The sequence below is a fragment of the Thermobia domestica genome, chromosome 15 (assembly GCF_964235325.1).
Source record: "Thermobia domestica chromosome 15, izTheDome1.hap1.1, whole genome shotgun sequence".
Classification (NCBI taxonomy): Eukaryota; Metazoa; Arthropoda; class Insecta; order Zygentoma; family Lepismatidae; genus Thermobia; species Thermobia domestica.
Genome location: NC_137468.1, coordinates 44050743 through 44194921, shown reverse-complemented (window position 1 = coordinate 44194921; position 144179 = coordinate 44050743). Strand labels below are relative to the sequence as shown.

At 36.1% G+C, this 144179-nt stretch overlaps 1 protein-coding gene across 1 annotated transcript; it reads right to left on the bottom strand.

Annotated features, from left to right (window-relative positions):
* Positions 1–27671: 27671 nt before the first annotated feature.
* Positions 27672–143300, bottom strand: LOC145671014 (uncharacterized). The gene is made up of 10 exons (XM_081739658.1): positions 142906–143300; positions 115936–116119; positions 105920–106071; positions 104281–104486; positions 101685–101869; positions 98631–98878; positions 59133–59363; positions 53090–54422; positions 36037–36227; positions 27672–30786 (listed from the first exon to the last, which is right to left on the bottom strand). The coding sequence occupies exons 2-10, from the start codon at positions 116111–116113 to the stop codon at positions 30178–30180; spliced, it is 3333 nt and encodes a 1110-aa protein (XP_081595784.1). The 5' UTR covers positions 116114–116119; positions 142906–143300; the 3' UTR covers positions 27672–30177.
* Positions 143301–144179: the final 879 nt, after the last annotated feature.

Genomic DNA, 144179 nt, shown 5'->3' with positions numbered 1-144179 from the left:
TTCTGTTTTTCAACATTTGGTGGTGGATTCCTAGGTATCTTTGTGCACTTAATCCAAAAAGGACCTTACTTTGTTTCTATCAGGTCAGACTTGTTTGCAAATGGCATATATAATATATGTCGAAATACACAATATGCAAATGTAATATATGTCGAAAAATATTACAAATGTGTGATGCAATGATATAGTCGTTTTGTTTATATAAAGCACGTGGTATTGTGCTGCTTAGAAATGGAAGAAAGTAGAATATAATATAATAGAAAAGAAATACTCGCGAGTTTAGTCGCTGTGTCGATTTCTTTAGATCAATAATGCTGTGTTTCTGACTTTTCCGCGTGTGTTCTTTTCTGGGCTCATCTTGGTGCAACATCCAGCATTAGTCGACCATCATTGTTGTATTCCATCGTCCTTGGTAACGCTTTTCTATTTCTTGGATGTCCTGATGGAATCTCTCACCCATCTCTTCATTAACAGCACCCAGGTTCACGGGGAAGTAATCCAAATGGGAATGTAGGAAATGAACCTTCAAACTCGTGGAACAGGCTAAATTTTCGTACTTCACTAGCATAGTTTCAATGATAAACTTGAATTTCGGATCCTTCTTGTTGCCCAGAAACTTGGTTAGTACGTCTTTAAAGGCGGCCCAAGTCTTTTTTTCTGCAACCGAAATACACGAAATACACTTATCGCACGAAAGTTATCTGTCTTTTTTTTTGTCTTGCCAACATGAACTCACCACAAATGTAACAAAATGAATCTGCAGACGTTTTACAGCCTCTTGATGCCATGTCGAACACTGTATGTTTGCTGTTTTGCCGACACACAGATACTTTTGATCGAGGAGGATACGTATGAACGGTTGCACCGGCACTAACAGCTGCAGTGTATACGACATTTAATGACGCGAGTGTTTCCATCTGCCAGTTTATGTTACCAAAGTTTCGTTTTCATCATAAACAAACAGATGACAGCATTTCCTATGTCCTGACATCTGTCTGTACGTCTGATATCTGTGATGTTTTCAGACATATAACTCATTCTGATACATTGCTATTTGCAAACACTTCTGACGTGGTGGGAACAAACTACGGTCATTTTTGAATTAAGCGCACTACGATACATAGGAATGCATCATCCAATATTGAAAAATATGACATAACCAAAATAATGCAGGCCTGTGTAATTAAAGTGACAATAATGACATTAATTTGTCACGTTGACTGACAAGTTTTGTTTCATAACTTTTCGTTCCAATGCAAATTCAATACGTGCAGTAAGCTTGTGAGGTATTATTGAGGCAAAGACGCAATTTTCTAAGTGATAACCGAGCCTAGTATGGTGACTATTTATTCTACGCTAATACACAAAATTGAAATTAATACAGGAGCACGGGAGCTCAGTGGTAGAGTATTTACCTCTGGTACGTAGAGTCTCTGGTTTGATCTCCGGCTAAGTAAGTTTGTGATGGACAACATCGTGTCCGTGGGTTTTCTCGTGGTACCCTCGTGTCCTTCCACTTTCTCATTCCACATATTTCTCCATTCATCATTCATTTGCCTTAACCATCGTCTTCCTTAGCCTAAAGGGCACAAACGTGAGATGTTAAACTTTAACATTTCGTTTTCATTTTTTTTTCGAAATTAATAGGTGAATTTGGGTGGGGAAATAGCTTCGCGGGAATATGGACATAAAGTTTTCGCATCATTGAAACATTGCGTTCGTAACAACTTGTCAGACGGAAAATAGTTGTTTATTGCAACTCAAAAGTTGAGTTGCTCATGAGTCTGGAGCCCAGTTGAATGCAGTTTTGTAATTCCAACACATGACTTTGTGCTGTAACTCATTAACGTTAGACATACTCATTTATTTTAACAGATAATAAACATGCTCAACTTTCGTACTCCATATTTAACACTTTATTGCAAATTTGAATGCATATTCTCGAAATTTTTAGTGCACAGTTGCGTATATGACAGGTAACATACACGCAACAGGAGCGTGACGTTCCTTTTAAGTGCATAGCGATCCGAAGACTACTGTTCATCCTGTACTTAATTTATGTTAATCTCCAACACGATATAGTCCTTACGTTTCACTGTATTCTTTACTTCCTTTCCTATTATGAAGAATTATTAAAAGCCTTATAATAGTATTTCGGATGTTGGTGGAGCTGCAATGGTTTCCATTAACGATATTATGAACAAACTATTTTGTCAAAGTAAATATATATATATATATATATATATATATATATATATATATATGTTGCTATTCTCTGAAAATTACTAAATACTAACTTGTAAGTTATATCGTAGTAATTGGAATTTCAATGTCCTCTTTGCACATCGCATTTCCAAAAATCCTTTCTTAGTGTTACCTTACGTCACAAATCCTATATACTCTCTTCATATTTCAAATTTTTAGCTTAAGCAGCCTCGGCTAGATCTAGCAGCAGCTGATTGATCAGTCAGTCAAGACTTTTTTCACATATAAAGATATGAAGATTCTGGACAGATGAAAACTGAAAATTTTTCAGTCTTCATAACCCACAACCGATAATGATATCGATTTTTATCTTTAGCACTGACGTCCTCTGGGATCACAACTACCTTTCGGAACTTTACATTCTTTACTGTAATGAGAATAACTATTCGATCGAGGCCTGAAATACAATAGATTCTTCTTTCAGAAAAATAGCAAACACTATGTATTTGGATAGGTTAAATAAAGTAGTATTGTAATGTACCATTACAGTTGAGATAATGAAATTTTTGTTTGGAGGGACCCAATAATTTTTGAACGTACTGTGTACTGTAGATTTTTAAATATCTAATTTTCGGTCCATGTAGTAAATTTATTTGTTCTTTATTTAAACCAAAATTATTCTGGGAGTTTCAGAATAATATAATAAAAATTATATTTCGGGGAATAATATTTTTATTTATACATTAATGTAAATCCTGTATATGGGCATTTCAAATGGATAAGTATTCAAATTATACACTTTAATACTATACGAAAACATAGGCCCGCCACTGGACAGAAATTCTTGAAATTACCCACCAATCTGATATTTGGCAGAATAATTTAGACCCCTTTTGTCCCTCTGAGATGCCCATATCCTCCCAAAATCCAGTTTCATCCAGTTTTTACTATTTTCTATTCGCTTTATATTTTCCGCCGCCAAAGCTCTTTGTTCTGATTGGAACTATTTCCGACGCTAGTATTAAGGCGCGATTCTTGTCATTCTCTACTTGGGACACGCTTGACGTCGGATCATATAATCTTCGCTCCTGGGAAATTTTATTTTTTGACAGGAAAACTAACCAGAAATCAGGTAATAATGTACCAATTAGTTAAATAAACACTTGAGAAGTAAAATGAAGCCCTGAACTGTACAACTCTGCAGTGAAAATAGCCAGAAAAGCCAAAATATAGAAGTCAGCTTGAAAGACGCCATGTTTTATATTAATAAGTAGCTGTGGACAGGTTTCTTCAAAGTAAAGTGCAAGGAGTTTCCGATTATTCTCTAAGTGATCTTTTGAACAGTTTGAAGATTAGTGTTTCCCTTGGTAACTCCGGTTATCCTTAAAATTCCCTGTTAGGTTACGATAGGCCTGTCCTAACATAGCTTCTGTTTGTGTATGTAGTAAATGTGAGTTTATTATTATTATTATTATTATTATTATTATTATTATTATTATTATTATTATTATTATTATTATTATTATTACCATGGCGGTAGGTGCAAGTTTATTTATAGTTAAATTTCACAATGTCAGTGTACGTTAGAATAGGGACTCTCCTTTATTCCTGAGTTGACCAAAGCTCCAACTGAAATGGGTTGAATGATTTTTTTTTTTTTTTTCGAAAGGTTCTTTTCCGTTCAGGAAAGGGACCCTTACCATTAGTAGTTTCAATATGTTCTTTCAGGAGCAATGAAAGTAATTCTGTAATTGGAAAACCATGATTTGATTAGTAGTAGGGCCTTTGGGCTCTGATTATTCTCCTTTTCATAGTTCATAGTTCATAGTTCCTTCTCCTTTTCATCCGGTTTAAAAGGGTGAAATTTAGTAATTTGTTTGATTTATGTATAGTTGAGGTGTGTGATAAGATGATTCAACATGTGTAGTGAATGTATTAATATTTGGTTTCTTTGTTCATGTGGGATGTAGCATGTATGTATGTGTATGTAAACTTAATCGATTTATGGACAGTGTATCGTTTAATTAGTCGTCTCTTGTGGTCAGTTTAAACGGATAAATCAATTCACAACGCAGATTCATAGTAACAGTGTACCGTAATTACTCCCTAGATTACTCATAGTTATCGATGACAAAGTACAAATTTCATTTACTAGTACAAAGTTAGTTTTCGTACTATTAATGCCATCTCATGCCGAGTTGGGAACTATTTGCCGTTAGGTTTTTGTTACTCCGATACGCAACGATCTGGTCAACATAAAAATGACCCTTCTTTCGCAATTAATGATGAGTAAATATTAGTTCTGGATCATATGCAAGGGTGCCGATTTCTTCGTAAATTTGGGGGGCATTCAGATGCAGAAGGTATATATATGAAGATTTTGAGACAAATTGCACTCCAATTATGCCATATATTGTATATTCATAAATACAATAGGGGCCTACATGAGTTTTCGGGGGGCGGCCCCCTCGGCTCCCCAGGATCGGCGCCCTTGATAATATGAATAGGTATTTAGATGATTTACATTGTAAATTAACTTTCCTGAAAAGCATAGTCATTTATATAGTCCAGTAATCAAACTGTTAATAATAGTCAATTTTGCTTTTCCCCTTAGCTTGAAGTTTGTCTATATGGTATTATTTTCGTTGTCAGGCTGCAGTTTCAAATTCTCTCTTTCCGTTGCTTACTGTGAACGATCACATTGTTGACATTTTCCGAAATGTAATTGCATATAGTTAATGATACTGAATTTTCGTTGCATACAAAATAATTCGAAGCCGTATAGTGAAATATACTATGATTTGTTTTAAAAGAACCTAATATCGGTTCATACAAGCTCACGCGTGTTGGTAGATGTACTAGAGTAATGTGTTGATTTTAATATATATACACTATTACATTCCTGTTATTCAATTTCGTATGTGGATTGATACATTTATATGTATACTTACTGCATGTTCGAAAAATTATGTGTTTAATTTCTCAATAGATGTAATAAATGTTCATCAATTGTAGTTAGATGGTTTCTTTTAAACTATTATCACCCATGTCGATACGCTGTCCTGTATGTATGTGGGTGGGTGTGAATGAATGATAAATTTAGTTTTAAGTGGTAGCATTTAATATTGATTTACTATAATAGTGTTTATAATAAGTGTGTAATAGCATGTTATATGCATTAGTGTATGATGGAGGTCATGAAAGATAAATAATTCTAAATTAGTCTAAATTGGCTCTGGGAGGAAAGCCAAAATAACGGGATGAGCCTGAATAACGACAGTCTTTTCTGGAATCTCAAAACTTCTATTAGTGAAAAAATAAGTACATCGCTGTGATTTTTTTCTTTCTTGGCTAATTCAAATGTGTGTTTGATCTCTACCATGGATATTTAGATACTGGAAAAAGGTTATTTAATGCTTGGAAATAACAGGGAAACCATTAAATTAAAACTTCTCGTCACCTGGACTGGGTTAGGGCAGCTCCCACTTGTGCAGTTGCTTGGATCCAGGTCGGGGTAGTATGAGGGAACATGTATTTCTTCAAGATCATTTCAGGAATGATCTTCAAATAATAACGTTCGAGTATGAATCACCTTTATAATAACTATCCAAATTCCGTTACCATATTCATTTCCCTCTTCCTCTTTTCCTCCTTTCTCCTACTTTCTACTCTTCTCTTTCACTCTTTCTTTTCCTCTTTCTAATAAAACTGAAGAGAGGTCGTGACTGGGAGTTCTCGCTATAGACACGATCATTACATTGCTTTGATGTTCCTCTTCGGAAGTCGCGATATGAATTAGTTAATCCTAAAACATACATATAAAGCAAGAATTCCAAAATTCATTTATTTATTTTTTTATTTCATATTTGGCTAAATTATCATAATTACAAGATAATCAGTTCTAAAAAAAATATAGTCAGCGACTAACTTTCCCAATCACGATTACACTGTAAAAAATTTCTCTAGGTTTCCGGAAAAATGCGGGCAGCTCCGGAGGCAGAGACGTTTCCGGGGAATTTCGGAAACTATATTTTTCCGACTAGCTAAGAAACCTGTAGGTTTCCGAAAACGATCGGAAAACTTTTCTGACTTGGGTCGGAAAGGTTTCCGAACATCTTCCCAATAGTTTTCGGAAACATACGTTTTTCTTAGCGAATTGGAAAAATAAAGTTTCCGAAATTCTTAGGAAACGATTCTGCCTCCGGAGCTGCCCGAATTTTCCCGGAAAGGTTCCATAGTAAAGCTTTTCCGATTTCTTTCGGAAACATCCTCAATTTTTTTTTCTGATTTTAAATTCTATACGCAATGGAGACCTTCTGAATATTATATTATGATCCATCAAAGATGCTAATACCATTATATGTTTTTTTTTTTAAATTGTCTTCGATGTTGAATTGATTTTGAGTTTAACGTCCCTTCAGCAGCAAGAATATATGAGATGAGATCTACTGATTAACGTGGAATCCGAACTACATAAGCTCCCGCCGGGATTCGAACCCGAGTCTCCCACGCCAAAGGCGCGTACGCTAACCGCTTTGCCACAAAACTGTTGATTGTTTCAATTCTGCAAATCAAACTTATATGTTTCCCTAGGAGAACATTGAAACTTTTACGTTGATTAAAAGAAGAAAATAGAAATTGTCGGCTATAAGTGCATCTTCATTTTTTAAATCAGTTTAAATAGTTCATGGTCTCAGAGGGAAACAACTGGATTTGTGGAATTGAAGACAAAAAAAAAAAAAAAGCGATATGAATTACATTGTATTAGCATCTTTGATGGATCAAACAAAATTCAGAAGGACTACGTGCTGTATAGAATTGAAAATCAGGTATCATATCGTAAAAAAAGATGGTGAGATAATACAAAATGGGTAAAATACCACAGGAAAGCAAAAGGCAAAGGATTGAACTTTAATAGTTTATTTGCTCCAAAATTACTATTCTCTTCAATGTAGTCTTATATTCTTGAAAAAAAAATGAAGTTTTATAGTGAAACCTTAAGACAAAAACTATACCGTATGTTCACTATCATTCAACTATAGCATATACATTACCGTCATTCAACCCATTCTACCTCCAAATTTTAAACTAAAAGAGCGAAGATCGCAAACCACGATCAGGAATTGTAACTATCATTCTACTTATATAGAGTTCAGTTGATTTTGAGTTTAACGTCCCGTTCAGCAGCGAGGCTATATGAGTCGTGGACCTATTAATTTACGTTGAATCCGAACCACATGAGCTTCCGCCGGGAGTCGAACCTGGGTCTCCCACGCCAAAGGCGCGTACGCTAACCGCTTAGCCACGAATGAGCTCCTTCCTACTTATAGAGGTTTCTAAAATTCCTGAATTTTTAAAATTCCAAGTTTTCGACTCTCCCCTGGAGGCTTGCACACGGAGGTTAAAAAAGGAAGAAACAGAACAGAAGCATTAAGGAATAAGAAGGAACGGACTTACCAAGAAGAAGAACTGTGTGCAATGCGCACACACACACAGAAAAGGACGGTAGTTACGTACCTAGACCTGGAAGGTTTGTTGGAAGGTTGCCAACTCATGCTATTTTTATTGTCATGTCAATGCTGTGAAACTTTATGATAACCGCTTCCCATTCGTCACTCAGTTATTCCTTGTCTAGATTTATTTTTTTTTAAAATGAATAAATAAATTTTCAAAAATCAGTCTCTCTACTTCCTTCTGTCCTGTGCTGCGTTTCTTTTAAATGTTTCGATAAACCTCACACCGGAGTTTCCGCTTTCGAATCTCTAATGTGTTCCTTTACTCGGACTTTTAAATTTCTTTTCATTTTGCCTATAACTCTCTTAGCAACTGCATTTTATTTCATAAATACCATATTTTCCATTGAAATCCGTGTAATAATTTAAATCGGGTGATGTTTTTTTCTAAATTTTTAGGTGGCTTTAAAGCTGTAAGAAAATCATATTGTGTGCAGATTCTATTTACTGTAGTTGTCAATCTGGGAAAAATAGGCAATCCAATCCATTTTTTCATCCTTTATGTCAGTTTCAGGTTTATCGGAATTTAAATTCCTCTTAACCCGATTATACCAATTATCTAATAATGAAGCTGGGTACCCCTTCAGAGTACCCGGTTTCATCAGGAATTCAATCTCTGTCTGTTTTTAAGGAAGTAAGACGTATGGGTTGAAAAAAAGAAATTCTTCCAAATGTTTGCTTTGGTACTTGCTGAATGTGCACATTTATAATAAATGTACTGTGTACCTGCTGTTGGCTTGTGGTGCACACTGGTAACGAATTTGCTCTTTTGTCTTCTTATATTAAGGTTTAGCTACGTGAGACTGCCGTCCTTTTTTGTGTGTGTTGCACACAGCTCTTCCCCTTGGTAAATCCGTTCCCTTTTATTCCTTGATGTTTCTATTCTTTTTTTTTTTTTTTTCCTGCTTTTAACCTCCATGACCAAGACTCCAGGGGAGAGTCGACAACTTGTTTCATGATTACTAGGGCCCGGATGTTGAAGACCTAAAAATTGCCTAAAAAGAACCTATAAAAAATCTAAAAATATCTTTAAAAGGATTTAAAAACTGGAAAAAAGGACGTAAAAATTAGACCTAATTTAATAAGAATTACATATTTAATGAATGTAATGCTCAAAAAATACAAACTTCTGGAAGCTTAACGGTCTATCCTTCTTCCACAAACAGAAGTACAAACAAAAATAAGAAAACTTCCCCCTCACCCCCCTTGGTGGAGGACATTGTTACGCCTCTTTATCGGATTTGTGATTGTTGCAGATCTGGTTTTATCAGTCCAGTCATTGAAGAATGTCTTATCATTGGAATTTTCTTAACTAAAGAAAATATGTTCAAGAGATGGTGGTGATTCGAGTTAATGACCAGTAAATTTATTGTTGAAAGATGAAATGAAAAAAACAAAAAAAAAAAAAAAAAAAGAATAATGTTAAGACTTATAAAAAGTTTTTAAAATGACCAATATATAAAAAAACAAAACGCCGAAAAAGGCAAAAAGGGACATTTTCTGACCTATAATGACCCAAAATAAAATATATATCCGTGCATTCAGAACTATGTTGTTGTTGTATACTTTAACATGAAAGCATCTAATTCGCCCAAGGAAAGTCCAAAATCTGATAAAAATCACTTTCAATGTGATCACCTTAGTTGTACCAATAATACACTAACTGAAAGCTCAAAAACCCTAGTGAGTTTTCAGGTGGGTCCAAGCCGAACCGGGTTTTTTCTGGCTGGGCCCACTTGGGTAAACCCTGTTACGTCCTGGGCAATGGAAGATAAAACTCGAAAAACATTTAAGCACATTAATTTGAACCAAAGAACATTCGTTTGGTAAACATATTCCAAGAAATTGCGGAGCAAAGGGAGAAAAAGTAAAATAAAATCATTGTAGTAAGTCCGATGTCTAGTCGCTCTGAATCGAACCTCGTTTGTTAGGTCAAAATATTCCCATATATACCGAGGTTGTAGAGAAAAACGCCATTTTCCAAGATGTCGACTAAAGTAAGTCGCTCATAGTGGAACTTTGTTTGTCTTAACCCAGGCAGGTTTTCAGGTGGGTCAAACCCGAAAAAACCCGCTTCTTTTGGGGTGGGCCCACTTGATCATACCTTCAATCTACCGCGTTGTATCATAACAATAGGTGATTTAAGATAAGCTAACCTAACCAGCTTGTCAGAATTGCATTACGAACAAGGAGAAAGACGATTCCAAAACTTATTTATGATTTGAGGAATGATGTTTAATACAGTTTTGCCTCTTGTACTTAATACAATTAGTTTAAGGTGTATGTGTGCCTACTATTGACATCCATAATGTTAAAACATACGGTACAAAAAGGATCTGTACAAGCCTACAAACACACTTTACGTAACGTTTCCCTGTGCTCAAAAAGGCTTTGCTATCTATACTATCTGTCTCTTACATTTACGATTTTATGTATGATCAATAAAAAGAGTAAACCCACCGCGGGTAATGTGCCGAAGAAGCTCATTACGTAGTAAGTACTGGAAGATCGATCGAATGTTGAGTTGAGTTGATTTTGAGTTTAGCGTCCCTTTCAGTAGCGAGGCTGGGACCACATAAGCACTCGCCGGGAATCGAACCTGGGTCTCCCACGCCACAGGCGCGTACGCTAACCGCTTAGGCACGGAGAAGCTCACGAGCAAATTTTGTAGAAACGACTAAATATGACTACACTGATGTCCTACGTTGTAATATGGCCCGTTGCACATAATTAAAAAAAAAAGTCTGAAGAAACTGTTTAAAAGAAGAAACTTCAAAATATGTCATAGTCTTACGATCAGTCCGCCAGATTTAGTGACCAGTTGCGTCTCCCACTGACAAAGCAAAACGCGCGAAAATACTGATCGATTGCGTCTCCAGTGATATATGTTAGTTAAACTTAGGTTCTGAACCTTTGCGTTTCCACTGACGTAGGTTAGGTAAACTTAGGCACTCTTGTGTTGATATTATTGATACCATTGCACCAAGTATCCCTTTCGCCTATATATACAGTCCAAAATTTTCTAAAGTTGATGAGCTCGTTCGGCACTAAATCCCCCCCCTGCGCCCACAACCATTAAGCTTAAGAAAGACACTTCTCATTAATTGTAGGGTAATAGTATACGACGTCCACTCCATATATGGGACGTTTGTGAAAAATAAAGCATTACCCGAGCAGACGAATCTACCAAATTTTAACACATTTCTTACATTTTCAGATTAGGCTCAAGCTTTTTTTTTTAAAAAAAAAAAAACAGCGCATGTACTAAATTAGAAGCTCTATTAACACTTCCACATTGATTTCAGGTGGTCTTAGTATAAACACAGTGTGGAAGTATGCCATAAAAACCACAGTGCATAAAGCACAACCCAACCTGTGCTAAGTGGCCACTAAAAAGCAAATATGCTATCCAACACTCTTAGGATTTTATATTTTTGTGGTACATTTTAGATTTTCACTCAAACGGTTACTGCTTCCTTACTATTTACCGTAGGATCATGGCTCATATCTCGTTTTTTTTTTTTTCACGATAGAGCATACTTTCCAACGGTTATCACTGGCATGTCCGTATTAAACAACAGAAACGGGATAAACCGGGAGATTTATCGAAAAAAAAAAATCTAATTTCTTTCGCCCCTCTGGCCCGCCTCTGTGTTTACGTAGCGATCTGATTTTTTTAAAAGCAAGTTATATAAATAATGTGCGTATATAATACTTCAAAAATTTACTGCGTCATTACTGTTTGGTCTAGAGTCATGGTTTAAAACGTAATCATCTGTAGAATAACGAGCGCTTTTCAACGGTATCACTCACATATCTGTACCATACATCTCAACCCAGAAAATCGCGAATTTTTCTAAAAAAGTCATTTCTGGGAACACTTGCATCCCTCGGGCCCGGTCCCAGTTTCACGTAGGGATCTAAAAAAATGATAAATACACAAAGGTACACACAATGAAGTTTCTCAGTTTGTTATCTTGAAAACTGAGCGTGAAAAATTTTTGAAATTTGCCTTAGGAAAAAATAGTCACGCCCCTCCGCGCCACTAAGTTGACCATCCGCTTCCAAGACGCACCTGGATTGTTCTTTGGTCCATACTTGATTTGATCAATAAAAAATGGCTTAAATATCTGGTATAAAACGTAAATAATAGGCCAAACATGATACTATATATAAATATAAATATAAATATACCATAAATCCTAAAAGGCCTAAACGAGTCAGATCAGGAGCGCAGCAGGGAGACCAGGTAGCGTGGGGTTAGTCCGTAGGGATTAGGCGCGTGAGTGACGGGGGTATACGCATAAACGAGGATAGAGAAAGAGCACATTTACAATACTTTTAATCTCACTCAGAAAATACGATGTGAAACATTTTTCATGAAAAAGCGACAGTCTGAATATAAGTACTTACTGTCAGTGCACAACATATTGAAATGAATTTTATTTGGTAGATCCGTCGACAGTGGTGGATCTAGGCCGGGGCCGGGAGAACCTAGGATCCCTCAGTTTTTTGTGAGAGACATCATTTTAGCTATTATTTATATATTTTTGGAAGCTTGTAGTCATATCATGATATACCTATCATAGTCTGGGATTCTGGCTGTCCCCCCATTTTTCAAATTCTAGATCCGCCCCCGACGGTCGGCCTATATTTTGCAGAAGGAGTTCAGCAATTCTTTCTAAAAATATTACAATTTTGGTAATTTGTCTTCACATTAGGTTAGTTTAGTTTAGGTTATTTTATGTCAGATTATGATAATGTAGAGGTCTAACATAATTTTCGAAAGAAATATAGAATTTCGGGTAAGAGTGCACTTTGTGCAGAACAAGTGATTTTGGGTATCTTTTAATTTATCTCCCAATCCTGCAAATATAAGATCTGAAGCGTTACTTACTTCACAAAACATACCTGAGCGAGCGAACAAGGTTAGAAGCCCCGTCGAGCTGTTTAGGTATAGTTCCAATGAGCGTTATGCACAAAGTCCACTCTTACCGAATTTTGCATACTTCTACTAACGTTATGTTAGTTTCGTTTAGTTCAGGTTAGCTTAGATTATATTTGAGGCATTACTCGAGCAGACGGTTCTACCAAATTTTGAAACATTTCTTACATTTTCAGGTTAGGTCAAATCTTTATATTTATTTTAGCAGAGCATGCAGGAAATGAGAAACTCCATTACCACTTACAAATTGACTTCAGGAGGGCTTAGTGTAAATACAGTTTGGACATGTAGCATAAAGACTACAGTGCAGAAAACATGTACAAATATGTGCTAGCTGGCCATTAAAAAGCACGAATGCTATTTAACCGAATCAGAGCAGGAGCGCAGTAGAGAGGCACGAGCGTTAGCGAGGGGGTGCATCCGCAGGGAGCAGGCGCGTCAGTGATGGATGGTATACGCATGAGTTTAGTGGAATAGTATACTTTTCATTTCAGTATGCTGTGCACTGACACCAACTATTTATATTCACACTCTCATTTATTCACAAAAAGTGTTTCAGATAGTATTTTACCTATAGATTTTCTATCTGCTAGAACCGTCTGCTCGAGTGAACCCAGATTTGGTTACGTTATTTAGTATTTGGTTTTAAATACTTGCATCATCCATTTCTCCTGTAAATGTTTTTTTTTCTTTCTTTCTTCGTGCTTCTGCATCCTTCTGCTAAACCTAACCCGATCTGTCTGTTCGAGTGAACCCAAAACTGTTAATATTATGAGAGTTTACGCGCATTATGCTGAAAACATGCATTACCTACAAGGACGTATTACTGTTGACGCTCATTCATTATGCTAAAAACATGCATTAAATAATCACAACTGCAACCACAAATCATAAAAACAATAAAACTTTTAAATAAAATATAGCCTACGCTCTGATTACTTATTACTCAAACCATAGAAAATAATTTGTTATTGTTATTTTCTCTCATTTCTTTCACAATTTGTTCATACCGAAAGTTATTGTTTGGAATTACAGACTCTAATGTTTACGAAATAAATATAATATTTTTATTTAGACACGAAATAGCACTACTCAAACAAACATGGCTGGTACTACTCCCATCATGCATCACCAAAAAGTTTCCGAATATCCTGGTAAAGCTAGTTTACCGTCAAATAAAGGAAAAGTAACATCAGATTACGGGAAATATATGAGTAAATTCCTTAAATATAAAGAAAACTTGTTTCCGATGATAAAAGGATCCTACATATTTCTAAACACACCGAATCCTTTCTGATTTCTTACGGAAAGTGTATTATTTTCGTTAAAATAGAGAAACGTTCTGTTAATTTATCCGGAAACCTAGACTTTCCTTTGCAAAAACGTTCCCCGAAGGTGAGAAACCTTTCTGATATTTTTTACAGTGTACCTATTTCAGTATTAATCAGTAAAAACATCACTATAGCAGCATTATCAGTTGAAGCATAACTTATTACACGTTGGTATAGTTAAATATGTGAAGAACTTTGTTGTACGATATGTTTTTCCCTTTCAACATTAAAATTATTTTACCCTTTTCACAGTCATGAGGCTTTACAAAAATTAAATGTTCTGAGGACAAGACAAAAATTTATATTAATAGATACATTAAAATTCCCCGAGTTTTGTAATGTTGTGAACGAAATGGTAGAGAAGTTTTCTAGGCTTAAAATAATTCAGAGCGGCATTCACTTTCAATATTTTTCTTTAAGGGAATTTTACTATTGTAGAAATCAGAATTAAAATGTAAAAAAAAAAAAAAAAAAAAAACTTACGACAGTTGGAACGAGCCATCTACAGAACATCTTAATAATTGCCACAGTGTGGCAATAATCTTTTAAAATTTCGGACAATAAGGCATTCTTTTCTTTAATAATAAAAAAAAAGATAGTAGAAATCAATTGTAACTTACGGCATTAGTGCTGTATCGCCGGAGCAATTTAAAAATTGAAAAAGTACGAAAATGTACTGCATTCGGTTATATTTATTTTTATTAAGTTACGTTAGATTTCGTTATTAGGCGTGCAGTGTTACTATACGGATCCATAGTATTAGTAGTAATAGTAGTAGTAGGAACGGGTTAGAAGCTCGCAGGAATTGGTTGAGTTCTGTTCTCGACAATTAAAGACTTACCCAAATTTTTCTGTACATTTTACATCCTATGATACCGTATAGTAAAACAAGTGTACCTCTCCTCGAAATAGTCCATCCGCTTCCACATACAGTGCCTCTTACATCAAAAACAACCAACAAATACAACCCCTTTCTTAACTTTTATATCCACCTTACCTGGCTTTCACTCATTCTTCCTCACAAACTTAAATAAATTCTCTAATTGGACCCGGTAAATTTCCTAAAATTGGTCCGGCGATGCAACACTTAACTCAATACTTACAGTTGCAAGTTTCATAAGACATGGTTTCAATGATACATGAAGCCAACAATGGAACAACCATCAAGTTTAGTAAAGCTGGGATTTTAAATACAGGGTGAGGCATAAGTCGGGTAACACCCCTGTAGCACACGAACGGCTTAGCGTTCACACTAGGTTCATGGTATATGTTGTTTGGGTGGGTAATGGGCCATGTTGCACGACATGGTTGCCATAGCGGCCTTCTTGGAAGCCGCCATCTTGGATCAAACTTTGGATTTTTAAACGGGAAGGGGGCATGTGGGATATCATTTGACAAGAGCTTGATCTCAGGGAAACAGTGGTGCAGTTCATTTTCACCTACTGTTATTGGTTAAGAAGTTATTGTGTCACAAAGAGTCCGAAGTTGAATCCAAGATGGCTCCAGCAGGGACGGCAATTAGGGGGACAAGAGGGAATAGTTGCCCCCCAATTTTTAAAGTTACCTTTTAATATTTCATTTGGTATTGTAAAGTTTTTGAATGTATTACTGGTTCATAGAAAAAATGGTACCATATAATATTTGCTGTCATTTGTATTCTCGTGGAATTAAGAAAGCTACAAGAATTGCGATTTAATTGCCATTCAAAGCAATTAATTTTGCAATTACGTATTTCTCTAAATGTCGTAGCATATACTTGTATTATTTACTGTCTTTCATTTTTTATAAATAATAACATATAGTATTTAATGGCATGTGTCGAATTAAAAATATAAGTTATTCATTAATCCCCAGTTTCAATATAAATTCTAGAATGTAGCCTCATTATTCATTATTATGATTAATATTATCCTTTTCATTTATTTGTTTTGCAAATTTGTTCTGAAATAATCTGATCACGTAATTTTCCAGTCAGAATATTATGATGGCCATGAACAAGGAATCACACTCTTCTTACACTTTCGTTGTTTAAGAGTACAAAGGGCTAGTACCTACTTGCGTTGCTCTTCTCAATTTACTAAATAAAATATGAAATGTGATATACGGTATTTTAACTCAAAAAGATAGTATCCTATTAGTTATACAAGCTTTCGTCAAACAAAGTGTCCGAAACAACCAGGAAAACTAACATTGATATAGAAATATTCAGATCATGTCTTGTCCCCCACTTCTAACATTCAATCGCCGCCACTGGCCACCAGGGCAACCATGTCGTGCAATATGGTCCATTATCCACTCGAACAACATATACCGTGAACCAAGTGTGAACACCGAGCCGTTCGTGTGCTACAGGGGTATTAACCGACTTATGCCTCACTCTGTAGAACATCAATATATCGCTAAAAAAAATAAAAATAAAGGGGAAGATTCCCACCAGTGTTGCCCAAGAGAGGGGTCGAGACGAGAAATAAGGTCTCGACTCATATTTGTTTTATAGAACTCTCGCCCTTAGTTTCATCATTTGGGGAAGGCAGGGTGACAATTGCCCCACATGAGTTCTTAGTGGCGGATCCAGCCGGGGCCGGAGGGCCTATGCCCCAGTTTTTTAATTACAAAAAGTGAAGGTATTGTTTATATATTTTTGAAAGTTTATAGCAAGCGTTGTCTTTTATTCTTTATTGGAAAATTTGTGAAACATTAGATATAATTTGCATTTTTCTGTTATACAATGTGCAAAACAATACTTGAGATCCATAATGTCAACGTCCAACCTAGCCATAATATACATCCGGAGAGAGTTCAGTTGAAAACTTCTGCAGGATCTATGAAAAATTGTAAACTCTTGATATATCTATCAGTCTGGATTCTGGCTGCCTTCTCCCAGTTTTTACCTTCTATATCCAGCAATGCTTTGAGAAATCTATATTACTTATAATTAATCGATTGTACACTAATATACATCGGTACTAATTTAAAAAAAAAACGGGAAACTCTTATTTCAGTGGAGAATCTTGCCCCACGGGCAAAATCAGAAATGACACTACTGCTTGTCTCATTTTAGTGTTTGAAATATTATTGCTCGTCTAGTATCGAAATTTTTCTTGACTCTTGTAAATTTTTTGTCAAAATTTATAATATGATTTTCAATGCACTTAAAAAGTTCATTACTAAATTCGCTCTCTCTCTATGTGTGTGTGGTTTGGTTTGATTTAGTTTAACCTTCCAAGTGTATGCCTGCTACACTTAAGGAGACTTGGACTTACTGGTTATAGTGGTATCCGAATCACTTTAGACGTTCAACCGTACTCCCACCGGGAATCGAACCCGGGACCATGCGAACCGAGGTCAAGCACGATAACCACTAGAACAAGGGGGGGTCGTTTTTTTTTTTTCGAAGTTTTCAATTCTTGAGTCCTCCATTCGATAGACCATCAAAAACTATCTGAGAAAGTGATGGAATTTTTCGCGTCAATCTTACCGTTCACGAGATATTGACCCAAAAGCTTCCAATTTCGGGAGATTTAAAGAGCCATATCTCGGGAACCGTAAGTCATAGAGAGATAATATTGGTGTTGATCAATACCTACGAGAATGGTAAACATTTTGATACCATATACTAACTAGTGGCAACTGGTTATGTCTGGATTTTCAGTATATACACGGTGATAAAAAGTGACAGCTCAACATACCTAACTCAATAGGTTCCCTAATACAGAGGTTCCAAATATGTATGTGTATTATCTATTGAATTTAATCAAATAAATTTAATATACAATATTATATAAATTCCAAAAAAAAAAAATGTTTCTTGTAAGTTCATTCTGGCAATGCTCTTCGAACATTCTCAATTTTTCCCCTTAATTTCATGTAGAACTTAAGAGAAAACTTAAGAGAGAGAGATCGGGTCAACTACTTTTGCCTACTAGACGAGACTTGTAATATTTCTCGTCTCGCCTCGAATTTGAAAATGTATTTTCCGTTTCGTTTCCGAGACGAGGAAAACTGACGATCACTCCACTACAAGTCCATTCTGACAGTTGCTTTCCTGTGTTTTTTTTTCCTGCATGTGGTCATAACAATCATTCAAAAACAACTGTCTCTATGGCAACAGCACGTTCAGCCAATTATAGTGGCTCACTTCTTTCGCTCTACAATGGTAAACATTTCACCCTTTCTGCACGTTGCCAATTTGAATACAAACAAATGCACATTGTTTTAGTCAAATGTCAACTTGAGTAGTGGACCTGGTAGTAATTGAGAGCATTCTTTTTTAAATTCTCTTTTGTGTCATTTGATTTTATAAAACTGAGATTTACTTGCAGTGAATAATTTTGTTTCAATGCCCGACGCATAAGCTGGCAACAGAGCATTTAACACTACGTGAGCACAGCGAGCTGTCAGAAAGACCAATGGTAACAAATGTAGCATAGTAAAATGTATCCACGAATAAATAAATATCTAAGTGTGTTTTTTATTCTAATTTGAGGATACTAAATCCAATAGAGCTAATTTTAAAAGGTATCCGTCCTTGGGATTGCGAGAAAAATAGCCTCATAGTTGGGACCTTTGAAGGACCGCTTAATCTATTGGTAAAGGTACCCTAACTTCTATAGATTTCTAATTATATATTTTTATACCGATTTGAGTGTGCTGCATCCAATGGAAGTATTTTAAAACTTATCCGTCCATGGGGAAAGGAGGACATATACCATTGGTATAAGCGGTACCTCAAAAACTCCAACTTTGAGGTCATTTTTCCCGTGACTCTAAGGACGAATAAATTTAAAACTAGTTCCATTATATTCAGTCTACTCAAATTATAATGGTATGAAAAGCGTACTTAGAAATGTATTCATGCGTAGACAATTTTTTACTAGTACCATTGTCGTTGGTACTTTCCAGTATCGTAGGTAACATCAATTAGTAATTACTGGAACGTTTTGTTTTTCATAGAATTTGAGTGCAATAATGGTTCACGTACCCAATCCTTCTTAAGTGAGTGCAACAAGCACTGCACCTTTTCAAATTGTCTTTCTGGATAATTTACAATAACAATTGCCACACAGCGCGTCGCATTTTCTATCATGCTGATATAATTTTTCACATATTTCAAATAACAGAATATTGTACTTAAGCAAACAGGTTACATAGATTACAGAATGGTTTTCAAACAGTAGATGTTAAAAGGCAATGTGTTTGCTTGGTACTAAATTGATCATCTGTTCTGCTATAGGAGATTAGCAACTCTCTTATGCAGCTGCTTGAGCAATAATGTCTAAAATTGCCAAAAATTCGTGATCTATTTTAAGTAAACAGTAGCGAGTATGGGATATTTTGTTAAGGAGCCATGGTCTAGTAGGTTATTTCTGAAAATTGGAAGAAGCTTTGTAACTACCACAGTTTCAGCCTGCGGTCCAGGGATTGCCCCGCACCCCTTGTCTGATAAATAGCTAGTTGTGCTATGCATAGTAAAAGCGAACGAAGGCTTTTTTTTTAACATTAAGGTACTCAATCTCCTAGTTCAAGAATATTACAATACTTCTTACGTAAATAAGAAACATTTTCTTTTAAAGTTCTGGGGGTGAATTCATTCGTCATACTTAACAGAGTTCCAAGCAATAGAAGCAATTTGGAAAGCTCAAAGAAATTTCGCACACGTCATAAAATAATGTGTGTGTGTGTGTGTGTGTATGTGTTTCTGTCTATGTATGTACATCATCAGATTTTCACATAGAAAGGATGTGATAAACTTTGCACATAGCTGAATCTTCACAGATCTAATCGCACACGAAGCTATTTTCTCGATTTTTCGACACGAAAAATGGGGACGATTAGGAGAGTTAAAATTTTAAGTAATATACATGTAAGTATAGTGACGAAGCATAGCGTATGTGAGGTAGGCAACCCAACCGTTATCTCTGTTGTACATTTTGCATACTATACAGATCTTTTGAATTCTTCCGCGTTAATCTTTATCTTCCTGTGCGAAACCAGGTCAGCCTGAGCTACCAAGGGTGTTGCTTGTCGTTATGTAGTTCACAATTTCTTTACTTTAAAAGGTTTCGTGTAAACTTTTGTGAACATTTCTTTTAAGGACGTTATTCTTCCTCGCTTTTTATCCAGGTTCTGAATTAGAAACCTACAACGACGGGTGCGTACTGCTAGTGGTAATAAATAAATAAATAAATAAATAAATAAAGGAAAGTAAACGATGTCTGCTACTGTGTTTATGTTTGCTTTTGTCCATTGATTTAGCAAATGGGTAAGTATTTTCTCATCTTTGTAACTGATAACGATTGTAACTGGTTTTATTAGACAGATTTATTTATTAGGTCTAGTTAAATGTCCCTCACCATATTAAAATGAATTTCCATTTTATACGTGTAAATACTTAATAGACCCTAATATGTATTTTAAAGAGATTTAATTTATGAATATTAAAATTTGTACTTCCTACAATGTAATTTTCACAAATAAAGGGCCACTTATATATATATTTGAAAAGAAAATGTCAGCAAAATTAGACCACCATAATTCTATTTATTATAAAAATAATAATAGTAATTAATTATATAAATAAAAAGTAAAGATTCCAAAATACTTAGTACCGTTAACATGTCAGTAAATTTACTTATTATGTAACATATTTTAGTCCCATTCATGAGAATACAGAGAAATCCCAAAGAAAATGAATTTAGCAATCACTAAAATTACAACAGATGTTATTCAAAATTACTTTATGACCATGTAGTCGCATAGTGTGCTCGGCGAGGGACGTCATTCCTCATACGGGACGGACTAAATTGCCATAGATACCGACAACCCAGAGAGAGAGAGAGAGAGAGAGGAAGGTTACCAAAGAGTACGCACTTAATATTCATCTTGAAAAAGCTCTAAAAATAATGAAGCAAAAATTATATAAATTGAATATAATTTTAATTGAAGGTTAAGCTACATTGTAAGAAATGGAAAACTTTACTACTAAATGTAGATATGGAGATATACGTTAAAAAGTGAAAAAACCAAATGCGTACTCTTAAGAACCACTGTCCCAAAGAGTGCGTTTCGTGGTCCCTAAGAGGGCACACTCAACACCTGTCATACTTGAGACCCAAATCCCCTTCGTAAGGCGAACACTGATCATGTCACCATCGTTCACAATTAATGCACTGAATCCAGTCCTCGTCAATTGGTTCTTCATACAATTCGTGACACATTGGACTTGAAATTTGGTTGATCTCAGCTGCAGTTTTCTCTGTTGAAGTGGATGGTTCATTGAGATGATGAAAAACTTTTCTCTTTGACTTAACTTTCCTTTAATTCGTTTGCTCTGAAAGACCTTTTGAAATGCAGCACTAGTAAAAATTTTAGATCGAAGTTTGGTACATGCAGTTTGTCATATTTCTTTTATTTCGGAAGAGGAATGATGTATCTCGATGAACAGACGTGTTTGAAGTTGCGGCTTCTGTAAGTGTATGACGTCTCCCTTTCTCTATGGCTTTGCCATACCATGAAAGGCAATAGCAAACTACCATGGATTCACCATGCCTGGGGATCTTCGGGCAGAACAGAAGATCATTATCATTATAATTTAATAAATTCTGTAAATTGAAAATACTTCTTATAGAAGTTGGTGCTTGAATCGAAGACAAACAATTGCAAATAATTCTAGAATTCATTCAAATATTCTGTTACACTCCACTTTCTTAAATTAACTAACTACAGAGAATAACCATATAGTCTGTATGATGAATGCCGCTACCTACACACACACTTAATGAAATTATCTCAAGGAGTGCGCGCGCGCTCTTTGGTAACTCACTAACACGCACTCTTTGGGAAACAGCAGTCAATTCGAGTGAAATCCATCCAGGAGGCTGCATATGCAAGACCCCCGAAACTAAGCAATGGTAAACAATTCTATCTACATTCATGTTTTCTACCATGCAACAAAGGTACTGTAGTTAGCTATTATATCAGAAAATTTTTTTAACTAAGAGCACTAAAATATTACATAAGACGCATCAAATAGCTTAGCAATAATAATTCTGTGTGTTACCACTTCAGCGTAATTGGCGCTGCGCGCTCTTAGGGCGTGCGTACTCTTTGATAACCCTCCTCTATATATATATATATATATATATATATATATATATATATATATATATATATATATATATATATATATATATATATATATATATATATATATATATATATATGTTACTTCTACTATCTTATCTTTTACTTCTTGTAAAAAGACTTGCGTTCCTGGCTACAGATTTACTTTAGGTTGGCTTAACCAGTATAGGTATAAATACACCATTTGGACGTATACCATTAAAACAGCAGTGCAATGGACACAAACCAGCTTGTGCTAGCTGGCCACTAAAAAGCACGAATTATATAATCCGCGTAAGGGTAGGACGAAGCTGGTGGGACCACGCCTTACCAAAAAATTTAAAATATTCTTTTTCTAAGTCCCGCAGGTATGGCCTCTAGGATAAAGGAGTTTGAGGAGGATTAATTTAAGTAAATAATTGTAATTTAGTTGTGCTTTCCCATAGGGAATCATTACCTAATCGTTACCTTTTTACTGTAATTACAGATCTGCCGGTTGTAAGAATGAGTTCCTTAGATATTATTCTTTCTTTGTGAAGCAATATATTTTATCCTAACATTTCTAAGTATAACCTGAGCCCTTCTCAATCTGCACAATTGTTAATATTTTTAGTTATGAAATCATCAAATTTATACCGTTTACCAAACATTATTAGTGTCATCAAGTCAAGGAGGGTCAGATGGGCATTCAGCCAGAATGGAAGAAAGTAGGATCGCTTTCAATCTTTTAACTGGAAACCTAATCAGAAAAGGACCATTAGGAAGACATAGAAGCAGATGGAAGATAATAATAAGATAGATCTCGCAGAAATAGGAATACAAAATAGAAACTAGATCCAATTGACAAAGGATAGAAATCAATGGAAAGCTTTTGTGAATGTGGCATCGAACTTCCGGGTTCGATAGGCCATAGAGTTAGTTAGTCAGTTATTAAATCATCAGAGCCTTATGTTGAGGGTGAAATTGAATATAGCTCAAAAAAATTGAGAGTAAGTTGAGTGCACTCGTTTTTAAAAACTTTGAGTTTCAGTGTGAGTTAACTCATTTGTAACACTCAGAATTTGAGCTAAGCTGAGCTCGTTCCAAAACTGAGGGTTTTTAAACATACATATATTTCGTGAGATCCTCTTTACCAATTTACTTTTGCCTTTTTCACACTAATTTTCAATCTAAAAGGACCACAAGGGTGGACCTTGAAGACTACAGTTTGACATATGTTTCTCCATGGTATTGTGTCTCACAGATACACCGTGTTCTTCTGGGGGCCGAGAGAGATTGAAAAACGGGCCCATAAAGACGACTTCCCTTGTCATTAAACTTTATCTTATCATATTAATGAAATTTGATATTAACTAGGTTTCCTACCATATAAATTCTCAACCTTTGTGATAATGTCAACTGAGTTTTTTTTTCACAAGGCTTTCATTCCCATCCGTGGATGGGCGGGCCGCAGACGGTTATGCCATCTCTATGGCCAGTGATATACGACTGAGTTTACCTTTCATATCACATTGATACTTCTAAAGTAAATTAATTACAGCAATCACAGATAACTTTCTTTTCTTGTTAACATTTTCTTTTCATTTGTTTTTTTTTAAGTTCTTAATATTTCTGGTTTTAAATTTTTGAAAGTTCTTTCAAAAATTATTATTGAATAATAATTGACAGGTGATATAATAATCATGATTTGAACAGTTTCGCCATCTGTTGAGACTATTTAATTGGAAAAAAATCAATTGAATGAGAAAGGGGACGTATCAGATAAGAGCGGGATGTACAAAAGAACAAATTAAAGGATGAAGAGTATGTATGTACAAGCCCGCTTTTATACTACACAGGGCGTAAGATTTGTGCAAGAAAAAAAAAGGAAATTGCCATGGGTAGTAATTTATAGGGGCAGAGGGCTACGGCCCCCAGTGAAGCTCCCCGCCGTTCGAGGGGAGCTAATTTTAAGACTTCTTTTTTACTCCATATACGATACGAACATGAAATTATAAGTGAAGTATCAAACAGGTTCACTACATTACATAAACAAAACAGCACACAAAAGGTAAATAAAACAAAAATGAGTCATGGGCCCATTTCAATAAAAAAAATCTACTGTTAGGGGTCCTATAAATAATATTTATTCCTATGGCTTTGAAATTTGTCAATATTGTCTTCTTAATTAATTTTCATGTATGGAACGGGCCCAGAAGCGTAACTAACGGACCCGCAAGCTCCGGGGGGACATAAAGAGCAAGAAAAGGATGTAAAGAGGAGGCCCAAGAATTTAAAAAAAAAAAAACAACTTTTTCTGGGGAGTCCAAATACGCGTATTAATGCTTTCCCCCCCAAAAAAAAAAATTAAGTTACGGCGCTGGACATACCCCTAAACGTATAAACATTTAGATACAGGATTTTTTTTAAAAAAAAGCATACAAACGAAATAGCTGCTCTTCCAAAATTCCGTCTACCCTCTATCTGTCCTCACAAAATAGTAAAGTAGGCATCGTGACTACTGTTTGTCTCAAATATCTTGACGTTTAAAGTATATACTCTTTTTGAGCGCGGGTGAATACCTAATAAAGTTACAGGAAGTTGTCTAATACTCGATACTTGGATATTATTTGTACTCAAAAATATCTTTGTTAATAAAATGTTAATGTATGTTTAGGAAGAAAGAAAATCGTTTCTAAATAAATAGGAGAGGAAAGCATGATTCTACGTACAGTGTTTATTATTTTATTGCAAGATTGTTTCTTTATACATAAGTCAATCTAAATCCAAGTTTATTCTTTCACTTTCTCGGTTTGAAGCGTTAATTCGTTCTCCCATCTGTGTTTCACATTGAAGGAAATGAAATCCGACAACGTCGCTCTTACGTGTCATTGGCTTTCGCCAAACGTCAAGAGGTTTGAGCCGGACAGTAGTACTACTCACAACAATATTACCTTATTAGCAGTTAAAGTGATGGGTACTAGGTCTTATTGGCTTTGTGTGTAGGCCAAATGCATGCAGCTTGACTTTGCCTCATCTCTCCTAAATTTCTCACTAAACATCTGGGAAGGGAGATCAATGATGCCGAAAGAAATTAAATTTATACTGTTGCCACCCTAATATATGAACGATACATACATAACTTTTTAATTATACTTTTTAAGATTACGGATTGCCAGTCAGAAAGGTAGATGAAAGGCAATGGAAAATTTCTCGGAAGGAGAATTAAGAAAGAAATTTTCCTGTACCAAACTGCACCTATTTTTCTTATTTGATGTTACTATAAAGGTAAGCGTGGACGCAGAATTTAATTAAAAGATGATTCATCAGAACAAGCGTGAATTCTTATAGGTCTACAGCAAATGTTCATATCGCCATAATGTCTTGCTTAAGAGAGTGTTAGAACCACGAAAAACCATTTCATACGCCATTGGCATGGTGCAGGAGTGCAGTTGCTCACAATTCACTCAGGGCACTATGATAGCAAACACAAGCCTGCATGAAAGTGGAACGAGAAATTTATTAAAAGGAATAATAGGAGTGACGAAAAGAAGTTTAAGAATGAAGAAAATCGTATTTTATGGAATATAGAATAATGAACAAAGCATGGATATTGGGTTATACAAAAAGTGCGCATTACAAGGCTTCGAAATGTGAGCATCGGGGCTAATGGATCGCTAAGGAAGAAACTAATAACGCTTCACCCAAGCGTAGTGTTCTCCCTGAATCTTTACTGTTCGGTGTTCACCAGATTATGAAGGGATCGATGAATCTCTCTCGGCTAATACACAGTTTCCAGAATATATTTTTTTTCTTGCAACCAGAGGAAGCAGCCCATCATAGAGGCGACAACAGCGCTGCGAGCCACATATGTCTGTCGAGTGACTGGTGCCAGTTTCAACACGCTCCAGCCAGCAGCCTAATAATGGAAGCTGAACTACTCTACACATCCGCAGCAACTCGGTTGTATTTCCAGTATGGAACACAAGGCTACAAACGATTTTTGTGTAAAAGTTGGGAAAATTTGCCACAGAAACCTATAGCTTGTTGCAGAACGCTTACAGTCATGAATCATTGTCTAGAAGAAGCATAGGGCTATGTAAGTCGCACAAACGCTTTCTTGAGGGTAGAGAGTCCTTGAATGACGATTAAAGGGTAACGAAGCTACGACCAAACAAACAAGTCAAGATTTTGTTGATTGACTTCTTTGATGTCAAAGGATCATTCTCAACAAATTTATTCCAAAAGGCCAGATCATAATGACAGCTTCTATTCAGATGTCATGAACCGACTCTTCCAGTAAACGACCAGGGACAGCCCAAAATCAATCAGCTCACACAACTATAGGGTGGCCCAAAAGTAGGTATACAGTCCCGTAGTGATCAGCTCACTGCATTTTATATAATTTCTTATTGCTATCCATAGTTTCTTCATTATTTCTTCTTAATGTCTTTTTGCTTGTATCTTAAGCTCGGAACAGCCGAAGCAAATAAATCTATAAGCTAGAGTATTATACTTGAAAATGCAGGGGTGCATACCTACTTTTGGGATAACATTGTCAGGCAAGTTTTAGTTTAAAAAATAGAATTGACTGTCCACCATACTCGTCAGATTTGATTCCGGTGGAATATTTCCCTTTCCTGAATTTGAAATTTCATATCAAGAGCAATATATGTTTTATAAAGAGGCGCAAAAGACGAAAGTCAAGGCTGTTTCATCTAAGTGAAATTCACGCCTCGACTAAAAAAAATATTTGTTTATATTATAAGACCTCTATCTTATTACCAAAATTATGTCTTGTCTCGTTGAGTTTGAGAAAGTGAAAGCTTCAAGACGGTGCAACATGAGAACTAAAGGGCATGCAAGAAGTTAGCTCCTCCCACAACTTTCAGCTCTTATATTTACGAGCAAAGTTTTGTTTCAAGAAAAGAGGTGATACTAGAAAGACAAAGATACATCACCTTCTATTTTTTGAATTCAGTTCTGGACCTTTATTGCCGCACTACGTATGTTTTCAAATATTTGAAATTATTATTTTAAAAAACAACGATTTTTGCTCGATCCTTTCTTTGTCGTATAATTTTTGAAGTTTTGACAGCAGATTGAAGAATATAGAGCAACTGCATAACTGCATAACTACATCACCAGGTGCTTTCAACAACGATTTCAATGGACATTTTTCCACTGGATCTAAATTGGATGTGATTCCTTCAATTGCTACTTAACCGATCTATCTCACATCTATTGAACTCAATGAACTTGCTAATTACTTCAATTCAAACTTTCACTAGCCTCCATCTTAAACTGTTCTTTGGAAGCTGAAGTCACAGAGTTCAAATTCCAACGTAAATAAATGTATTGCTGCAAATAACGACAAATCACACAGCAATCACGTTTAGTGTGGATTGTAGATGTCTTTATAGTTCTATATTCGGAACGAAAATATCTCTGCATTTGCTTGAACATCTTTTAATGGACCTCTTGGGCCCAATTTTTCTTCAGGAGAGAATTTTCATTAGTTGATTTCCTTTTTTTTAAAAAAAAAAAAAGCCATTTGATATTGAAATGCCTCTATAATTCATGAGTGTCAAAGCAACAATAAAATAGAATACATTAATTCATATCAAAAGAAGAAACACAAGTAAAATTAGCATAATGTATGTTCTGTGGTGGAAGACATCTTGGAGGCTGGTTCGTCTGTAGAAGGTGGCCAGGAGGTCAGAGTTCTTCCCTGAGGCTATCTTCAGCATCCAGAAGTTTTCAGTTGTTTGTTGGAATGATGAATTGAATTTAAGTTGAATTCAAGTCATCCTCCCCTCCAAAAAAAAAAAATGACCTTGCCCCCCATCTTAGTGTTCTAAGAGTCTGCTTGGAGGAGAGTCTGTTTCTAGAGTCGTGATTGGCATATAGTCTGTTTCAGGCTTCTTCATTGTCTGATACATTTTATTTTAGAAGAAAATATTGGATGCCACAACTAGTCATATACTTTGGCTACGATCTATCTTACAACTCTGGGATATTATCAATACTTTTGCATACATAAATACTGCTAGACTGAAGATTTCTGTTTAATGTATCTCATTTATAGGATAATTGTAATACATTTCTCGTATGTAATTATCTACACTGTGTTCTTTATGAAATTGGCATTACTTCATATTACAGGTATTTATTTACATAAGAAGAAAACATTCACATAAACTATTCCTTAAAAATATCTGCATAATAATAGGGTTAATTTTTCAGAAATTTTGTTCATTTTCTGGAATAATGTTACTTTCTTTTACTACTTTTCAAAACATTAGTTTACTTACTGTAAAATTGGATAGACTTCTTTACTTTTTTATTATTTTACATAGTAGTTCACCAACTTTCAAATCTATGTCAATCTATGTTGTCACTATTATAATATTACAAAGCACGGCGTTACGGAGCAGGATTTACGTAGTTGGTTACACCTTGATGTCGAAATACTACTAATTAGTTCCAACGTATGTAAGTGCGTCTTCTTAAAATGTACATCACAATCTTTTCAACTGTGCTCTTATATCTTGATTGCACCGTTATGCAAGTAGAAGTTATCTTCGAAAGCTGTCTGTATGTTAGTACTGTTTCTATTTCAACAAGATAAATTATCACGAGTCTCAAATTATCATTGCTTATAATTTCATACCGAAACTCCAAATATTGCGCTCCAAATTCGAATAATCGCAGCCGCTAGATGTATACTACTACATATGCAACTAGACTTACGTTTAGCGCGAGTTTTTAGTCTTAAGGTAGAGCTCTTATAGCACTTCGTTTTTATCCGACGGTGTCAGCACATGCTTACCAGTTGCCTTTAACCTGAGATATGTGAATACCTATTTCCTCTTATGTACTCTTTATACATAGATCCAGATTAAAGAACAATTTTATTTTTGTAATTTTTTTAAAAATCTTAACCGACTTCATACACACAATACACTTACTTGAAATATTACAACAGATACAGTATAATGTACTATGAAAGTATTCCAAAACTTTACAGTACACCCTTTGTACTGTTATGCAACCACAATTACACTAAAGAATGTATGGTTGCCTATAAGCACGGTACTTTATCATAACCCAGCATCTGCTAAGGTGTTTCATAGTCTAGCTCCAAAGATTGCAATAAGATCCAAAAGAAATTTATACGGAACTACCAGGAAGGTACTCTTTCGAACTAAAAAAGAATAGACAAAATCGTTGTACTTACGTCGAATTTATACGTGAACATATCCAGAATATATTTATAAATGGGATGATTTAGAGAAACCTCCTCCTGTTTTGGAAGTCGGTTAATAGATTAACCTTCCATTATTACGTTGAACACATTTCTTCTTTATTTCATTTATAAAGTTTAATTAATAGATTTGAAAAATCCTTGACAATAATAACCTATTTTACATGTATTATTTATCCCAATTATCGTGAATTCGATTATTGTGGCATTGTTTCGTAGAAACAATAACCGCGGTTTTCGAGCATTTTGTGGCGTTATTCATGTACTGGTAAATTAAACTTCGTCTGTTAATTGATTGTATTATTATCTGCAAAAGATTTAACTTGAAATTGCTTGATGGTTATATGGAGTTTAGGGTAATCTTTTTCAGCACCGAGGCCATATGAGATGTGGACCTACAGCTTAACGTGGATTTCGAATCATATGAACTCCCATCGGGAATCAAATCCCAGTCTTACGCACCGAAGACTACCTTTAAATTATTCAAGTCAAATCTATAATTATTCTATGTTTTAAAAATAAAATCGACAACAGCTGTTTGGATGAAGACAAAGTACAGTGTGTTGTTAAGGAGAAAAAGACTTTCGCTGGGCCGAAAAGATGAGAGGGTAGCATAATGAAAGTCAGAAGGGCCTGACTGAATTGTTGTAGCGGAAGTTCATATTCACTGACAGCTTTTGTTTCTGTGGTGTTAAACCTTAAAGTTCCTTAAGCCAATGCACTGGTTACATTTGTTAATGTGAAGATAATATCGAAAACAACTTTTTAAATATATCAGAATATAAATGTGTTACTGAAAGTCCTAAAATAAAAGCATCACAATTTTGTGATGACGTCTTTTCTTCGTGCTCTTCCCTTTCGGCTCGTACCAAATCGTAGTTCTTCTGTACTTATCACAACGTCCTCAAGAGGTCTCAATTGTAATTCTCTGTCCTCTGTCAACTGAAGAAGTCCAACATTTCGAAAGCCAACACTGTCCGGAGGTGAAAAGAATGAACCATTGCAAAAGCCTGTCACACTGTGTCTTTTAGGTCCATTCTGTTGTCTTCTAGCAGCGCGACATGTTCCTAAAATACTTCGTCGTCTTAATGCATTATCTATTTGTTGTTGTTGAAGTTGCATTTGCTGTTTTGGTCTTCCATTCGAAGATAATGTGGATTTGTCTCCCTTTGATGTGCTAGAAGCATTGTTCTCTGTTTCGGGCAATGTCTCCAGTCCAGACGAACAAGGTTTGTATGAAGCTGCACTGCCTATTGAATCCTTTCTGGATCCCCCTCCACTACCACCGCCGCCACTGTTTCCTGTGTTTGAACTGCTGCTTCGACGGCGTCTTGTTAGACGACGGGCTTTGGATATTTTTTGGATGGCATCCAGCACTTGTTGACGTTCGTCTTCGGGGAGAAGAGCAGACACTTCCTGTAGAATCTGCAAGAAAATTAAAAGACAGTGTTAGCCAATAATTTAACATTGTATGATAACAGAAATGCATGACAAAAGTAATATACAGGGTGATCCAAAAGTATAGAACCATCTAAATAAAATTGGAGTGGTATAGAAAATATTATCAAATCAAAGTCTGTGGGTATGGCATACAAGAAATGCAAAACATTGCAGAATACACGAGGACTTGGACAGCCACCTTGAAAGGAACCATGTTGAAATTGAGTCAAGATTCCTAAAGGGCTGTGATGACAGTCTCCAGTATGGCGTAATGTCAGGAAGACATCAGTGAGTTTATTAGGATCATGCTACTTTACATTATAAGAAATGAAATGAAAGATTTAAGTTTTAGGTCCCACGGTTATGCCGGATAGGCTAAAGGAGACTGTGATGATGAGAAATGAATGAAATGGTGGAGTGAAGAAAGTTGGATGAGACAGAAGAACCCCGAGAAAACCCACGCACACGATGTTTGTCCACCACAAAGTTCACTTGGCGCGAGCTAGGACACATTGTAAGATTGTACACGGCTGGTAACTCGCAGTATATCTTTTGAAGAAAGCAAATTTTTGAATTTTTTTTTTTTTTTTTTTTTTTTTTTTTGCAAGTGACTATCTCGGCCGAGTTTGTTAACAGAGTCTATCTGTTAATATATTCAGGGTAACGATGCGTATCTACTATTGAGACAAAGGCGTATAACGGTACAATGCTACAAGTTGCACATCACGCCGTTAAATCGCAGCGCAAACTTTCCACCGATTGACATCTACCGGATGAAAACTGAAATTTATAGGCATGATCTTTTTTGTCTTTCCACATGTTTTATTATTTCAATGAACCTGAATTATAATTTAATTGCAAAAATGTATACCTGATTATACACTGCACTAAGAAAAAAAAAATCTTGCCCACACATCTTTAAAAAGTCCGTATTTTCCCTTCGCAACCATAGCGTGAATTTTAAACACTTGGGCTCGAAGGATGAGTCAAATAATTTCGTCACTTTCGGTGACAATGAAAGTACTCAAGGTTCAGAAACTTATATTCTCGGTTCCAAACAGCTTGCCTGCGTGATAAAGAAACTACAGATCGGTCTGTAATTATCATTTATTTTAATGTAATACGTTCCCATCTTTGATCTATTTATTCTTTGAAATTTATTGAAGTTCACTCGAGCAGACAGTTTTAACAAATAAAAATCTTATAGATGAAATATGCAACACATATAATTACTATTTAATGCTGCCATAGTTCGATTAAACTTACTTTAGTAACCACCAAAAAATACTACGATAATTATTTCATGAAATTAAACTATTTTTGCTCCGTTAATGCTCTGTACACTGGAGAAATCAGTGTTCAGATATTTTTGTTAGAAATGACTTTAGGTCATTGTTTAACATGTCCAAAAATGCCCTGAACTGTTCTACCAGTGAACAAAAAGTTCCAAACGCATCGTAACAATGGTTAAATAAGAACTGCTCAAAAGAATGTTCAAAGTATTCTATCTGTAAACAAAAATCTAGAATGCATCCTAACAGTGGTTAATAGGATTTGCCCTGAGTGTTCCAAATGTAAAAGAATGTCCTAAAGTAGTCTATCAGTGAACAAAAATCTAGATAACAGTGGTCAATAGGAACTTCCCTAAAAAATGTACAAAATGTACCTGAACTGCTGATGTGTCCAATGAATATATCTACGGGCAGAAATGATTAGTAAATGTATAAATGGTAAGTGTTCTAAAACTTTAAAAATCGTTCCAGTGCCCGTATATTTATTGAACATATTACAGAGTCAGGTACATATTGAACACTTTTAGGCCCTTTTCTCTTAACCACTGTTAGGATGTGTTCGAAGCGTTTTTGTTCACTGATAGAATACTTCAGGATTTTTTTTTTTGATATGTTAAACCAGTAGCGGACAAACTACGTCTCGCGGGCCACATACGCCCCCCTTTTGTATATTCACGCGATATGATTCCTAATCTGACAAATAAAAAAGAAGAATAAGGTTGAATCGAAAGAGTTGGGTTTAAAATAGACTGATAGATGAGCATTTAACTTCATTTCTTACAATCAGTTGCATCCTAGTTAGAACCAGATAGTGAGAAACTTCAATCACTAGTAGGACTCAGTATTACAAGCATTTTGTAAAAAGAATAGGCCTATTGTTTTTAATAAAGTATCTTGGTCCGCCTAAAGTTCTTTTTCTCTTTTCTTAGGCCCTCTCCTATACAAAAGTTTGCTCATTAATGTGTTAAATAGTGACCAAAAGTCGTTCTTAAAACTGTCAGAATCATACTCAAACACTGGTTTATTTTTTTGCAGTTTAATACATTTGTTTGGAGTCCACTTCAAATAAATGACACCGGAAAAAATTTATTTGTTGGGAGATCAAATTCAATTTGAGCTTAAATAATATTAAAATTTGCAAAATCGCCGCTTAAATTAAACTAAATTTACAGAAAAGTCGGGATTGCGGGGGAGTCCAAATCCCCAATATTCATCCACTGCGTACGTTCCTGTACTTCTCCAACCGTAGTAAGGAGGAGGGCAGTCCCACTCCCAACCCTCCTTGCCCAGCTCCGTCGCTATCGTAACTCTCCTTCATAAATTTCGTCAACAATTACAAGAATAGGTGTACTCTTTTTTATTGTTGATAAGTTTCCCAGAACGAAATATTGCCAGGACTGAAACATAGTTCTATAATCTAGTTCTTATGTAGCGGAAATACTGTGGTGGGAAACGTCGAGTACTTCATCTATGCACGCGCCAACTTCATATTCAAGCCTACACTGCAAAAAGATACAGAAACTACTTTTAGACACAGTAGGACACTGTACACATTACCGACACTCTTTGAACACCTCCAAATTACACATATTCATCCCTTGTAGATACTGTGATGCCCATGTATGTCCCAGATGTATGTACAAAATGTGCAAAATGTATGTCATCACTTTGTTCTTTAACTGTTTACCGAGAAGTGTTTTAAATATGTAATACTAGATACTGTTTTCGGAGAATGAACGCTTTTGGACACGCGAAGCACACTTTATAAACACACACTTGATATATTTTCCCCTCAACATCTGTGCTAAAAGGGTATATGTGCTGTTTTATTTTTTACAGTGCAGGTCCTGGTTTGGAGCCCACGTTAACAGCGCTAAATATATCCGCTATCCTGTTTCTAGCCCATTGATTTATATAAGATGTCCCGTGAATTTTCGTACATAGGAAAAGTAACAATAAGTAAACATTGTACGTCGATCAACAGTTCCCTGATGCTAGAAAAGGCCGGCGTGGCTTCTCAGATTTCACCCGTAGTAGTATCCCAGGCTTTAACCAGCCTTACTCAAGCCTTCAAGGCTACTCTGTAAGCTTCCACAAGGTTGCATTTACACGTATGAAGACCTAACCAAGGCAAGGGCTCCGATTTCTCTGTAACTTTGGGGCGGCCCATACAGGGGGACCACATGAGCTTTGGGGGGCCCGGGCCCCCCAGGATTGGCTCCCTTGAACCAAGGCTATAGCAAACTTGCTAGTCCCTCGATTGCAAGCTTGGTTCAGACTTGCCAATAATTCATAATATTAATGTTTACCTTCAAATTCCTTTAAATTGACACACCTGTCAAACATGACTTAAAATTTACACTTTGAAAAGCCATATATAGAGGGAATGTCTAACATCTGGTCTAAGCGCACAGGTATATATGTCAAGGCTATCTGGGCTCAAAGTAGGACTTAAAATTTACACTTGGCAAAGCTATCTCTAAGGTTAAGTCTATCAAGGAAAATTAAAGGCAAACTTGGACTTAACATAGACCTGCTTGGTTACTGGGACCCTATTTGATTGAGGCATTTGAAGTTCATGTTGTATAAGGGAAATATATAAATCAACCCAAGGAACGTTATTACCAACGCAACAAGAGTAGATCAGCGTTTATACGTGTGTTTATACGTGTTCCTCAGCATTGAAGGATACACACCAAAATGTGTTTTAAATTGAATTTGGAGCTATTACGATCATCACGACTGCTAAAGTGTATTTTTAAAACAATGGCAAACATGTAGAGCATATTATAACATAAACAAACATATTTTTCGTAAATATACTCGTAATATATGGGGAGCACCCTCGTGACTAAGCAGCTTAACGCGCCTTTGGCATGGGAGATCCGAGCTCATTTCCCGGCGGGAGGTCGTCTGGTTCAAATCGGACGTTAAGCTTTAGGCCCACGATTCACATAGTTTCGCTACTGAAAGGTATGTCAAAACTCGAAATCAAACACCCTATGTATAGAAACATATAGAATACCCTCTAGAAGGGTTTTATTGTTCTGTTTTGAGAGAAATTAGTTGGAATTTTAATGGGTCAATTATAACTTATGCCTGCTTCAAAACAATTTAATTCTATGTAACTCCGTCATCGTTAAAATTTATTCTACATACGATAATTTTAATATTTGATAATCAAATTCTAATATATTTATATAAAATGTAAATGCGTTTTCACAGAATATGGGACATTTAAGTACGCTTAAAAAATAAAATCAAATTTTCCAAAGTCTAGGCTTAAATACAGCGTATTGCCTCAAATTAAATGAAATAATTTAGAATGAATGAATATTTGAGGACAGAAAATATTTGAGTTTTTAAATTTGTCGAGTGGAGAGTCATCTAGCAATATTTTAGCATTTCATTTTCACAGATAGACTAGTATTTTGTGTCCTGAACATTATACTAACCCGCAAATCTCAACAGCATAACGGGTGGTCTATCAAGGAAGGATTATATCCATTATTACTCCCTTAAAAATACATGGGGAACCGATTATTGGTTGTCCTGTACATCCTGGCCAAAAATTAATGGTCTTTCATCAAATAATTCTTGAGATGTTGTGTGTCCGAGATAGAAAGACAGATAGATAGACTAAATATACAAAGGGGTTTGGGTAAATCCCTTACCAATTCCTTAAAAGCATTGTCCTATTTAATCAACGGTCTAAAACCTAAAGATGGCGTCAGTACCCAACATCGTTAATAATGAATTTCCGTCCTTCAAAGCATCGATGTTCCATGAAGACACAAAACACACACATACAAAAAAGCTCAAACTCCAAATAGATCTTTTTTAACAATATAAATCCATTACTTGAAAGTAAGAAAGAAAATAAAAAGGTATTCACCTAAAAAGAAAAAAGATAAAATAAATAATAATAAAAAAGATAACTCACTGAAAACTTCTCAAGGGAGATGAGAGCTTGGACAAGGTTTCCTAATCCTCTTTGTTGTCCGTATCGACGTCGGGCGTCGAGAACTGTAGTCAAAGGACTTCGGTCACGCAACCTACAATGCGGTGGCTGGGCGTAACTGCTCCGACGATGAGTTGTGGGCGGAGCTCGCTGCAGACGAAGAGTCAAATCTTCTGCAAAAAAAGCAAATTTAAAACTTTATAGAAATCTTTGCTGAATTAATACTGTACAAATTGAGAAAATAAATATAGTACTTTGCAACCATTTGCTATTTATTTGTTACTTTTAAATACATTTATTTATCAGCATTGTGGCTACTAGGTATATTGTAATGCTAGAGTTTTTGGTAATGTTATTCCCACCATCATATAGGCTGCTTTTTTCGTAAATGTAAGCTGAATATACGCTTGACTATACAAATATTTGTAAGTATAAGCCTACACCGCATACGCCCCATTACATCCGTGAAAGAATTGACCTAGTTTTAATCTGAAATACTTCCTATGTAGATCGAAGGCAAATCTCCTGGATCAAAGGAACGCTAACAATTTAGCCATTACTCTATCATTCTAAGCACAAACTCCAATTTCTGTTCATTCGTATTTCTGTTCATACGCCATTTTTGTCCTTGGCGTGAAGGCTTTCGGTTCCCGAGTTATATATCGTCAAAAAATGTGGGATGTGGTCTTTAATTGAAATTTTTGCAAAACAATTTCATAAACATTCATGAGGGCTTCCAGTTTTAACGTTGATTGGTACAGAGCAAGAACGGTGATAGATAGCGACAAGTAGTTTCCTGAAATCAATTAAGCGTTTCAAAATATATATTCCATCTCCACCCTAATCTCTCCAATAAAACCGGAAGTAGTAGAAATCAACCACTACTTCCGGTTCCACTTTTAATTTAGGGGTTTGATGTAATAATGGCGTAAGCGAATTTACGCCCTTTCTGCATCAAATGCATTTGTGGCTTTTACCATGCTTGTTTAGCCTTGTGGTAACATTTCAATTCAATATTGAAATAAAATCCTGCATATTACATTGTTTTATGTAAGAGAACAAGAAAAGTTTTGCCTAAAATATATTGGATCTTTTGATCCAAAAATACTACTTAAATTTTCAACATCGTTTTTCTCCAACTGCATGTTTCACACTTACGCCCTTATTGCATCAACCTCCTCAATTGAGAAAATATCATGCCATATAAACCACAATCCTTCACGTGGTGTTCACGTGGTGCTATTTGTTTTTGACATCGTATTTGAACATAACTCAAATACACCAAGAACTCTTTCTCAAGTAACACAACTTACAAGCACTTGGTTTCTTTTTCTGTTTTTCCGTATTTCGTTGGAAGGGTGCATTGTATAGTATGATATATATAGGAAACGAATCTCAGTTATTAACTTGAAGCGTGTGGGAATACAACGATACAAACGCCACCGGAGAAATTTGTGTAGAGGAGACAATTTAAAATGTTTCTGCTCATTTTACACCCATGTAGGATGACAGGAGAGGCAATTTAAAAGGCTACAGCTCATCTTGCATCCATATGGAACAACAAGAAAGGCTTCAGCTCATTTTGTACCCATCTAGGACTACAGAAGAGGTAATTTCGAAGATTTCAGCTTATTTTGTACCCATGTAGAATGACAGAAGAAGCAATTTGAAAGATTTCAGCTCATTTTGAGCCCATCTAAGACGACAGGAGAGAGAATTTAAAAGGCTTTAGCTCATTTTGTACCCATACGGAAGGACAGGAGAGACAATTAAAAAGACGTCAGCTGATTTGCATCCTCCTAGGACGATCTGGCCCTGTGTCCAGCTCTTCTACTCAGTTTCGCACAAACAGAAAGGTACCAGTAATTACTATGAATCTCTCTTTTTCGTCATCAATATCTTGACTTTCCAGTGACAGTCTCAGTTTTAATCAACATACACGGCAGTGCATGGCAGCCAAGTTCCGCGAAGAAAATGAAAACTGGTCTGCACTGCCGTAAGGATATTATACACGATCAAGAGTTTTGGGTAAAATCGCAGATTTCGAGGCTTTGTAAAAACGATTCTATTAAGGGTAGAAAAATGAAATTTACAATATAAAGAGATATCGGAGAGATGTACTCATATGCCTAATCTCACATTCCTACCTTCAACCATATTCCAGTACTGGACCCCTAAAATATGCAGTTTTCAGGCTCACTGACTCACTGACTCACTCATCAAATTGATTAGGTACATACCAATGAGATAGAGACGTGAAACTTTGCATAAAGGTACCCTATAATGACTTGAGTATGGAAAAAGTCCGAAATCTGAGGAATGTACTATGGGAAATTTTTTATGGTCAAAAAAATGTCCTTAGCCAGGAAAAAAATCGTTTCACTCACTCACTCATCAAATTGATTAGGTACCGTACTTCCCAATGAGACAGAAACTTGAAACTTTGCATAAAGGTATCCTATAATAACTTGAGTATAGAAAAGGTCCGAAATTTGAGAAATGTCCTATGGGAAATTTTTTATGGGCAAAAACCTGTCCTTAGCCAGGAAAAAAATCGATTCACTCACTCACTCATCAAATTGATTAGGTACTTCCCAATGAGACAGAGATGCGAAACTCTGCACAAAGATACTTTATAATGACTTCAGTATGGAAAAAGTCAGAAATTTGAGGAATGTGCTATGAGAAAGTTTTTATAGGCAAAAAACTTACCTTAGCCAAGCAAGAAATCGTTTCACTCACCCACTCATCAAATTGATTAGGTACTTCCCAACGAAATAGAAACGTTAAACCTTGTATAAAGGTACCCTATAATGACTTGAGTATGGAAAAAGTTCGAAATCTGAGCAATGTGGCATGGGAATTTTTTTATGGGCAAAGAAACTGTCCTTAGCTAAGCAAGATATCGTTTCACTCACTCACTCATCATGTTGATTAGGTACTTGTCAAAGGGATAGAGATGAGAAACTCTGCATAAAGGTACATTATAATGACTTGAATATGAAAAAATCCGAAATGTGATTAATAGGCTATGGGAGTTTTTTTATGGACGAAAACTGTCCTTAGTCAAACACAGATCAGCTCATTCTCGCACTCATCAAATTGATTAGGTACTTCCCAATGAGATAGAGACGTGAAACTTTGCATAAGAGTACCCTATAACACCCTGAGCATAGAAAAATTCCGAAATCTGTGGCATGTATTCTGAGATATTTTTATGGGCGAAAACCTGTTCTTGACCGAGCAGAAAACGGTTCATTCTCTCACTCATCAAATTAATTAGGCACTTCCCAATGAGATACATATACGTGAAACTTTGGATAGAAGCAGCCTATAATGACCCGTGTACAGAAAAAGTCCGAAATGTGATTGATGCAGGGCTGCCCACAAGGGGGATGTATGGCGCAGGCTCCGCCATTGAGAAAACTTTTGGGGCGGATTTTACTCTACCTTCGAACTAGCAATTTTACTGTCGGAATAGCATTAAAACACGATTTTGAGAAGCTAATTTTCAAAAATTTTCCGGGGTAAACTCCCGTACCCCCTGCTTCGATACTCGATGAATGAAGTACCGCGCAAGTAGCCGTATGAAAGGAAAGGTTGGTTCGTTTTAAGAGAGAAGGGCCGCCCACAGGAGGGATGAATGGCGCAAGTTGTGCCATCGAGAAAAAAATTGGGGGGAATAAAAAAATTGGGGAAGAATTTTACTCTAATGTCGAATAAGTAATTTTGCTGTCGTCAGAATAACATTGGAGCACGATGCGATTTTTTTTTAAATCTCGAGAATGAATCCCCCTACCCCTGCTTAGAAACTCTATGAATGAAGTACAGCGCAAGTTGCTATATGAAATGATGGCGCCAAGTTCTGGTGAACAACAGTTACAAACACTCAAGGAATCACTTTCAAATTTAGATTTGAGACTTGCCTATGTTGTCTGTTGAAAATTATAAAGTAGTTTGACATAATTGTGAGCTAGTGGTAACCATACAGACAACAGCCAAGTTTCAAATCTAAATTTGAAGTGAGCCAGTGAGTGTTTGTAACTGTTGTCCACCAGAACTTGGCACCTATATTTGTGATTTCAATTCTTTTTAAGGCCACTCGTACTTGGCTCTTTTACAGGAATGTTTTTTGTTGGATATCGCTTCTTTTTGTAGGCTAATTTCGAGGCTAACATTTTCTTTTGGTATCAAACTCAATAACTTGTAACTTGCGTCTTACTTTTCATGTACAAGGGAATTATATCAATATTTTGTAAAGAAAAAATAATACTACTAATTGTAAAAAAAAAAAAAAAAAAAAAAGAATACCTGTGCCATACACAGTGTGTAGAAGTTTTTATACTCTCCAATATCCTTAAAGAACATATTTAGTAGTGTACACTACCAAGACTACTAATAAAAGTAATGCCATTTTTATAATTACTACTGCCCTTACTATTACTACAAGCATTCTATAATACTACTACAGGAAATAAAAGCAACAATTACCAGTACTATAAAAACTACTGCTACACTGGGCAATTGTTTTTTAGAGGACTTGAGTTTTGAGGAGGGAAGAGATTATTAGTTTTGGGGGGAGTGCGCCATCAGCTTTGGGGGGATGGGCACCCCTGCATTAATGTGCTATAGGAATTTTTTTATGGGTGAGAAACTGTCCTTAGCCAAATATAAATAGGTCCGTCCTCTCACTCATCAAATTGATTAGGTACTTCCCAATGAGATAGAAACGTGAAACTTTGCATAAAGGTACCCTATAATGACTTGAGTATGGAAAAAATCCAAAATCTGAGGAATGTGTTATGAGAAATTTTTTATAGGCAAAAAACTGTTCTCAGCTAAGCAAGAAATCGTTTCACTCACTCACTCAAGTTGATTACGTACTTCCCAAAGGGATAGGGACATGAAACTCTGCATAAAGGTATATTATAATGACTTGAGTATGGAAAAGGTCTGAAATTTAAGTAATGTGCTAAAGGAAATTTTTTATGGGTGAAAACTGTCCTTAGTCAAGCAGAAATCGGTTCGATCACTGATTGACTCATTCATAGCATTGATTAGGCACTTTCCAATGAGATGGAGGGATGAATCTCTACATAAACGTACCTTATCATGATTTGAGTATGGAAAGTGTCCGAAATTTAGGGAAGTGCCATGGAAAAATTTATGGGTGAAAACTGTCCTTCGTCAAACAGAAATCGGTTCACTCACTCACTCATCACGTTGATTTCGTACTTCCCAATGAGATAAGACGTGAAACTCTTGATAAAGGTATCTTATAATGACCTGACTATGCAAAAAGTCCGAAATGTGACGAATGTGATATGGGGATTCTTTTATAGGCGAAAAATTGTCCGTAGCCATTAGGTACTTCCCAATGAGATGAAGATGTGAATGTCTACATGAAGGTAGCTTATAATGGCTTGAATATGAAAAATATCCGTTTAAGGAATGTGATATGGAATTTTCTATGGGCGAAAAACTGTCCTTATTCAAACAGAGATCGGTTCATTTACTCACTCATCATTGATTAGGCGCTTCCAAATAAGATAGAGATTTGAAACTCTGCGTAATGGTACCTACCTTACGTAATGACTTGTCTAAGTAAAAGGTTCCAAATTTAAGGAATGTACTATGGGAATTTTTATGGAAGAAAAACTGTCCATAGCCATTAGGTACTTCTTAATGAGATAAAGATGCGAAACTCTCCATGAAGGTACCCTATAACGGCTTGGGACCGAAATTTGAGGAATTTGCTATGTAAAATTTTCATTGGCAAAAAAAAAAAAAAAAAAAAAAAAAAAAAAAAAGCTGTCCTTACAATCAGAAATCGGGAACGATTTTCCGTTATTGAGCACATCATGTGCATAGTGATAATGTTGTCAATCGTCTGAGTGGTCGAGTTGGTGCCCTCCTTGCTGGTCTATTGGCTACCACGTGCGCCTTTGGTGTATGGGGTCCTGGGTTCGATTCCCGGTGGAAGAGCCTTTGGAATCTTAACTCTCCTCGATGTTTCTGTGTTCGTGTCCCTGTCGTTCTAGGTTAATAGAAAAACGAGCTAAGGTCACTGAGAAAAATCCGTTATCCGGATAGCGGTATAGTGTACAAATATACGGGATCCTTATGTTTACTACATAAATCAATACTTAACATACGTTATCCATATGCTACATACGTACTGCCCTCTTTCCCGCTTAGATGTTACACAATGTCGTTGCAGGATGTCTGACATCTAACAGTCTTCCGTACATTACGTACGTCAGCTATAAGTTACATACGACCATCTGTATGTGAGATCCGGACCGCCTACATACAGTTCTTTCGTTCGTGCGGAAAGTACGTTTATTCGGAACACTTATACGGAAAGTATGTTTAAAATATACTTTTTCAGTTATACGTTTAGTGTACGTTACGTCCAAAAACTACAGGATTTACACATGTAACCAACGTTTTTACGAACGCCACATACATTTTTTCTCAGTGTGCAAGTAAAATAAGTGAAAGCTAGTAATAAGTATTAAGCAAGTTAATGAGGCACGTTCTGTGAATGTTAACTTTTAAAAACGTGGGTTAAGACACGTACATACTGCCGTAAATTTCGTGGTTGGAAACCCAGACTAGGAAAGCCAATATTTTTTTCTTTTTTCGGTGAAGATTTTTCCATTATTGCAGTCATTGGTATTAAATAGATATTGAAATTAATTTGATAAGTAAGATAATGTAGAGGTGAGAATATTTAAAATTAATGAAGTTTTCGAAGAAATGAGAAATCCAATTGTTCGAATTTATGTGAGACTAGCAACAAAATGTAACCGATTTCGTAAATATATTGGTACCAAGAGTTATATTATGATTACCACAGTCGTTATGGAAAAATGTTCTAAACATTATTCGTAAATTCCGATAAACAAAATATTTGTATCCTTCCGCTTGTCGCAAATACGATTGGCTAGTGATGTATCACTCCCACTCCTTACGGGAAGGAGCAAATTATACACCTCCATTTTGACGATACTGTCTCGTGTTGTCCAGATACTTACAGCAGCAGCAGAAAAGAAAGAAAAGAAACTCGAAAGATCAAAAAAGAAAAGTCTTTGAATTTCGCTCGTAAACAATTGTTGCTTAGTGAGTAAAGGTTTGCCTAGTTGGTGTTTCACCACAACACTCGCTGAACTGGGATTCATGCCAGTCATCTTTCAGACTTTAAAAGCAGAACACCCGTCCACAGTTGAGTTGGCGCCATAATTACTGCGCATGCGTAGTGTTTATTTCTATTGTTTCATTAGCCACACTCGACTGCAGTATTATTAGATAATCCATATTATATTTTTGTCATTTATAATAATATAGCAGTTTTATTTGAAGCTTCATAGTAAAAGTAATAATGCAATCACATGAACTATTTTGCGGAGGAGTACAAGCGTCGGTAGGACAACAGCAAATCAGCGAGATTTAGTTTCACGTGGCTTTGTTTATCGCAGTTTAGAGCTTACGCCGAATAATGTATAGATGCTTCGTGTTTCTATCTGTGAACAGTGTGCGAATCTCTTACGTATCAGCCTTTTCATCAAAAGTGAATTTCGTGTCTTTGCTCTTCATATTTCCTGAATTTGCCTTCCTGGGGTTCGCCCCCACGCGTCCGCCTTTGCTCGGCCTACTTCCTCACACCTTTTAAGCTCACAATTCCCGAATTTCAAGTTTCTTTTCCTATTTCAACTATCTAAAAGATAAGATTTTGTATTCCAGGAAAACGCCTATTTAAATAACATGGGGATTTCTTCATCTCCCTTTAGAATTCTTAAAAATTAAAAATATTCACTTTTAGCAATTTTCCTGTAGGTTAGTCCCGAGAGGCTACAATCGTGCCAAATTTCATCATTCTAATCCTGACGGAAGTGCCTAAACATTTTGGGGTGTAGAAGACGTCCAATATAAATAACATGGAAAAGGTTTTTCTGTTCCACATAAAACCACTCTAAAGTTGGATTTTTTTTTACTGACTTACTTAGGTAACACTAACGAAAACATTCAAGCATACCTAATTTCACGTTTGTATTCCAATTTCAAGTACCTAAAATATGAGATTATAAGTCCAAAAAAGGCCCATTTAAATAGCATGGAGAATTTCCTCATCTCCCCTTTAGACTCCCTAAAAATTAAAAATATTCACTTTTGGCAATTTTTCTGTCGGTTAGTTCCGAAAAGCTACAATCATGCCAAATTTAATCATTGTAGCCCTACAGGAAGTGTCCTATAATTTTGGGGTGTAAAAGGTGTCCCATACCATGGGAAAGGGAAAGGTTTTTTGAGTTCCCCATGAAACCACTCTAAAGTTGGAATTGTTTATTTTTACTGATTTACTTAGGTAATACTAACGAAAACGTACAAGCATACCTATTTTCAATTTTTTAATTCCAATTCCAAGTTCCTAAAACATGAGATTATAGGTAAAAAAAAAAAGGACCCATTTAAATAACATGGGGAAATTCTTCATCCCCCTTCATCATTTCAACTTTCCACGTCAACCGGAAGCACCCCTTTAATTTATGTCAGTTCATGTAGTTTTATATACAGTTAGGACATGTTGGTGGCATATATAATTAAGATTACAATCTATTTGAAAAGTGTATATCATTGGAAGGAAAACCCAAGGCAGTATGAAACTGCGCGTCATGTAATGAACTCCGTAATTTTGCAATCTGAAAAGGTAGAGAACAACTAAGTACATTGAAACACCAGCCATGTCTAGTGATGTAGTAGCGAGGATTCAGCATCAAGGGTTTTGGGCCCTGTTGGCACTCTTCGTATTTAGGTAATGAAAAATGAGATATTAGCGATCGTGATTTTATAGTTCGGGTAAATGAATTAGAATCTCGTTTGGAAATCTCTCTGACAGATATTTAATAGAATAAATTCTCTCCGCTGTCCTAGTGGCTAGTATGTGCGCCTTTCTTGTACAGGGTCTTGGTTTCGATTTCCGGTGGGAGGGGCCTTGGGAACTAATGTTGCATGTGACACATTATGACTCCTTTAAAAATGTACAATTTTAAATTTAAATCCAGTAATATGCCACAATTGAGAATCCCAATATACGATATTGACATGGTGAACTACAAAAAGAAGTGAAATATGAAGAAAAACATAAGAGGTACAAAAAGTGCAGCCAAGTTCGTCAGCCTCAAAAAGTGTTGAGATGAGGATGGATGATACGATCCGATAAAACGTTATTGAAATTAAGCAGATGACGAAAGTTGCCTGAGATTTTATAATGCTCAAGTTTGATCAGAGATTTCCTTCACGTCATCACTCTTACGTTAATGTAAAACCTGAAGAGCTTTAAAACTTTCAATACAGTTAATTCACTCATTCTCATTGCTATTAGTCAACAATAATCTCAACTGTCGTCTGTTAGTAACCCAATAATCATTAACCGCTTTAACAGCAGTCTGATCATTATGTGAAATCAATAATCTGTGTGCAATAGACGTCAAGCAATAACGATAAATTTAACGTTTATCTGCTAATTTGCATCAATTGTTTCTCTAACAATGATGTCTGTGCATTAGCATTCAACAATGAGGTATTCCCTCATTGCAAAGACAGCTTTCATTCATAACCTCTTCGTGTTCTAATGAAAGACAGAGCTTTTAATGCACAATACCAGCTACGAGCATTATTCTTGTAACTCTCGTTGAAACTTTCTATATTAAATATATTAAATCTTAAGTTCAACTCTTACGGTTTCCTAACGAAGTTTCTTAAATTTTATACTACTAAAAATTCTTCTACCATGAAAGTGTAGTAGACGTGGTCATGACAGTGTTGCCAATTTGGGGGAAAAGTCGCTAAATTTAGGGGACTTCACGATAGCAGCAAAAAATATTTTTTTCCAATTGGCGATTTTTGGGGGGTGATTTTTAAATGATAATTTAGCGACTTACAAGTTTAGTGACTTTTTTTACTGCAAAGAACCTGTCCATCTGTAGAGAAGCATTATTATTAGTTCAAAAACAGTTTTTTATGTTCTTTTCTTTCTTTTTGTTTGTTATAATCAACGCAAGTGATGGCAAGTTTGGGAGTACAGCGTAACCACTCCTTCACAATCCTGGATTGTAATCTTTTACCCTTGCCCTCCAACTGAGAACAATTCCATCCTTCATGTCCTTTAGTTCACAGAGTTTCCTTGAGAGACAAAAGTAATACAGCAACCGATAGCAACAACATTAGCTACAGATATGTGAATAAAAGAGAAGTGGATGTTTGTTATATTTTTCCTGAATTATTCTTTCAACTTTTTCTTAAAAAAAAACATTAAACACATATACAGTAGTGTTAATTATTTCGGAAAAATATGAAGAAAAGTATCGAAAACAATGATTCCTGAATTCAAGGTTGTTGTCCTTGATAAAGATGAGAATCTTACGTCCTGTTGATAGAGATGAGAGTAGAAGATATTGTTTATTTTACATCTGCAACTTCAAAACAATATTTATAGGCAAAGGATTTCACGAATAACGTTTTTAGCGACTTTTCACCCACAATTGAAGTCATTTCACCACTCGTTTAGTGACTTTGTTTAGTTGTGTCAACCTTTTGGCAACACTGATCATAACGTCTTCAGTTCGCAACCTTTCACTTCACTTCACTTCATGTGTCGGATAAAATCCCCCCTTTATATGTTCCCGGCACTAAAGCCTTTAAACACGGTTTGTAATAAATGTAGTCAGCTAAAGAGATAAATGAGTACAAAGGTGAAAAGTAGAAAGAATAAAAAGGTAATAATTAATGACAAAGTAAGAAAGTGATTATAGTAGAACGGTAATAAGTAAGTGTCACAATCGGGACGAGAAAATCAAAATCGGGAAAGTAAAAGGTCAAAGTCGGGAAAGGAGTTCAGACAGTGAAAGAGGGCTAACTACCCAGGTGGAGGGATGAAAATTTAGAGAAAAGTGGGAAGTGTAGGATGAAAAAGGAAAGGGGTAAGAGAAAAAAGGGTGTATGTACGTGTGATTGTAAAAGGAAAGTGTGAGCGTAGTGTAGGTGTATAAGAAGTCCCACTCAACTCTCTTCCTCACAGAGCACCATACCACACGAGGTACTCGCCGAACGGCCACTGTTAAGCTCTCTTCGCAACCCTTGATCATGGTGGAAAGCCTTTGATAAAGTGTTTCAGTGGAATGTGCCACTTTTACCAAAGGTTGCCAACAGGGTTGCCAACCGTCCCGATTCTGTTGGGATTATTCCGATTTCTGACTTATTTGTCCCGCGTCCCGACCGGACACTTATCGGGACGCATATTGTCTCAATTTTTAATGTTAATTAATATTTGATTCGGCCATTTTTACAAAGCAATAACTTATTCTTTTACACACACAGTTTTATGTACAGAATCAATTTAACTTTGTGTTTTAATTTGACTCATGAAAAAAAATAGTTAGCAACTCGTCTTTAATTCATAGTTATTTCCTAATTGTTTTCAGTTGATAAGCCAGCCGATGATGATAGTATATTGTAGGCAATGCTAAAAAATATTGCTTTTACAACCTCTACACAAAAGTGACTGCTACCACAGTGGCAATTAACACTAGTGCTCACTTCAGCGGGTGACCACCACGCTAGCTATACCAGGTGCCGGCCGTCTGCCAGATCTGCTACCAGTGTCGGCGTCTTCTGCTTCACTTCAGTGATGCCAACTTGAAAAGTTACAAAATCCCATCTCGTGATACAGAAATTCCCATTTTGCTCTTGAATTTCCCACGTTAAACTAATTACAGAATTTAATATACCGGTATATGAAATATATTGTATATCACTCACTTTCTGCAATATTGAGTGAAGTAGCCTTTCGTAAATTTCGATCTCTGTATTTATCAAATAGTTTATGAATAAGTACTTTAACTGTAAGAAGTAGTTGAAAATATGGACGAAAGCAAGTACATTTTGGCAGCATTTAGTATTTACATCATGCTTTTGTGAGATCAACTTTTAATGAACGTAACGATATTGGACGAACTTTATTCTCCAGTCAGTTTTTGTGGAATTTTCTAACTGATGATGAAGTATGAGAAATCCCACAACTGTTGCCAATCACGACGAAACTTCTTTTTGGGTGCCGACAAATTTTAATGAAGGGAGGTAAATGGCCACCTAGTTTGAGAATTGAAGATATTTTAATCGATTGTCTACTAGTATACTAGGGAGGAAAACATGAAACTCGTACACTATGTCGGTGGACGATCTTAACCCCCTCCAGGAAAATCTGAAATAACGCTCCTGCAAACACACGATGAATATTTGTAATCTCATTTCAATTTAACTGATTTCATTTTAGTGTCTGTGTAAAAATCTGAAAGAAAATGTTGAGACAAGATGGAGCTGAAAAAGATGTAGTTTTAATAGGAAGATTGCTGACTGGTGAGTCTTATGTGATATGATACACACAAAAAATTAGAAGTGATTCTAACTTTTTATTCTATTCATAGAAGAAAGACGCAGCATCCTCTTGGCCTGCCTAATCTATCGGGCTACTTATTCCCCCATTTTTTTAAAAAAATTCAAACATTTACCTTTCTCTATAACTAAACGATGCAAATATTCCTTTGCTATAGTAACTAAAGTTCCGTTATGTTGATATCAGTGCAAGTTGGTGTGGAACACCAGTTTCGTTTATCAACTCCTCTTACGTTAGTTTTGGTGTTACTGACGAGGGCGACAGCAGACTTGAATCACAATTAACAACGGTCGAAAGTATGATAGGAAAAACGAAAGAAAGTAACAAAGAGAAAGAAACAGGAAAGTAGAATTGACGAAAGAAAGAAAAAAGAACGCAGTTCTTACATGGAATGAAATTTAACAAATACAATATTCTTTCTCAACAAAGAGCGTAAGAAAATGGAAAGTCAATGACATTCTTAGAAATGGTAAGAAGGAATATTCTTGTACGTGAAATGCGAAAAACTAACAAATTTATTTCGGGGGGAGCTTGAGCCCGATAGCCCTCTAAATACGCCACTGGGTGTCTCATATAAGGAACGCCAGGAAAATGCACGCCAGCGTATATGGCAAAATCGTTGAATTACAATAGTCGATGTTAGACGGCGTTTGGACGTAACTGGGAGCATGAAATGGAGTAATTTTCATGTTTATTAAACTATTAAGGATTCTATTCCATAATATGAAGACTATTGGGTACATACAATCAAACAGAATCATTATATACAGAGTGAATCATTTACATTAAATCACCTTTGTAACTTTTAAACTAATAAATAAAATACGTGTATGATGCAAGGACATTGTTTGGTATACTCTGGAATACCACCACAATAAAATTATTACCAACCCAAGATTAACTTATACGTTTTGAAATTGTATTGTAAAAAAATACATATTTCATTTTGAAATTTACATATTAAACGAAGCCTTACAATAAGCCATTTATTATTGTGTTACAAACTAATGACATTTCAGTATCCCAAACATCCAAATTTTTGGATACTTCTATAACAGTAATATCGCAGGTGAGATGAAGAAAGCAATGTTCATCAAAAGTACATTAATACCGAACACTATGGTGGCATATTTCTAATAAATAGGAACTAAGTCGCATTTGATTGAAGTTTGTATTCTTCTCACAACGGTTAATTAAGATAACTGTTAAAATAAGTACCACACATAATCACATGGACGAACTTCAGTATACGTAAAGAGCATAAACCCATTTACACCAATTTGACATCCGGAAAAATGATGAACATCAGTATAACATCCCAAATTGTACAAAACTATGTAACTGCAATAATTTTGAATTACAACTACCAAAATCTACTGCTGTAATAATATAGAAGAAGAGGAAAGCAAAAATGATATTAAAAAATTCCTAACAAATACATTACTTTAATCACTAAGGCAATTTCGATCATAGGGATAGGCACGAGCGAGTTCCAGCGAGTTTTCTTTGAAATTCGACTCGAATCGAAACAGGCATCTTTGAGCTCGACTCGACAACTCTGTTCGAAAAAATTCCTCGAACTCGACTCGAATTCGGGTCAAGTTTCGAGTTGAATTGAACCAAAACGAGCCAATCGAGCCAAATTCTGTGTGTAGTTTGAAGTACTCTCTTCAAGTATCCTGCATAGACAACATAACTATTATCAATGATACTACTATTACTACTACTACTACTACTACTACTACAAATTATTATTATTATTATTATTATTATTATTATTATTATTATTATTATTATTATTATTATTATTTATATTATTATTACGTGGTTTGTGTCAGAATACTAAAAACTAGTTGACTGCCGACCTCGATAGTCGTGAAATCTAAGAGTCAAGGCCATCGTTCACGAGGTTCTGAATTCCGGAGGAGCAAGTATTCGAGCTCGAACCAAAATTTGTTTACTGCTCGGTCCGGATGAGCCGAACTAAGCTGATGGCTCATCCCAACCGAGCAGGCTCCAGCCGATAGCTCACCCCACCCGAGCCGAATCGAACTGATGGCTCATCTCAGCCGAGTCGTGGTTCAGTTGAACCGAGCCGAGCCGGTTGACATCAATACCGGGATTTAGCTTCTGCTTGGGCTAAAAATTCGACAGTGCAGGTCTCAGCTTGATGGTAAGAACTACAGAATATGCTTATATTAGTACCCACGATATTTGAGGCTGTCCCGTTATAAAAATAGAGACGAGACGAGATGCGAGCAGTGTCCTCTGTGGTAAGAACACTGAAAGTATTCCACATTACTGCTTACATTTCTCATGGCTTTCGCTTTCGTCTAATTAGACCATAATTTCAAAACGAGTTAAAACAACCTGAACGAGCTAGCAATTCATCAAACTCGACTCGCAACTCGACCTCAAAACAGTGACTCAGCTCCGACCTCGATTCGATAAATTTACTTTTGACTCGACTTGTGCCCATCCCTACTCTATCAATGTTTTTCCTATATGTATAGGTCTACTTCTGCATTTGTCTCTCTACTTTTTCTTCAATAACTCCCGCTATTTCTATAAGGTTTAAGTTCCTGTTGGCAAAGAAATGAAATAACAATGCTCAATTTCCTTCGAAATATTTACTCAAATCGAAAAGTATGTTTTGAATTCATGAAAAGGACTCTGGATTTTCGCCCACTTCGAATACGTCTAGTAAACAAAGAATTACTTCGTATCTTTACTCAAATTTATAACTGTGTAATGTAATTATGTGTAATATGTACATTTTTGTTTTAAAGAAAGAAACGATTACGAAAAAATGTTAAAAGAATTGTAGTATCCACGATAGATCCTTAGCCAGAAGAAAACGTTTACGGCTACATGCCACGAGAAAACTTGGGGACGCCCTATAAACTCCCAATCTCAATCCGATACTGTCAGATGGATCTCGTGCTAATGCCAGAATTTTATTTGATTAATTGATTGGGGAAATGAGGACGTTGGGTCGGAATTTTAGGGGAGAAATAATGTTGAAGGGATGGTCTCTCTCTCTCTCTCTCTCTCTCTCTCTCTCTCTACAGATCTGATCCGTGTTGATCCAAAAGTCACCATAAGCATTGCACAACTGCACACAACTGAGTAGTTCTCCTATGAACATAGCAAAATTATATTTTAACATCGCTTCCTGTGTTACTATCAATAAACAACGCTCTTGTTGATGTGTAAGAAAGGAAAGTGTATATAACCGATTCATGATTTCAGAACTATCTATGGAGTCATTGCTACCTACAGCCGTACTTCATATGCGTATTTTCCTGACGTTCCACATATGGGACACTAATAACGTAACATTATAGCATTTACGAGTTACATAAAAATTATATAAAAATGCCTATTTATTTGTACATCATTAGTAACCTGAAAAATAGCCAAAACAATTATCTTTATATATACAGGGTGTCTTAAAAGTACCCTGACATAGGGTAACTCTGTTACTATTATCAGAGTTACAACAAAATGTAAGAGGGGAAACCTTCGCCAAATATGACGTTTTCAATCTAAGTGAAAGATTTTTTTTTTTTAATCGGACGAGCTGTTTGGGCTGTACACTCTTTATGCACCCAACGTTAAAAGAAAATGCAACGTTGCCATGTACCGGGAGGTGAATACATTTTGTACGAGGTGAATACATTTTGTACATGGTGAATGGGGCATGTTTGAAATGAGGACTGGCCATCGACACGTTAGCGTAAAAGACAATAACTTCATTCACTTATGTTGTGGGTCCAGGTAAATGGCAACGTTGCATTTTCATTCAACATTGGGCGCATAAAGAGTGTACAGCCCAAACGGCTCATCTGATTTTTTTTTTTTAAATCTTCACTTTAAATTGAAAACATCATATTTGGAGTTTTCCCCTCTTACATTTTGTTGTAACTCTTACATATATATATATAACGTTGTCTTTTTCGCAGACATGGTGTCGAGGTCCAAAACATGAAACATAACGTTAGACTCTATTCTATATTTCCCTCTCTTTGTACACAATAAAAACAACAATATGTCCATGTGCTGCTTGCAATTTGGTTCGATAATAACAGCCAACAACTAGTTTGAACTATTGTAAATATTCAAAACATAGTGTGTGTCATATATGGAACGTTAGGAATATCTGAGGTTTAACATAGGCATATTAGTGGAATTAATGAGAATATATTAACATAATGAGAGGTTAAGTGTTAATGAGAGGTTATATCGAAAGAAAGAATTTACTGTTACAAAGATGTATTGCAAGTGTCCTTCCTTTTCATGTCGTAGATATATTGTCTTAGCCATGCTCGTTTCACCATATTGTTAGACACATGACTTAAAATGTCTACATCGATAGTGTTTATTAAGGCTATGATATTTGTATGAAGGTTCTTCCGTGTATTTTCTTTTAAATAAATGTGGGAGCCCTATTAATGGCATACAGAGGACACTAGCACTTCCGTAAGACAATAAACAGCAGTTCAAAAACAAATATTTAAAAAAAAATGGTTAACCTATATTTTCTCTTTAACTGTCTAATATACATAAAATGTTTGAACTTACCTTGTGTCATCATGGTTGCCGTTCTATTCTTTATCGTCATCGTCCCAGTAGCCGATGTTTTCATGGTATTTGATGGTAAGGTTCTGCTTGTAAAAGGGGAATTATTAATAAAGCTGTTACCATTCATTTCCAAAAGATCTGGAACTATATCATAGCGTATCGCTTCATTAGCAGATGGAATAATTAGAAGTTGAATTCCACCAACTTCTTTGGCTGTCCTGGACATTTCGCTTGCCCAAAGCCATCCTTTGCTCACGGCATCTGCCAGACCTTCTTCACCTCCAATTTGTCGTTTCGCCAACAGTCGCGCGAAAGAACCTAACGCTTTTAGTTCATCTTTCTTTTCGCGTCTCCGAAATTCTTCCAAATACCAACCATTTTCGTGTGAGGCAGCAAATAAGCGATTAAGGTACGGTCTAAGGTGCTGTCCTAAGAAACGATTGTCCTGTGCACGGTATAACCATCGGAGAACTTGTCTCACCAAGACACAATCATCAGTAAGGTCCAATATGGACAACTCAACGTCCTGTCTGATGGCGTCTGTTATCTCAGATATAAATGCATCGTATTGGAGATTGTTGTGAAGGCCATCATTTGGTTTCATTAATCCTGTATGGTACTTCTTTCTTCTTCTTCGTTTACGCCCCCTACGAGGCGTAGATCTGTTGGTTTTACCTCCAGAAGAGGATCCTATGGTTTCTTTCACCTGCTCTAAGATGACCAATAGAAGATAAATAAGATCCTCAATGGCGTCCTCCTGTTGGTGGTTCTCATTGTTGGTAAGTGTCGTTGGCAACCATCCTCCAGAACTCTGCAAAGTGATTTCACGCACCGTCAACATCTCCCGAAGAACATAACCGATATAGTCTAGCTGACGGCGACTGTAGTTGTTGGCACTTAGTGCTGTCTGTGTGAAAGAAAACCTAGAGAAACGAGGTGCTAAATCTGTTAAAACGTTCCCCCATTTTTGGATCAAAAGAGTTTCTAGTTCCATCTTCTTCTTACACTCATCTGACCAATCATCACTATCATTATTATCCACGTGACCTTGCTCAGATACCGTTTCATGTAATCGTTTCAAGAAAGCTTCCAGAAGAGTGGCATCACTCAAGTAATCTTCTTCACTGAATCCCTCACGAAGCATTACATTGCACCAGGGAAAGAAGTAATTTCGGAATCGCTGTGTCTTCAAAGCGATCATAACTGCGTCTAGAATTTTGATCAAATGACTACTGAGTGCTTCTGGACCCCAACTTATAACACCAGGACAATTTTCCATCTCAAACCAATAGAATGTCTTCAGGATGTATGTACTCAGGACTTTCAGGCCAGGCTATAAAGAAAAAAAGAAGTTCAAATAATTTTCCTCAATATTTTGTAGGATATATCATATATACATATTCTGTAGGTTATATGATACATGTATTTAACTTAATTACTATAATTACAAATAAATTCATTAAAACTAGTGCAAGAGCTTATCAATTTTCGATAGATGGCAACATATTTTCATTATATTTCAAATGTTCTTTTATATGGAGTGACACTAATTACAATAATCCCATTAAACTCGAAAATTTTATCCAAAAACAAGTTAAATCAATAATCAGACAATAACTCGTACTTGCTTCATTCATTGTAGAGCTCATTATTTACCTCAGTAGCATGCTTTCAATCACTTAACTATGTCAGTTTTTAATCTTTTAAAATGTGTTATGGGTGAGTAGACGAAAACTAACAAAACATCATAAGTGTTTATATGGCAGTAGGTAACACAGGGTAGCAGCAGCTTTTCAATACGGATAAAGTGTGCCAAAAGTGCATTATCCTCGATCTTGTTCTATTGAAGCTGAAGTAGGTATATTCATGTCCAAAATTATTGTCGCATGTCTATAAATATGTTGTTATAAGAATATAATTTGATAACGAATTCTCCCGGTATTTCTTATAATGTTACTATGTGTTTAATCGGCAAAGACATGTGTATGCCGAATTTCATGTCAAAAGAGCAGTAAATAAGAACAATAAAACGAAAATAAAACGTTCTTGTCCATTTAGCAACATTTTGTTTTACTCATTCTAATTTTCGTACTTATAATTCTTTTCCCATCGAATTTACCACAAATATACATTTCCCGATTATACACATAGTATCAGTATTAATAGTTTTACAAGAAGATAGTTATAGATATGCTACAATCATTTTGGACATGAGTGTACATTTAAACAATTCTGATTTCTTTATTGGGTTTACATAGAGCAAAAAATATTACGATACAAGAGAGTTGGGTAAGGAACCGAACCTAGAAGTTCCCGGCGTGCAAACTTGGTCCCGGATTGAGCTCGGCTTACATATATACCAATCCGTATTAGTCAGAGGATGAGGTTCTTGCCTACCAAATCTGGCTCAGATTCGACCAAGAGTTACCGAGAAATAAAATACTTATACACACTCACTTATAGGCATATATAGATCTAGATATATGTATGTATGTATATAAACCTGGAGGGAACCTGTAAGCTCGCGTATGCTTATGTCGAGAGGTAATAACGAGAAATGACATTTCGATATGGAGTCAGCGTTTCAAAAATAGACTCCATTTCCGATCTTTCTGTCTCTATTAAAACCGGAAGTAGTAGCTTGAATCACTTTCGGTTTCTTTGTTGAATTCTCTTAGAGCAAAAATAGTTTTAAAAAATAACAATAAATGCCTTTTTGATATAGAGTGTCCCGTAAAGAACGCATCTTTTGAAATGTTCGCCATTTCTGTTGTAGTAAGTTGGCAGCACTGATCTTTACATGATTTTCATGTGTTGTCTTTGAGGTTAGTAGTCATGGAGCGCCGAATAGCGCATGTTCGTTATTTCTTTTCTGTACAGGCAGTGACGTATTTACGATTTTGTTTCGGGAAGGGGGGTGGCTTTGCTAACTTTCGGGGGGAGGGGCTTTGCCTGAAAATGTGAAAATTCTGCAAGATATTTCATATACTTTACTATAGTAAGTAAGAATTCGGGGGGCTTAAGCCCGGAATCCTCCCCTAAATACGCCACTGTGTACAGGTAGAAATTCAAAACATTAACCACATTTGTAATTAAGTTTTTCCTATGACAACACGCTGTTCCGTCGTAAAACGGTCCATTCCTATTCATACAGAAAACATAGGTTGAGAAACCCTGCTATAGAGTAAAATCGGTAATAATTAAAGGGAAGTGGTATTTTGGAGTCAATTTACCGTTCTATGAATAGGTAGATCTCTCTTTATCCTGGCCGCGCGCAGAATACTCGCTAACGCTTTCACTTTTGTTGCGAGTGGTCACGAGACCGACTCTTAGTAAAGACACCGAAAAGGTGTCACCAACAGCTTCTTCAGGCCGGTCAGGCCAACATCTTGAGAAGGTTTCTCCTGGGTTTTCCTCATTCACAGCAGGAAAATGCCGAGATGGTACCTAACATACAGTTCCCAGGCTGCTTCCTTCTATCCCCTTTCCAAGGATAGTGTACTCGCGAGGAACGTCATCCTTCGTATTAGATGGACTTTAAGTCATAAACGCCGTTAAGAAAATTCTCTCTTAATCCTTTATTCAAACAAAAACTTGCAGAAACCAATCACTTGTGGTTTTGACGTTGATCGCTATAGAATAAAACGGTAATAGATAGCGAGAAGCTGTTTTTCGCAACCAATGATTACTCTCGAGAATATATTCCATCTTCACACTAAACTTTCTACTGAAACCGGAAGTGGTAGAAATCTACTGCCACTTATGGTTTAAGTATTAATTGAGAAAATTTCACAGTATACAAACCAAACTGTTTGACGTGGTGTACATGTGAACTCCTACATGTTATTAAAGCTAACACAGTACTTTGAAATCGAATCATATATGTGTGTATATGAACGTGAACTCTCCTTTCCAAACTGTAGGCGTATTATTCAAATAAAAATAGATTATATATATATATATATATATATATATATATATATATATATATATATATATATATATATATATATACTATGTGATCAAAAGTATCGGGACACCTGGCTGAAAATGACTTACAAGTTCGTGGCGCCCTCCATCAGTACTGCTGGAATTCAATATGGTGTTGGCCCACCCTTAGCCTTCATGACAGCTTCCACTCTCGCAGGCATACTTTCAATCAGGTGCTGGAAGGTTTCTTGGGGAATGGCAGCCCTCTTCACGGAGTGCTGAACTGAGGAGAGGTATCGATGTAGGTCGGTGAGTCCTGGCACGAAGTCGGCGTTCCGAAACATCCCAAAGATGTTCTATAGGATTCAAGTCAGGACTCTGTGCAGACCAGTCCATTACAGGGATGTTAAGGTCATGTAACCACTCCGCCACAATCCGTGCAGTATGAACAGGTGTTCGATCCTGTTGAAAGATGCAATCGCCATCCCCGAATTGCTCTTCAACAGTGGGAAGCAAGAAGGTGCTTAAAACATCAATGTAGGCCTGCGCTGTGAGAGTGCCACGCAAAAAACAAGGGATGTAAGCCCCCTCCAAGAAAAACACGACCACACCATAACACCACCACCTCCGAATTTTTCTGTTGGCACTACATACGCTGACAGATGACGTTCACCGGGCATTCGCCATACCCATACCCTGCCATCGGATCACCAGATTGTGTACCGTAATTCGTCACTCCCCACAACGTTTTTCCACTGTTCAATCGTCCAATGTTTAAGCTCCTTACACTAAGCGAGGCGTCGTTTGGCATTTACCTGCGTAATGTGGGGCTTATGAGCAGCCACTCGACCATGAAATCCAAGTTTTCTCACCTCACGCCTAACTGTCATAGTACTTGGAGTAGATCCTGATGCAGTTTGGAATTCCTGTATGATGGTCTGGATAGATGTCTGCCTATTACACTTTACGACCCTCTTCAACTGTCGGCGGTCTCTGTCAGTCAACAGACGAGGTTGGCCTGTACGCTTTTGTGCTGTACGTGTCCCTTCACGTTTCCACTTCACTATTACATCAGGCACTGTGGACCTAGAGATGTTTAGGAGTGTGAAAATCTCGCGTACAGACTTCTGACACAAGTGACACCCAATCACCTGAGCACGTTCGAAGTCCGTGAGTTCCGCGGAGCGCCCCATTCTGCTTTCTCACGATGTCTAATGACTACTGAGGTCGCTGATAATGAGTACCTGGCAGTAGGTGGCAGCACAATGCACCTAATATGAAAAACGTATGTTTCGGGGGTGTCGGAATACTTTTGATCACATAGTATATATATATATATATATATATATATATATATATATATATATATATATATATATATATATATATATATATATATATAGGGTGGACAATTTATCTGGAACATCCATGATAACAGAGAAACCAGAAGAAGGAGAAAAGCGGAGCTTTGCATCAGGCAACTATACGGAGGGGGGACATCGTTTTGCGTATTAAACAACATCACCCAGTGAAGAGTGTTGCCATCCCAGAGTGTTGCCAGAAGTTACTTTTTTAAATGCACTACGTCAGATTATTATATATTTAAAATCAACATGTAAAACGAAAACTTAAAGTACCATATTTATTATTCAGTATTGCAGACTAAGGATGTTATAATATCCCAAACATCCAAAGTTTGGAAGCCTCTATTACACATACAGCAAAACGGAGATTGACAAGACGATGCACATCGAAAGTACCTTAGTGTTGAATGCTATGGTCATGTGTGACTTGTTTCAAATTTATAGCAACGAAGTTACAAGGGCTTGAAAATTTAAATTTTTTGGAAAGGCACATAATATTCCAAAAATACCTCTTTATTTTACTGCACCAGAGCATACTATTTTAATATTGTCCTTCGTTTTGTTATATTTTAGAAACTATAAAAAAAACAATAGTAGACTTTTGTAGATTTCATCTTACCAAGAAAAAAAGTAGAAAATAAAGTTAGGTTTAATTCGTTTCCCGAAAACATTTCTATCATGCTTTTTACATTAAAATTTTATGTAAATATATTATTGTGAATTAAAAGATTAAGAAAAATGAAACATGCCTGCTCCCTGGTGGCAGGGAGTCCAAACCCTCCGAGTGATTGGCGACTTTTTCGTCCTCTTAGCTGAGCGATGATGGTCTTGAGAACCGTGAGAACTCTCGCAGGTGCACTGGAGGTCGAGTAGTGCGTAAGGAGTGTGAGTTCCGCTGCCGGCATCCAGATCTGCCAGCAACAGCTTCTGTCGTCGCATCTTACTGTCGGATGCGGAGATGACGGTACCATGTAGAAGCCCTGGAGCAAAACAAACGAATAAGAAAGGAAATGTTTACGCTATAAATTCTATTCGAACAAAGGATGAGTTTTTCGTTTTAATTTTAATGTATTCATTTCCTCTTTTTTTCTAAAGTAGTATTTGAAAATCAACAAAAACACATTATTATGGCATTAAAAAGTACCTCATTCGTTGGCATTGTAACGTAGATTATTTTGTACGCACTGTATTTGAATAGATTATTTATACACTGTGTATGGATAGATTATTTATGTACTGGGTACGGATAGATTATTTATGTACTGTGTATGAATAGATTACTTATGCACTGTGTATGGATAGATTATTTATGCACTGTGTATGGATATATTACTTATGCACTGTGTATGGATAGATTATTTATGCACTGTATAAGAATAAATTGTTTATGCACTGTGTATGAATAGATTATTTATTCACTGTGCATGGATAGATTATTTATGAAATCTTTAAGTTTTACGTCCCACGATTATGCCGGTTAGGCTAAAGGAGACGGTGAAGATGAGAAATGAATGAAATGGTGGAATGAACAAAGTGGGAGGAAACGGGAAAACCCCGAGAAAACCCACAAGCACGGTGTTTGTCCACCACAAAGTCCACACGGCGCGAGCTGGGATCGAACCAAGGACCCCAAGCACCGGAGGTGAATGCCCTACCACTGAGCCACCGTACCCCCCGGATATATTATTTATGTACTGTATATGAAAAGTATATAGTGTTACCTAGCTTATTGCATATAATATTGTTTTCCTTATCCCAACAATGACACATATACTTTTAATGTCCATATAATTTGTAAGCGATTTCTACCACACCGTATGTTCTACAGGTGGGAATTCAGTGATATTCAGAAAGAGTGAAAAAATAGACGACTGGAACGGAAAACTAACATAGGCCTCCGGCCTAACCACTATGCTATCCATTCCCTGATCACTCATACAAGTTCTCACTGTTAATGTCGGTCCACAGACATTCAAATCACATGTGCTTGGACAACTCAGTCTATAAGCATAGGCATAACTAGAGAAGGTCAGGTCCCCATAACATACCATTGAACAACACATAAGATTCTTTCAATTCTCAGAAACAAGAAGCCATGCTTCTCACTCTATGCTATCGTTGCAAAATATCCTACTTCTACCGATCTACGGATTATTACTGAACAGCTCTAAACGTATCCATCGTCTATTTTCACATTCTTCAATAATAACTATCACGACAGAAATGAAACACAATCTGAGGCAAAAGCAATAATATTATTTATGTAATGACAACTATATTTTTATTAATATTTGTTACAATACGATTATTAGGTAACTTTTTAAGATGCAGATTCAAATCTTTACACTCAAATTTCACGCGCTTCCATAACTAACTAGAGCCAGTGGTAGATCTAGAAGTTAAAAACTGAAGGGACAGCCACGCATATCATGGGTTTACTATAAACTTTAAAAAATATATATATAAATAACAGTTCAAATTATTTTGTCACTCAAAAACGACATTTTCATTTATTTATTTTGTTCTAGCTTTATCTCTTCATTCTATAAAATTAATTAAGTTATTACTAGGGCCCGGATAATTATGTGCTAAAAACAATGAAAATATGTACATATATATGTACATAAAATCTCAATAATATGTAATAAAACCCTTCCAAAAGAGCAAAATATGTAAAATGAAAATACCAGCATTTTCTATTACGTTTTCTACATTTGATGTGGTAAATACAATATTTATTCAATTACAATGTTTACTACCTGTTACTTTTCCAGCTTGATCTCCGCAACACTAAGAAACAGAATGAGTTTCAAATTTTCAGTCATAAAACTTATCTTGTTATCGCGTACAAAAGAGTTTCTATGCACTAAATGGTCGTTTCACTTCACACAAAGTCTTGCTGCATATTTATACTTTCAGAAATCATCCAAAGGTCGTTCAACTGTACATTACGGGAGAATTCTAGAACACTGGCCCGCCTACCTGTACAATAGATAGTAACCTACCCTAACATAGCCTAACCTCTCTAATCTCTAATTAATCTTAATTAACCTTATTTAGGAAGGAATTTTTACGAAAACTTTGTTTATGCCATTGTACATCTAATGAGCGTCCAGCGTTATAGAACCCTCCCGTACATTACACACTCAAAACATTTTAGTAAAAAATATCGTGAAGAACAACACATTCTCAATTAATCTTTTCACTATTTCAACACTCCGTAACAGTAAGGAACGAAAATGTGTTTCAAATTTTCAAACACAAAACCTCTCCTGGTATCACGCAACAGAGCTTTTTATTGACTGAACGATCGTTCAACATTACACGAATTAATTGGTGCATTCTTAAACTTGCACAAATCAGAAAGTGCGTGTTCAATAGCCACGACATGGATTTAGCTTCACTTAACACTCCACTAATAGCATAAATTGTCTTATAGCCTGGATTTTTCTCCAAGACGAAAGCTATCTTCTTATTCAATGCATCCCCAACCGGTCCTTTCACACCTACCAGAGAAGCAACTGTTGATCGAACAATTTCAAGATTGTCTGAAAGGGTAGATGATGATTTCTCCAAGGATTAAATAGTACTACTGAGACATGAAAAATTGCTCTGAATTAGGAATTATCATGCTTCAACTTCCCGTCATCAAACATTTGTTTCGCTATTTCCATGGAAGATGCATCTTCAGAATGAAAATGTAACACTTGTTTCACTGCATCAAAGTTCGTAACATAGTAACACACAGCATCAATCTAGCTTCCCCACCTCGTTAGTACCGGCTGAGGTGGAAGAGGTAGTTCAGGGAACAGTTCTTTAAATTTCTCAACTCTACTGGGAGCCTTCAAAAATATCTTCTTTGTATTTGAAATTAATGCATCCACTTGTGAAAATCTAGAACGAACAAATTTTGCAACACGATGAAATACGTGGGCAAGACAAGTTAGATGTAACAGCTTCGGATACAGTACTTGCAAAGCTTCTGCAGCTTTGCACATGTACGGTGCTGCATCAGTCACTAGAAGGAAGACATTGTTATGCTTGATACCATCAGGCCACAAAAGTCCCATAGCATCATTAAAGAGTTTTGCAATGGCTTGATGGTTGCATCGCGGCAACAAATCACTAGTTAACAGGATAGGCTAGCTGACTTCATTATCTTTCAACAAACCTATTACAACATTACCAACATGTCGCCCCTCTACACCAGTTGTTTCGTCAATTGACACCCAAATAGGACCATCATCGCTTTCCACACGAATCGAGTTCGTTGTTTCCAGATATAAATCAGGAACGTAATGCTTTCTGATTGTAGATTCATCTGGAACTGTTTCGTGTGCGTATTGTTGCAGAAATTCACGAGGTGCTGTATTATTTAGTTTCCAGATAGGGGTATCAGCACATACCTTAGCACGGCACAGATCACTTGGAAACTGAGACTTCCGTGGCCCTGGACTACTTTGAGCTTGAGATTAAGTTACTAGCAACTGCTTTTATGGTTTAGGTTTTGAAGCTCGGGTCTGATGCGTGATGTGGATATGTGTTACACAACTTGGGAATGTTGAGCGCATGAGACACCCTTCTCACAAACCTGGCAATAAAGCACTTTTCCATCTGTAGAAAATGCTCAAACTCTTCCGTGAAATGCTTAAGTCTTATTGACAACGGGGTTTTGTCCTTTGGCATCTTGGAAACAGGATTTGCTGACAGCACAGGAGATTAAATATTCAATAAAATAGCTCACACTTTCCCTACGGCATGCGTTGTGGCGGCAAGCGCTTCACTTTTGTAAATCAAGAGTCCAGCCTTACCAATTGGGTGAATGCAAACTTCCCCATCTGATTTAATATTTTTCGCCGAAGGGAAATATTAGTGGGGCGAGTTTGCGACAAAAACACGATAGACAATCGTAAAGCCGCGTCGCGATAGTAATTCGATTGAATTATTAATCTCACGTAAGGATGTGAGCGCTACTACCGCGACCGAGAGTGTACGATTGCTAATCAAATCAGGTTGCTTCCAACTCTCTCTACCAATCCGCCAAACTACGCTTCAATACTATTTTAAAAGGGTGAAACGCAGTGAAACAATAAATAAACAAGTAAATAAATAAAAATTAAAAATTAAAAATAAAGCAAGCACTTTAAATTCAAAGAGAGGTGAGTGTTTTCTTCTTTTCAAAGTCTATTGTTGAACAGTTTTTGTACGAAAAATCCCTATAAAACATGAAAATACCAAGAAATATGTAAAATTATGTGCTCATGAGTAAAATATGTAATTATATGTACATAAATGTAAAATATGTAAATATATGTACTTTCAAATGGGTGTTTTTAGGCACTATGGGTCACAAATGACATTATTGCCCTGATTTGGTATAAAAATATAACCCCTATAAAAATATGTAATTAAATAATTGTCCGGGCCCTAGTTATTACAAAGGTATTTGGATTGCGTACGAGGCAATTAATTAAATTAATTAAGCATTATTTCAATAGACATCAGACTGGTTCAGTGTTGATTGGAGGCTTTTCATGTAGCTCCTTGAACGGAAAAATTATGAACTATCGCCCTCCTACAAACGTACTTTCACCATTGAAATCGTGTACTATTTTGATATTTTAAAAAAATGTAAAAGTAAAAAACTAATTTCTAGGAAATTGAATAAAGACCAAAAGTAATAATAATAATAATAATAATAATAATAATAATAATAATAATAATAATAATAATAATAATAATAATAATAATAATAATAATAATAATAATAATATGAAGAACATAAAAACATTTTTAAACTTTTATTCTGAAGCTATTAAAAGCAGCATTTTTCAAGTAGTACAAAAAAATTAACTTAAAGGATATTTTTAACAGAAGAAAAAGATCCTTTGGATGATTTCGATTTAAAGAGACTAAAATATTAGGTCAAGCGAAATGTCTGGATCAAATCTCTGACATTAAAAATTGAAGGGGACGATTAGATCAAGGAATGCTTATAGATCACAACTCACTTTATATGAAAATCGTGATGTAAATAAGAAACTATTTGAATTAAGAGCTTGTGGGACCAGATTTCAAACTCAACCAGAACAATTTATCATAAGATTGTTCCATCGCTGATACCGGTAGGTCACTTGATACATATTTAGAAGTTTTCATATACTATTATAGCAGGGTCAACAAGAGATGATCTCTACAGTCCCTTACCACATGCGGCCCCAGAGAAAATTCCTCCCCTACTTCGATGGTAGTGTTACCAAAAACGGTTACTATGACTTACACCATTAATTAAATTGCCATTATATATGCATCGAAAAAAGTAGTGGCAATACCGCTGCGAACTATCAGAGTCAAAGACCTTATCTTGCTGGCTCCCCTATAGCCAGTGTTAAAAATTTTTCCGGAAAAGTTTCTGATACAAAACAAGATTTTCCACTTATTCCTACATTGTTGCTTAACCGTAAAATTTACTGGCAATAGATAAGTGATATGGGATGGAAAATTTTCCGCTATATTTTTTCGGAAACATTTTCTGTTCTAAACAAATATCAATGATCAAGTAACAATTCCTCATTACCCATAAAATTGATTGAATTCATGTATAGAAATGTTAAAATGTGAAAGATCGTTTAAAAAATCTGAAAATTTTCTTGGTTCAGAATTTTCAGTATCATTTAGGAACAAGTGAAATAATTTTTCATGGATCGAAATATTTTCTGTCGTGTATGGAAAAATTGAAAAAACTTTTTATGACTCGGAAAATTTTCATCATTTTGAAGCAAAAAGTAAAACAACTTTTGTGAATCGGAAAGTTTTATTGCTCTGTATAAACAAATGAAAGGAATTTTCACGGATCGGAAAATTTTCATTACGATGTAGAAACAAGTGGAAAAACTTTTCATGAGCCAGACAATTTTGAATATTATGTATAGTGAAGTTACTTAGGAAATTTCCCATTATATTTAACTGTACATTGAAATTGAATAAAATTGAATTCCTGTAGAGGAAAGTTGGGCAGCAACAAATTATAAATTTGCAATTAGCTTTCGGGAACCGGAAAAGTTTCTAATATTTGAAGTTGACAAGTAAAAAATTTACACTGTGTTTCTTCTCTTTCTTTCTTTCTTTATTTATTTATTTATTTCTCTCTCTTTCTCTCTCTCTCTCTCTCTCTCTCTCTCTCTCTATCTATCTATCTATCTATCTATCTATCTATCTATCTATCTCTTTCTCTCTGTCTCTCTCTCTCTCTCTCTCTCTGTGTGTAAAGTGCAGGGAACATACAGACGTGTTCAAATTATTAGACTCAGGCTCGAAAAATGCAAAGTTGATGTTGCAGTCCTAATTTCGGAGTTCTAGAACATTTAATTTAATGGTTAAATCACCAATATAGGATCCTTCATTTGTTTACTGTACAGTTGAAGTGGTGATATCATCGTTGAACAGCAGATGACATTAGTTGGGGAAAGGAGTTCTGAAAGTGGTGTTTTAATTGTAGACAGCTATTGTGGTTTCTATGAAAGAGTTACAGTCTGAAGTGTTGTGGTTGCAACCGTAATCAGTTACGACATTCAAAGCGTTCACCAGTTCGAATTGGCCAGTTTAAAGTAATCCTGACGTGTTTTATGTATTAACCCTTTAATCTGTGAAGTCCTTGTAATCGCGGCACACTAGGAAAAGCCAAATAACTTTCTCCGCGTAAAGTTGAAGTTATCAAAACACTTCTAGCGGAAGGAAGATATACACAAAGACAAATTGCTAGTAGAGTTGGGGTAGGGCAAAAATCTGTGAGTAGAATCTCTGTTGCAATGAGCAAGAAGTAGGTGTACCAGCAAAATAGGGTTAGAAACTGTGGGAGAAAACCAAAGCTACCCCTAAGAAGCATCAGAAAACTAAAAAGATTGGCTCTGGGAAACAGAAACACAACTTCTAGAGACTTAAGCATAAAAATGGCTGAGTATGGTGCAGACATTTCGCCTGAAAGTGTTCAAAGGATTCTTTGTGCTGAGGGAATAAAAGCACGCAGGCCAAGAAAGAAAGCAAAACTTTCTGCAATTATGGCAAAGAAGCGCCTCGAATGAGCACGAGGACTAGAAAACTGGACTGCTGATTATTGGAGAATAGTGTGTTTCAGTGATGAATCATGTGTCTTCGTGTCTGATAAATGTTCGCAATATGTATGATGTCATCCTGGGGAGAAATTCAAGTTGGAGTGTCTGCAACAAATAGTGAAGCATCCTACTTCCGTCATGGTCTGAGGTGTGATGTCTGTCTTCGGACGTGGGAGACTGTATATAGTAGAGAGGACAATGAAGCATGGCCAATATCTACAAGTTCTTCAAGAAGAATTGCTTCCTCAGATCTCAGTCTGGTTTGATGACGCACATTTCATCTTTATGCACGATGGAGCCCCATTCCACCGGGCCAAAGCTGTGACAAAATTCTTGGAGGACAACGAAATCAGTGTTCTTCCGTGGCCGGGGAATATTCCTGATATGAACCCGATTGAAAACCTTTTGAGCTTCATGAAGGAAAAGCTAGAGAAGAAGCACATTACAACCAAACATCAATTGATTGAAGAGATCAACAATTTGTGGTATCACGATGCTGAATTGAAGGCAAAATGTACTAAACTCGTACATAACACACCACAAAGGATAAAAGACTTAATAAAGAATAAGGGATTTCATACGAAATATTGATCTTTGTGTGAGAGATCATTTTCTTGTAAGTATTCCATTTCATTTTTTGTTTCTAATTTGGGTATACACACTGTATAATAATTATATTTGAATGTCACGTACGCATTTGTTTTATTGGTATTGAAAAACATGTGCCATATCCACTAGAAATTAGGACATAGTTACAAAGCAGGAATTTGGATTAAGTTCGGGCGTGTTTTCCCAGGTCATATTGTAAGAACAGTAAAATATTCAGAAGCTGAATGTTGAGCCTAATAATTTGAACACGTCTGTACATCGAGTTCTTAAAGTACAAATATCCAAAATATGTCACGAAAATTTTCATCATTAGTAATAAATATTGCCTTAAAAAGGTTTCATGAAGTGAAAAATCTAACAATTCTGCATTCCCGCAAAAATGTTTCAAAAACTTCAATGCGTTCTTCCCTCAGAACTCACCTTTGATCTCACAAAATCATATTTCGTCAGTTTAATACGCGTAAGACGAAGTTTTCTCATAGCTTTAATACTTTTCTGAATTTACATACTTGCAACATATATAAATATTAGAGATAATATAAAATGCCTACTGTAACTTTTTGACTCCCCACAATTTCAGTTTAAGTAACTCATGAAAACAAACACTGATCATTTTCTGTAAATAAACATGTATTTATTTATTTATTCATATTCGTTCAGAAGGGAAAGTAAAATGTAACTAATAAGCAAGCTCACTATGTAGTTGTTCTTCCAATAAAATAAAAGGAACGTAAAAAGCTGCTCTGTTAGCGTTGTGTTCTTAAAACAACAAGTAGTTTCATTTTAATTTACAAAATAAAAGAAATATATTTCTTTTCTGTTATATATGTACTTGTTCTATCGAATAATTATTATTTCAAATACATTTTTATACATAATAATGGTAGTTTTACAATACAAAATATCTGCTCTAAGATATTGATTATACAAAACTTCTATATTGAAATAATAATTTACGAGTGTTAAACACAATAAAATCAAAGCATTTCTTCTTATTTTCTGTTACAAAAATAATCTTCATAAGGAACTTTTATGTAGTTATTTCATTACATAGGCAAGCCTATATGTAAAGAAATAGTGTAATTTTCTGTTTTTGAAATAATTGATAAATTCACAAGGGTTTCTTTTCACTTTCTTGTTACATTTTAAATATATGGAATGGAATATTTGTACTCTACGAAGTCGATGTGTGTTCATTGCACTTTACACACAAACACACACACACACACAGGCAGACAAACAGAGAGAGAGAGAGAGAGAGAGAGAGAGAGAGAGGGAGAGTTGATTTTGAGTTTAACATCCCTTTAGCAGCGAGGCTATATGAGACCTCGGGACCTACTGATTAACGTGGAATCCGAACCACATGAGCTTCCTCCGGAAATCGAACCCAGATCCCCCAGTCAATGCAAACCAATGTTTGTTCCTTCGCCTTCTTGGTTTGAAGCGTTTACTTCGTTCTCCCATCTGTGTTTCACGTAAGAAATGTTTTACGTTATACTTGTATAGGAAAGGAAACGAAATCCGACAACGTCGCTCTAATGCGCTGTTGGTTTTTGCCAAACGTCAAGAGGTTTGGGCCGGACAGTGGATAGTAAATAATTTTACTGAAAGGCCAATTTTTTGCTGAGCACTTCTTCCAACGTCACTATCCCATATTATGTCTTGCATTCCAAGTTTTGATGATTTGTTCATTAGTAACTTTGAGTCTGATCTTTCATTTCATCCCAAGCATCTTTCAGATTATACTTAGTTCAAGCAGATGACAACCTTCTTAAAATCAACGAATACTGGCACTTCCTTCTGTTTGTCTGAAAACCATTCACCTACTGGAGCTTAACTGCATCTTTGTGTTAGTTATGTTTCCTTCCAATCAAAAATGTAACTTCCCTATTTCCCCTTTCATATAATCTCTTTCATATTTGAAGATGAATATTTGTTTGCGTGTTGTGTGAAACTAACATACTAGTGGAAAAGATTTCAGATTGCTCAGCATGCAGGTGTCGCCCGTTTAGAACGAAATTCGCACCACAGACTGTGTGTTTGTAGAGGGTATGGTGATTTTAGTTCGATAGTCCCGGCACATCGGGTACCGTGAACGGCAGAGTGGTTGTAGTAAAGTGAATGCTGTTAGTAGTGTGAAGTTTTTTCGACAAGACGACTAGCTACGTGTGAATCACATAGAGATTCGGTAATGCTAGGACGACATCAATGTACATCTATTGTATATACAATTAAGTGTTCTTGAAAGGAGTAGTATACTGAGACAGCGAGAGACAAGATGGTCGTTTCGTTCAATTGCCGCTTGCATGTCATGTCTTGCGCCATGTTAGTGCATCGTTAAAGGTGGTATTCACGATGGGAGGCAGAGTGTTCCCATAGCCGACAAGCCCTCTTCAACGTCTCTGCGACATGCCGAAATGCTGCTGGACAGAAGGACCATTTAGGCCACCATAATTGGTAGGTTAGTGCAATCAGAGGCACCATGGTTTTCCGAAAACTAAACACAGTGAGCGCACGAACAATAAACAATCGATTGTAGAATATTGATCTACATATTGCGTTCCTTTCGCATGATTACTCCTGACACCTGTCCATTACCAAAAACGTTGGAGAGATTGCAGTGGCAAGACAAATGATGGGTGATAGTATTCAGTAATTAGAGTAATTTCTATGTTAGAGACAGTGAAGTCCTATGTACGTATGTAAACTTACTGGTAAGATTTAAAATGCACCGTGTTCTCATTTGTCACATAGTTTTGGGTCCACACCTGACCTTCTGGTGTCTGTTAAGAGTGTGAAATATATATATTCAACTCGCCTCTAGGCTTTATTCAGGTGATTATGACTAGTACTTCATGCATTCGTGTGTAATGTCACCAACAGTATCCTCTGATCTTATGTGGACACTTTCTGGGCCCCATTCCTCAACTACATATCGTGCATCTCTACACCGCGATGTAAATCCAGCGTGATATATCTGGTATGCGCCTTCTACTCTAGTCTGCTACCAGGGAAGCAAGAAAGTTCGTGCGCTTTTATACTATGGAAGAAAACTGTCAATTACAGGGTTTTAACGGTTTGTTTATTCGGCAAAATAGCCTCCATTTTCTTCTACAACCTTCTCCCAGCACTCAACAAGCTTGTAAATGCCAGTTTTGTAGAATATTTGTTCCCGAGACTCGGAAAACTCAGCAACTGCATTTTTGACGTCTTGTTCAGTCTTGAACTGCCTGCCACGCATAAAGTTGTCTATGGCCAAGAATAAATGGTAATCCGAAGGGGCGACATCTGGGGAGTAGGGAGGATGAGATACAAGCTCCCAACCAAGTTCTGAGATTACTTCCAGCGCCTGTTTTGCGGTGTGAGGGCGCGCGTTGTCCTGGTTATAGAGCACACCTCTTTTGTTCACTAGTGCTGGCTGTTTCTGGGTCAGTTTGGTGGCTACCGTTCTCAGTTGTAATGAGTACACATCTTTGGTAATTGTCTTACCACGTTCCAAGAATTTGTAGTGCACGATACCGTTTGTAGTCCACCAAACACAGAGCAAAACCTTGTGTTGATGGATGTTCGGTTTTGCAGTCAAAGGCTTCGGATCATTCGGTGATAGCCAATGGTATGACCGTTTTTTATTGTCATACATGACCCACTTCTCGTCACAAGTTATTATACGGTCCAAAATTGGACAGATTTTGTGTCTCGTCAACAAAAATGAACAGATATTCAGTTTTAGAACTTGGCTCATAGCGGTCAGCTCGTGAGAGACCCACTGACCCAGTTTTCAGGTCTTCCCCAGTATTATGCAGACTTACCCGAATAATTTTCCTGCTTACCTCGAATCGGTGAGCAAGTTCCTCACATGTTTGACTGGAATAATCTTCAATAGAGGCCTTCAGGTGGTCCATATCCACTGATTTAGGCCTCCCAGAGCGAGGCTTATCTTGAAAGGTCTCGTCACCAGTTGAAAAGGTCTGGAACCATTTTTGTGCTGTACATTTACTTATTACACCCTCTCCGAGCGCAACACATATTTTTCTAGCTGCTTCTGCACCATTTGTCCCCAATTTAAACTCGTAAAGCAAACAAGCTCTAAAAACTTCATTTGACACTGACATGATCACGAGCGATTTTTACACCCTACACTGACAAATGCGTTGTTATATTCACCGTGGCTGATGCGTCAATGAATAAGCTTTCCCAAACAGTCAAAACTTTCATGCTACGGGGACAGATGTCGCCGCAGCAGCCAAATGGAAGCGGGAGTGGTTCAAAAGCGCACGAACTTTCTTGCTTCCCTGGTAGGTTACCAGACCCAAGTCTTATCGGGCACGTGGAGTGACATGGTAGGACGTATTCACCATTAGCCGACTCCAACAGCTAGTACTTCGCCAACCGACATAGTCTACAGTATCTGACGAGCTAGTGTGTGCGTCCGAGAAGTGTGGTGGCTTAAAGTAGTTCCACGTTCTATTAAAACTAGTATCGTATGTTTTAGAACACGTTCAGCACAGGCCGGTAGCCAGACCAAAAATGTAGGGGGCCGGTAGAAGTTAGGGAGGCCGATGCAACCATGTTATAGCTCATTTGAAATCTACCGTGAAAATTTTAGGAGGGCAGTAAAAATTAAGGGAGGCCCGGTTCAGCATGTACCACCCACTGTCGTCTTCTTGTGTACCATTTTTGAGTTAAATTCGTGAATTTTTACTATGTATTCTTAACTATGTTTGCGCCAGCGTAGTTTTATAGTTCTCGTATATTTTATTTTAGTTTATGAACTCTCTGTAAGAAGTTTTGTGACTACTCTCTAATCATTTGATTACAAATTCGAATATTTATTTTTCCCTTCTTCTCCTATATTGTTAAGAAACGAAATAGGTATATTATCTACTTCTTCCTTCTTCACTTCGCTGTATGTTCTTGAACTTTATCCTTAGTATCTCAATTTTTTGGCATCTCCATTTCAATGTCCAAAACACACGGTTTAAACTTTGTGTCATACAGTTCACCAATGTATTCTTTCCATCTGTTTTAACCTCCATTTCGCTTGTTAAAGACTCATTTCTATTCTTAATTACATATTGTCGTTGTAGTTTTCCCTTGCTAATTTCTATTTCTATTGAATTTGTCTCCATATACATTATTCAAACTTCTCCTTCGTTTTAAATTCTTCTTGTCTCCTTTACATCTCTGTGGATTTCCTTTCTTAATTCGTAGTTCAAATTTCTAGATTCTTTTTTTTTAATTCATCAATACAGTTTTGTTTCTACGCTTTTCTTCTACTTTCCACAATGTTCTTCTATAACCCTTGCTTCTTAGTTGTGCTTGCTCTAATAACTAGTTAGTCTCTGCGTTTACTTCCAATCAATTGATATATTTTTCTTTGAAGTTTCAAAGAAATTTGTTTTTACTTTTACATCTTTAAACTTTATACGTAGTTTGCAACTTGTTGTCTCCTACTTTCCCTCCTCGTTATATTTTTCACTGGGATTCCATTTCAAACAGCGTGAAGTTGTAATTCGACAACTTTTGTGTCTTTTTTTCTTTCTTTCTTATTTCATTGGCGCTCATCATAATTTTCTACCATATACCAGGGATAAAAAATTAGGGGGGACGCGGGAGGATGCCGTTACCTCACTTTCAAAAAATATCTATGGCGTCCCTCGACTTCCTAAAAATTTACAATCGGCAAAGATAGACACGGGGAACGCTGTGATGTCATCCGTTCCCCTTCCTTTTCAGATCCACTTTTACCCCTGCCATACACTAATAGGTCAATATAAATTTAGAAGTTTTCATATACATATTTCATTAAGTAACTTAGGCGACTTCTCCGTACTACTATCCAGTAATTGTGCTCTTTGTTTTTGTTTCAATCCCATTATATCATGGCATTTCGAAGATGTTTCACTTAACAAAATATATAATTGATTTGTTCTTTCTATTTCTTTACTTTTTCCATATAATTACTTTAAGCTCCATTCATTTTCTCTTCTACACAAAAGTTTGGGGGGGGGGGATGTGTAATTCCTTTCCACCGAGCCCCGCCAGAGTTATCCATGGTCTGAATATTCTAATGGCATGCCTGATGTAATAAATTTTGATATATAATTCTACCACAAAATTGAAACGTGACACCGCAATAGTGGATCAAGCTGTGGGCTGTACATTTTTTTTTTTAGGAAGTAACAGAGATGGTACTCCTATGGGCCAATGGATAAGGCATCTTGTTCTACACTTGTATTACGAGTTCGTATTCCAACAGGTATAGGTAAAATTTTGGAAAGAATTTATAGTTCCTTAAGTACATTTTGTAATTTATAAAGATTTTTATAAATTTTTAATGGTTATTACATATAGTGATCCCGGTATAAATAAATGTGATCGCTACTTCATCTTTGACATTAGTCAAGTATCTGGCCTTTGTTAGAGTAATTTTGAATACTTCCTTCGCAAGCAAATATGCCTAAATATGTTTCGTACAAGTCGCAACATATCACGAACAGTGTTGCCAACAACCTCTGAAGAAAAAAGGCTAGGTGGTCTTCAGAAATAAGCATTTTTACGCAAAAGTGGCTAGATTTTGAATTGCTAACCTATAACCCATATTGTAGATTTTAAACCCCTTTTTTTGTATGTAGGATTATAAAGAGTTATAGTAAAATTTGAAAGTTAAATTTTATTCGCTGAAGCCTAACAAGCAACATACATGACTCAACAACACATCTAATTTGCATTGCCCCAAATCCCTGGGGGATAAGGGAGACATGTCAACTCAAATTTTCAAACTAGGGGGACTGTCCCTCCCAAAATCCGATTTGAATTTTTTTGGGGGGGAAATGTGATGATTTGTGTCCGATTACCACAAAGGAAAATGAGATGAAATTGATGTCCCCCCAGAATAAGCCTCAAATCTGCCCGCTTCCCAATGTTGAAGACAACTCTCCTCCCTGATCCTCCACAAGATTGTTTTTCAATTTCACAATTATTTTGAGCATCGCTTAACACACACACACACACACACAAAAGGAAACGGTCTTACTTGCCTCTCCCCCTCCCCTCCAAGTTGAAGGCATATTTTCACCGCTGCTGATTTGTGAAAGTCAATAGCCATATCGTCGCATGAGAACCAGAGGAACGTACTTCTGGTTCTCATGCGACGATATTATCAGTTGAATTGAAATAAGTCATAATCGATGACGTCGTAGCCAGTGTTTCTTTCAGAAACATTGTTCCAGGGGACACATTTAATATTCCGGGGGGCACTGCTGATATTATTCTATTTAGTATTATATTATAGACATATTATTTTGGTCTCCTCCGAGGGGCACTCTCAGATCTCCGGAGGGCAGTTCCCCCCCCCCCAAAAAAAAAACAGGTCTGGAAGAAACACTGGTCGTAGCTTGCCGAGGCGCTGGAACTGAATGCACCATCATTGGGTTGTGGATTGGTTATGTTTGTGTAAACTGCCGTTGTCTCAATTTTCTGTACTACTTCATTCGGCAGGTCATAGTCCTTCTTACAAACACTTCTTGAATCGTCATGAGCTTATTGAGAGCTTTCAAGCTAATTAGATATCCTATTTGTTTCCTTTAATAAACAAAAACAATCTCAAAGATGGGTTGAAGAACCGAGCAGTTTCTTAAATTTGTATTAGAAAACTTTCATTCTTGCAATGAAATGACAAAATTAAAATAATTAAAAAGTAGCAAACGGGGCCATTACGGGAGTGACATTAAAATTCTTTCTAAGTCGATAAATATTGTTAAGTAGTTGTAAATTTGTCGGTGAGCGAGAGAAGAAGAATGAAAAACAAATGTTTGTTGCAGAATAAAACACCCGCTGCCCAGAGAAATCAATTACTACGATAATGTATATGACAAATAGGCTAAGTTTTAAAAATTGCACTTTATTTTCAAAGAAAAAGTATTTTTAGAATTATTTTGACGGCCAATGAAAAGCCAAAAAATTCATAAAATAAGCTATATTTAAGGCTATAAGCATTTCGTAGATTTTTATGGCTAAATGTATCTCCAAATAGGCTAGATTTAGCCAAAAATATGCTAAATTGGCATCACTGATCACGAAATCCATAGAATGATAAAAATTATTTCTATACATTCGCTACTGTTATTCCCAAGTCCAAGGGACAATATTTACTGGTGCGAGTTCCGAGTTTACTGGTGAAAGCTCCTGCCTCTTATATGACTTTCAGATTGCGATACTGAAGGGAAAACGTGATTGCTGTTTTTATTATTAATATTATTATTATTATATTAGGATGTACTAGGAATCTTGTAGGAGTGTCACGATGGATCCAATTTGCCAATGAGATATAAGACGTAATACGACGAATCTTGCAGCTCTCTCCTAGAATGTTGTTGTATGGCATCTCCAGATTCTGATGCATGTGTTGAATAAAGGTGTCTCTGGTGGACCAGAGGAATATTTTTTTCATGCTCGACCCTAGGCACACGAACTAAATACACATTTCTGATTGGTTGCGATCGTCCAAACCGTCTGGTGTAAGTATTGTATATTATAGTAATAGAAGAAAATTGTCACTTTGTTGAAATTGAAGAAGAAGAAAATTGAAGAAGCAGCTGAGGTTAAATTTATATCATCGGGGTCAAGGTGGAACAAAACGAGCCGTATGGGGCTTCTAACCCGTTTCTCTACCTCCTCCTCCTCCTCCTACTACTACTATTATTACTAATACTAATACTACCTATACTATGGATTCGTATAGCAAAACTGCACGCGTAACGTAAGTAAATTGCTTTTTTCAGTATTATATTCATTTTATTTTAATGAAAAAGTGTAATGAAAATTAAAAGAATGGGCTGGGTTTGAACCTATGCCAAAATCGATTATTATTACTAGCCCGTTGCACTAGCACGAGAACCGACATCAGCAAGCTCTTAATTTCTGCTGTATGTATACTACGTAGCGAGAAACGGATAACTTCAACCAATCAGAACCGTATATTTAGTTCCTATGGCTAGGGTAGAGCGTGATTAAAAAATATGTTGGCCAGAGATGAGACGTGCAGCGTAATTTTGACGTGTACGAGGTGTGGCAATTAAATAATGAGACTGGTGTCATAAATGTGATGCATTGCAAAGAAAGTTACAATTGACTGTTATCCCCTTCAATATACTCCGCTCCCCTATCTATACACCGCTGCATACGTGCCTTCCATTGTTCAAAGCAATGCTGTACGTCATCAGATGTCACAATGTTCAACAACTCTGCCGTTTTTCGTTTCATCTCTTCCACAGACTGAAAATGTGTTCCCTTCAATGCACTTTTCACTTTTGGGAATAGATAAAAGTCACAGGAAGCCAGGTCTGAGGAATACGGAGGATGGTCGAGCACAGGAATCCGCTTGGCTGCTAAAAACTGCTTCACAGAAAGAGCATTATAGGCAGACGCATTGTCTTGGTGGAGGATCCATGCATCGTTCTTCCACAAATCCAGTCTCTTCCTCCTTATTCTTTCCCTCAGTCTGATTAGGACTTCTTTATAGTAGGTCTGATTTACCGTTTGACCCTGTGGTTCCCATTCAGTTATGATGATACCCCTGATAGCGAAAAAAATATTTTTTACTTTCGACTTGCTCATTCGTGCTTTTTTCATTCTTGGCGATATGGGAGTCTTCTAGTGCATGGATTGACGCTTAGTCTCAGGGTCACACTCGAAAATCCATGTTTCATCACATGTGATACCACGTGTTAGCAAGACTGGTTTTGCTTTGAGTCGTTCAATGACGTCACAGCAAATGGCTTTTCGAATGTCTTTTTGTTCCTGAGAGCGGTTTTTTGGGACAACTTTTGCACAAACTTTTGTTATGTTTAAATTGCCATACAAAATTTGTCTTACTTTCTCTTTTTTTAATGTTCGTCATGTCTGCGATCATCCGAATGCTCAGACGTCTGACTTTCCGCACAAGTTCATTACTTTTTTTTTTAACATTTTTGTTCGTTCTTGAACTCAGAGGGCGTCTGACTTTCCGCACAAGTTCATTACTTTTTTTTTAACATTTTTGTTCGTTCTTGAACTCAGAGGGCGGCCGGGTTGTTCATCATCTTCAACCTCCTCCCTACCTTCTGAAAATCTTTGTGCCATTCGAAAACTCCTCCTCACTCCGAACAGTGACTCCTCACGAAGGTTCAAGATCAACAATACATTATTAGCTACCCCCCCCCCACGATCCTGCGCAACAGGAGGTGGGAAGTCTCGTTATTTAATTGCCACACCTCGTAGATTAGCCTTGTGTGTCTTCGAGGCATGCGCCTAAGCCGAGTGTAGAAAATCCCGAGGCTTATGGAGTTCTATTTTAACTAGATAACTTAGGAGATACTGGAGATCGTAGATATCGTTGGTCTTGTCCAATTTGTCCAGTAAAACTAGGAACAGAGGAATCGGTATTCGCTCGTTGTTTGTTTTACTTTTCCTCTTCATTTAGTGAATATCAATCACCGGAAATCCCTGATGCTGGTAATCCTTAATAATGTTCTGAATGTTAGTATCGACGCATAGTTTGCGAAATACAATTTTCAGTGGGAGGTCCTTGTAAGCTACTTCCGTGGCATATCATTCATTTTATTGCTGACAGTGTGTAATTATTTTGTTATAATCTTCTGGAGTTTTGAACAGAAGGCGCACAAAGTCCTTGGCTTGTAACATGAGGTATAATTGTTTAATGTTACAGCTGGCAGCTGATGACTTGGTGAAGGAATGTTTGTGTTCCACGTTATAGATTAAGATACATTTCGGCTTGGATACCTTGGGAGGAGTCATGATTGTATCCGAAGTGGTGTTCTTGTTGGTGGCGGAACCCTTGTCAATATACATTCTCTTCAAGTCGACACAGGAAGTAGCCCCCGGATCTTTCCGCCGTTTGGCTGTTTTACGAGGTTTCTTGAAGGCAGATGCATTCCCCTTATTGGCCATTTCGATTTAGAGGCATCTGCAAGTGTCCTTGGTTGAGGTCTTGTTGCTGATGATTCAAAAGCTGCAGTTGCGATGTGGGATTGTTTCCTGATGACTGGTCGTGATAAACGACTTAACTTTGATACATCGGTGACATTCCGAGATTGCTGTATTCCAAGATGAGTTGAAATGACGTTAAGGCTGGTTGTGGTAGCATTCTAGACATGGAGTTAAGCAACATCGCTTAAATCTGTTCTTCCAGCAGAGGTGAGGTGCCCTGGGCTACAATATACAACGATAATGTATATTTCTTATGTACTTTTAAGTATTATTTTTATTTACGGGCAAAAGAAGCTATTTAAAAGGCACAAGCTATCAAGAAGATGAAGAAGAAGAAATTATATAAAGAAATAATTTAAATATTTTGTATTATATTGAGATTTTGCTTGTTGTCGTTGCTATGACGATTTGTTTACCTGTTTTAATGTCGTTGCTATAGTAACTAAAAAAATATAGATGTAACGAGGAACCATCTTGTATAATCTGAATGTACAATATTTTAAGGTGTCGAACAAGATATAAGTTGAAAGATAATAATATATGTTTGAAGTGCATTACTGTGTTGAGTTATTCCAGATAATCTTGTGTGTTGCATAAACATTTAGAATCAGGGTATACGTAACGTAGCTCATGACAGAATTAACGTTACAAATAATAGTGTTGGTGGCGTGTTATTCCTACTCTACCCAATCCACTTGTTTAACCTCGTTGACTAATGCCATGTTGCAATTAAGTGCACAGTTCTGAGCTTCTTCAGTCAGTTACGGCTACACGGCTTTTGCTTGTTGGCGTATGGTGGCAACTGGCGAGTACTTTCAGGGACATGAAATGATAAGAAGTCAACGACAATCGCGCTGTTTTCTGCTTTAGACAGTAGTGTTACGTAATTGGAGGACTGTTCATACAGCGACGCGGCTATAAATACTAATGCTGATACAGTACCTCTAACTTGTCATCATTTATTGCTATATACAGTTGCACAATATTTGATTTTCAACATTTTCACACTAGTATTACAAGACTAGTAGTTTTGAGAAGTAAACTCCAAAACTAGCTGTTGTTTAGAAGACCTCACGTATAGGTACAGTGCAGAATTTTGAATACTTTAAGGGAAATTCTCATTCGTAAGTTTCAAGAAAATTAAGGAACAAACTATCTTTTATGGCGATTACATGTATGGCGCTTGTCAATAATACTGTTAACTGACATTTTTTAATTATTATGCTAGAACAGATATTTATGTACTGAATATGTAAAATGAAAAAAAAAGCACTTAAGGAGCAGATTGTATCCGTTGTTTATCTTATCGCAACGCTAACATATATATTTCAAATGCTAACACACATACTTCTAACGCTATCACAAATACATCTAACGCTATCGCAAATACTTCTAACGCTAGCACACATATTTCTAACGCTAACACATATACTTCTAACGCTAACACACATGCTTCTAACGCTGAGACACGTTCTACCACTAACACACACATACTTCAAACTATGATGCACATAGTAAGTTACTTGATATTTATATAAGAACGATTAATTCTATCTGTGTCAATGTTTCTGAAAGTGTGGGTCGCGACCAATTGGTGGGTAGCGAGAAGTTTTCCCTTTTAATTGTGAAAATTTTATTTTGATGCAGAAACATATGTTGTCAAGTAAGCGCCATTCAGAAAATGAAAATTGAAAGCGTTTGTTAATGGGGTGAAGAGTAAGTGGTTACTCAGAACACTACCCTGCTGTACAGTCAATAGAGATGCTGGGTTAAGATGGAAAGAGAATGGCTGAGTCAAAATCTGTCACGGGGTAGGGCATTGCGTTGAAAATAGTGTTAGCTCTGTGTTACCTTTATATGAAAAAATTAGAAATATGATTTACAAAATTTAATTAGTTTGAAATACCACCATAAAAGTAGGTGGACCACAAAGTACTTTTTAATATTTAATGTGGGTCGCGGTAACACAAGTTTGAGAACCACTGATCTATGTCATATCCAAGGTCAGTGATGATTTCAGGGAGTAACCTGGGGAATCACCCCACGAGCTAAGACATTCTCCCAGGTCTATCTCTCCGTTTGTGCTGAATATGTATTAATTTTCATGCCCCGCATGAAATACCTCCTGGAAAAATCTTATGAAATCTTCACTCATTAAAATTTCGGGAGATGAGGGATTATTTGAGCCAGAACTAGTAAGTTTAACAGCAAGTAATGCTGTTTTGGGGAGAACATGCCCAATCAAACAGGAAACGCATGGTTGATCAAAGAGGAAGGAGGTACCTCCCATATGCCCTAACCAGGGAGCAATTGTAGAGATGCAAAAAAGCCGGCTTTTTTGAATCGATGGTTTTTTCACATAAAAAGCAGGCTTTTTTTGGGAAAAAACGAGAATTTTGGAAATTTTTGCTTTTTTCATTTTCATTATTTTTCTATCTAAATAGCTTTCTTATAGTATATTCTATAGTTAGATAAGAATTTCGTGACCTAAACGCGATATTTCGCTCTGAAATGGATGGAGCACATGTTTTACGAATTAAAGCTAACATGAAGAATGTAGTATTTGAGGGCAATTTTAGAGGCTATTTAACTTTATTTTAACTTTTGAGTTATCGACATCTTTTTTCTTCCCTAGATCATTTTAGTTTGTCATCCGTGTTCATTTCTAGGAGCTTTTAGAACTCTAGCTTCTAGCGCAAAAGTTAAACTTGCCCGTTTTTCTATTTATCCGTCAAAGCGTACGTTTTTCAATATATCCGTCAAGCCGTACTTCCACATTTCTGTTACAATGTAGCTGTGAAGTGATTTAGCAATAATTTTCCGGACACAACCTTGAATAACAATTTATACAAATAATCAGTAGCGGATTTAGAAAAGTACTTTAGGAGGGTTTTTTCTGATTGTTTCGTTTCCTAAAAAGTCCTAATTTTATTTGGGAGGAGCTTGAAGTTTATGAGTACAGGCATAACTAATATTTCGTTTCGTTTATATGTTTAACAATAATCTTTCGGATACAGCTTTAAAAATCATTTTATACTGAGAATCAGTGGCGGATTTGGGAAGGGCGGAAGTATTTTGGGAAGGGTTTTTCTTACTAATGTTTAGTTTTTCTAAACATTCGTAATTTTTATTTGACTGGAGCTTAAAGTTTATGAGTAAAGGCATAACTAATAGATATTTCGTTTGCTGCAGACATTCCGCAACTTTGGGGAACGGGCTTCAGTCCGAAAGGCCGCCCCCTAACCTTCGCAAAACCGTCACTGCTGGTAATTAGTAATAATAACGATTTAAAAACAATAAGAAAGGAAGTCGGCCAACTCACAGTACACGCACTATTTCTACATTCACAGATGGAATGAAGAAAAAACGCTTTGTCAGAATGGTTGAATCCCGGAATTACCGATAGAAGCGCAAAAGCTAATCACTCAGTCATGTTTGTTGTGCAATTGTATTTAGCTTAACTTAATATATCCCGTAGTCCTTTCTTGTGTGTGTGTGTGGAGGGGGGAAGAGTTCCGTAATGATATGTTGAATCCCTCTTGTTAAAAATTCAGAAAACTTGAGGATTGGGTAAACCGTGATGGTGGTTATATAATACTTAACTGTAGAATTTCAAGAATATACAGAACCAGAAGCTCTAGATGTGCAGCCTTTAAGTGTATCATATAATCTATGTATTTCTCTTATGTTTGATTTTAATTTTATTTTGTTTCAAATAGAGGTAGAGGGTGGAATATTTTGAAGTAAAAATACAACATACTATTTTGCTAGTTATTTGTGTATTTTTTAAAAGAAGTGTTTACTTTTAGAGTTGGCTGGTTTACACAAACTTTTTCTTTTAATAACTGGTTTAAACCAAAAAATAAAAAGAATGAAAAATGCGAATCGTGTGTACTTCATGGTGACGTTTCCAGATATCAAACCACCTGCAATAGTTTTATTTCCCTTTCACCTTTTAATCAAGGTGTCCCATGCATGTTCAATTCTCGGTCGAACCACAACCCTTCTTTCATGCGTAAATCAAGTAGCGGTTCGGATGTCAGTTTAAGCGAAAGTCTTTTCCTTGATAACCTCGGTATTTCGTAAGGATGTTAAGCCTAAACATGCAAAACGAAACCAAATTGTATATTTCTGCATGCCTGTTTTATAAAGAAGTCAAGATTGCTTAAATATTGTGAAGATATGTGTATTTGGACATATGGAAAAGTTTCTTATTTTGAACAATGGGACATTTTATTTTAAAAGAACATTTCAGTCAAAAGCATCATCATTCGTTTCAAACTAAATCACCTATCGACTTGTTTTTCTAAGTTCATTTGCCTTTGCTGTCTGTCATTCATTTCTTACGTTGTAATTTTTCAATTAATAAAATAACAGATTGCTTCCCCGTCCGCATTCCTATCATCACTTTACCTTGGTTAATCTACGAGCATGCACTTTTTTCATCGAGACACAAATCAAAGTGAATAACCGAGGATATGAACCCGGAAGGAACGCCAGACAAAATGGATTGAGAGACTATTGGAAGGGACAGTCGACTTGGAGCGAGAGACGAGTTAGAATGTAGACCGCGCGCTTGATTTTGAACTTTAAGATTGATAGCCTTGCTCTGTCTTAGAGAACACTTGATTCAACGACGATGTATTACTTTTTAAGAAGTTTTAAGTTTATCTAAAGTTGCGGTCTTCGTGAAGTTGGTTACTCAGTCCGGGTTTCGACGACTCTTAACCCTGGTTACTTGAACGACCAGCCAGCCAAACAGAAGGATGGACGGACGTCGGCCTGTGGGAGGGATCCTCGAGAGGACAACGATCAGACCTGCAAGTAAGTGCGAGTAGATTAACCTATCCCGAAAGTTACTCCCTTCTTGCCCCTTTTCACCCCCTTTAACATCACAGTCTGTTTCTTTTGTACATGTTGGATTTCATTTAAATGCAACCCAGGTTGGATCCCGTACCTCATGGTTTGTTAAGTTCTATATTTACGAAATCCTGGGCGCAACTTGTCGGATCTGACATCCCCAAACATGTCAATTATTAACACATCATCTGAGCTCTCAGACCGACAAGGGGCGACTGCACATGGCGGAGATGTGGTTTTAACTTGTGTGGATGCACACATATCTGTGACCCTCGATTCACTTTGCATTAGTTTGTTTGCCGCCCACCGTTAGAATTTAATGAAATTCTATTTTTACCACCCTCCCTCCACCCTCTCAATTTGTTGTATTATTTTGTTTTATGTGCATTTTAGTTACATTATTTAGAGATATTTAGAGAATATGGTGAATACTAGCATTATGGCACAAGCTCGACTTACGTCTCTAGATTCTATTGTGCGCCCCACATTTTTTCACGGCAAGTATGGGGAAGACGTTATTCGTTTTTTTGAGTATTTCGAATCTTACTGCGTCATTTATGAGTTCAATGCAGTAAAGAAGCGTCATTTGCTTCCATATCTATTAAGAGACGGAGCCTTAGCGTGGTTTCTAGCTTTAACTAGGACAGACGAATTTGTTAATCTGTCGTATGTAGATATAAAGAGACGAATGATCACATTATTTGGTGGTTTTGTAGTTAAGAAGGTGACGGAACACACTATTCGTTCCAGAGATCAAAAAGAAGGGGAACCTATTATGACATATATTTATGAGAAGCTAGATCTCATACTTAGTTTTGATAAAGCCATGCCGATTCAACAACAAATTAATTTTCTTATTGAAGGGTTATTGCCTCAGTATTTTAAGCTTACATGCAACAAATCGTTTCCATCCGTTGATGCGCTATGTGAGTTTTTATTACAAGAACAGTCAGCTGAGCTAATAGTGAATTATAAGACGCTCATTAAATCTAATTCGAAAGAACGAGTCTTGCAGTATAGTACACCGGAATTTATCGCTAAGATAGCTGATGTTTCATTGCGCGATAATTCTCATGTTTCATTTCCTCTCGAAGAACAACAGGGAAAAAAAGAAATGCTTGCACGTTTGCATTATCATATCTCATCCGCTGGGAAAGAATGCGGTGATCAACAGTCAGTAGATTCTATTCCGTCTCATCAACAGAAATGTAACTCTTTTTCTTCTTTTCGTTCCTCTGAATGCAAAAGTGCCAATAATAATAATAATATGCCTGATAGAATGGGCTCTGCGACGAATACCTCTGTTATGGTTAAGAACGAACAGAACAAGCGCAAACAGAATCATAGTACGTCTCCCGCGAATAATAAAATACACTGTCCGGCCAAAGCATTAGTGTGCAACATGGCACAATTCAAGGGAAGTAATAATGGTAATGTTTTCCATAGCGGAAATAGTTCAGGGAATGGTGAAAGACGTGCTTTTAAGACTCACACGATAACTACGCCTATTGTTAGGGATAGGATTCTGCCTTGCATCAAAATTACCATTGGAAATAAAGAGTATAAAGCATTGTTGGACTCTGGGAGTCAAATTTCAATTTGTACTAGAGAGCTCCTTCCTCCAAACACTAGACTTGTTAAAAGACGTACTATTATCCGTGGCATCTCGGGTAAATGACTTGAAACTAACACGTTAGCTGTGCTGAAGTTCAAAATTGACGGCTATTCATTTACGCACACTTTTAGAGTTGTTGACAAATTTGCTTCTTCTGTTTTGTTGGGGAACGATTGGGTACTTCCTCAACATGTCACTATTAACCAGGATATTCACGTAGTTCACATAGTTAGGTTTGGGCAGCCTACTGATCACGCTATACCTGAAAGTCATGCTATAGGCACAGTTTCCGAACAAACAGCGAACCTTATGCAAGCGTATTTCATAACGGCGAAATCTGTTACTTTGCCACCAAATTCCAGTGTTTCAGTACCTGTTCGAAAAATTAATGATTTAGTGGGAGTTAAAAATGTTTTGCAACCCAATGAGAAAATCTGTTCTAAAGCCGAAATTTTTGTTAATGAGTCTAGAGTGGATCCTGTTAATTCTGTCATTAGAGTAGTCAACCCAACCAACAAAAAGTTGTGTTTAGAGAAAAATCTTCATTTAGGTGAAGCTATTGACATTAGGCCGGGTGCACATTACCCAAATGATACAGATAGTGTTCAAAATCACGGTTTAGCCAGTAAACAAGACAACGATAACTTTCCTGCTGGTTTTGATGTCAAGCGTGTGGACATTAACCCTCAACTTTCGGACGATCAGAAGCAAATGTTTTATTCTGTTATAGAGGAGTATAAGGATTGTTTTTCTTGGTCAGAGGATGATTTTGGGGTGGCCAAGGGCTACGTACATGAAATTAAAATGCTAGATAACGTCCCAGTTGACACCAATCAGTTTCCTATCCCCTTCCACTTAAGAGAAGAAGTTAAAAACAGATTGATACTTTGCTTAAACAAAAGGTTATTAGGAGGTGCATCTCGAGTTATAACTCGCCTATTCTTCTCGTGAAAAAGAAGTCTGGATCTTATAGATTTTGTTTGGATTGTAGAGCGATCAATTTACACATTGCACCAGACAGTTTTCCTGTACCGTCGATAGAAGACATTCTTTCGCGTCTTAGTAAGTGTCGCTACCTTTGCTGCTCGGACTTGCTCAGTGGTTTTTTTCAAGTGAAAATCGCGGAAGAATACCAACACGTCACTGCCTTTTCAATCCCAGGAGCGGGTTCTTTTTGTTTTACAGCACTTCCTCAAGGCCTTATCACTAGTTCCGCTGGTTTAAACAGATTAGTGAAAATGACATTGGAAGGATTAGAATCTGAACAAATTTTCGGGTACCTTGATGATTTTTTTTGGGGTGGGAACACTTTTGAGGATGTTATCAATCTCACCAAGAAGTTATTTCAACGAATTAGAGAACGTGGTCTTAAACTTGCACCAGAAAAAACGAAATTGGCTTATTTTTCATTAACAGTTTTGGGACACGATATTTCGTACGATGGCTTGCGAATTTCCAAGAAAATAACTGACTCCATTAGTAATTATGAACGTCCGAAGACGAAAAAACATGTGAAAAGTTTTCTAGGATTAGCTAGCTTTGTAAGACGATTCTTACCTAATTTTTCTGAAATTGCGGAGCCTTTGAATTCACTTCTCAGAAAGGATGTACCGTTTAAGTGGACACAAAAACAACAAGATGCTTTTGAGAAAATTAAAGATCTTATCATAAAATCGCCATATTTGATGCATTATAATCCTAAACACCCTGTATACTTGTTCTGTGATGCATCAACTCGCGGTCTGGCTGCCGTGCTCAAACAACCTATATCCTCTCCAGATGACCCAGAGTTAGCACCCATTGCTTATTGTAGCCGTAGCTTAAATAAAAGCGAGAAGTCTAGACACCCTTATGAACTTGAACTTTTGAGTATCATATATGCCTTTAGATCCTTTCGTTATTTTTTACTAGGACGTCACTTTTTTTTGAAAACCGATTGTAAGAGTCTTTTGTTTTTAAAGCAGACAAAAAATGTAGGCAAATTTGCTAGGTGGCTTAGTTTTATTGAACAGTATAACTTTACTGTGACACACATATCTGGGGTATCTAACATAGAAGCCGATGCACTTTCACGTTTTTCTCGTGCCCCCAGGGACATTTCTGATGAGCAACAAAATGAGGAAGACCCTCGAGTATTTTCTTCCACTGTTACAGAGTGTAACAATATGCTAAGTGACGAGCCTTCTCTCAGAGATGAACAAATGAAGGACCCGTTTTATAAGGATATTTTTGATTGGTTAGAAAACAAGGAAAAGAAAAATCCCAAAATTGAAAGACAAGCATTTTATTTCACGGTTAAGGAAGGAATCTTGTATAGAAAACAAAAAACATCTAGTGGTATGAAATTTTTAGTTGCTGTACCTGTTTCATTACGCTATAAAGTTTTTGATGCGGCTCATACTTCTGCCATTGGTTCAAGTCACGGAGGTTTTTCCAAGACATATGATCTTTTAGTGAAATCTGTGTATTTCCCTAATATGAAACAATATATCTATCAGAAATGCAAAGAATGTTTAATTTGCCAGTCCAGCAAAAATAAACCTGGTTCTGCTTATGGTACATTGCAAACGTATCCTCAAGTGCCGCCCTTCTATCGCAATTTTGTAGACATTGGAGGGGTGTACTCCTCGAGTAATATTTTGAGACACAAGTATTTGATTGTCGTAGTCGATGCAGCTACTCGGTATAGTATTTGTGGTTCATTAGCAGATATAACAGCGTCTTCTGTAAGTAGTTTTCTCTATGAAAATGTAATTTTGAAATACGGTATTTTCAAAGAATTAGTCACAGACAAAGGTCCATGTTTTACAAGTAACCTATTCAAGGAGTTGTGTGCAATGATTGGAGCTAAGATTCGATTTGTAAATGTTCAAGCTCATTACGCTAACGGGACTGCTGAGATAGCTATCCGAAACATTGAACAGAGACTGAAACCTGCGTTGTGTAATAAAGATCAAGGAAAATGGGTCGAACTGCTGCCATCTATTGTGTTAGCCCACAATTTAACTGTTAACTTATCCTCTGGATACAGCCCCTTTGAACTTTTGCATGGATTCAGATGTAGAATGCTACACGAAGCAATTTTGGACACCCCTTGTCAATTTCAGGACAATGCTGAACGTTTACAGCAACTTGGAGAAATACGAGACAAAGCCCATGATAAATGGTTCCAGAGACATAAGACAGCAACGAAATTTTATGACAAACGTCATTCGAAACCCAATTTCAAAGTCGGAGACAAGGTATGGATTTTGGACAGCACCATGAAGAAAGGATCCACCAGAGCTTTCAGTGGACGTTATTTTGGTCCAGGAATAATTCAGGATATTGACCACCCAAATTCCTATTTTGTTAAGTTCAGGACTGCGCGAGGAAGATTTAAGGTTGATTCCATTGCAGTACAGAGATTGAAGAAGTACTATGAGAAACAGGAGAAGGAAAACGAGGAAGAGGAAGAAGATGACGTTGATTTGGATATACAAGATGTTGAGGATGCTACTGCGAATGCCTGCTATGCCGAAGAACAGGAAGAAAAACAGAAGAGAGGGAAAGAAAAAGAAGAACACTATGAAATTATTTTTAATCCTTCGGTAAACATGATAGAAAAAGAAGAAGATATTCCATCTGTGAATCTTCGTGAAGTTGTGATTGCCAACCAATTACCTACTTGGGCTGAAACAGGAAAGAATTGTTCTGGTTTGAAACCGAAGTTTGGTGCCAATTCTGCAGTCAACAAGAAAATCAGTGTCTTTCGAGAAGATATCGCTATGATTAAAGCTGACGCCGTTGTCAACCCCACGAATGAATTACTTATTCCATTAGGAGGAGCAGATAGAAGTATCCAAGAAGCTGCAGGAGAAGAATTTCGTAAAGATTGTGAGAAAATAAGTTCTTTAAAACCAGGACAAGTGAAGATTGCTCCAGGCTATAATCTCCCCGCTGATTATGTATTATTGACGTGTGGTCCCAGAGATGCAAACAAGAAGACTTTGGAGAATTGTTATAACAATTGTTTTGATTTTGTGTTGAAAAATCAGTTTTCAACTGTGGCTTTTCCTTGCATCGCTGCTGGTGCATTTCATTTCCCTAAGGAACCTGCTGCGAGAATTGCATTGCTGAGTACACGAAAATTTTTAGATGATCATGTGGACAACGTAGACCGTATTGTATTGTGTATTTTCGACAAGGGGAATTGGGATCTCTATCAGCGTCTTTTACCTGTGTATTTTCCCTTGGAAGAAGGAAAAGAAGTGGAAGCTGTTTCTCTGCAATGAAGTTTTTTTTAAAAAAAAAGAGGAAAAAAGAAAACGGTTCTCAAAGGAAGATTTGATGGATTAGGAACATCTGTGAAGTTGGTGACGAATTTTGTTTTGACACTGGCCATGTCATTATGGAATTTGTTTTGGTTTGTTTGTATTTCTAAGTCTTGCCGGCAATAACAATTACAACGAAGATAAGGAGAAAAAGGAGTACTCATATAGACATCATTGTTTTTTCAGTTACTTAGAACTGTTGGTTAACTTTGTAGAATACGTTCTTTTTCCTAGTCATCTTATCAACTGCTTATAAACTGTATAAATTAGTATCTAGGCGCCAGATCAACATCTTATTGATACATTTTGTTTTGCAGAAGAAAACTAGGGAGATAGACGCAACTATGAATTGATATGTGTTTGCTATCTATGTCATGATAGTGATGAAGAAGGAATTCTTACGTTTTTTTTTTTTTTGCATTTTTCAAGATGCATTTTATAACCCAAATGTGGATGTAAAGAAGAATGAAGTTTTTCTTTCCCTGGATTTTTGATTCGATACTACGATTTGTTATTAGTTATTGGGAATATACTCAGTCAATGTATTCTTTTCAAAGGAATATATACAGTTATAACCTCTTGTGTGATTTTAGTGATCTTTTGGAATGATCAATTTTTCATCGCCTGCAGTGTATATAGTAAACTTGCGTATTTCATCATGAAGATGACTTGGGATTTATGTATGACGAAGATTTGTACTTATTTGATATATACCTTTGTATATTTGAAGATTTGACTTGATTCCACATTTTCCTGTGGGTATACGTACTTTTACTTTCATATAAGAAGAAAGAAGTTTCTTTTCTTTTAGCGCATAATTAGTTAGGGATTTAGGAATATGTTTGGTGATAGTCTGTCATGTTGATTCTTTTGAGGTTTTAATAGCCAGTGCAGAGGGCTATAACTCTGCTAATACGTCGGTCATTGTGGAACTAAATTCTCCACAATTCGTTTTTCTAAAACCTGAAATCAACATTCTTTTGTGTTGTTTTATCTGTTCTTTCTATGGGTAGCTAGATTAATTTTTCTTCTACTGCGTAATAATTATTTTGATTATAGAGTTACAATTTTATTGGAATTGGAATTTTTATTTACTATATATAGATATATACGTATGAATTATGGTTTAGTTATTACTTTTGCTTTTTTTCCCCTTATTTTTCGTCGATTTTTTTTATTCCATTAGATTATCCAATTATTGTCCCTATTTTCGTATATTACGTGTTTTGGGCAGTCATTGACTGTATTCCCTAAGGCCCGTTACACAGTCACGCGGAGCTCCGCGCGCGGAGTCCCGCGTGGCAAGATTGTTCTATTGATTCTTATGGGTGCATACATAGTCACGCGGAGGCCTCCGCGCGCGGAGCAGCCTCCGCATGGCCCTATCCGCGCTCCGCGCTCCGCGAGGCAGATTAAGCCATTGAGCAAATGGGTGCTTACATAGTCAAGCGGAACTCCGCGCGCGGAGCAGCCACTTCTCTTTAAAATTTAAAAAGAAACGTGCATGGTAGCAAAAGCAAAATGAAAATTAATCCAGATTTCTTTTCTTATTTTTGGTAGTGAGTTGCTAAATAATATTTTATATTGTTCTATAATACTATTTTCATATTTTTTAAGTGTGTTTTTTTTTAATTTAGCTATAGTGTCTTCCTTTAATTGGAACTTCCAATCAATGTCTTTGCTTAATTGGAACTGTACATGTGGTGCCTCTAATGTACCACTGTTAACAGTACGTGACTATTGTAATTTTTCGACTTTCTTTCAACAAATTTCAAATTTCTGTTTCAGTTTCAATTATCACGGAGGTTAAATTAACACCATGTTAATGGGATCCCTCTTGTGAGGAACACAAAAAGCGTGACATTCATGAACAAAGATGGAATCAGATATGTAAAAGATTTTTTTGTAAAAATAAAGGTATGGACAATGAAAAAAGATAAATTGAGGCAAATAATTTATCTCTATTATTAAATAGTTGATTGGATGAAAAGTGATTGAATGTGAAGTTCTAGCCAAATGTACAGACATTCGTTGTTTTCATTTGTTAAAAAACAGTATCATGACATTTTTAAAAGGAATGTGCTGTATTTTAAGAGTCTATGTATATGGATCCTATTGAAACTACATTTTTATAATTTCGATGGAATTTTTTCAGTTAGGTCATCGAACGACTGGATTGACGTACGGAAATTATTGAAGTACTTCTCGTCTTCTCGCAAATCTATATACACAGACGCAAAAGCTCCCTTCAGACTTCTTTGAGAACCTAAGGGATGAATCTTGAGACATTTATTTTCCTGTATTCTTCGTTTTCTCTTCTTACAGAAATATTAAGATGCCACTATTGTCGTTTCGAACTTTTCATGTTGACTCGCAACACTGATTGAGAAGAATCCTGTATATAATCACGTGACGCGTAGCGCGTAGCTACGGATGACTGTGTAAGCACACACGCGTAGTGCGGAGGGCGGAAGACGGAGCGCGGAGCGCGGAGCTCCGCTTGACTGTGTAACGGGCCTAAATCTTGTGATGTTACTATTACATACCTGTCTACCCTACTCCCATAATCTACTTGTACTGAATGAACTTTCCAGTTATGTGATGTATAAGGACATTGTACCTGTGATTTCCAGACCTACATTTGTGCTTAGTGATGCTGTGTTTACAACATTGACGTTGCTGTGCTTACGTCATTTGGCATTGACTGTTCTGCTATCAACTGTGTTAGTGTGTGAAAATTTCTGCTGTACTCATCATTTCTTATCATATGATTCTTTTCAGACTATATTTGCTGCTGTGTTTTTAGCATGAACATTGAATGAAACTATAAAGATGCTTAACTTTTTTTTTTAAAACAGAATTTCTAAAAAGTGTTTTTTTTTGTTTGTCTCCGAAATGTTTTCATTCGGGACTTTGATTTCAGGGGGGGATGTGAAGATATGTGTATTTGGACATATGGAAAAGTTTCTTATTTTGAACAATGGGACATTTTATTTTAAAAGAACATTTCAGTCAAAAGCATCATCATTCGTTTCAAACTAAATCACCTATCGACTTGTTTTTCTAAGTTCATTTGCCTTTGCTGTCTGTCATTCATTTCTTACGTTGTAATTTTTCAATTAATAAAATAACAGATTGCTTCCCCGTCCGCATTCCTATCACTTTACCTTGGTTAATCTACGAGCATGCACTTTTTTCATCGAGACACAAATCAAAGTGAATAACCGAGGATATGAACCCGGAAGGAACGCCAGACAAAATGGATTGAGAGACTATTGGAAGGGACAGTCGACTTGGAGCGAGAGACGAGTTAGAATGTAGACCGCGCGCTTGATTTTGAACTTTAAGATTGATAGTCTTGCTCTGTCTTAGAGAGCACCTTTGATTCAACGACGATGTATTACTTTTTAAGAAGAAGTTTTAAGTTTATCTAAAGTTGCGGTCTTCGTGAAGTTGGTTACTCAGTCCGGGTTTCGCCGACTCTTAACCCTGGTTACTTGAACGACCAGCCAGCCAAACAGAAGGATGGACTGCACAATATATTGATAGAAATTGGCAAAATTTATCGATTGCCTACGTAGCTTCCAACATTAGCTAGGATTGGACTTTCAATGATATCTACGTACTAAATTTGTAATTTAATACTTCAGTTTTAGCATACTGATTATGATAGGTTGACCTTTAAATTTTACATGCAAAGCAATAAAAGGATTTTCCCGTTATTGTCTTACATTTCAAGTAATGACTGGATTTTCCCGATGGCTAGGGCGGGAGATTCTCAATCTAAGAAATTTACTGACCGGACTTCTTTTAGCTTATGGGAGTTCTTCCGGCATAACCCCGCTGTTGCATAATAACACCAAGGCGAAACAAACTTATTTCTGTGAATATGTAATATAAACACATAAAGCAAAAAATCTAAATCAAAAAAGCCTGGTTTAAACATCCCCCCAAAAACGGGTTTTTGGCATTTTCAAAAACAACCATAGTTCTTGCCAACTCTGCTTACTGTTGTATATAAGAGGTTAAAAAATTCTTATTATATACATTGGTTAATCCTGTGGAATTCATAATGTAAATATGTTGAAGAAAAATTGTTTGAAATATCTTTTCGGAATTCATAATTTATTTTCGAGGTTTTATATTATTATCAGCATCAACCACTAATTAAATGACTTTTTGTGTTATAGAGAAGCGAAACAAAGTCTGCTTTATCAATTTAAAGCAGAATTTTGAAAAAAGTCCAAAATTTCCCAAGCAAAAAAGCGAAGCAGAAAAAACCGAGTTTTTTTCCAAAAAAGCCGTTTTTTTTCGAGCCCTTCCATCTCTAAGCAATTGTCTCCTGGATTTGCGAAGTGTGTTCAGTTCTTGAGTTAATTGATTAATTTGAGGTAGCGTCAATTTTTGCAGTGAAGCTATATAAGACATGGATATATAACTTGATATGCGAAACTGAATCACATGATCTCTCGGGGGTTTCCCACGTCAAACGCGCATGGTTACCGATTATCTACGAGGGAAATCTGTTCAGTTCTTGTAAATATAAGTGAAAACATACTAATTTCCTCTCACACACTATAGTACTTAATATTTTTAAATTAAGTACTACAACGATTCACTCAAGGTAATCGTTGACCTGGTTCGGCTAATAATTTAAGTCAAGTTTTTGTGGTAGTAATTATTCACACCTCAAAATATCTTCTGTGAGTACATTTACTTGTATTCTCACCTTTTATACTAAAATTACAAAACGGTGATACGTATTAAACAGTTTTATTCGTTGATTCTCTATGAACGAATATGCACATAGACTGTCTTCCAATCGTACATGTTTCTTAGGTAACTATAAACAACTACATAGCAACTAATTATACAATAATGTATATTTCTTACCTATATTAAAAACATCATTCTTTTGTTATATTTTAAATTGACATTATATCAAGTATAGTACTTGTATAGAAGCACTTTCTGCCCAAGGTACAGGTAATTATTAGACGATACAAAGTATCTCGTTGTATAAAATGTCGCCCGACGATGGGACTGAATATAAAAGTTACCAGCGAGCTTGGCTTTTATATTTAAGAACCACTGGTCCGTTTACAATAATGGTATTACTTTACTTATGTTCTTTACATTTTGATTGCCCCTCGTATGTATCTTCATTAAATTTCATATATATAGATACATTTATAATAAATCTTTCCTTCCATTATCATTTATCTTTTATTATAAAAACGTCGTCGCTTAATAATCTAATCAATGAAGGGTGCGAAGTCAAAATCGGTAAAAGGCAAATTACTTTTTAAAACATAAATCTCAATGATTAACAGTTTCAATCATTATTACAAACGGTGATGTAAAGGAAAAAATGTTTGATCTTTCCAGGGCGCATTATATAATAACTACATTAGATGATGTTTTAAAATATATATTGTATCAATAAAGCGTCAGAATATAGGAGAATCTTATTCGAGTAATATGTAAGGTAGCGCATAAAGACAATCGTCGGATAAATAGCTTAATAGAATGAACCTTATTCTTAACATAATCTTTGACAACAAATTCTCAACACAAATCCATATAATATAAATAACCTTTGCCTTTAATCAATTACAAATCGAATTATAATTCTTCACATTAACAAGAGAAAATTAAAATCATTTGAAAATTATCATTGGTTAATGCGAATTAAAGAAAATTAAATTGAATAAAAATAAAATAAATGTTCATGAAAATCTATAGCTGATATGGGTTTAACCCTTACTTTATCAATTGTAGTCAGCTTAAATTCGTATTTGCATATGATTCTAATAAAGTACATTGTACTGCGCAATCATGATTAGGTTCCGTACTATTTTGTACATGTATTGCGTCGTGATTCTGATTTTGATACGAAGTGCCATCTCTTGAACAACGATTATGTCTATACACGTAGTTTGCTGTATTCCTGGAATTTCGCCATGTATTTCGTCTATTTTTAAACCTATTTTGAGTATATGGTCTTACATAAGGATTGCCACGACTAATTAGGTTAGGCGGATTCCCTACATAGCTTTGCCTATTTTGCTCGTTCTGGTTGCTTGAATTTACTCGGTTTATGTTGTGCTCCGTATCGTTCACACTACGGATATTTAGATTCCGAACAGGTACAAAATGATCTGAATTATTTTTACTTTTACCTACTCCTGCTTGTTGATTCAGAGCATGGTATTGAGTTTCATAACATTGAACAAGCATTAATAAGTGGTTGAAACTCATACACTGTGTAGAAAACAGGATCTGTTGTAACTTGAACGGTAACAAATTTCGAATTGATGCTATGATTCTAGATTCTGATTGCAATGGATTTACGACTTTTAATTCATTGTATGTATTTACAACAAACTCGACAACGGATTTGTGCAAACGAGGATTGAAATGTTGGTTTCTAATCGTGGCATCTCTATTTGCAAGCAAAAAGTCATTTTCATAATTTGCGATTAGCGCTGCTTTAAACTCCTCATACGTACTAACGTGATCTCTTACTGCTTTAAACCATAAAGAACATGGTGGGAGTAATAAATGAGGGATTAATTTCATATATTGTGATCTATCTATACACATTATATTGCACTCGTCCTGAAATTTTTCTAGGAAAGAAGTAGCATTCTCATTACACTTACCACTGAACTTACTCATGGCACGTATTTCACTCATCTTTACGCTTAACTTTACCTTCCTTTTATCATTCCGTGTTCTTCTTGAGTGACAATTCCTACCTATGGCGTGATGTGTAATTACACCGTCTCTTTTCCGCCCATCTGAACTCCTCGGATGATTTTCTTCCAAAATAATGTCATCAGATACGGGTGAAGGCGAGGTCATCTCTGGCGAACAAGGGAATTCCACACGATCATTAATCGTGTTGTTGGGGTACGTGTTGTCCTTGATCTGTAGTGTCCTAATTTCCTCTTGTAAGATAGCTATCAACTGCGTGTTCGCACGTATCTGATTGGAGTTATCCGTGACTTGGATCTTTTGTTGACGTACAGAAGATTCTATTACTTCTAAATCCCTTTTTACTTCTAAATCCCCCCACTGACTTCTTGGATTAGATGGCTGTGACTATCTTGACAATCCTCAGATATTCTTTTTAACTTTTCGTCAAACTGCGAGGTGATGTCATTCATCGCCTGAAGAATAAATTGTTTCGTCTCATCTGACTTCTGCTCCATCGTCTGCTTTATGGCTTCCATATCTTCTTTTCGGCTTTGTTCTTGCCGTTGTAAGAGTAGTAATATTCGGTCTTCTAGTGTCATTCCTGGTGCTGCACTTTGTTCACCATTATCACTATCACTGATTTCTTTTTCCATTGTTTCCCCGTTCATATTTCTTGAGATTATTCTACCACTTCTCAGTCTTGTCAAGTTCGTAGTCATTAACTTTTTTTGCAGAAGTAAATTCACCCTTACTTAACTTCGGGAATTGAATTTACAAGTTCCCGGGTGAGGTAAACCAAAATTTTTAACTATCGATTCACTCAAGGTAATCGTTAACCTAGTTCGGCTAATAATTTAAGTCAAGTTTTTGTGGTAGTAATTATTCACACCTCAAAATATCTTCTGTGAGTACATTTACTTGTATTCTCACCTTTTATACTAAAATTACAAAACGGTGATACGTATTAAACAGTTTTATTCGTTGATTCTCTATGAACGAATATGCACATAGACTGTCTTCCAATCGTACATGTTTGTTAGGTAACTATAAACAACTACATAGCAACTAATTATACAATAATGTATATTTCTTACCTATATTAAAAACATCATTCTTTTGTTATATTTTAAATTGACATTATATCAAGTATAGTGCTTGTATAGAAGCACTTTCTGCCCAAGGTACAGGTAATTATTAGACGATACAAAGTATCTCGTTGTAGTACTATATTACTATACTCTATTTAGAGGGCCGCGGTGGATCAGTGGTAGAGCGTTCACCTCTGGTGCTTGGGGTCCCGGGTTCGATCCCAGCCCCCGCCAAGTGAACTTTGTGGTGAACAAACACCGTGCTCGTGGGTTTTCTCGGGGTTCCCCGTTTCCTCCCACATTCTTCATTCCACCGTTTCATTCATTTCTCATAATCACCGTCTCCTTTAGCCTAACCGTCATAACCGTGGGACGTAAAACTAAAGATTTCATTTCATTTTATACTCTATTTACTATTAGCAGAATGCCCGTTCTTCGCATGGGGAGAATACGTTTTATTTTGGACATAAAGGGCTGAAATTGATTTAAATGTCATCGGAAGTGTCACTGTTCATCTCAGAGACCTCGAAAACTATGGATTCGACACTAATATCGGTCATTTTCGATCATTTTCATGTCTCCTTCTCCCCCAAGTTGCAAGGCTGAATTTGGATTTAAACGGCATCGGAAGTGTCATTGTTCATTTTAGCGACACCGAAAACTATGTATTATACACTTAATATCAGTCGTTTTCGATCATTTTTATATATCTCCCCCTCCCCTAAGTCGCACCGTCAACGTAAAATGATAAAAAAATATTCGAGGGTCGTACTTCATCTATGCCGAGAACTTGATCGAGATCGATTGTGTGGTTCAAAAGATATGAAGTCACAAACTTAGTGACTATAGTTAGTATAGATACAGAAGATAGATCACTCAATCGAAAATCGAAAAAGTGTAAAAGCTTTTCCAGTCCAGCCATCCTGAGTCAGGTTTTCTTGGTTTTTCTATTCACAATAGACAAAGGCTGGGATGGTATCTAACATATAGGTCCCAGGGGGTTCCTTCCCTCCCCAATCCTTTCTTCCTACCCATTCCTCAGATAGTGTGATCGCCAAGGGTCGTCATCTCTCATACATGATGGGCTAACATGGCCATAGATGCCGAAAGTCCAAAAATCTAAAGTCCTAATTCCCTACTGTAGTTAATAAGGATATGTGGGTATAGTATTGTTGGTTGGTTTGTGTGATACAGTATATTATGTGCACGTGTGCTTCAAAGTCTGTGTATCCGTGACTGTACTAAATAGTATGTCGATCTTTTACACCTCCCCGTTGGAATCAGTTTTTTGTTGTCCCATTTGGAATCAGTACCTTGTTCTCCCATTTGGAATCAGTCCTTTGTTCACCCATTTGGAATCAGTACCTTGTTCTCCCATTTGGAATCAGTCCTTTGTTCACCCATTTGGAATCAGTCCTTTGTTCACCCATTTGGAATCAGTCCTTTGTTCACCCATTTGGAATCATTCCTTTGTTCTCCCATTTGTAATCAGTCCTTTGTTCTCCCATTTGGAATCAGTACCTTGTTCTCCCATTTGGAATCAGTCCTTTGTTCTCCCATTTGGGATCAGTCCTTTGTTCTCCCATTTGGAAAATATCCCCGGGATGTCTCTGTATCTACATAAAACGTGTTTGTGTGTGTGTGTGTGTGTGTAAGCCATATCGTTTTATCTTTTCTTTTAATTGTTAGTTGGTTATAAATGTTAGAAATAAGTTTTCTTGTCCATCAAAAATTTCATTTAATGTACTTGCACCATTTTGGTTTCTTGAGGTTATCCTGGAATTTAGAGAAACAAATAATATTTTTTTTTCTTGTGTTTGTTATCCAAAACGTAAATAGGAATACATCTTATGATTTTCCTTGCTGAAACCGTCAACAAACAAATAAATATATAGACATTGAAAAAATACACAATTTTATTACTTAAGTTTAAAAGAGATATATTGAAAAAGGCTCTTACTGTTTGCGCAGCTTGTTGGAAGAGCAGACAGTCAATGTGTCCAAGAGGTACTCGACCTGGAAAGTCGCAAGATTGTGGCCAAGCATGAAAACCTATTCCAAGAACTAGCTTTACTTCCACATCTCCTCCGGTTGTTGGCGCTAACGCTGGAGATAAAAATCCAATCCTTAATCGAACGACAGGACTGCCCTCTACAATAGCGATTCGGAAATCTCTTGGGTCAGGAAAACGACTCCTATTCGACTCAGCTGTGAATAAAAGAAGGATCAGATAAAAGAGGAATATGTTCTTTTTCATTGCTGATAATGAGGACACTCAGGAACGAGAGAAAACACATTTCCTTTCAGTGTTGATGTAATGCATATATATATATATATATATATATAGGAAGCAGGGCCGGCCTACCATGCGTACAACACGTGCATTTGCAGATGTTGATAGAAATTTTAAACAATATATTATTTAAAACAAATATTTCTTGTTGGAAACAGACTTCATGGTAGTTATACGTACATTTACTAAGCTGACTTTCTATTTGAATACTACCTTCATAAACCATGTTTAGGTCGCATTAGTTTAAGGTCACATGGACAATGCTAAAGCAAATGCTCAAACAAATCCCAGCGTGAATTGCTTAATTGTTGTCAAATACAAGAACTCAATTCTCGAACAGTAGCAAACCCCTGTTTCATTTAGTTAGTTATCATAGTTTTGATATTAAAACTAGTCTTGTCTTTGTCACAAACAAATTCTTTATCATTGAATATGGAAACAACATTTTTTAATTTTTTTTAACAGGTGTAGAGGGAAAATCAAGGAATAAAGATAAAAGAGCTAGTTGCACTGGAATTCCAAACTGATATATTGAGATTGAAGGTTGATATTCAATTCTATAAAAAGGATTACCATATTTCTTCTGCAGGTGTGTTTGCTTTACCTTTCATTAATATAATATATTATTAATTTTAGAAAAAAGACAACCACAACGAGATTGTATTTGTAGTGTTTAGGCCTTTCTGAGTGCGATTGCGCTTTCCTTTCCTTTCGTTGTTCATGATCGGGTTCATGATACTTAAAATTGCGGCTTTTAAGATTCATTCTTTGTGGAGAAAGGGGGCGGCAAATGCAATACAAGGTTGCATCAAATAAGTACGCAGGATCATTGGTAACGCAGTCTAAACGTTGAAAGAATGAGCGGATGAGTCAAGTTGTATCTCTACAGCAGTAGCGTTAATTTCAGATTTTCCCATGGGGACAAGACTGTCCACCGACGTAACAGAAGGGTTTTAGTATTCCTATCTTAGTATAGAATTTATTTAAAAAAAAAAAAAACATATTTCTGAAGCTCAGGAGGGTAATTGACCCTGTGCCCTCTCCAAATGACGCAAATCCTCTACAGTGGTAAAAAATTTTAAATATTAGAACCTATTGTGCTCTGTAGGAGATACATCTAGGTTCTAGGGGCAATTTGTAGGGTGAAAAATGTAGCATGTTCCGTGGATATGGGGAATCAAGTTCCTTTCTGGACAATTTGGGCATTTTTTTAGATCTCTATCTGAAGCTTTGTTCAGAGCTTAAAAAATTCATGTCCAGATATTGTAAATAATTCTTATAATATATATATATACATTTTTTAAAAAAGCCATTTATTTAATAGTTAATTTTTCCATATATCGTACTTAAGCGCAAAGATGGAGTGAGTCAGTGGATTGTGGGTCAAGATTTGAGTGGGTTGTAAGTCAACAGGACGTGACTCACTACGACCCACCACCCACGGTGGCCCATTCTGATCCATCGACCCACTCTGCTCAGTGCATTGTAGACAGCATTTTCTGAACACTGGTGAATTTGTCTACGTTTTACTTTCAAGGCCTCCATATTTCTTATTTTTTTTTCATTTGTTTATATTTATTTACCTGAGATGAGTATATCTAAGTGAAAAAAAAAAACTGCAGGCACTTTTGGATATCGATATTTGTAATTGTAATAACAGCAACAGGACTTAATAATTGGCTTTCGAGACACAGGCGAATTTTAGTTTTTTTAATTTTTTTCTTTACTTTGTCCTACTTTGTCCTACTTTATCTTGATTTGAGACTCTCACATTTTATCCCATTTTTCACTGGAAAGTATCTGTAATTCAACAAGGATATGATTATATATGATAATTAAATTGAAATTCGTCGCAATATGATCCATGACAAACACTTCACCATTTTATACCGTAAAGATCAGATCCTCCGGTATTGTAACAGAGCGGTGCTTAAGCCACTAACCGTAGAAATTCAAACTCCGATTAGTGATAATTTTTTAGACTTGTTTTATTACAAGTGTAAACTCTTTAGTCAGTGGAAAGGAGGACGTGGATCATGAATCAGAGTTGATGACGATGCATTTTGGTGAGTCATGGGTCAGAGTGGGTCACAATGGGTCAAGATGGGTCAATGAGTCATGGATCAAGTTTCTATTGACCTACGCCATCACTGCTGAAGGGTAGGCCTACCGTATAAATTTTGTCTTTCTCACAAATTTGGTAATTGGACTGATTCTTTTGTGCTCTGAACGTCTCATATGTTAAACAATTTCGAAAAGAAAAACTCAAGGAAAAACTAAATTATATTAAATCTTTAGTTTGAAATGTAACTTCTAGTTTTACCTCCCAAGTTATGCTCTTTAGGCTATGGAGATGGATGATTTATGATACTAAATCATTACGAAATAATTGGTGGAATGGAAATGTGAGACCAAACTGGATAACCTCCAGAAAACCTAAGAACACAATGTAATCTACCATAAATTCTCGTATCCGAGGACTGAGCCAGGGATCTCTAGCATTAGAGATGAGCACTTTACCACTGAGCCACCGCGTCTTCCAGAAGATTCGCCAAAAAACATTATTCGTGTTTACCTCCACGTACAATACAATTCCTTACCTTACCTTACCTTACCTTAATACCTCTCTTTAAACTAGTATTTGTTCTAATTTTAGAGGCTTAATTTTTTAGAGGCTTGTGTGACGGTTTAAAGACTTCTTCTCCGTATTTCTAATCTTACCTGGTCCATAGAAGAGTTGTTGATCCGGAGGCAGTTGTAAGATCTCGTGAAGGATGCCCACGTCCACAACTTTCCCAGGGCTTCCACAAAGCCTCGTCTCGTCTACATCTTCCGGTTTATTGGGAGGAGAAGGCCCAGCCGCTGCTCGTGCCAGAAGCTCCACAAAACGCTCCTGAACTTTGTCCCTAAAGTAAACAAAGTTTCCATTACACACACACACACACAGTATATAGTCTGAAGTAATGCTTAAGTTTTTTAACATGTAAGTTACTTGTATAGTTGGGAAGTTCAAAATTACATTTACAAATATTAGTTTATGCTGTAGGCACAACTCCATGTCGATTGAAATTCAAATATCTTAGTTTCAACTGCAGAAATTGCTTCAATCCATTTCTTCTCTTGTTAATTCATTCATTCTCTGGATAATTCATTCTTTCCTTTGCTCTTACTTTCTCGTTCATTCTTAGTCTCTGATTCATGTATCCTTTTTTTCCTTTTTTCTCTTTATTTATTTATTTATTCATTTATTTATTCTCTTGATCATTATAACTTTCTTTGATTCATATTCTCTGTCTTTCCTTATCATTTTAAATTCATTCATTTTGTCCTCTATTCGTTCACTCATTAATTATCTTGTTCATTCATTTATTCATTCTCTCTATTAATCATTCATTTATTTTTCACCGTCACTTTCTCGTCCGTCTACTGTTTCTATGGTTCATTCATTCATTTATTCTTACATTCATTCAATCTTACTTTCTTATTCATTCTTCGTGTCAGATTCGTTCATACTTTCCTCCAATCATTTATTTTTTTATTCGTTCATTTATTTATTATATTGATCATTATTGTTTTCTTTGATTCTTATTGTCTTTCTTTATTACTTTAAATTTATTTATTCATTCCTCCACCATTCATCCATTGATCCATTCATCAATTCATCCTGTTCATTCATTTATTTACTCTCTCAATCAATCATTTATCTTCTTTCGCTGTCGTTTCGTCGTCTTTGTCAGTATCTTTGGGCCGTTCATTCATTTATTCTTACAAGATTAATTCATTCTTACTTTCACTCTTGCTTCTTTATTTATCTTTCCCCTCTCCCCTCACGTATTTGTTTGTTTCATTTATTTTCTCAGTAATCAGTTCTTTCTTCCACTCTTATTCCACTCTTTCCTTATTGCTTTTTGGTTCATTCATTCCCTGTTTCCCATCATTCACTCACAATGTTCAAAGGATGCAATTTTAAAGATTAGATTTTGCAAGAAGTTGCATCCTTCAAGACTGCAACACTTATACAATATATATATACAGTATACACAACATAAATGACATTCTGTTATTCTTCCGTGTTAAGTGAATTAGAAAACACAAACAAACCAAATCAGCTTAACATAAATCGCATGGGAATAGTCAATGAAGTTTTGGTTTACGATTTTTACATTATAAATTATTGATTTTAAGTTAGTTCCACCACATTAATTATCTCATTATTCAATTATTAATTACTTCGATTCGTTCTTTTCTCCGCTCTCAGTTTTCAATTTCAATGGTTCATTCTTCCGTTCATTTCTTCGTTCTTACGTTCGTTCATTCTATCATCTATTCTTCCCTTTCCGCAAAATGAACCATTCTCGTCTGCGTTGTTTACCGCATTTTTCTGAATCCAAAATGAGATTTTTTGAAGTATTTTTGGGTGCTGTCTGGCAACTTCTTTTTAAATAACATTATTATTTAATTTTAATAACTGTATATTGTAAGGATCCCCACTTCGCCGTACCATACAATAGCCATGCCTACTACACGTGTTGACACAAACAAGCAGACGATGATCCCGAAGAGGAGTCGTTCACCATCGCCAACAGTCGGAAGGACGAGAATCAACGAAGGAAGCCGACAATACAGGATAAAAGGGAACTGCACGCCTCGACCAACATCAATCTTCCCGGATTAATCGAAACACTAAAAAACCCTCTCACGACGCTTGGTCACCGAGAGGTACCCCTCCCTATACCCACAACGCTTGGTCACCGGGTTCCTTTCCTCTTTCTCACGACGCACGGTCACCGAGAGAGAGATACCTAATCTACACCCCTCTCACGACGCACGGTCACCGAGAGTACCTCACCTCAAAGCCCACGACGACGCTTGGTCACCGGGTTCCTATCTTAATCTTACCTAAGCAGGTATTAGAGGAATTACTATTATAATTTGTGTATATAAGAAAGCTTTTTATAATAAAAAGGTAAAGGGAAAGTCCAAATCCCAAGTACATTTTATTGCTCTACACAAGAAATTTTACAATATTAAAACTGTTTTGTTTGTAACAAACGAAATGCAACTATTATTTAAAAAGCAGTTCACAGTAAACCAAAACAACATAATATGTAACCAAATGTAGTTGAGTTCGTTCCTTCAGTCGCTGCCTTAACTTAGATTTCGGGGGAAATGTTATTCTGGCAACACTGGAATTTATATGGATGGCAACACTGAAAATTCTTTAGGTTCATATTTCAAGATATACATGAGTGGTGAAACATGTTGCTAAAGTAGCACTTGAACTCAAATAGCTAATTAGCAAATTGTGTAAACTTACCTCCGAAGAAAACCTCCTGGGCTAATAAACTCAGCCCAATCTTCAGCACCTTCGCCTTGAATTCTAATCTTGCCGTAACCCTGAGGTACTCCCTCTCCAGCACCTTCCACTATCTTACACGTAGGTTTCGAATCCTCTGGGTAGAGAGCAGGAGTAGATAATGCGTCCAAACGAACCAAATATTCAAATTTTGGTGCTGTTTCAACCTGGAACGAGAAATGTCGAAAATAACCGAAGTTATCAATTCACAACTCAATTTGATATATTTTTTTGCTTCGTAACTTTCAATATTTAATTTGCCCTCTTTTTTTTTCGTTTAGCAACCTTAAATTAAAATAATACAATTCTTAGTTAATTATGTGAATGATAGTGTGATGGAATGGGTCAGAAACTTCGTGACTTGTGACCCGCAAGTAATCAAATCCATGGCCCACCAGACGCGGTAACTCGGGTACATCAGTGATCCCAGAGAAAAGAAATATCGTCGTACGTACATGTTTGACACTAATAATGATGACAGTAGCGCGAAACTTTTGCTTCATCCCAAATACATCGAATGATAGAAGATTTAAAAAAAAATGCTTTATTGTTACGTTGAATTCGTGTTTTGTAATCAATGATATAGTTAGGTTTCATGTTAAGTTCATTAACAATATTGCGGTAAGTGTGCAGAAGAATAGTCAGTAAGTTTGTGATTGTTGCGAGATATGAACAAATAACTAAAAACGTATACGACAAGAGATTTCTTATACTTCTTGTTCAGTTAATATAATTCTTAATTGTCAGGACAGGGATAAGTTAGGCCTAAATTCTGATAAGCATGATTCTCTCCTCTCTTCTCACTAAGTCTACATTTTTCTTTCTATCTTGTTATATGTGTCTGTGTATGTCAAACCATTGCACTGGAAGATAACTGTCAGGTCTATCAGAATACAAACGCATAAAAATCACATCAAAAAAAGTTGCATGCGTTTTGTTATGAAGAATGAAGGATTTTATGAAATGTTATAAAATGATTCTGTAAAACTATCATGTAGAATATAAGAGATGTTGCCGATTTCTTTTTCTTTTCTTTTCGTTTTTCTTTTTTGTGTGTGTAGTGTATGTTCAAAACTACTGTGATATATTTCAGTGTGGGAAGACGAATAAACATGAAACTACATTTAAAATAGTCAAGCCGTGGCACCTTGATTAACAAATATCACGCCGTTATTAAAACAAATGAATATTGAAGTTTGAGCGGTGGGCAGACCAGGTCTGAGAAAAACCCGAGTAGCCAGGGTAAAAGTTGTGGCACATGTGATTCCGTACCATTAGTGCTTGACAGATCAAAAACCACAAATGCAACAAATCATTATTACAGAATGCAACACGGACAATACTGGTCATATCGACAGTAACGACACCATGCGGCATAGCTGTAAAGCTTTTTGCTTTCACTGGAGTCAACAGTGACATTCTCACCTCCCTTCGTCAACTTCTATAAAAAAAATAGATGAAAGATTTCAAGCAACTCTCCAATTTAAATAAATTAGTTTTAAATTGTAACATGATAGCCTATCCATAACTTTAATTAAAATCTAATTCAGAAGCGTTTTAAAGAAAGAAAGAAAAAGTAGCAATTTAAATTTATTGTTACCTTGTTTCGATCCCTTGAACTATCAAGTATTGCGAGGAATTTGGAAGCGAATCTACAGTCTAATGTTCCAGCTCCGCAAACTAGCCGCTGAACCAGTCGTTCTACTACCACCTCCACAGCTGCCTTTGCACGGTCACGAGTGAAATCATGACCTTGACACGAACAGAAAAGTGAATTACTATGTTTAACTGCAGTAATTCTAATTATAGTTAATATATACTTCATAATATTTAACATTTTACTATACAGGTTGTTTCAAAAATGAGTCAGAATATTTTGGGAACAGAGTCTTCACATCAAAATAAGCAAATGTTCATATGGATCTGTGCTTAAAAGTGAATAGTTTCGGTGTTATTGAGTGCCCAAAACGTGAAACAAGTAAACTCTAAAGTTCGGAGCTCTACTACTACGGAACCTACAGTAGTGGGGTCAAGAGTTCACTGAGGAACTAGTATGTGAACCATCCAAATATCCATGTTTAAGAGCCTGCCTTACTAAAAAAAATACAAAATTTACCATTATTCTTTTGCTTGTTTAGTTATCAGTGAAAGGAGATAATGAAATGCAAGTTACCACAATCATAGATAATGCTATTCTACGACAGAAAATATGAACCTGAAGAATGTTCAGTGTTGCCATCCATATAAATTACAGTGTTGCCAGAAAATCAATTTCCAAGTTAAGGCACCGAGTAGAGGAACAAACTCAACTGCATTTGGTTACGTATCATATTGTTTTGGTTTCCTGTGTACTACTTTTTAAATAATAGTTGTATTTAGTTTGTAATAAGCAAAATAGTTTTAACATACAGTTATTAAAGCTAAATAATAATGTTAATTAAAAAGTAGTTCACAAGAAACCAAAACAACATTATACGTAATCAAATGTAGTTGAGTTCATTCCTCTACTCGCTGTCTTAACTTAGATTTTAGGGAAATTGTTTTTCTGGCAACACTGTAATTTATATGGATTGCAACACTGAACATTCTTTAGGTTCATATTTTCTGTTGTAGGATAGCATTATCTATGATTGTGGTAACTTGCATTTTATTATCTCCTTTCACTGATGAATAACCAGGCAAAAGAAAAATGGTAAATTTTGTATTATTTTTAGTTTGCACACCAATTTTTAGAAAGGTAGGTGGAGAGTAATCAAGTAGTCCCACCTCGTACGAGTACAGCCTCTCTAAAAATGATTGTGCAAGTACCGGAGATTCTGAAAGATAGATATTTGGGTAGTTCACATTAGTTCCTCCAGTAATATCTTGACCCGACTACGATCGGTCCTATAGTAGTGGAGCAATGGACCATTAAAGTTCATTTATGACGTTTTCGGCGCCCTATAACTACAATATTGATTTAAAGAAAATTTTCCCTGAGACGAATTTCTACTGATCATAATTTGTTACTAAATATACTGAATATTTAAGTGGAAAAATGTAGGAATGAATAAAGTAAGATGCAGAAACTGACAAGTTAAAAGACGCAAAATGTTGAAATACGAACGCTTCGGTACCTATAAGATAAATGACAACCTTTTTTTTATTTATTTTTTTTTATTACAGATTCAATACACCAGTAGTTCCAAAAATAGAGGACTCCTGAGAAGCATGAAAGACTACCCAAGGAGCAGGGGTTACGGAAACAAAATGAAATGGAAAAGTTATTTTAACCTGCAAAGGAGTATGATTTTTTTTTTTAATTGAGATTATCTAAACTTTGTGTTGAACAAAATTCGAACCAAGCGTTGAGATTTTCCAGTTCAAATATGTTTATTGAATTGGCCAAAGGAAAGAGGTAGGAAAATATTAATAAAACCTGAAAATGACTCAACTGTCTTTTAATTAGTATAAACTCAACTTATATAGACTAAAAGGGACCGTGGTGGTTCAGTGGTAGAGCGTTCTGATGCTTGGGGTCCCAGGTTCAAACCCTGATACCGCCAAGTGAACTTTGTGGTGGACAAGCACCGTGTGCGGGTTATCTTGGGGCTCTCCCGTTTCCTCCCAATTTCTTCATTCCACCATTTCATTCATCTCTCATCCTCACCGTCTCCTTTAGCCTAACCGGCATAACCGTGGGACGTAAAACTCAAAAATTTCATTTCAATTTATTTTTCAATTTATATAAACTCTTTAACATTTCAAAAAATAAGGTCATCAAACTCCTAATTATGTACAATAATAATTCTCACACACTCTTTAATATTGTGGCACAAATTTTGGAAGGTATTGGAAAAATTAGTGCTCATAATACTGCATAAAATGAAAATTGAAGCTTTACCAGAAATCTAGTTTTCATACATTTTTAGTTTGTGGGCCTGTTTTCAAGTGAAGATAGTTCCACTCACTTTTAATAATGCAGCACTAATTTTGAAAACTATGCCAGAAAAGTAGTGCGAAATTAGCGCTGACGATACTGTACCGGTATAGAAAGCAAATTATTGCTTTTACGAGAAAAAAAATTTCTAATGGCGCCATCATCAAAGAAAGCAATTGATACCTCCAGAGGCGTCATTTAGGGGGCAGGAGGGGGCAATTGCCCCCCAAAAGTTTGAGGAATACATATATGTTAATCGATTGTCCACTAATATACTAGTACAAAACGTAAAAGTCATATGTCAGTCAGTAGTGCTCTTGCCCATTTCAAGCGAAGTCTGAAATGACGCCCCTGGATACGTCATTTTCATAAATTAAACAGTGCTAGTTATGTTTCAATGTGGTATTGTCAGCACTAACTGTTAGCAGCACTAATTTTTAGCCTATGTCATAATTAATGCTCATGTGAGCGGCGCTGTCAAAGTTGCTTACATTACATGAGTAATGAGGTTCTTTTTTTTTTTTAAGCGATTTGCTCCTAAATTATTTGACAGATATGGTAATACTACTTTGAGAATTTTCTTGTCACAAAATAATATTCATTTTAAGAGGACCTTGTACGTATATTTTCCATAAATTTCGAATTTGTATCTGCATCATGAATTTTGTCCAGTTTTAATTGGCGTTATACAGAATTGTTCATATGGGTGTGCAAAAAAAGGTAATTAAAGCAGAATTTCTCATATGGACCGCTTGGATATAATGTCAAACGCGTGTTGTCCTGAAGTTAGAGTTTGGGTATTTGAAGCACCCACTGGTGAAATTCTGTGTACTCTATTGTTAGGAATAGCATGTCTGTCGCTTTTCGGAGGAGGCTAACAACAAAAATATTCTCTAGTTAACTTATTATTATAATTATTATTTTATATATAGGCTACGGGCATAAATAAATAATCTGCTTCAACGGAATATAAAGAATCAATTGAAAGACACTTACTAGTTAAATAAATATTCATTCTTCTCGAAAACTTCTGATGAAAATTTAACCCGCAGTCAAGGGCGCCGATTTCTCTGAATTTTTTTTTTGGGGGGGGGGGGGCATTCAGATGCACCAGGCACATATATGAGGATTTTAAGATAAATTGCATTCAAATTATGCCAAATATTGTATATACATAAATACAATAGGGGGCCCACATGAGCTTGGGGGCCGGGCCCCCCGGCCCACCAGGGTCCGAGCCCTTGCCCGCAGTATGTTATATTGTTCAGGTTGATGTCGACAATCGACCGCTGGCGCACCCACAAGAATCCACTTGGTCCGGACCCCCGAAAGATCTTGGTAACCCGACTAACATCCTACACTGTCTTAACATAACTATCCTTATTTAAGTGATTAGTTACTGATGTAGTCTAAAAAATTGATTTTACACCTTCCATTCCGTATAAAATATAATCTAGTTCTATCACATGTTCTGAGAATATAGGTGACAGTAATTAACAATTATATATCGTCTATTGAGGTGCAGAATAACAGTGGTTTAGTACTACATAAACTTATTGGAGCTCCCCCCCCAAAAAAAATCTTTGGACCTTTTCCAACAAAAAAAAATATATGTGTGCGTCTGCAATTGACCCATATTTGCACATCGTTAAAGAAAAAATTGAAGTTTTAGAATTAATGATAATTTTGAGGTATATTTCATTAACCCGCGTACTGTGTATTGTCATCATGGCAGTGTCATAATAGAAAGCTTGATATGTGTACGAGGGAGAGTCCGAAAATAAGTTTCCCCTCTCGTTTTCCTCAGAAAAGCAAACAGCAATGGTTTCACGCGCAACACACCCAGACGCAAGTGGATATCGTTCGCCCGTGATCCTGCAGATGGCGCCGTCACAACGCCTGCGCGACATGGAGACGAGACTCTCAGTCTGAGCCTGGTACCTGTGGAAAGAAGGCGCATTTTGACGTCGTGATCAAAGGAGAAAGTGCGAGCGGTTCGGAATAATCGACCTGGCCTTCTCACATCTGGTGTTCTGTTGTCGGATGACAATGCGAGACCACACTTAGCGAGGGCAATGATAAACCATATTGCAACTCTTAGTTGGGAGCGCCTTGCCCATCCACCATACAGTCCGGATCTCGCACTCAGTGACTTCCATCTGTTTCTGGCTTTGAAGGAGACGATCGGCGGCAGGCGCTTCGGAAGCAATGCTGAAGTCGCAGAAGCTGTTCTACACTTCTAAAGTATGCAGAGCCCTGAATTTTTCTGGAAGAGTTTTTGAAGCTTATAGACCGGTATGACAAATGTCTCAATGTACGTGGTACTCATGTCGGAAAATAAAGGTATGTCTGATCTTTAGTGTCACATGCTATTTTTGGTCTTACATCTCCACTTATGTCCACAGTCGCCTGAAGAAAATTATTTTCGGACTCTTCTCGTATATATTAGTATCAGTTCCACATTAATACGTGGCATGGTTACCCTATATCACTAATTTTAAAGTTTGCAAAAAAAAGTGGAGTTTCTCAAAAACTACACATGAGAATTTATGTTCTATCAGTTTATTTTGCCTTAGACCTATCTTTGGTATATGCATCACCTTTGGACATTATTTCGTTGCACAGTAATAATATCGTTTTTTTTTTTTTTTTTAATGTTAACAAATACTTTTGAAGTCATGTAGAACAAATTACATGTCCTACATATTTGTTATTTCAATATCTGCAGATACGGATGTGGATCGACATTTTTATATTCGAGCAGACGTTTATCAATTATTTCCGAAGCCAAAGCAACTTAAGATTCGTAATTACCAAGATTCCCTCCCTTTTTCGTTCTTATCCTATGGAGAATGCTATCGTATTTCATGTTTTCTTTATATAAATGCTTTTACGTATCTTATATTCCTATTACGTAATTCTACATCATGACATTTGCTGCATTTTGTTTCGGAGCTTTCCTATATTCGTTTCAGAATCAAACTGTTATATATACAAATAAAGATAGAAAAACGAAGATTTTTCTTTTCGGAAATTAGGACATTTCCGCCGCCTTCTAGTCTTTTTCTTTTTTCTTTCTTTTTTAATACTTCTTTTGACGTCAGAGAAGAATGGTCGAAGCCAAAGCAAGCGAAAGGGATGAGAAGAAAGTTCGAATCCAATTTCCACCAGAAAAACTAAAGAACTTTAAGAAATAAAAGATCTAGCCGCAACTCCATCTTCATTTCCGATCTACAAGAACTGCGTGAGTGAAAGACTTCAGAAGTGCATGCAGAGATTCTAATAACTTTACTCTTTTGTCACTATTATTATTATTATTATTATTATTATTATTATTATTATTATTATTATTATTATTATTATTATTATTATTATTATTATTATTATTATTATTATTATTATTATATTTTATATATAATTTATACTTACTCATTTATTTGTAGTATTAGAGAAATCTTTTCTTGATGATTAGAGCTATTTAAGTGCTTTTGCTTTTACTTTATTTTATATGATTCTGTTTTGATTCTACGATAATTTATAATTGTACTTATGTACAATATTCAACATTTACGAGTTTTATATTCCATACTTGAAATTAATTGTCGACTAAAAGCAGGGAATTCGTGTTACTATTCGGTTCAAAATCTCTTGTCGTCGCGAATTATGTCGAAGAATTTGAAGCTTATAATATATAAAACGATAATCATGCCTGTTGTTTTGTATGGTTGCGAAACATGGTCGCTTACTCTGAGGGAAGAACATAGACTGAAAGTATTTGAGAAAAAGATCCTGAGAAGAATATTCGGACCCAAGAGGAACGGGAATGGGGATATGGCGGAAACTTCATAACGAGGAACTACATAATTTATACGGTTTTCCCAACATTGTTAGGGTCGTCAAGTCTAGGAGGCTTAGGTGGGCAGGTCATGTAGCTAGAATGGAAGAAAGTAGAAATGCTTTCAAAGTCTTGACTGGAAGACCCATCGGAAAACGACCATTAGGAAGACCTAGGCGCAGATGGGAGGACAATATTAAGATGGATCTCGCACAGATTGGAATACAAAGTAGAAACTGGATCCAGTTGGTTAAGGATAGAAGTCAATGGAAAGGTTTTGTGAACGCGGCATTGAACCTCCGGGTTCCATAGGCCATAGAGTTAGTTAGTTAGTTAGTTAGTTATACTTCATATTAGCGTTCATTATCCGCTTCGCTGAGTTGAGATAAAAACTTTAAATGCACAACTTCATTATATATCTCCCCCTCCTCAAGTTGTGGGGTGAATTTGGATTTAAACGGCATCGGAAGTGGCCTTATTCGTCTCAGCGACCCCAAAAACTAAGGATTTGACACTAATATCGATCATTTCTGATAATATAATATAATATAATATATATATAGGGTGTTTCAAAACAACACCGACAACGCTTCGAAGGTGATTCATAATACCAAGATAAGACAAAAAAAAAATAGACCAACCTAGGCGCACAAATGCTTCTTTTCGGAGTTATAGGCTACCGAAAACATGAAAAAAAAATGAAATTTAAAGGTTTATAGCACCAAAACTATGGGGCCTACCGTAGTCGGGTCAAGACTTTACTAAGTAACTAATATGTGCTCTATCCAAAAAATACATGCTTCAGAATCTTGCAGTACTTCCGCAACAATTTTTATAGAGGTAGTTAGTGAGTACTTCAGATTATATGCCCGTAACCAAACTGCCTGTACAAAAATTGTTGCGTCAGTACCTTAGGATTCTGAAACAAATATTTTTGGATAGAGCATATATTAGTTCCTAAGTAAAGTCTTGACCCGACTACGATAGGTCTCAGTTTTGATGCTATAGACTATGTCCGAAAGGAAGCATTTGTGCACCCAGGTTGGTCTATACTTTTCGTCTTATTTTGGTGTCAGGAATCACCTCCCAAACGTTGTCGGTGTTGTTCTGAAACACCCTGTCTATATATCCCCTCCCCTTCTTCAACACTAATATCGGTCATTTTTTATCATTCTTAATATCTCCCGCACCCCCTCCCCTAAGTTGCAAGATCAAAGTGAAATGATAAAAAAAAACATCCCAGGTCTGAACCTCATCTATGTGGCAAATTTGATCGAGATCTTTCTCGTGGTTAAAGAGGTACAAAGTCCCAAACATAGTGACTTTCATTTATATATATATATATATATATATATATATATATATATATATATATATATATATATATATATATATATATATATATAGAGAGAGAGAGAGAGAGAGAGAGAGAGAGAGAGAGAGAGAGGTTGGTATTGGATACAGATGTATTTTTTTACTTATGCCGCTGTTCTTGCCACTTTAAATATGTAATTAAATCATTATTGTTGTGAGCGTAGCGAACCTCTACCATTCGTATCTGTTTGCCGTCCGTAAGTGTGTCTGTTCCATGATAACTCTCGTACAGTGTATACAATTTTAATGATCTTGGTATATATATATATATATATATATATATATATATATATATATATATATATGTGTGTGTGTGTGTGTGTGTGTGTGTGTGTCTTCCTCGAACCTTACGTAATAAGCCTATTGTTTAAGTTTGCAACCCACTATAGACAAAGAGGTAAAGGGAATCAAAGCATATTTGAACATATATTTACAAAATAATTTTGAAGAAAGTACGTAAAACTTATTCGATTCTGACGAAACAAAGTTTATACTTTGTTCAATGGATCCCGATGATTCCCACAGCTTCGGGTTAAAATTTGCCAAGAATGAAAGGTTCAACTTTCTTTCCTCTACTTCCATTAAAAAATACGTTCCACGAAAATTTTAGTTTTAAAAACGTTTGATTTTGACGCAATATGGTTTATATTTTGTTTGAGACTTTTGTATCATCCCCCTCCGGATAGATCTAAAATCAGTGAACAATAAAAAGATAAGTTATCCCATCTCCCATTTTTTAAAACAAGTTCCACGATTATTTTCGTAAAAATTATTCGATTTTGATAAAAATTTATGCTTTTTTTTTCTTTGAGGCTTTCCCGCAGCCCTCAGTTTTTGGGATAAAAATCAATCAGGAATGAACAAATAATTTAACCCCTAATATAAGGTAAACCCCTCTTTCCCGATTTAAACTCTATTCCAAGGTATTTTAATGCTGTAAGAGGCTCTTTTTCTTCCCAATCATCCCCAATAATCGGATATGAAATCAATCAAGAACGAGAGAATGAATTCTTCTCCTCCTCCTCAGCGACGCAACTAGGGTAGTTGTCGCTCGGGGCAAGAACTCGTCTTAGCCCCCTCCCCTACCACGCAAACCAAAACGTTCCCCGACTACACCTGATATTGGCATCATATAGCAATTCTTCTATTCTAGTTTTTCTTCAAGTGCTAAAGCTTGATTTCAAAATTGCAGTACATAATTTAATTTTTAGTCCAAAATAATTAAAACACCAAACTAATCTGTATTTGATTGCCAAATAATCTGAGAGTAGCATGTTTGACATATTCTTATAGTCTTATTATAATAACTGCAAATTAAAATGTCTTTGGAATTATATCAGGATGTGCAGGGACCACAAAATTTTTGAACGGTCCCTAAATTGAGTTTTTGTAGGTTTCTTTCTTTTTCTTTTCCTTTTTTTTTCATGAAATAAGCACATCATGCTGAGTTAAGTAATAGTTTGGGTTTGGCTACACTATGTGTAGTTCTCTAGATATAAGGCCTACAAGAAAACTTTTATCTGAAATATATTTGATCGTTTGATCCAAAAAGTCGTTAAAGAAATTCAGAATGGACATTTTTCTTTGCTTTGGAAGAGACATGAATTCTTACTTCTGAGAATTGAAAATGAAATGATTTTTTTTTTTAGATTTACGTCCCACGGTTATGTCCTATAGGCTAAAGCAGACAGTAATGATGATGATGAATAAAATAGTGGAACGAAGAAAGTGGAAGGAAACGGGAGAAGCCCAAGAAAACCCAGGCACATGGTATTTATCCATCATAAAGCCCACATAGCGTAAGCTAGAATCGAACCACCAATCTCAAGCGCTACCACTGAGCCACCATTTCTGAGAATTGAACGTATAATTTCGAATCTTATGATAATAATGTTTATTCTCATTCTGAATGATGTTGTCAGCGAGACTGTCATAGTGGAACTGTCTCAACTCAAAAAAAAAAAAAAAAAAAAGGCACTGTTTCTATTGAAAGAAGTATGTCTCCTCTCGTGTTTTGTCAGGGAAAGTCTATCTCGTCTTATCTCGTGGGCAACACTAATTCCAAAACCCCGTCCCCACTCCCGTTGCCTTTGTATTATGCTAGGCAATTTTTAATAGCAATTGCTTCTTCACTTATTTTAGGTTTCATCTCCGGATTTGAAAGGCGTAATTTCAGCTTCAACCTCTTACCACAGTTTAGGACTAGCTGCTACTTTATGATGTCCGGGTATCAAAATTATTTACAGGGGGAAAAAGTGGAGAGGGGACAAAGTTGAGCCAGTATTAAATACACAAAAATAGTTCTGCGTAAACTACGATAAACATAAGACATTGTTGAAATCTAACAACCACTTTTGGGAGTTTGAGACAATAATGCTTTAGTGTGTCAGGCCTATGCTTTGGGTAGAAAAGGTTTTACAGTCTTAACTTTGCTGTACAAGAAATGAAACACACTTAGCTAAATGAGACCCCAGTTATTTATACCCACCTACTTGCCCGTCTTGTTCTAGCCTAGCAAAGTGCAGATTAAGGCGAATTAATTGTTCTTTTGTGAACTTGAGTTGCGTCCCGGACAACACAATGTCTTCGCATCCACTTTTGTCTCGCATCACTGGCCCACTTCGTCGATGGCCTGGTAGGCAACCATGGCTAGGAGAACATCCCATTGTGCGCTGCAATAGAAACAAGAAATTATTTTATTTCAGGAAAGCATTTCACACGGAAAAACGTTTGGCTACTGTTATTTCACATATAAATGAATTGTACTTAAGGAAATAAATACATTTTTCATGTAATATGAGAAGTGTCCAAATTAAACCCGTTCGGCATCCCTGGTAGGAACAATCGATGACATGATTGTATTGTTGTAGTGGTTCGCATAGTAGTGGCACACACACACACACACACACACACACATATATATATATATATATATATATATATATATATATATATATATATATATATATATATATATATATATATATATATATATATATATATATGGCATTAATGTAGCAAACACTGTGAAACGTTTCCTGTCTTACCGCGAATAAGGTTTGAGCCATGGCAGTCACCATCCCAAATCCGTTCAAGTAGAATCAGCAAACAGTTTCTGAGTGCAGGGGGATGTCAGCCAGCGTTGCCAGACTCACAGCTCGGAGTTATTCCAAAACCTGATCGAAATTGTGCTAGATTCGATCAAATTATGCTAGATTCTCATAATTACTAATTCATGAGTTTTAAAGAAAAAATCTCTAAAATTAAAAATAACAACTCAGGATGTAGAAAGGCCTTTCTATTATTTTCCCTTTTTTGTTCCTAATTTAAGCAAAAAAAAAAAAAAAAGATTGAGGTTCCAACATAAACATTAAAACTTCTGGAAACTAGAAGTTTTTTTTGTACTTTCTGATGTTTTTCTTTTTTGACTGGCTATTTTTCTTGTGATGCATCAATTTCATTGACAGTTTTAGGCTCTCAGTTAAAAAAACTCTTCTTCTAACTCATTTTCAGAAACACTAAATTGTTTTTACTCCCACTCCTCTTCTCTAAAGTCATCGGTAAAGGGATGATCTCCTTCGGTTTCAAACTTGCTTCGAACAATAAGACTGCCTGTATGGTTTACCGACTGTATGAATCAATGGAAGAGGATACATTTCTGCCGTTCTTTTTCTTCCCACGACCAACTTCTTTCTCATCTCCAGGTTTTGCGGCTTTTTGATAAACTTGCTGAAATTATGCGAGATTTGAGCAGGATGCTAAAAGCAAGATGCTAGATGCTAAAAACATGCAAATTGTGCTAGATCTAACATCATTATGATAGATTTGGCACCGCTGATTGTCAGCTGGCTAAGATGTTCTATCGGATGAAGGACATCTATGGAGACGTATGTATATTGATTTTGAGTTTAACGTTCCTTTCAGACGTATGTATATTGAAGACGATCGTCATGAATTGGGCACAAATGTTTCGCACAGGTCGAACAACGACAAACAATCTTTCCCGTTCCGGTCAGGCTCATGTTGTTGCCACAGATCACAATCGTATTGCAGTGGATGAGTGTGTTCGCCGGTCCACTGAAGAAGGCATTAAAAGGTCGTTGGTTTCATGGTAATGCTGTGGTTCAGGATGCAATAAGTGAATGGTTCGCTTAGCATCTGACTGATTTCTACCTGCACAGAATTTGTCGGTTAGTGGAACTGTGGGACAAGTACCTAATGTCTAGGAGGACTTCTTCTGAACTGAAAATACCGCAACTCAGTCACCATGTATATGGATGCTTCTCCTGTGCACGTATTGAAACAAAATGCATCTACCGATAACTAACTAACTGTACGGGTTATGGAAGTCGAAGGTTCAGTGCCGCGTTCACAAAACCTTTCCATTGACTTCTATCCTTAACCATCTGGATCCAGTTTCTACTTTGTTTCTATTTCTGCGAGATCCATCTTAATATTGTCCTCCCATCTGCGCCTGTGTCTCCCTAATGTTTTTTTTTTTTTTCTGATTGGATTTCCAGTTAAGACTTTAAAAGCGTTCCTGCCTATTCTAGTTACATGACCTGCCCACCTGAGCCTCCTAGACTTAATAACCCTAACAATGTTTGGTAAACGGTATAAATTATCCACTTGTTCGTTTTGAAGTTTTCGATATTCTACATTCACATTCCTCTTGCGTCTAAATACTCGTCTCAGGATTTTATTCTCAAATACTGTCAGCCTGCTTTCTTCCCGTCAGAGTAAGCGACCGTGTTTCGAAATCATACGTCACAACAGGCATGATTAACGTTTTATATAGGCTATTTTCAGCTTCAAATTTCTCGACAGAATTCGCGACGACAAAAGATTTTGAACTGAATAATAACAGGAATTTAATGCTTTCAGTCGTCATTTAATATCTTCGTGGATGCGGTTTTGGTCTCTTAACATTGATTCTAGATATTTGAAAGTATTATTTGATATTTTAACAAATCCATAACTTGCAGAATTACGATCCCACCGAACTTCCATGTATTTAATTTTCAACTTACTGATAGTCAGGGGCGGATCCAAAGGGGCGATCGTGGCGATCGCCCCACCAGGAGAGGACACTTTCTTATTTTATATATAAATAAAACCCATTCCAGAGTTTGGAGCTCTTAAAAGTAGCTCTAAGTAGCAGTATTACAACCCACCGCCCTCCCCCCCAGAAGTCCGTCCTGGATCCGCTCCTGCTGATAGTGGATACGTTTTTCATTTCATTCTCCCACATAAAAGGCGGTACGCAATGTTGTCAAAACGTGGACACAAAAAGTCGCTAAACGAGGGTTTAACTGACTCCAATTTTTGGTAAAAGTCACAAAAAAAAAATAACTTATTTTTTAAACAATTGTCATTATTAAGTCTATACCTTATGTGATTTTTTTTAAAAAAATAAAAACATATGTACAGTAAATAAAATCCTAAAAAGAAAAGATCCAACACCTATTTTACTTTAACTCATGCTTTAATAATATAATTGGTTTGCTGTCGGTAATGGTATCTATCATATTACTTGTGCTTCTTAACGGAAGCTCTGCAAACTAAACGATGTTTAAGGTTGGAATTGTACTCCGTCAGAGGGCAAGAAGTAACAGAAAGCAAAACAGGAATTTGGAAGGGTGGCTACGTTGTATAGTTGCCCAACTCGTCGTCACTTGCGCTTATTAAAACCAACAAAAGGAGACGCACAACGAACATGCATGAAAGATACAAAATCAGAACTAGTTCCAACAAAATGATGCTTGATTACAGAAGGATGAGTTGTTCGTAGCACAAGCTAGATTAGTAAGATGTAAAATCAATCTTTAAAAGTCACCAAAAAATCGCCAATCCAGAAACATTACTTTTTTGTCGATATTTTGGAAGTAGAATCCCCTAGACTTGGTGACTTTTCTCTCAAGTTAGCAACCATGGCAATACGCGCGACTAATCCTTTAATACGAATTGTAGCACAAACTGCCTATTTTTACACACCTTGAAAATGCTTTTGATGTATTAAAGTAGCATTTGGGGAAAACAGCGCTTTTGCTCTTCTACTTAAGACATATATTGATATCTTTAGAGAATTCATATGTAAAAATGGAAAGAAAAGCAATAGAGTTTGCGTTTACGTTTGCATGAGCTCTGCAATCAGACCTAGCTTCTATTTCCTAACATGGTAAAGCATATCTTGCTCTTATTTTCTCGTATTGTCGACAAATGGTTGCAGTCGTTTGACAACCGCAAGTCTACTTTAGTAATAGTTATGTATTCGTTTACTTAGCAGCGCTTGATTCAGACATCTCTTGTAACTCTAGTGCAACTGATGGACGGACTGTGTAACTGGATATAGCAACAACTTTGAAGCTCTCTCTGATGATTTAGTGACATAGTCCCGGATTCGATTCCCGGTGGGAGAGGATCAAAAAATGAAACATGTTTAAAGTATTTTCTGGAGGAAACATCAGAGTAAGACTCGCGTTTCTGTAGTGTCAATCTATTACTGGCTGAAATACCGGTATTAAATATGGTGACTCATGTCAGCAGAAATGAGACCTAATGTACTGACCGTTCATAACCCAACTAGAAACGGTCTGGTAGATCAGTAACCATTTACTTTAGCTACCTATAACGTACGGGTATTTATTTTTATTATAAGTATTAAATAGTGTCACGGAAGTCTACAGGAATTATTTGGAACCTGCCAACGTATGATATCGATGCACGGTTTTGCTATCGGAAAAGTGACTGAGAGGAATACGTGGAAAAAGGTAGGGGAGGATTTAATTTAGGAGAATGGTTGGTGGCGTACTAATGTCCTGGACGCACAGAAATACCATTTTTCGTGAGATTAAGGTTTGATTCGAAGAAAGATGAGTTGGGATTGCGGCGTTAATATATCGTAGTGGGGACGACTGGGTAGCTGCTTGAAAGACAGAAGTAGTCAACTCTGGTTTAGAAGGACACCATTAACAGCGAGGGAGTCGATAAGCTAACCATACATCACTCCAAAAGCATGAATACCACAAGAAAGTTGGAAGGCTTTAACCCCCCTAAGAGCTACAGCGCCAGGAGTTTATTCTTTTTTTTTTTTTTTTGGTTGAAAATGCACTATTACGTGGATTCACAGGTATGACACGTATGCCAAAAAAAAAAAAAATCGACTACGACATCGACTTTTTCTGATTTGTTTTATTTATCTGTCATCATTGCAGTTTTCAATCCCAGGTTTTATGTCTGTTCCTTGATCTTTCTATGTAGTTTACTAAGAATTGGAGCTACAAACTGCTAAGTCACAGAGCATCTAATTGCAAACGGCTGGTCTATACTAAAAAAATGTCGCTCAACACAATAAAATATATTATAAAAAGGCACATTGGTGCATCACATTTTCATTTAAATCACTATAGTACATAAACTACGACTACTGTAGGAAACAGCGACGAATGTCTTCGTGTAAATATGATATTATATTGATATCTCCTGCGTTTCAAAACATAAAGTGAGATTGTAACGGATGAGGGCCTTTTCCATGTCGGAAGCTGCGGCATTCTCACGCAAATCATGTTTACAGACCTTGGACTGTGAAAACGGAAGTTAACAATTTACCTTTGAATAAACAGTATAACCACCACCTGTTTGAGAGCGATTTTTTTTTTTAAAAAAAAAGAAAAGAATATAATCAACACTATGTAAATGGAATAGACATTTCACTGAAAAAATTTCCTAAAATCGCTGTATTCTTTTCCCCTAGGAATTTGACGATTTCAGATATATAGGCTAATTGCAGTCTGTACTCATCTTTTAGAAACACCTTAATAATGAAAAGCAGTGTGTTTAAAATGTATTCTGACACATCATCTATTTTAATGCTTCGTTTGAAACTTTTTTTTTTTAAATCGCCGTCTTATTACGTGAGAGAGTTTCTTTTGCATACGATTATCTTTTTCCTTTTGCGATTGAAAGATACCTACGTTTTTACAACAGCAAAGGTGTTCACACAAGGTATGTTATCATTCAATATATGTCTTCAACTTTTAGGAGGCGCACGAGACGAGACCAGACAGAATTTTCGTGACAAAATTTGAGCCGAGACACAGCTCTTCCAATAGACAAATATACATATTTCGAGTCGAGACATCACTTTTACAGTACATTTTCGAGACGAGACAGTTTCAAATCTTGTTTCATGAATATCCTTAGCAGAGAAGGAGTCGAGCAAAAAAAGCTGAAACCTTTATCCTAGTTAAAAGCTAAATTCTAGATTTGAAAAAAATCTATAACTTTGATCGTTTTAATCAAGGACGCGCCCCGCGAAGTGAGTATTAAAGATGAGAGCTATTGTGGAAATTCTAAAATAGGTATTGATGTGTTTTCGGAAATGCATGTTGTTGAATTTAAGAGAGTGAGTAATGGACCATAAGAGATATTCATCGTTATCATCATAGGTATTTTGCCATTATTGGCAGGTTACTCGCCATAACTGAGAAGCTTTCATGCTCCATGGTCTTCACAGGTCTCATTATTTTAAATGAGAGGGCCAAATACCGAATTGCATGTCTCTAACTTTTAGAGATTCCGAGATATGGCCATTTTAAGATAATAAATGCAATCCCTCTTTCCCGTCGAATTTCCGAAAAATTCTGTCTTAATGAAATCTTACATCACAAATCCTATGTCCTACTCAAATTTTAAATTTCTAGCTTAAGCGGATTGGCCTCTGGGAGTTGATCAATTAGAGAGATAACAAACATTACACTCCGTACTTATTATAGTAAGTAATTCCTTCTTCATCGCACAGAGGTTGATACTTCATGAGTTGAGTTGATTTTGAGCTTAACGTCCCGATCAGCAGCGAAGCTATATGAGACATGGGCCTGGTACTTCATGAATTATCTGCAGTTGCTATAGAATTTGAGTGCTGAATAGCACATAGTACTTAATTATCAACTATAGTATGGTTTGCAATATGTTAATTGCGCGTAGTAGGAACCTGACCATTTCTGAGAAGGAGAACTTGGTCCAACATACCTTCTTTTAGCTTTACCACTGAACTATAACATAGGGTCTATACGGGTTACTAAGACATAATTCCTGAAGAAAGTTAGTTGTGAGGAAGTATAAGTGAAAACTGTTATTTAAAAAATTTGGTCAGGATATATATATATAGGGTGAACGGTAACTACGTGGACAAACTTGGACGGATGATAGTACATCTAAAAGAAGCAAAAAAGTCCTAGTGAACATGGGGGAAATTCCGTCCCGTTTAGCAATGACAGAATGTCGAAAGCGTGGGAATATGAACTTCAGAGGCCGACAGCTTAGAAACAATACATCTTAAAAACATCACTTAGAAACTCATACCTGTTCTATTGACAAATACATGTTTGAAAACGCGTGCGCACGGGATTCCCCAAAGGAACGAAGATATTCCCGGACATGTTGTAAAGGAAAAAGAAGCATTACGCATTGTTAATCCTATGCGCGGCTCGGGAGAACATAATGTTAAGCGCCACTTCCGGTGAAATTAATTTACTAGTAGTTGAAATATTTTGGAATCGAACCATAAAACAATATGTAGGTGATTTAATTTCAGAAATGTCCTACAGATACCAGGGAAAGCTTGTATAATAATAATAATAATAATAATAATAATAATAATAATAATAATAATGCGATTTCAGTGGTAGATTAGTAAATGTAGTAGCAGTTCTATAATTTTAGTAGTATTTTTGTAAATTTAACAGTAGTTCGGTAAATTTTAGTAGTAGTAGTCTTTGAATTTAGGGAAAACAACCTCGATAGAAAATCCTGGCCCTCCAGAATTGGTATCAGGTTGGTAGTCAGCTGTGAAAACAATTGTCAAATCAAATATGGATTCTCACACCATCTTAATTGTATACATAGTAAAATTATATTTAATTAAGCAGTAGTGTACTTACCATCAATACTTTAGAATGTAGTGTGTTCACAGATATATTTTAATATCGAAGTTATGTTAGATACATTTTAGATCTCCAGAACTGTGTTCTAAGTTAGGATATGAAGTCTTAAAGAACTGCAATGTCCTTGCGTCCGTATGTCGACAGATAGCTGTAAAAAGAATAGGCCGAAACGATTTCCTGATTTAAAGCCTGTATTTCAAGAATAGATTCTATCCCTGCCAAATCCGTCTATTGAAACTCGAAGTGCTGAAAATCTACTTCTTCCGCACTGATAAAAATATATATATATATATATTGTGTGGAGTACGTAAAAACGTAGGTTACATGTGTAAATCCTGTAGTTTTTGGACTTAACGTACAGCAAACGTATAACTGAAAAATTATATTTTATACATACATTCCGTACAAGTGTTCCGAATAAGCATATTTTCGATACAAACGATAAAACTCTATATAGGCGGTCAGGATCTCACATACAGATGGGCGTATGTAACATATACATAACTGACGTATGTAACATACGTATGCGTCCGTATGTGGTATCTGGAACATTGTTAGATGTCAGACATCCTGCAACGGCATGATTTAATATCTAAAGGCAGTACATAATGTAGGATATGGATAACGTATGCTCCGTACTGATTTCTGTAGTAAACATAAGGATACCGTATATTTGTACCGCTGTCCGAATAACGGATTTTTCTCAGTGCGGTTTTTAAAACTATTCCCGATATACAGTAACAGTTGAGGAGAAACGATTTCTTGATATGCATTCAATGCCGTAAGAGCTTAGATTCCATTTCTGCCGCTTTCTCAGTATTAAAACCAAACTGTATACCGTAGTCGGGCTACTTCCGGATTCTATATTCGATCCTGACAGAGCAAAAACGTTAAGGAAAAATGAAAGATTATCTTTGATACAACTTTAGCTCTCTTAAAAGATGTCCACTGGTGGATCCACAGGTGGGAGGCGGTAAGGGCGAGATATTTATATACATTTTTATAGGGCTATACACATAAAATATTGCAATACTTTATTCTGATTTGATTTTAAACTCCGTATTTTAAGCCTACATTTAATTATCTAGCAGGTGACTTGCCTCGCCCCCTCTTAAATGTCCCTCCTTCTACTAAAACTTCACAATATTGGACGTAATAGGGGGGAAAGTATGAATATGTTTCCTTATTTTATTCTTTTTTTAAAACAAATTGTAAAAAGAAAAAAATAATTATCCTTTAAAGAAAACTGGTTTTTGGCCATATCCATTTATGAATGACTAAAAAGCAAAACCACGAGATCCACTTTCATATACATAACTTCTGTTCAACTAACGACCAACTGGCTGATGCGATGAGTTTTCTCTGCCATGCTTTTCTTTTCAACTTAAATTTTCATTCATGATTATATTTCTATCTATTGTTCGTAGAATCAGTGAACTACACGTGTGTGACAACTGTGCCCCACTTTAGGCTTAACTGAAAGGTGGCAACTCTAATGCTTTGACTATTCGAGAATGCGTTTCCAATGCGTTGCCACCCTCAGCGAACGCGTCCTAGGTAGCTACCAGTGTTGCCAAAGGTTGAAACAAAAGTCACTAAATGGAAAGTGAAATGATTCCATTCTCTGTGAAAAGTCGGTATATTTACAATAATCCCCTTTTAGTACAACATATATGTTTTATTTTATGATCAATATTATTTCAAAGAAAACAAAAATGTTAGAGAAAACACATTACAAAGTTCACAAAGAAAAAACTTACACCCATTTCACCGTTTAGAGATATTGTGCGTTTAGAGATAATTGGTAATGCTGTATTATTTGTGCATCCCAACGGAAGCTCTGCAACTTAAATAACATTGAAGGTTAAAATTGTTCTCTGTTAGAGGACAAGACGTAGCCTATCAGAAAACAAAGTGGGATTCTGGAGATTTCATAAGTAATACAGGTTGTATATTTGCCAAACTCACTGACGCTTGGGCTGATTGAAATAAGTGAAAACAAAACAAATACATGAAAAGTGCTTCCAATTAATAGTGCTTAATTTATTCGCAAGACAAAAGTAGCCAAATTATCATTTAAAAATCATATTTAAAAAGTAGCTAATCGCTAATTTTTTGTCGCTATTCTGGAAGTCGAATCCCCTAGATTTAGCGACTTTTTCCCGAAATTAGCAACACTGGTAGCTACTCGGTAATTTTACTTTCTTCAGAGTTATAAATCACACTGTTAGCCAGTCAGGGTTTCCAGGTCTTTCTTGCCAGGTCCAGGTCTCTAATAGCAGAGTTCCAATACTCTGGACAAAGCATCTTCCAGGCAGCTGTTTCTTGCTAAAATCCCCCTTGCCTGGCAACACGTCTTCCCCTTTTCTCCTTTCTTAAGTTCCCGGCTATTTGTTAGGTTTGCAAAGCATTTTTATTGCTCATGCGTACGCTTGGACTACGCTGACCATGTATTTAAATGTGGATGGCTGACCACAAAAGCAAAAGCAACAAAAACGCGGTGAAAACGTCAGCTCGAGCGTATTTGGTGCGTTTCAGAACAATAGACCGCCTGCTGTTTAAAATATGTCAAAAGGAATGTCAAAAAGGAAAGACGTATTGCTAGGCAAGGGAATTTTAGCATGAAACAGCTGCTTGGAAGATGCTTTCTGCAGAGTATTGGAACTCTGCTATTATAGACCTGGACCTGGCAAAAAGACTTGGAAATCCTGACTGGTTCGCAGTATGATTTATAGCTCTAGAACAAAGTAAAATTACCGAATAGTCTCTTTGATCGCGTTCGCTACAGTGGGTAACGCTTCGAAAACGCATTCTCAAACAGCCTAACCCTTAGACATCTTTTAAACAGCAGGTAGTCTATTGTTCCGAAATGCACCAAATACGCTCGAGCCGACGTTTTCTGCGCGTTTTTATTGCTTTCCAATTTGTAGCGCAATGTGATTAGCCATCCACATTTAAACACATGGTCAGCATATTGCAAGCGTACGCATGAGCAGTAAAAATACGTTGCAAATGCTTCAAATAGCCGTTCACTAAGAATGAGAGAAGGGGAAAACGTATCTAGAGAAAGGGAGAAACGTATGCTATTGAAATATACCGACGAAATAATACAAAATGTAAAAAATAAAATGTAAGCCCTACATAGAAGTGTAAAGTCTGGCTCATGATAGGAAAGGATAGAAGGTTGCGTGAAAGCACGAAAGATTCTGTCCCAAGGACAAGAAGAACAATTTCTTTGCTCATTGATAACTAATCTTTCAGCATGAAAAAGGTAAGATTGAAATACATATCTGTAGTCTATACCGATGTTTGTGTCCACTTTATCGTAACACTGTATATTTGTACAGTACAAATACATGTGCTTGTTTTTTTTTAATCGTAATTGTTACATATCTTTTGCAAATATGAGAACAAAGAGTGTGCTTTTTTAAATGACTGCGAGGACTTGGACGTGTGTTCCCTGTGAATATTTTTAACAGAACAATAAATGACAGTAAGTTATAAAATCCATCCAGGTAAATCGTAACTGAGCCTAGAGATTGCATGTATGTATTTTGTTCTCGTTCTGTATGAAACTATCATCTGGACTTGAAAATTGTAACGCTGAGTAAACACTGTGCTTTATGCGGGGCGTTGTTTAATCAAAGGAAGCAGTAACTACGGACTGCGTGTTTTCAGCTGACGGTCATTTCCTCACTACGACTCGTTATCTGATGTCGTCCATCCAAATTCCAGCATTATCTGAGCACTCAAGTGTATTAAAACCTACATTGAAACTTTATCTTCCTTCCATAATCCAAAAAACAGAAGAGAAAACTTTTTTTAAAAAAATGAAAAGAGACATTTATTTTTTATTCTTTCGCTTTTTCCCTTTTTTCTTTTTTTACCCTTTCCATTGGGCGGGCCTTAATATGTTATGTCTTCTCTGTGGACATAGTATTTGTAGACTGACAAATGAAATGGATTGGAGGATGTAATACTCTTATGAACAGTTATATTCAGTGAAGATTTCAGGGAGTAGCCCGTAGGGAGGAGGAGAAAATTCCCCCAACGCAAATCTCTGATCATGCTGAAATTGAGTTACCTATCTTTTCACAATACTACTTTCACCCCCCTTTGTATTCAAAGTCTTTTCCCCTTATGGGTGGAAATCTGAAACCAGCACTGTGTGAACTTGGTTTGGATTCTAATGGCAGAATTATACGAGAACTGATGTTGCTAAGTTTTTTTTTTTTTTTTTTACAAGCATGTAAATATGTCACTTAAGATAGGGTTTTACAAACTGTGCGCCGTGGTGCTCTGATGCATGACTCACATGGGGTCTCGAAATATCTATAAACTTTTACTGACATTACCCGTAGCCTTAGGAATGTTAAGTATGGTGACAATTATTTGGATTCTGGCTCAACATCAAGAGTTATCACAGGCTTCACATGAAGAATTGTTCGTGACTTTAAAATATGAACCATTTTTTAATACCAACGCTCTAGCTCACTGGAATTCCGCTTCTCATGCCGTCAGAAATGTCAAGCAATAAGGAGTTTGGTCCGAGAAAATATAGGTAACCCTTCGTACTCAAGAGATTGTATTGTCATTGAGGGACCAAGAGTTGTAAAGACAATTGGGGAGCTAATAAAATTAGAGAATTAGCGTACTTCTATCTAGAAAGGAGACGGACGCCGATGTGGTGACCACACGACACCCCAAAAGTATGAATGCCACAAGCCGGCTGATAGGGCCTGGCCTCTTTGGGCTGTTGCACCAGGAGTATAGTATGTACTGATTTCTAAAGAATTCGGTTTACCAAAACTCCCTTAAACCTCGTCATGGCCGGTCTCAAGCCCGCGCTGAGAAAAGTTAAGGTATCCCCTCTGGACAGTGTTGGGTAAGTTACTTGTAAAAATGTAACGCGTTACAAGTTATTTTACTTTCTCTTAAAATGTAACGCGCTAGTAACGCGTTACTTGCCCTAAAAAGTAACTGTTACTTTACTTCCAAAGTAACGCGTTACTAACGCGTTACTTTTAGGTCCGAAACTTGAAAAAATGTGAAAAAATTATGACTTCAATTTTCCGTACTACTATTACTACCGCTATTATTATTATTATTATTATTATTATTATTATTATTATTATTATTATTATTATTATTATTATTATTATTATTATTATTATTATTATTATTATTGCACGTTCTGAATCGCTTTATGTAAATGCAAGGACAAAATTTTCTTGTTATATGAACATTTTCATATAATGTAACATTGATAAAATGCCATACTGCGTTACTCGTATTCATACACAAGAGAAAGTTCGAGCGAGTTTTCTTTGAAACTCGATTCGACTAGAAACAGACATCTTTGAGCTCGACTCGAAAAATTTCCTCCAACTCGACTCGAATTGGGGTCGAGTTTCGAGTCGAGTCGAGCCAAATCCGGTGTGTAGTTTCGAGTACATTCTTCAAGTATATTCTATAGACAGTATAATTATTATCAATGACAGTACTACTACTACAACTTCTATTATTATTATTATTATTATTATTATTATTATTATTATTATTATTATTATTATTAATAATAATAATAATAATAATAATAATAATAATAATAATAATAATAATAATAATAATAATAATAATAATTATAACAACACTGTATATAAAAATTAAAGATAGACGGTTAGTATTTGAATACTAAAAACTAGTTGATTGCCAACCTCGGTAGTCAAGTCTACGAGTCAAGGACATTCTTCACGAGCTTCTGAATTTGGGTTGAGGGTCTAGGTTGAGTATTCGGGTTCGAGCCAAACACTATTAAAAGTTATAGGGCACTGGCCAAATATCTTCAAAACTGCTCGGCCCGGGTTTAGAATTGTCAACAAGTTGAGCAGCTCGGCTCACAGCTCATTCACTATCGACCCGAACCGAGAAGTGAGCCGAGCCGACAGCTCACCCAACGACTCGACTAGAGCCCTCGGCCCAGTTGAGCCGAACCGAGCAGATGGCTCATCCCTACCAAGCCAGATCAAGCCAATGGTTCACCCCAACTGAGCCGGCTCGAGCCATCTTTTCAGTTGAGTCGAGCCGAGCTGAGCTTGTTATAAAAAATCTCTTGTGGTCTCGCTATCGAGACGAGACAAGATGCGAGCAGTGTCCCCTCTCGTGAGCAACACTAAAAGTATTCCATATTACTGTTTAGCTTACATTTCTCATGGCTTTCGTTTTCCAGTGTAATCAGGCTATGATTTCAAGACGAGTTGAAACGAACGAGTCATTTATCAAACTCGACGCGAAAAACTGAATCGGCTCGGAACTCGACTCGAGGATATTACATTTGACTTGACTCGAAACTGGACTTGAATTCGAGACGAGTCGAGTTTTAGCTTGACTCGTGCTCATCCCTATGCGTTAGAAAAAAATGGTTGCTTATTATTATTCTGCTAAACTAATTATATAATAACAATGTGGTTATGTAAAATTAAAAATACAGAATATAGAGAAACATTACACTACAACTAATAAAATGAGAACACATTAACTGGGAGTGAATCAAAACTTTCCAGTAACTCTAAAATCGATACATGCTTTTTAAAGCTAGTTTCAAACTCTATAATCAACGGGACTCTAGGATAAGCACACAGATCTGAAAGAACTCCAATATTACATACCATCAGCAAACTATTTTCTAGTAATAAAGTAGGCCTGCTCATCAGAACACTGTTTATTCATATTAACCCCTTACTGTAAATCGTTAATTATGGCACCCTAGTTGTTAATAAATATTTTCCATCGGGGCACTTCAGACACTTTACTTTTAAATTCTTTCCACCATCATCCTCAGCTCTTAAGAAAAAAGTATTCTTTCAAATGTTCGAACGGTAAAATATTTTCGTTCTCCATCTTTATAAAAACAACACCAATCAAAGTAAAATAGACTACCGGTATCATTGCCCTCCTAGCTCACTCACTGAATGTATTGATTTGGAGCTGTCAAAATCTACGACAAAATCTTCCAGGTGCTTGCAATCAGTACACGTGATTTCCCTAAGGCTGTCCTCATCAAAAAACAGCAAGTGGCACTACGATACTATCTGTTCCTCTGTGTGACTGTGATTGTCGGTCACTGACATACGTAGTTCATCCTCGATTGTTTCATTCTGAGAAATTTACTTACAGGAAAGAAACATTTGTTTCCCATAGTGGCGTATTTAGGGGGGAGGGCTTCCGGGTTTAAGCCCCTTCCCCCCCGAAATCTTACTCACTATAGTAAAGTATATGAAATATCTTGCTGAATTTTCACATTTTCAGGCAAAGCCCCCCGAAAGTTAACAAAGCCACCCCCGAAACAAAATCGTAAATACGCCACTGGTTTCCGGAAAAAAAAGATATACATATATTGTAGATACTCATCCAAAATGTAACGCGAAAAAAGTAACGCAAACTAGGTACGTTACTTAAAAATTTGTAACGCGTTACCGTTACAGTTACTTTGGAAAAAATGTAACGAGTTACTAGGAAACGTTACTTAAAAAGTAACGCGTTACTTGCGTTACGTTACTTCCCAAGACTGTCTCTGGATCGATTTGAGTTGCATACATTGTGGCAGCTTAGTAACGAAGGAGGAGATTGGAATTCAGGAAGTGCGTAGAAACACCTTACTCTCCTTGTGCCCGCATTGTATCACTACCATACTTAGCGGGTATACATGGGCAACAAACTACTGGGAAATAATGGCTTCGACTGGATCTCCAAATGACAATTAACCCGTGCCATTGGATCCGGGAGGATACGTGCGACCTCGTCACGGCCTAATCGAGGTAGGTAGAACACTTTTGTGAACTGCCGCTCCTACCGGCGGAGCCGAGTAAGGCCAGCCTTCGAAATGGGCAACTTAAGTCGTGCCCTTGTGTATACAAGAGATAAGACTACATGGTGGTACCCCAATACGTATAAAGGAGGTAGTTGGTGATGCAAGCTAAAGAAGACGGTGAGGATGAGAAAATGAAATCTTTAAGTTTTACGTCCCACGGTATGCCGGTTAGGCTAAAGGAGACGGTGATGATGAGAAATGAGTGAAATGGTGGAATAAAGAAAGTGGGAGGAAACGGGAGAACCCCGGGAAAACCCACGAGCACGATGTTTGTCCACCACAAAGTCCACACGGTGTGAGCTGGGATCGAACCAGGGACCCCAAGCAGCGGAGGTGAACGCTCTACCACTGAGCCACCGCGCTCCCCGGTGAGAATGAGAATAAATGAAATGGAGGAATGAAGAAAGTAAAGAGAAACAAGAGAACCCCGACAAGACTCACGCACACGATATTTATCCAGCATAAACCCCACTTGGTGCGAGCTGGGATCGAACCAGGGACCCCAGGTAACTTTTCATCTAGGAAATAATTTATGCCAGTAAAAGAATGATACTGGTTATTTCAGTAACAATAATCATGCTATGTACAGAAGTCTACATACTACCTTTATATTTAACCGGTGCCTTAATTTTGATTTCATCAAATTCCCCTATTTACAATATCGTTAAACTTTAGAACTCAAGTTAGAAAGATTCAGTAGGCAAATGTACATGTAATATTGTGCAGAATGAATAATAAAACAAAACACATAAATCAAGCAATGATAATATTTGCAATCATCATACGTATTTTCCTTCCTACTTCGAAATACACTTCGACCACTCATTAAAAAGAAATTCCTTTATTGAAAGTAATTTCAGCGTCAAAATTAATAGTCCTCCAATTCATGGTATTTTCCATAGATTGAAAATACAAATCACTCCAAATATTACAATTTATTAAGTTATGTCTCAAAAGGGGAAAAAAACTTTAGAATTCATTCTTTTTGTGTTTTTACAGTAGAAAACCAGACAAAAATACATGGTCACTGAAAATTGAATTTCTGTTCCTTATATTCATATTTAAAAAAAAAAAATGCTAACAAAATGCCGATCGTTGAAGGAGAGAGGTTTTTCTCTGCCCTAAACCTTCTTCGGAACACTGTGACAGAAGAAATACTATCTGAGGTAGCGATGCTTTGTATTCAGATAGACTTGGTGAACAGTAATCCGGATTTCAATCAGCAGGTTGAAAAAAAAAATGAAGCTCGAAAAGAACGAAGAACAGGATTGAATAACGTATGGTTCAGTTAATTAAATAATTTGGTTTAACATCGTGTATTGGTATATAGATTTTGTTATTTTTTTTTTCCGTAACGCTCCCATTCTTGTATTACACACATAGGGGTCTACTATGTATTCTGTTTACCCTTTTCTTTTAGTTTAATGTCCCACATTTATGCACTAGGACTAAGGGAGACGGTGATGATGAAAGGAAAGACAATAGTAGAACGACGAAATTGGGAGGAAACGAGAAAATCTCCACACATGGTATTTGTCCACCACACGACCCACTTGGCGTGAGCTGGAATGGAATGAGGGACTTCATTGCGCCAGCGATGAGCACTCTAGCAATGAGCAACCGTGGCCCCGATATTTCTCTCTTGTTCAACCACATTGCTATAGAAATTTTGTATATAAATAACGTATAAACGTTCATTGACAGTGATTGTTCATTTTTCTTTCAAAAAAGTTAATATATACTGTATATTAAATCAATATTAGTGAATGTACTTGAATCAATAGATAAAAAAATAGAGGTTGAAGGAATTTTCCTGTTCGTATTTTCTAAATATTGTTTGAACAGAACTCAAGAGCACAGTGGGAGGGAGCATTTGCAAATACGCACATACCTTTGATATTGCAACGGGTAGAACACAGGCCATGATTCGCTACTTGTAAATGTTAAATAATAAACTAATCGCTGGGCAAAGCAAACCAACTTTATAACAAAAGTAATACCTCGTCATAATAAATAAATATTTTATAATAAAATTGTTTACTTTGCCCAGGGACTAGTTTATTATTTAATTATATTATATAATAGGCCAAGCCGATGTAATGGAGAATATTACAGTACATGTTGTACTCACCTTAAAATAGAACGTTCAAGGATTTATATGCTATGTATTCATAGGCGGAGCTAAGAATTGCTTGCTGGGGGACAGTGGGGACAGACCTTATGGTCGGTCTCGGAGGTCTTGGTAGGTGGCATTTTTATTTTTTGTCAAAAAGTTGGGGAAAGTGCACACCATGCCCCCCATAACTCCGCCCATGTATGAATTTTACATGACTACTTTATTTACTAGCTGATGCACATATTTTAAAAATGCACTAAATAGACAGGAAGCTGGAATTTGCATAGCTAGGCTATATGAATTAGTTCATACAAAAAGGGCTCCAAGTCATCAAAATGGAGAAATTGAGTTAACAACGGATTTTTGTTTTTATAGGCTACACCTGTGTTTCTATGCATAAAAGATTTCAGTTTCATTTGTCTAACATTTTATAAACAGATGTAAACTTTGATTAATCTGCTACAGAATGAGCTTGAGTCCATGACCGAAGCCCTTCCTGCATCGATAATTATATTTATTTTGTATGTTAGCGACAATAACATTCGATTAATGTAATTTTTTCTACATTAAAATCCCTCCCGGACGCAAATTGCAGGGTCAGAAAAGAGGATATGTCCGGGAAAATCAGGACGTGTGGTAGACCTAACATATATTATAGTGTTCTTAAATTCCTAACCTAATTTGTCTCAACTAACTTACCTAACCTAAAATTAACTGCAGTTGTCTTGTTATAAAGGGAACTTTAGTAAGATCTTTGCAAGTCAAACCATAACAGTATAGTGACACACTCATTCAAAATGTGCAAAGATGAATAACAAAAATCAACATTGCCATCACCTGCAGCTTATGTCGTCGGTAAAGCAATCAAGAGTGCCAAAATCAATGACGTCAGGAAACTTCTGCCCTATGTTCCCGATAAGTACAAACAGTTCTATGAATTGATCATGAATTGACCTACAGTCGAGCAGATCGAGCCAGAAGTCCAAGACGATTGATAATGTTTATTTATTTATTTATTTATTTATTTATTTGAGAAGAACAAATCTTAACACAATATGCAATGCACTGTGTTTAGTAAATTAATGTAGTCAATAAACATATCTTTGTTTGCATTTGGAGTTGTTTCCGTTTCCATTTCCATTTGTTTCCATTTTTTTATACCTACTATAGATTATTAGGTATAGTGTATATTATTTTTTATACCTATTATAGGTAATAAGGGTTATTAGCTTTATTAATTAGAATAGTTTGCTATTTTTATTATTTTAGGCCATTAGTAGCATACATCATTATTCTATAGTCAGTAATCCTACTTTAGATATCTAATCCTTCATCGTAGATTGCAATTTTTTGTGTGTGATTCACAGAGTGTTAGGGATGCGTACGAGTTGAGTTGAGTTGAGTCGAGTCGAGACGAGAGTCTCGAAATTCGAGTGGAGACAAAATAAGAGAGTTAAAACATACACACACATCAGCCAGAACATTATAACTACCTACCTAATTGTCAGTATGTTCACCTTTAGCATGGATAACAACAGCGATACGTCTTGGTATGGACGCAATGATCCTTGGTAAGTCGTTGGAGAGAGTTGGCAACACATGTGCACACACAGGTCACCTAATTCCCGTAAATTCCGGAGAGGGGGCAATCCCCTCTGACGTCACGTTCAATCACATACCACATGTGTTCGATTGGATCAGATCCGGCTCACCCCTGTGTTCCTCGAACCACTACATCACACTCCTGGCTTTGTGACATGGTGCATTATCTTGTCGAAAAATGCCACTACTGTTAGCATACATGGTCGTCATGAAGGGATATATGTAGTCTGCAAGCAGTGTGCGATACGCCTCGACCGTCATTGTGCCTTGCTCGAGCTCCACAAGACACATAGATGCTCACGTGAATGTTCCCCAGAGCATAATTAAAGCTGCCGCCAGCTTATCTCCGTCCCGTAGTACAGGTCTCAAGGAGCTGTTCCCTTGGACTATTACTCCTATATAGTCAGCATGTATCAAGCAATCGTTCAGCTTTCATTTGAGAGGATAGAAATCCTAGGCTCCTAAACAACTATGTTACTAGAGTAAAGTCAGGAGCGTATTTATCTTACAGTGAGCTGCTTTGATGCCAAGTGGTCTAATTCCAAAATTGAAATTTGTCAGGAGTGAAAGTTGAAGTTCAATATCTCATGAATAATCCAGATTTCTTTTATATTGGGAGTCAAAACCATAACTACTGTATGTAGTTTATTGTTTTATAATTTAGTGTTTACAAAAATCCTTTTAAGAAATACCTATCTATAAAAGTGAAAGGTGTCTATCTATACTAGTTCTTGGCATTCAAGCAGTCCATTTATTGTAATATATTATGTAAAATAGTCTCGTATCAATATGTGATGGACACCAAATGTTACATTATATATTATCCGTAACTCGTGATATGCTGCAACACGTAAAAAGCTCAAAATAGTTGGGGAAGCGAATAATCCAGAAGTTATATAGCCCTATTGCGTTCATGGGAACGAAAACACAATAATTATAACTATGCTAAATTACTATAGATAGCCAATTGCTCATTCAGAGAATTTATGAAGTGTACTTTATCGCAATAGTTTTATACAAACTAGATAATCAATTATTATTATTATTATTATTATTATTATTATTATTATTATTATTATTATTATTATTATTATTATTATTATTATTATTACTAGCAGCGTTCACCCCGCTTCGCTGCGGTCACCCCGGAACGCAATAAACTTTGTTACTTAGATAATTTTTACTTTTTCGCTTTCAAGTGATATGATAAAAACCATTATAACGCCTGTCATTTATGTTAACCCGCCGAGTGACACGGTCATGCGGATTGCATATACATACGTTTATTTTTATACCTATGATGAACTAACAAAGGATTTGTACGTAATGGACACCTGAATGGTCAATTATCTCAAGACACTGGTAATTGAAAATTAAAGTGATATGATAAAAACCATCTAGGGTCCAAATCCTAATAACCCCCCAAAAATAAAAGAAATTGGTTCAGCCGTATTAGCGTGATGAGCGGACAAAGGATTTGTACGTTCTCTTTTATATATATAGATTATATTTGAAGTACAATCAAATATCACAACATTAATTATTAGTTTTAATTAACTGAATTGAGCTGAAAATTAAATCTTGATTTCAAAAGATTAACTATTAAGTTTATGCGTTCTGTACCTTTCTAAAGTAATAAATGCTGGAATTAGTTTCAAGGCTGTCTCTGAGTGAATACTTTCTTCAAAATAATATTAAAAATTACAGAAAGATTTTCGAGACATTCGAATCGAGTCGAGTCGAGATTTTTACGAACAGTCTCGACTCGAAAATTCGAGTCAAAAAACAAGTTTGTCTCGACTCGTCTCGAATTTTACAAAGTGTATTTCGACTCGAATTCGAGTCGAGTCGAATCGAGATTCGAGACATGTCTCGACTTGTGTGCATCCCTACAGAGTGTTTTACAAATTTGTTTAGCCTAGTAACGTCCATTAGCAGTTAGTGAATTTTGTTCAACCTATTTACCGTATTTAAACATTGAACTAATAAAGAATACTGTCCTTAAAACCAAAACATTGATGCGTATATCTGTGATTTCTACAAATCCGAATAATGTTTTCATTTTAGTGAATATTTTACTTAATGCACCGTTATTTCTGAATTTGTTTCATAAGAGTACATTTTGTTTAGCCTATTACCTATTAGCTTTCATTTGTAATAGTTTCAAAGATGATGAGGTCAGGTCAAGTTTCTCATTAACTTGAGTCATGTTTGTAATTATAATTCTTATTAAAGATTTAAATACTAAATTATGGTATAATTCTAATGTATTTTAAAGCATTTCGCTTCTTTCGTAAAGGAAAGTTTAAAGTAAACAGTATGTTCGGAATTACCCTAAACAATGGGGCAATCCCGAACATAGGTACATTTTAAAACATCTCACTGATTTGTTGAAAAATGTTACTTTTAACTTTCCTCTGCACTTTAGTAAACAGGGAAAACTCCAAGCTTTCTATACACAAGAAATCTTAATTTTATCTCTGAAAACAAAAGAGTTATACTATTTATAATCAAAGCTTAAGTGTTAGTGAACACTCCGGTATCCAATAATAATAATAATAATAATAATAATAATAATAATAATAATAATAATAATAATAATAATAATAATAATAATAATATAGCATTTAAAGGCAGAAAATATATTACTATTATCTACAAAAACGTTTTGAAGTCATCTGAAGCTGAACAAATTAATTCCTAACATAAAATTATATGGACAATGATTTTATGAGGTATTAATATGTTTGGCTTATTAATGCCTCATAAAATCAACGTCAAAATAATTTTATGTTAGGCATTAAATTATTTGGCTTGGCAGGACTTATTTTTATAAAAATAATAGTATAAATTATTTTCTCCTTTTAAGTGTTTCATTATTATAATTATTATTATTATTATTATTATTATTATTATTATTATTCGTATTCTTATTATTATTATTATTATTATTACAGTTATTTTCTGCTTTTAAGTGTTTCATTATTACTATTATTTTCTACTTTTTAGTGCATTTTCTAAAGTCAGTTTATATTTAAAAATAATTTTATCGTCTGCTTTTTGAAGTCGGTTAGTTTTTTTTCTTTTAAGAAGTTCCTATTTTTTGCATTTTAGTGTGTTTTTGAAGTCGGTTATTTTTCTTTTAAGTTTTTCCACTTTCAATGTTCAAGATACTTCTTGCAATGGGCGATTAGTCAGAAAAAAAATGATGATATTCTGGCAAACGTCGAGCCAGACAGACATGTAAGCAGTCATGTTATCACCAGTGACTTAAAACATGCTTCACCAGGATTAAGCCATTTGAAGAAAACTGACTATAAATATTATCTTAACCCCTTGTTATATGCAACCCCCTTACTTTGTTGAATATTTGGTTACCGCATATTCTAGGATAAGATTTTTTCACCAGGTGTCGTAGGAATTATTTGATTTTTCAGTTAATTAATTTTTTTTTTCAAATATTTTATATACCGAAAATGATGATATTCTGGCAAACGTCAAGACAGACAGACATGTAAGCAGTCATGTTATCACCAGTGACTTAAAACATGCTTCACCAGGATTAAGCCATTTGAAGAAAACTGACTATAAATATTATCTTAACCCCTTGTTATATGCAACCCCCTTACTTTGTTGAATATTTGGTTACCGCATATTCTAGGATAAGATTTTTTCACCAGGTGTCGTAGGAATTATTTGATTTTTCAATTAATTATTTTTTTTTCAAATATTTTATATACCGTAATTGCGGGCTACTTGGACCCTTAAGGGGCTACTTGGACCCATACCAAAAATTCGTTTAAAGTCCCATATGCAATGCAATAATGAGTGAGTTCAGAGTTAGATCCGTTGGATAATGCAGGCATACACACATTGAAACTAGTTCTGTGGTAAGCTACGATTGAGCAGCATTGGTAAGAAAGGTCGTTGACGAAAAGAGTGTATTTATTGACCGCCAAACTTTTATGTGTGGACACTATTTGCAAGGAAGTGGAACCAATGCTAAGTAAACACATAAGTAGTTATATATAGGTTAATGAAACTGACATGGTAAACTTTCTCATATATCTCCGTAATTGCATTATTTATAAAGTGTGTACATATGACCTGAAAACCATGGATATTTTGTCCCACCACATCTTTTGTTATCTTTATCCCACCCCATCCTTTGTTATCCTTATCAATGAAACATAAATCTGTTGTCACGTGTCACACAAGTAAGGACTTTTCATTATTTCCTTAAGGATACAGGTACAAAATGGTACATCAATATAAAATAATGCCTGCAGGTCGAAAATATGCTGATTTTTCATAACAGCTTGAAGAATGTTTACCAACAATTCAGTCGGGGAAAATGTCGCAAAAAGAAACAGAAGCTTACTTCAAGTTAAGTCGTTCCACCATAGAAAGAAGATTAAAGAACAGGTCAAGGCAGAATCCGGGCCATCTGAAAGTGTTCACTGAAGAAGAAGAATTAGCCTTCGCTAGTCATCTTGATAAAGTTTGTGATTTCGTATTCCTCGTTAATTAACTTGGTTTCTGATTTATTGTGAAGTCCCATTTAGCCATGTATGGGAGAACGGTCATTGCTTTCTAAGACAATCTTCCCAGTCGAGATTGGGTGAAGTTATTTTACAAACTGCATCTCCAGTCAACGACTAGATTTACTGCTAATATAGACAGGGTTTGTGCAGCTGTAGAAGAAAACGTAATCAGCTATTACAGTCATTATATTTGATAGTACCTCTTAACATGTTCTCTTTGTGGCTTGCAGTAAATAAAAAGTGTTGTTCTTGGAACACCTACATCCTACTTAATCTCAGAGCAGATTTCAATAGTTTTCTGTAGGAAAATATGGGGGTGGGTTCAAATAGCCCGAACGCGAGTCTTACTAGGACCCATTTTTTTTACAATAATCGTCTGTGCTTTGTTTTCAATATATGTAACTAAAACTGTCCTCGATATGTACAATAAAGCCTGTAGTTCCACTTAATACGGGTTATGACAATAACTTTCAAGTTTTCGTGGATGAAAACACACTGAAAGAACGAATTTATTGCAAAATTGGGTCCAAGTAGCCCGCATCTACGGTATGTAAAAACTTTTCTTGGTGATAGCTTTTACATTAGTGAAAAACTGCACCGAAATATCATCAATAGTTCTTGATATAATCTCGAACATACATACATACACATAGGTCGAACTGAGAATTTCTTTTGTAAGTCGGTTAAAAATAAAAAAAAAAGCAATATAAATTTAATTGCTCCTTATGTGTTTAAAAAAGAAGCCACGAATATTTACACAAAATCACATAAAAAACTAAAGATGTTCGCCCTAACAGCGCATTTGGTAGGCTCCATGCAGAATAATACATAAAGTTGTTTGCCCAACGATGGCTAATGGTCGAGTTGGGAATTGGTAATTTCAAAATATAATGCTGAAAACTACGTAGGATAATGGTCCGCAAGGTTAGGAATTGATAAATGCAAAAAGAAAATTGCAAACAACGTTTACCCAACGTTGGCTAATGGTAGGCATGGTTGGAAATTGATAAATGCAAACATAAAGTTGAAAGCTACTTTGACTAATGTTCAGCAAGATTTGGAATTGGTAAATTCATGAATAAAATTGAAAACTAGGTTTACCCAACGTTGACTGATGATCGGCATAGTTGCAAATTGATAAATGCAAACAATGTTGAAAACTACGTTGGCTAATGATCGGCAAGATTAGAAATTGGTAAATACAAAAATAAAATTGAAAACTACGTTTATTCAAAGTTGGCTAATAGTCGGCACGGTTGAGAATTGCAAAAATAAACTGAAAACTAATTAGTCAAATTAGGTGATTTGTTTTCATTAGCAACACTGTTTTGTGGTGTAAGTGAATTCTCATGAAAGAGAAATGCGCAAAGAGCAATTTCTTGTTGGAAATGTTTTCCTTTTCCGAAACTTAAGATTTTCGAAACCATCTATTATTTTTATTCTTGTTTGATACATACGGCAGACGTGTAGCTAGGAGGTGGTCAGGGGAGCTGAAACCCTCTTGTGACCACCTTAAACTCTCCCTGAATTTTACAGTTATTCGTTGGTATGAATGCAAGCCGAATTGAAGTTGGCCTCAACCCCCCCCCCAAAAAAAATCTCTATTCTTCCCCTGTCGTAGTGTTCTGGCTACGGGTTTGACTACGAGATAAGCTGCAGCATGACATAAATTAATTTAAGAAATGAGGTGGCAGGAAGCTTAATTTCGTTTCATATAGATATTTTCTATTTACATTCATTGGATTCACTCTAAGTCTTGCTTCTTTTTGTCAATCAAGTATAGCAGCCTTTTTTTGGTGCTGTCATATTGCAGACATGTTAATACATAACAGAAATATTATTGCAATGTTTATGAAACAACACTTTGTAGTTCAGTCCATTATTTTCAGAAAAGAAGCAAACAAATTCTAAAGCATCATCTAAATACACAAAGAAATAGAACCAGACACATCTCGAAACCAAAAGGTTTTGATAATAAAGGAAAGTTTTCCTTCCAAAAGTGCAAATTCCAGTTTCTGAGACCACGTGATCATTTTGTTCATTACCTTCCATTGAGAGTAGGAAACGCATTGGTAATATGAAGCTAGTGTTACGGCGTATCAAGTATAGATAGCACTTGAGGTTTATACCAGGGGCGGATCCAGCGGGAGGGGAGCGATTGCTCCCCCCGCAGAAGAAAAAACTTTATTGTTTTTTATATATAAATAAAATCCATCCTGGAGTTTGGAGCCCTTAAAAGTAGCATTATGACAACCCACCGCCCTTCCCAGAAGTCGGTCCTGGATCGGCCCCTGGTTCATACAAAGGCTGAAATGGTGAACTTCTGTGTCCATTAACCAAAACTCATTTCCGGCATGCTTGATTCCATTACAGCAAAATATACATGGCGGTAAATAAAGATAGGCATTATTTCTAATTAAAGAACAATAGAAGGTTTGGTTGTTTGGTGTGATAATGTTAATATACAGAACTCATCACATAATAAATATATTTATTTTTTAATAGAATTAAATGGTATTCGGACCATTATTGTGTGTATTCATATGTATGTAAGTTAATGCAGACTAACAGTTCAATTCTCCACGTTTAACTTGGTCCAGTATTAAACAAAATTTAGCACTATTCTTCTTAATTTTACGTCCCCATTGTATGCCATTAGACTAAAGACTAAGGACTAACGAAAGAGATTGATTATGAAATTGGTGAAACGAAAATGCATAAGGAAACTGGAAAACCCCGAGAAAACCACAGATTCGATGTTGTACACTACAATCTCACTTGTGCTCTACTACTGGGACAAAATACAGTATATAAATTCCATACATTCTTCTTCTTCTTTAGAATTTCAGTTATGGTTACAGACTTGTGTGTGTCCAAATTCATGTTAATTTGTAGTGTAATTATAAAATGTATAGATGTGCATTTCTTCTTCATATAAAATAACTATCAATCTCTATTTTTAAAGCCCTGCATTGTCATTCATTGATTATGGGTACTGTGGAACGGAACGCTAAAACTTTCATTTTCAATCAATACTACAGAAGAAATAAAGTGTTCCATATCATTTTTTTTTATTAATTTATTTTCAATCGAATACTTTCTATCACTTCCATAAAACAACAAGAAATGTGTTTTATTATATTTTACTGTTAGAAAACTAATGTAAATAGTCAACTGCAGGCAAAAAGAAGAAGAAACTGCTTTACTCTGTAATATATTTAGTATTATTTACCATAATACATTGACATTCATGGAATATTAACAAAGCAAAGTAAAATCTGCCATTTTGAGGAATCATTTACGCTACAAAATGGCGTCAATTCCCACACCGTAAATCTTATACATTAAAATCTTATTATCATAGGAAGAATATATTACTTACTGTAATATTTCTAAAAGTGAATGAAATATCCGTACTGAATTAACACATCCCAAGCTCCATTATTGATCTTATTTTCCATAAAACTCTTTTCTCTTCTTCCATACAACTTCTTGTTCACACAGCAACTGCCAAACAGCACTGTTAGCACAAACTAATAAAAACGAATCCAATATCATAACTTTAATTACGTCTTTACATTACACAACAAAAAAAGGAATCACATGTTTCTAAATGATATTCACAGATAAACACGATCATATTAGATTAATTATATCTGAAGCTTAATTTTACGTTGGATAGCCAGCACAAAACTGTACCTTTTTATGTGGGCAGCAGAAAATTCTGTTCGACAGCAAATGAGCACCACCCGGATTTACGCAATAGAGCACAATCCATCAAAGCATCATCAAAGTGGTTTGAAAAGCGAAAGAGCGAAGAGAGGATAGGGGAGAGGGAGATGAAGTCAATGTGACACTGTTCCTAACTTCCTGTAAATTTTTTATTGAATACGCCCATGCATTTCCGATTCACGTATGTTAACAATACTTCACACAATAGGTCTAGGTTGGTTTTCCTAACACTACACAACTAACCGAGGCCAAATCTACAAATTCTGGTTTCAACGTGTGTTATTTCTTAACAGATTTACAGTTTGAAAATATAATTTTGAAAGAGCAGACTATTAATTCTCTCGATACGAATTCTTTTTTAAAATCACTTTATTATATCCATTTTTATTGTTACTTAAATATTGATTTTTTAAATTGTTTTATTTTTTTTGCGTTTCTCTGTTGATTTTTTTTAAATCCAAGTGTATATATAAGCATGGAGTAATTAAAAGCACTGAGAAATCTGTTTTCTTTAATTAAACACGTTTGTATGATTCTGTTCTCACCTTAATAAAGTTTTGTATTAGTCACATTTGTACAGAGCTCCCAGATATTCGATTTTAGCCGAATCAGTCCCGGATTTACATCATCTGCCCCTACCCCTCACACAAAATATTCAAGATTCAGTCAGCGACGTTGATTTCTGAATAACTTTCTTTTGAGGGGCGTTTGGGTATATGAGGTTTGATATAAGATATCTGAACAATGATAGAGGCAAAAAGATCCAAATAGAGGGAAAAATCAAGCGCATTTAGAAGGAAAATCCGTATATTCCGGCCATAGATTGCTTTCCTGACACTGCTTCTACCACAGAAGGTGAACTGCAATCCTAGAAAAACCGTAAATTCCGGCTACAGGTGGCTGGCACTATTTTTGCCACAGCAG

Coding starts and splice junctions, on each gene's coding strand:
- LOC145671014 (XM_081739658.1), bottom strand. CDS start 116,113: ATGGGATGTTCTCCTAGCCATGGTTGCCTACCAGGCCATCGACGAAGT. Junction 101,870..104,280: donor CCAGGAGGTTTTCTTCGGAG/GTAAGTTTACAC, acceptor TGTTTACTTTAG/GGACAAAGTTCAGGAGCGTT. Junction 59,364..98,630: donor TCCAACAAGCTGCGCAAACA/GTAAGAGCCTTT, acceptor GTTTTGCTCCAG/GGCTTCTACATGGTACCGTC.